The 144,179-nt window shown below is 42.6% G+C and overlaps 1 protein-coding gene across 2 annotated transcripts; it reads left to right on the forward strand.

The window, feature by feature from the left end:
- Nucleotides 1–8,341: 8,341 nt before the first annotated feature.
- Dpy19l1 (dpy-19 like C-mannosyltransferase 1) lies at nt 8,342–103,082 on the forward strand. 2 transcript variants are annotated; one of them, XM_085689802.2, is made up of 23 exons: nt 8,342–8,688; nt 26,105–26,129; nt 26,731–26,818; nt 29,718–29,855; nt 32,999–33,119; nt 33,890–33,983; nt 49,622–49,679; nt 57,037–57,128; nt 61,301–61,400; nt 64,987–65,064; nt 75,133–75,219; nt 76,898–76,957; nt 77,384–77,464; nt 83,243–83,344; nt 85,185–85,256; nt 87,056–87,105; nt 90,793–90,817; nt 92,097–92,216; nt 93,597–93,771; nt 94,404–94,503; nt 95,483–95,608; nt 100,351–100,540; nt 101,826–103,082. In XM_085689802.2, the coding sequence occupies exons 1-22, from the start codon at nt 8,397–8,399 to the stop codon at nt 100,505–100,507; spliced, it is 2,241 nt and encodes a 746-aa protein (XP_085545928.1). In that variant the 5' UTR covers nt 8,342–8,396; the 3' UTR covers nt 100,508–100,540; nt 101,826–103,082. The 2 variants fall into 2 exon arrangements, with proteins under 2 accessions (XP_085545928.1, XP_085545927.1); XM_085689801.2 differs by having other exon boundaries at nt 100,351–103,082.
- Nucleotides 103,083–144,179: the final 41,097 nt, after the last annotated feature.

The raw sequence follows: 144,179 nt of genomic DNA on the forward strand, positions 1-144,179 counted from the left end.
TGGACGGACAAGAGCTTAGTGTGTTGGGTCAGACTGGATCTTGCGAGAATGATGCAAGCCTGAGGAAAGGACACACAGGGGCACAGCGGTGTGGAGCTTCCGGGCCCTTCTCCTGCTACAGTTTTCTACTGGTGTGACAAAAGCAGCTGAGATGATTGAAAAGAAGAGGACTGGCCAGGGTGTGGTGGCACTCGCCTTTAATCCCAACTCTTTGTAGTCAGAGGCAGGCGGATCTGTGTGAGTTCAAGACCCGCCTGGTCTACAAAGAGAGTTCCCTGACAGCCAGGGCTACACAGAGAAACCTTGTCTAGAAAAAAAAAAGACAAGAGAACTTTCTTTGAGCTCATAGTCTTAACCTGTGGGCATTTGGCTCAGTTTCTTAAAGGTGAGGTGAATCAGAAGATCATGGAAGAAGAACACGGGAAAAGGACCAGCCCACCTTGCAGCTGTCAGGAAGCAGAGGAAGGATCAGGGGTCACTGTCCCCTTCCATAGTCATTTGGAGAAACTTTTGGCTTACTCATGAAGAAGGACGCTTAAAAGAAATCCCACACTAGCTCAGAGTTGAGAAATAGAAGGTTATTTATTTAGGGGTAGACTCACAAATCAGAATCCTCTGCTGGAATGGAGATCAGGAACCGAATTCCACAGCAGGAAAAGAAACCGGGCACATGCTCTACATTGGCATAAATAGTGTAAGAGGCCACGCCCCAGTGGGCGGGTAACTACTGGCTCTAGGACTTCCTACAGCATACTCCCCCTCAATTATCTATTTTCTATAGCCAGCCCCAACCTCCTAAAGAGTTTCCTTCCTCCCAATAGTGTCCCTAGCAGGAACTGTACCTTTAATACCTAAGCTTTATGGGGCATTTCAGATCCAAATTATAACACTGCACGCCTGGCCCTGAAAGCGTCACGTCCATCTCGCAATGCACAATGCATCCAGCCCTTCTCCAAGAGTCACCCAAGATGACTCAAAATCCAACCCAAAGTCTCCTGGGATGTAAGGCCAACTCTCAGCTGTCAACAACTGTAACCCTTTAAAAATAAGTTACATCCTCCCAACATACAACATAGACTCCTGTCACAGAGAGGAGGAGCCGAATACCAACAACACAGGACCGAACCCCAATAGGGAAACATCAAATTCTGTAGTTCCCTGTCTCGCATCCAGACCAAAGACAAGGCATATGTTGGGTGCCCTCACGTATACAAAGAGACCAGAGGAGGATGCCAGGTTTACCTTTTATGCATCTTTCCTTTAATCCTTCTGATGTAAACTAGCAAAGAAAAACCCCCCTTTAATAATAGCGCACAAAAGGAAAGCCGACCGGAACAGAAGCCCTCCATCCGCTTATATAGTTTCATAGCCCCAAGTTACAATTTTGAGTAATTAAACTTGTATCAAAGAGACAGATCCCAAGGTTTTGATATCTGAATTAATGGGGAAATCAGCCATGTAAAATTGTCATGGTTATCTACAGTTAGATGAGGGCTGCTTTTGCCAGGTAGACGATACCCAGGGTTGTCCTGTCTGCCTGGCAGAATTACGCTCTTCCAGGCAAGAGAACCCGGGAGTGCTTCTTTAACTAAATTTGACCTTGTGGGACTTTATTTCCTATGTAAGTTTAGTAGGTCCTTAATGACATCAATTTATTCATAGTTTCTTCTCTCTCTCTCATTGAATCGGAAGTTGACTTCTTTTTTGGAATATTTTGGGTTTTGTTTTTGTTATTTTACATGAGTGCTGGGGAATCAAGTCCCAGGCCTCACGCTTGGGCAGCAGTCATGTCAGTCACTGAGCAGTCTCCCCAGTGCCACGGCTTATGTTCCCTCCCAAATGTCTGTCACACCTGTGGCTTCACTCATTTGCATGAATTACTATCTCCCAGGCTGCCTGCAGGAGCCCTGACCCTGCCACACACTTCCAGGCTTCCCTAGTTTTTAAGATCTCTGTATGGAAGCCTCGTATGGAAGCCTCGGATAGAAGCCTCCACAGTCCCACAACTCATATTTAGTATACTTGTAAAATCAGTACAACTGGATAATGCCCACATGGGCCACAGCCTCCGCATGACCGAATGGCTAAATGTGCAGAAGCCAATGCTTGGCGACAAGCGGTCTCCTCAAAGTGAAAGTTTATGCATGCAAAAATTTAAGCCTGGGTGGGTGGAAATTGCTGATCCCCGAGATGCTCTCAAACACTTTTACCTTCTCTCAGGGTAGAGTACTTGATTTCTTTTCAATGTGTTAATATCTTCAGTAAGTAGAAGATAAGTAAGTAACTTAATGCAGTCATTTTGTTCAAATTGTGGATTTTTCAAACATGTTTTGCTTATGATTTTTAGTGTAAATCTTGCTAGAGAAGGTCAGCAATATCCATACCAGAGTCTGTATGGTGTGGTGCCTTTAATTTTTCTTCACCATGTAAACTAGTCTATCACCTTTAAACTAGTCATTTTACAAAGTCCCAGGGCACAGGCAGAATGTAGACAAGCTCATTGCTAGAGTGTCAACAACTTTCAGTTAGTTCCATTCTCAACACGTGCTCTCCCTCTGAAGCTCTATCAGTGCAAGCTTCCCCATCGGGGTTCTGATCTTCTGGGCTCCCATCAGAATCATGTGCTAATACTTACAGTACTTCAGGCTTTATCCACCTTGTTTTATAAACCTTTCCCAAGTTTCTTCCACAAGCCTATTTCAAAGACTTATGAACTTTATACTCAGCCCAGACTATATTAATGCCCCATTTCTGAACTTCATTTGTTTGTGTTGGTCAGCTTTCTGTTGTGACATAACTATTTGAGACAAAAAAACAAGTAAGAAAGTTTTATTTTCATTTTCACTTTCAGAGGTGTCAGTGCATGAACATTTGGTTGGACTGTTCTGTGCCAGAGGAAAGGCTAAAAGTCAAAAATCACATGATGGATCTACATAGGAAGGAAAAAAAAGACAAGATCTCTTGAGTAAATTGAAAGTATGGGGATCACAAGAGAAGGTAGATGGGGAAGAAGGGAGGAGAGCTGAGAAAAGTGTATAGCTCAATAAAAACAATAAAAAAGATTAAAAATCACATTATGGGGCAGAGTAGTTCACTTCATGACAGTCAGGAAGCAGCGGTGGCAGGAAATATATGCTAACGTTCCCTTCATCATGCCCCTACCTCCTAATATTTCTAGCACATCCTGAGAGGACCATAAGTTGGGAAATCAAGCCCTTTGCCTGTGACTCTTGGGGAGACAAGGATGTAACCCAATACAGGCCTATGCATTAGTGATAAGAGACTGATCATGTATCTTGAGAGAATTAGTCCTAATCTTCCTGTGGGCAAGTGAAAGGAAGGCTTGGGATTCTGGTAAGGAGTTCACAAAAGTATGATAGATGTTAGCAAGTTCTGGTCCAAAGAGGTTAGAGGTGGACTCTTGTCTTCCATTATTCCCAAGATACCATTAGTGTAGACAGAAGTTTCTGTCGCACAGCCATTCAGTCTCAAATAAACACACAGAGGCTTTTATTAATTATAAACTATTTAGCCTATTGTTCAGGCTTCTTACTACTACTTACAACTTAAATTACACCATAATTCTTGTCTATGTGTAGTCGTGTGATTTGGTTCCTTTGTTCAGCAAGACATTCTCACCTTCTTCTGCTTCTGGAGGATGACTGTGCCTCCGCCTTTCCTCTTCCCAGAATTCTCCTAGACCAGTTGCCTCACCTCTACTTCCTACCTGGCTACTAACCAATCAGCGTCTTATTAAACCAGTACGAGTGACAAGTCTTTACAAGTGTACAAGAGCGCTCTCCTACAGCACATTAGCATGGATGAGTCTCTGTGCTCTGGCTGTTGTCTGATCTGGGCAGATCTGGGAGCACTGAAAGTCACACCGTGGGCTGTGCATTCTAAGCATTTCACAGTCCATTCATAACACAACTCACTCAGTCCCTGCCTTCATTCTAAATAGGATTTCAGATGGTCATATTAAAACATGCTATATGCCAAATACGGATGAAGGGCTTCAGAAATATGCCTATCCCTGCTTATTTTGAGTTTTCCACATTGCTTTCTACATACACTAAATATATGCCTAGGCTAAATTTCGCTTTCCTCTGGAAACTCCCCCATTATGTCAGTCATCATTTCTTCTTCTGAATTTAGTCCTTGTGTCCTAAAAAAAAATACACTTTGTTGTGTGAGCATATTTTGTTTCATCTTATTTTGACTCACCAATTAAACCTTAGGCTCTTCTGGGATAGAGACTTGGCATATGAATTTTTAATGTCTGTAATATGTGCTAAGACACTTGGGGCTTAGTAAGCCCTCAGTAATTGGAATTCCACTTTAGTTTAACAGACATGCTCCCCTGCAAAACAGTGATTGACTACACACTATAACCAAGTCTAATAATGAACTCTCTAGGGAACTCTCATGGGCACATGAATGGTTTAAATCACAAGGTCAGATACAAGAAAGACACAAGATAAAAATATGAAAAACAATAAACTAGCAATTTATGTATTTTTCCTCCCCACTTTAAGAGACTATACTAAAACAAATACAATGGCCGGTGAATGTTGGAGCTTCGCTGGAAGCCAGGTGCTATACAGAAGATAGACCTTCATGCACCCATTTAGGTTTCAGAATAACCCTGAAGAGCCAGGGGTATTCTGGTTCCTGTCTTGGTGGAAGCAGCTGTTAAGTCAGTAAACCACCAGAATATGGAACTAACTTTAGGGCACTTCTTTAAAATAGAGATCAAATGATGTGGCTCAAGAGGACAAAGGACAAACACCAGATATTCCACATTTGTCTGGTACCCATGAGTAGGAGAACAAAGGGGAGCATTTTGAAGATCCAAATAAGACCTCTTAACTAATACGGCAGAGGCCAGTTCCCAACTCAACCTTGCCGTGGTCCCACTTGTTTCCTCACTACCCAGTTGAGGTTTCCCTGATACCTACACTTAAATATCACTAAGATTTACTTCTCTGTGGTACTTGTCTTGCTTTAGGGTTTTATACTTTTAAAATTCATTCCATATTTACTTTGATTTTATATCCTCTACCACTACTCCTAAAGTTACACATAAAGTGTTTTCAATACCGAGCTTTTATTTCAATGGGAAAAGCATAGTTTCATAGCAAGAAAGGGATTGAGCTTTTGCTCAGGGATCAGACTTGGACCCTTTCTTGAGCAGTGGTTCTTTCCGGTTCCTGGCTGTTTGCTTCAGGCTAGTATTTCCATACTCTCACAGAAGGAACTATGTTTCTGATATACAGCACTAATGCTTAATTTACATTTATTATAGTCTTGTATCGATCCATGGGATCATGTGCATATCTTATTAATAAAATGCAGCTTTTAGCTTGTCATGTTTTGGGGGGGTAGTCTTTAAATATCCATCAGTTTGTGGCAGGTGTTAATTTAAGGATCCTGAGATGAATAAACTGGATTCTGGCTCTTCTGGATGTTGTAAAGGTTAAACCGAGTCTGGAGTATCTCCTAAGACTCTGTATCAGCTCTATCACTGTCCCTGTGTGAAATGTACTGACTCTGGGGTACCGGGCAACAGTAGTGGCTGGCTATTTTCTCTCGGTTTAATGATACATGAAATGGACATTATCTTGTAAAGCATCTGTGAGAAGCAGGGAACCATCAGTAAGGGATCCACAGCTCAGACCTGAGAAGCCTGACACTGAAAGAACTGAGATCTAGGGCAGCCCTTGAACTCTTGCCTCAGAGTATCTTGAAATGTCAGCTCATGTCTCTGGCAGGACCACAGGACCACACAGACTCCTTTTTCTTATCATTTCCCAGGGCTTTGAACATTTAGATCAATTGCTCTGCTCAAGTCCCTTTGAACATTGATAGAACAACAGTTTTGGTGGATATAATTGGGATATAATTGCTAGAAACTTTAGTTTTACTCCCACCCCCCACCCCTGTGTCTCTTTCTCAATTTGCCAGGTAGCTATTTTTATTTTCCTTATAGCAGGATGGGGAAACCGAGATTCAAAAAGGGAAGGGTGTGGATAGGAGAGTCATGCCAGGCATGGGAACAAGAACTTTGACCTGGTTCTAGAATGATCACTTTCCTTTCTTATTTGGACAGAGTATTGCTGTATAGTACAAGTTGGCTTCACACTTGAGATTCCACTGCTTCGCCTCACCCCAAAGTGTTAAGATTGCAAGTATGTATCACAATGCCTATTAAAATCATCAGTTTAAACCGAACCCAAACCAAACCAAGTAAAAACCCCCAATTGCTCAAGACCTACCCTTGTTCAGGGCTGCTCATCACGGAAGAGGAACTGAGACCTAACTGCCCCAGTCTTAAATGGTTCTCTCTCAAGTCAATGGAGCAAATGTTCAGCCAAGTTCTGAACGTGGGCTCTTGATGCACTTGAAGATGAGTAGGAAAAGATTTGGTTTCTTCCAGAAACTCAAACTATGTGGAGGTGTAAGCGCTAGGGCCATCTTGTTATGAATGATTGTTCGATTATACTATTTCTTACACTCATTCATTTATTCAACAAGAAAATCATCTGCTAGAATGATATCAGCTAAAGGGAAGTCAGTTTTTTTTTCCTCAAGTTCACTTACATGGCCCAGAATTCGTAGGAAGCAAACACACAGAAGATTTGTTTTGTACACGTTTTATTTAATTTTTTCCCTATGAGCTATTTTGATCTTTTTTTCTCCACCCAGAACCTACCTACCTACCCACCCAATTTTCTTCCCACAAAAGTACAAAAAATGGAAATTTGGACAAACAAAAGACCAGTATGACAAAAAATCCGAAACAATTAAAAAAAAAACTCCACAAAACATAACCATAGTGCTTGTTTTCTGTAGGCCAGTTACAGAAAAAAGTTTTCTGTTACTCCTGAGCATGGGGCCTGCCCCAGAGTGTGGCTGATATTCCCGGTGACACTCCACTGGACAAGCAGACTGAGAAGCAGTCCTTACCCCTCCACATCTGAGAGACAAGAAATCAAATACTGTAGCTCTGTATGTTTTCTAATTAATAAACACGCTAGCGACGACTTTACTGTTAGTCTTTGGCAGAGACTGGGTAAAGTTTCTTTTATTCTGGTGGGTGACAAATTCAGTTCCAACCCCAGAAATAACACTAGACTGACCAGATATCTTATTTCACAATACAAGCCTTCTGTGGGGCACTGACAATCACTTTCTTCCAGTAGTGTCTTAAACAGTTGCTCCATGTCTCAATACATAATTTAATATCCAAACTAAGGAAACTTACAAGGTGTACTATAGCGCTAAGTCCTTTCACAAAATCCATTCTTCTTGACTGAGTTAATGAATTCTGATATTAATAAAGTCGTGAGCAAGAGAAGCCACAGCTACCTGAAAACCCTGTAATCACAATGGAGAAAAGCAGAACCATGTGCCTTGATTTCCAAAATTCACACTTTTTGGAACGAGTTCACTCGTATAGGAGTCAAAAAATGAGTCTCTCTCTACTGCAATCCTCCAAGGCTTTGTGCAAATAGTGATGAATTTTTCTCTCCTCCCTCCCTCCTTCTTTTCTTTAAACTTTCTCTGGGCTTCTTCATTTACTCCTACATTCTGCTAGGAGAAAATTTGTTTTCAAGTCTCCCATCTCAGCAGTTTCCATACTTTCTGGTAAGAAAGATAGGATGCAGCAGGCAAAAGTAACATGTCGATAACCCTTGCTGACAGTCTCTTTTTTCTCTTATGCCTTTAGTTTGGTTTCCTATCAGTTTACATTCCCGCTCCTTCCCATGGGACAGGCACGATTTGAATTCTCTCAGTCCGGCCCCAGCTTCTCATCTGTGAGCCAGAAAGCTGATTCTTAGAAGGGCGAGGCCACACTTTACCCCGTTAGTTTCATGCACAAGCCTAACGCACAGAACTACGGAGCGCACGCACTGAGCCCTTCCGTGGCCACCCGGCTCCCTCCCGGCGCGACCCGGCGCCACACGGCTTCAGGGACCCACTGCCTGTGCCCGAGGGCGCAATGCTGCTTCCGGGAGGTCGTCCACGCAGCTCGCCTCCGGCCCCCCCTCACCCCAGTCGCCGGTCCCACCCCGCTCGCAGCTCGCGCGTGCGCGCTTGCTGGCCGGAACGCGCCGGGGCACGCGCGCTGGAGAGGCGGGGCCGCGCCACTCGCAAATTGTCCCCGCCCCCGCCCCGCGGCGTTCCGTTGTCGCCGTGGCAACCCGAGAGCGGCAACGGCGGAGGCGCGCGAGTCCGGCGCCGCCTCCTGGCCGCCCGGCAGTAGACAGCGGCCGCCCGGCCCGCGCTGTCCCCGCCTCCCGGCCCGCCCTCGCCGGCCGGAGTGAGCGACCGCCAGTCCGCGGATCCAGGCTGCCGTCCGGGTGCGCGCAGCTAGCGGGAGCGACTATGCTAAGATGGTCCTGCAGGCGCGGAGCAAGCACCGGGACGCGGCTCCCAGGCCGCCCCGGCCGGCCCGCGCATCACCGCCGCCACTGAGCGGGACATCCGAGGTGGGCGCCGGGGAGCCAGGGCTGGAGCGCGCGCCGCCGTCTCCGGGGCGCAGAGGCGCGGCGGGCAGGAAGGGGCCCCGCGCAGAGACCGCTGCGCCCGCCCCGGACGGCCTCGCGGGCCGCCTGGCGGTCGGGCTGCGCTGGGCGCTGGGCCTGCGGCGCGGGCGCGGCCGGACCTGGAGCACGCTGCTGCTAGGTGAGCCAGTTAGCAGCCCTCTTCGACTTTTCCCGGGACGCTCCTGCCTCTTCTGCTCCTCCCCGCTCCTTCCGGGGGCCCAGCTCCGCGCACCCTTCGCCCCGCCGTCCGCCCGGGCTTTTAAAAACGTGGCCCGGAGATCATCAGCAGCTCGGCTGGCGGCGGGCGGGCCGGTCCGCGCGGAGGAGACCGGGCTAATGCCTGCAGCGACAGTCCACTCTTAGCCGCTGGCTTGGCCGCTGTCTCGGAGGATGGCTTGCTTAGGGATGGGAGCGATTCCTGGAGCTCGAAATACTCAGGTTCCTGTCTTAGAAAGTTGCCAAACTTATAATTAAATTTTAGCGTGCTTTTTCCCTTCTTGGCCGCAAACACTGCGGGTGGCACTTCGTGGTTCTGTCACTTTCCAGGTTGTGCTGTGTTTTGGATGCCCAAGCTTTAACCTTCCCTGCTGGCATCTCTCATCCTTCTTCCATGCACCAAATGGATGGGTTGTAACTGTGTGCCGGAAAGAAAGTTGAAGCAAGCATTCACGTGTGGGTCGCCTTCTGGGTTTGCTTTCTGATTGACTTTGTCCGATAAAGCAAGTTTATAGAAGTTTGGATTAGCAGGCCTAATTTTTCCAAGTCCCTCATTAAGATCCTGTAAAAAATTTTTTGCTACAATGGCTTTTGGCTATTGAATTATTTAGTTACTAGTGATATTTTTGTTACTATTTTTCACTTTTTCTTAATGACCTTTACATGTGTGGGGTGCTTCAAGCCTGGAATTTGGGGTTAGACGGGCCATACAGCAACATCAGCCTTCCTGTGGGGATGGATAGCTTCTTACCACAGCCATTGAGTCACTAAGCCAGGCACCATTATGTGTTTGTGGGTTCAAGAAGGCTCGCATTGTTACAACGGTATTTTCTCTTTTTATAGTTGGGCCAAGATTAGACAAATTCATTATTTTCGTCATTTCTTCCTTTGGTAGCTAGCTTGAGAACCTGGCCAGTGTACAGGTTAAATTCACCTTGGGGAGGCAGCGTGGTACAGTGGATGAGGCCGAAGGCACCCAGAGCTGGTGCTCAGTGCTTGGGTTTGGTTTCAGGCTCACTTTGAGGGCCTTCTCTGTTATGTGGAGTTATCCCTTGCCCTACTCAGGGATGGCCCAAGGAGCCATACTAAAAATTCCGTGACTGATGCATGTTTGTGTCTAAAGCATTTAGCAGCATCAGTTCCTATTGTGGAAGCAAATGCGTAACCCTGATGTCGATCCCATGACAGAATAAATCTCCAGCTTTTGTGAATGGCTAGTATAAACAGCAATCGTAGTAAAGTAATGGATGAATTGTTTTTATTTCAGGGAGAGGCAATAATAGATTTTAAATGATACTTTTTTTTTTTCATATTTTACCGTGAATTTCCTTTGGGTTTTCTTACACTGGATGGCTTGTATTTGGGTTTAGTAATGCCCTTGCAGAAATACAGTTTTGTTCAATACAGTGTTTCTCTTGATTTGCTCTTTTGGCATTGTAAGTGGAAGTACAGTGAGTGAGTTAGGCTTAGGTTCTCCCTGGACGTAGGTCACCAGGTGTGTGGAATTGGGAGGAACACCATAGTCCCTGTTCCCTTGTGTGAGCATCTGCTGTCAGGCCACACAACATCTGGAGGAGGGTTCTGTGCATGATCAGGCCTAGTGTGCCTGGCTCAGCTCTGGCTCTGCACCCTCAAGACTGGCAGCAGCAGGGATTCTTTCCTGGCACCAGGCTCCCAGAGCATCAGAAAGGCACTCGTTCTGCAGAGGGGTCCAGCAGTTTCCATGTCTTTGAAAACTGCTTCATTTCCTCTTTTACCCTCCCAGAGAGGGTGAAAGTTGTATTTTAGTGTGGAACTTGAAGATGGCTCCTGGGTCTTCCATGTTGTGGCATTTCATAGTCACTTGTTGCTTGGTTTAGTTGTAGCTGCTTAACTCTATTAACTATGTATTGGCTACGACAAAATAACTTTATTCCTGTGTAAGAATAAATGCCCTATCTTGGAGCTCCATGATGACGGCACATATTAGAACTGTTCAAGAGTTTCTTCACATGTTCTGGGCACTGGTAAACCACTTACCAGGCAGGTGTCCGTTTTCACTGCTGAGGGTGCGGGGCAATGACGAACAGTTAGTGTGAACATATACTTTCTTATAGGTGAACATTATTACTTAATTCAGTGGTGACAAAGAGTTCTTGAAATGTTTATTTTTAGAAGTTCTGAGCTACACAGGCAGTGGTGGAGGGAGAACCTTGAAAATGTTTATCAAACTGTCCTGACCACAATAAATAATATAGGTCGCCTCTAACCAGCTTCCACCTCGGAGAGCGCGCATCCTGCTACATAGATGTGTCTGCATAGATTTCCGTGTTCAGGCAGGAAGCATTAATAATTGAGCTATTTTTAGAGTTACGAACAGGTTTGAGAAACCTACAAAAGCTGTCAGGCCATTGAGGTTCACTGAGCAGTGGGAATGGACTCAGGGGAGCCGGGAGACTTGCAGAACACGGCTTTGTCAGGAGGTGTGGGCAGCTGTGCTGAGGGAGCAAGGTCGCCCAGGAGGAGCTGCACAATCTTCTGCTTGTAGTGCTTTTCACTGTCAGGTCTACTGAAGTGACCTGTAGAGCCACCTCCTGGGTCTGGGGTCAAGGCAGAGAAAGGCAGGCAGTGAACAGTAACTGGTAAAGTCCAGTTAACACTACCCTTCGGTAAGGTTTGTTTTTTGTTTCTCCTTTCCTCTGTTCTGGTTAATTTTAACTGTCAGTTGGACACCACTTTAGAATTACCTGGGAAGAGAGTTTTGGGAACTATCTAGATCTGGTTGGTTGGCCAGGAGAGGATTATCTTGGCTGTTGACTGATGTAAGAAGACCCAGCCAGTTGTTGGCTGTACCATTCCATTCCCTAGGCGGGGGTCTCCAACAGTCCACGAGCAGAGACAGCTGGTGAGAACAGGCAAGCAAAGATGAATCCATGCATTTATTCTCTCTGCTCTCCACTGTGAGTGTGACACGTTATACATTCTTGAGTTGACTTCCCTGCAGTAATGCCGCGTGGACCTCCCCCACCCCTATGTTGCTCTTTGTCAGGATAATTGTAAGAATAAGATAAATGAAACGAGGACTACCTTACTCTCTCCTGCGACTCTTTCCAGGCCTACCGCAAACTTGGTGGGTTTCTGAGCCACGTATTTTGCTTTTTGACATTTGACTTGGTCTTGTGTAAGATGAGAGATCTGAATTAGAACAGCAGTTCTTAACCTAAGCTATACACTGGCGATATCTGAAAACTTGAAGCATCCCATATAGTTCACACATTAGACCCCTTCATTGTGTGTCTGGGACTGGGCATATGGCAGAAGGCAGCACACTGTAGGAGGTGGGTTTGAAATGCTTGTCTGTTTTTAGTGCTGGGACTGCCTCCTAAGTCCTGTACCAACCATTGAGCTTCCAGACACAGATTGGCACCACTGGGACATGGAATTCCTTTATGACTGCAGTCTGCTGGGACTGTAAATCTGTACCCCTCCTTTTACTTCATTTTTTTCATTTATTCACTCGTGTGTATGTGCTTGTTTGAGCACACACATGAGCACACACACCTGTGCGCACGTGTTTGTGCATGTACATGTGCTACGGTGCTTGTGTGTTAGAGGAAAACCTCAGGAAACAGTTCTTTCCTACTGTGTGGGTGCCTGGGCCGGACCTCAGGTTTCAGGCTTTGTAGTAGGAATCTTTATCCACTGAGCCTGCAGCCCTGCTCTATCCACTTCCTTGAAATGGGCACATGAAATATCCAATTGCTGCAGTTTCTCTTAATCTATTGTTTCCTCAAAACTGGAGCTGTTAGTTGCCACTTGCCTGATACAGCTACTTCTTTCTTACACCCACCTGTGTCCTAACCTTTATCAAAAGAAGGAAGAAAGTTCTGTAGTTGGAGAGGACTTTGTTTCAGGGATGACCGTGAGACCTATTCCTATTGAATGTGCGTGTGCAGAAAACATGCTAGTGGTGCAGGACTGCAGTGTAAGATGCCATCTGTAGGCTCATTAAAAAGGTAACTGGTGCTTTGAGTAAGAATACCCCCCCACCCCGTAGGCTCATATATTTAAGTACAAACGTGTGTGTGTATGTGTGTCACTGGGGAGTAGTACTACCTGGGAGAGATTAAGAGATATGGCGTCATTGGAGAAAGTGTGTCACTGTGGGGTGGGTTTCAAAAACTCTAGCCTGGCCCAGTGTCATCTTCTTGCTGCCTTCGAATCCAGGTGTGAACTCTTGGCTTCTCTCCAGCACCATGTCTGCCTGTGTCCCTGCATGCCTCCAGTCATGCTGACAAGGGACCAAACCTCTGAAACTGTAAGCAAGCCCCAGTTAAATGCTTTCCTTTGTAAGGATTGCTGTGGTCTTGGTGTTTCTTCATAGCAATGCAACAGCAACTAAGACAGGAAGTCATGTCTGACCTAGCTCCTGTGGTAGTTGCAACCCATTTGAGCTTCATGATGTTTTGGGTGAGACCATTCTGTGTTTCAAGGGACTGTTGTGCCTTGCAGGGGCATTAACAGAGTCCCAGGTTCTACCTACCAGAACCTAGTAGCTTTTCCCCAGTGGTAGCAATCAGATGCTTCCTAAATACTGGCAAGTGTAACTGGGAGGCAAGCACCACTCTCACCAAGAGCCATGACTTATGAGAGCCTGTGACTTGCTGGGGACAGGGAGGAGGCCTGTGAAGGCATAGTTTAGTCCTGGTACTGAGAACTGGGATGGGTCAGCAGGGTGTGATGTGGTGGAAACAGTCTGGCATTTTAGTGCTGACCTGCGTTGGAAGCTGTTTCTACACTCCTCCAGTGTTTCCCATTATTTCCTGGTCTTTAAGATGGGGATGGTGAGTGCTTTGGTTAGAGTAAAAGAATAGGTGAGATAATACATGTAAAGTAGTAAGTCTGGTTCAAATTGGAATAGAACTCCAATTGGAATGCCTATTGTGCCAGGTGCATCCTGGGAAAAAGACGAACAGGAAACCTGTTCTGCCAGCCCCTGTGGAATTTGCATTATGGACGTAAGAAGAATAAGTGACTAGTTAGAGTTTGTAGTAAGTGCCCTGGAGGAAAGGAAAGGCCTTCTGTGTGGGGACAAATGAAGCAAAATGAACAAAGGAAATCTCAAAGCCAGGGAATGTCCTCCTTAGTAATACTAAGCCAAGACAGACTTTGGGAAGGGGCCTTGTAGTTGACTTTAGCCAGAGGACAGAGAAGCGGTGGCGTCTGCCTGAGAACTAAGCCTGTGTGAGCCGAGGCTGTGTGAGCCGAGGCTGGGTGAGCCGAGGCTGGGTGAGCCGAGGCTGGGTGAGCCGAGGCTGGGTGAGCCGAGGCTGGGTGAGCCGAGCCTGTGTGAGCCGAGCCTGTGTGAGCTGAGCCTGGGTGAGCCCTGTGGAAGATGAGAGGGATGGCTTCTTGATGCAGCCAGGGGCACGTGGGAAGGAAGGAGCAGGTCTCACTTACCCTATAATGGAGGAGCGGTGCCTGTGGACCAGATCTGCAATGGGAGTGAGTTTATTCCTGTTGCCGTCGGAAGCCCCTGAGGAGTGTTGAGCAAGATGGGCATGTTTACATTTTAATTCTGAGAAATCTGTGCTTGGAAAATCAAAGGGACTCGATCCCCGAAGTGGGACCCTTCCAGGGCCCACGAGACTTGATGGAGACGAGGGTTGTGTCTGGACACGCTCCTGTGAGCTGTGTGTGGGATACCCAGTGTGAAATGTTAGGCTGGCTGCAGGACAGAAGAAAAGTGAGTAGAAGAGAAAACAGTAAGTGTTCAGCATCAGGGTAAGTGACTTCACACTCCACAGATAGTGTCTTACCCTGGCGCCGAGGGGCTGTCCCTGCCTGGCTCTGGGCCCGTGCTGCAGGTCAACTGATTTAACAGTGACTTAGGCCTGACTGAGACACCCTAGACGTGGGATCTGAGGCACAGGTGCTTAGTTAACTAAACTTAGGCCTTGTCACCCCAGGAATTCTTAAGGTCAGGATTTGAACCCAAGTCTCTCACTTCTGAGTTCATGTTCTTAATTGCCACGTAATGTTTCTTTTAGTGAGCATGTAGCAAGAGTACACGTGTGGCCTTTCATCGATTCTGAGAGTCTCAAGGGTCTGTGTTTAGCACGGGCTGCTTCTTTGTTTCTTTCTTCAGTAGTAAGGAGAAAGGGATCTTATATGGATACCAGAGTGAAGGATGGAAAGCAAGCAGGTTCGTGGGTGGCGACAGGAGAGACGCTGAAGTGTGAAGCTCCTCTTGTGCTGACTGATCTCAGGCAAGAGCCTGGGCTCAGCCGAGCAAGCAGCTATAAGGGAGTGCTCTGTTAATTATCGGAATCCCATCAGAGCCAGAGAAAAAGATGCAAGTTTGGGGGTTTGAAACCATTTTTTCCTCCTTTCTAAAATAGACTTCTGGTTGATCCTTAAGAATATTTATAATCACCTAAATATGCTTTCTTATTAAAAAGGTGCTCTAAATAGGAAAGTTTCCAAGAATAAAGCGCTCGTGAGCACCGAAACTGCATACAGTCAACTTAGTTCAGTTTTTGTAAGTTTATAAAGCTCTGTTCTTTATATGTGATTTTTTTTGCCAATAGTAGGACATTTATACTAAAAGTAGATGAAATTCTAATTACACACACACACACACACTTAGTTCTTGCTAAAAAGTCTGGTCACTTAAAGCCTTATCCTGATAGATTATATTAGTATCTCTTGGTGAGTGTAAAGGTTTATTAATGTCTCTTGTAAGTTTAATTAATGACATTTGTATTTCGTAGACTGCAAAGCTTATTATTTACATACTTGCTTCAAATTTATGCTGGTATCATCTTTTGTCAATAGCTATAATTTATCATTAGGATATTTCTAGGAATGAATTTGTTAGTTTTCTTCAGTCTTCCATTCCATCGCTTACTAGTAATCAAAACTGGTAAGAGTTCCATCCATTTCTAGATCCACACCTTTAATCCCATGAAGAGGTCATTCCTCTGTGGGTGATTTTTTTAATAATCCAATCAAGAGTTGTTTAATAAGAGTGTATTTTAAAATGCATCAGTCTACAACAGCTGTGGGTCATGCTTTAAATATACTTTTTTATTTTCTTGACATTATCATGATTGAATGAGGAAGAAATAAAAGGAGGCCATGACTGTTTCTAAGGGGTTGACGTTTTTGTTGTAGTTATAAGGGGGAATACAGGCAGAGACAGAGGCAGAGACATCTGGGAGAGTTCAGAGTGGACACGACTGTCTTAGCCATACTGCCTGGGCCTGTGAGAAGATGGAGACAGAGAGGGAGGGAGGGAGGGAGGGGGAGAGAGAGAGAGAGAGAGAGAGAGAGAGAGAGAGAGAGAGAGAGAGAGAGAGAGAAGAGGAGGAGGTGGAGGAGGAAGAGAAGGAGGAGGAGGAGGAGGAGCAGGAGCAGGAATAGGAGGAGGAGGAGAGAGGGAGGGAGGAAGGAACCAGGAACAGTGGCCAAGAAGGCAAGAGGCCAAAAGGTAGATAAAATAGGGGTTCATAACAAAATGTCTGGGTTATGTAAGAGAGAGCAACTGGAGGAAGTGCAGCCTGGTCCCTGGGCTGGAGAGTTCATGGTAGGAGGTAGGCTATACCAGCCAGGATTTTATAATAATTCGAATCTGCCTAATTATGTTGCTGTCCCACCCTCAATCTCACCCCACATAGTAGTTATGGCTCTTTTTTCCCCCCATTATGTGCAGGAGTATTTATTTAAGGACAGTAATGATAAAGCTGATGTACAAGAGTGTGTGCCCTGTGCGTAGACTGGCTTTAAGGCTGGTGTTCAAAGAATATTTAATAGAGGAAAGAAGATAAGTGGCCAAGGACATTAGTATTGGGAGAGTTTGTATTTTCCTTTAGGCACACAGGCCAATTTGAAGGACCTCCTCAGTTACAACCTCTTCTGTGTGGAGTTGCTCCCTTTTCTTAGTAGCTTTGTCATTTCCTTATGACTCAGGACAGTCGGTCTGGTGCTTCTCATAGAGAGTATTTATGCCCTCATCGCTGCTCCCATCAGCTGGAAGAAGCTTGACTGCACTGCCTATGGTATTATGTGTTAGGACCCGGTATTCACGGGGAAGCTCTGCTGGGAGAGAAAGATTTGTGGTGATGACCCTTATAAATTCACTCCTGAGGAAATGCTTCTTCCTTACAACTGTTACTGCAGTATCAAAATTCAGATATGTTTTTCACTTTTACTTTTGAAATGTATCATGGCTCGGCTTTGTTAGGATGCCTACCCAGCCGTCCTCATGCTTCTGCTGATTTACTAGTTAAATGCTGTTTTTAGAAGACCTTGGCTATTCCTCACCTATCTTTGATGCCTGCGGAAATGTCCTGAGTATGTAGAACTTAAATGTTATTGTTGAGAATTTTAACTATGGGGACAACATTCTTGAGTTCCGTGAATGAGGTTTGAACTTGAAGCTAATTACTTGTCAGTCATGTTGGTCAATTGTAGGGTTCAAATCTGAAGGCTTAGACAGCAGTCAGAGGCACATCAGTGGGAAGAGGACGTCTGTCCTCAGTCTGTTAATTCTCTAGAGAGGACAGACGTTTCTGTTTCTGCTCATTCTGATAATCATTATGGTTCTATATCCTCAGGTCTATGCATGTGTCCTCCATCTTCATTTTGACTTCATAGTTTTTGAAAACTGAATAAATTCTTAATTTAAAAATGATTCTTGGTTGTTTGGCAGTAAGATAGTTAATAAGTTTGCAATTGGAAGGTGTTTCTTTATCTTAACATTAGAATGGTTTATCAGGAAACAAGCTTGTTGAAAATTACTAAAGATTTATAATCTTTCTGCCCCCTCCTCCCTGTGAGCCCCGATTCTTCCATGAGGGAACTGTGCTGTAGATGTATGTGTTAGTTGGCACTGGGCCCCAGCCACGTGGTCACTTGGTATCTGCATTTGATGAGCTGTGACTTTCTGTGGTGGTTTTCATCTGTTGCAAGGAAGCATTTTTTTGATGAGGGGTGAGGACCGCATTTACCTCTGGGTGTAGGAATGACTATTTAGAATATAGTTAGGGATTATGTTGATATGGTAAATGATGGTTGTAGGTTCTCCTTCAGGATCCATGACTTTGCTAGTCCTGGGAAGTCGGCTAGGTTTCTAGTACTAGATGACTCCTCTTGTTGCATGGGGCTTAAGTCTAATTATTTCTTGTTTGCCACCAAGACATCTCTACCACTATTGCATTTATGGCTTCAATATTGTGCCACACATGTAATTGTTTAGTTCAGAGCATCATAGCTGAATCAGACTATTGGTCGCTTTCCTCTCTTGGAAGCTTGCACGGTACCTTTGATATCATGAAAGCTAGTTCTCAGAGGGGAGGCATCTCCAATCCTTCAGGTCTGCCAGTCCCTAATGTCATATACATACAGTAGCTTTATGTGGACCAAGGAGATTGCATTTATTTATTTAGGGGTGTTTGTGTGTGCGTTTGATTGTGCACATTCATGCCCTTGCTTGTCTTTGTATCTCTTCCTGTGCTGAAGAGACCTGTGTTCTGCACTTTCCTTACTGCATTTTCCAGATTTCATAATTGCCCTCTGTATGCTCAGGAGCACATTATTTGGTTATATATTTATTTGTTTTTAAAACAGTAAGATGCACTGTGTTTTGCCAGTGAAAAGGAAGTTACTTTATGGAAATTATCAATGCCGATACTGTTTGATTTAGAAGTATTTGTGTTCACATTGTGTAAGGCTAAGACTTTTAAAAGAAGATAGAATTCATTACTTTCAAAACATGTCTTGTGTAATCATGCATTGCTTACTCTAGTATTTGTACATAAATTCATATTTAAAATATATGCAATCTGACTTTGTGCATTTTTCTGCTTAGAATCCCAGTCATGTTGTCTGTGGGGTGGCAGTGTATACTTTCTGAATTCTGTTGTTTCCAAATATTCACTTTAGAACACATCATTTTGTCTTTTATACCTTTGAGATTTCTAAGGCATTTTGTGTGTGTTCAATGTTTTCATGGCTGAACTTGGAGTCAGGGAAGCCTCAACTCTCTTGCAGGGTTTGCTGTATGCCCCTTTGCTACATGAGACGTTGGGTCTCCTGGGGAAATAAAAGCCACTGGTTCTTTAGATTGACTCCTGGATCATTTCTGCTTAATCCTGATGAGCAGACGTTAGATCCTATCAATATAATTAAGAGTTTCTATGTTTTTACCTGGATTTGGTCGATTTTTTTTTCTCAATGCTAAATGTATTAGAAGACTAGAATTAACCAAAGTTGATCATCAGCCTGTAACCCCGTGAGCTCTAGATCTTACGAGGTGGGGTTTCTTTACATTGGACTGTGAGTTTCAAAAGCAGTTTTGCTTCTCATTTTGAGACTTAATGTCTCTATTAGTAAATTGAGCTTGTGCCGTCTTTTCCTATTAAGAGTAGAACATTCCCCTCAGTCCCAAAGAGGGAACAAATAAAATGAATTCAACCTATTAAGGCTTTGAAGTTGTGGAACAGGAAGATAAAAATGAAAATAGAAAATAGGCAGAAAATCGCGGTTGCAGTCCCTTCAGAGAGTGTGAAGTCCCGTGCTAGTGGTAACAGCTCTGGGTCATGCAGTAAGCGCTGGGCGCTGAGCTATCCAAACACCATCCCCCATTCTAGACTTTCTGCAAATGGGACTCAAGGCTAGATCAGTGATGTCTTAGGAAATTCAGAGTGTTTCTTCTTAGGGAAGGAAGAAGGGAGGACTTTTAACTCTTTTCCTTTCTTAATTCTTATGTGTGGCCACCAAGTTTTATCAGTTATACTCAGAGTTACCTTTTGAATTTGTATTTTCATGTTCCCAATCCCTCTGTGTCACCACCCCCCAGGCCTCTGCATCTTACCTGAATGAATTGTCACTTTGTTCTTGTCACTGGGTTTGTATCGTAGCTGTCCCACTTCTCAAAGTGTGGCCTGTGTGAGTCACCTGAGGGTTTGTTAGTAATGTACAGCTTTGAGTCCTGTACCTGTTGAATCAAGAGCTTTTAAGAGCTGGGCCCAAGATTGCTGTGATCTGGTGATGTGCTCCTCCAGTGCATGGCTGTGCTCCTCCAGTGCATTGCTGTGCTCCTCCAGTGCATGGCTGTGCTCCAAGGCCACTCGTAATGTGGAAGGCTGCCAGGGAGTCAGCGAGCTGTCTGTGTCTTCCTCTGACTTCATGAAATGTTGATTGTTGGCTGGGAGGTGTGGTTTTGGCCTGAGACTGATCCACCTAACTGCCAGGTAGTAAATCACTGCTGTCCTCCAAGACATGTGGGACAGAAGGGACCCGGAGCACTCACCGTAAACCTGCCATTCTGTGACGGTTAGCCTTGACCAGCCTGTCACAGTCACGTGTTACTGTTTGAATGTGAACTGTCTTCCATTAACTTATTGTTGAAATACTTCCTCCCCTATCAGTGGTGCTGAGGAGATTGCGTTTCTCTCAGGAGGTGGGTCTAGCTAGAGGAAAATGGGTCATTGAAGGATGGGCCTTGTGGTCATAGCCCCAGCAGCTGCCGGGTTCCAGTGGGCTGTTTCTACTTCTAGATAGAGAGGGTCTTATAATTAGCTGCTTGAGGAGCTTACTGTCACTGTCACACCTTCCCACTGTGAAGGGTATCACCCCAGACCATGAAGAAACATAAATGCTTCCTTCCTCAGGTTACTTCTCGATTCATTTAATCATAGTGATGAGAAAAGGACTTAAATATGTATAAATTAGAAACTCCTAGAATTTCATACGTATGACTCTTGGACTAATAATGTAAATATGACTAGTTAATAAAACTAACCAGTTTTATTTAGCTCCTTAGCTTATATATTTATTTATTTATTATTTAGTTTATTTAGTTATCTTATTTTAATAAAAATGTCTAGTTTTATCTAGTTCTCCTGCAGATTCAAATGCAATACGAGGATTTGGACCACTGTGAGTCTATGCTGCTGTATAGACTGCTTTTCTCAGACAGTTGCTTGTTTTCTATGTTAACTAGCTCAGCCCTTCCCACCCCTCTTATGCCATGATGCATCCAGAGGACCACACTGTGCAGTGGGTGAATGTACAGCTCCTTTAAAGCCAAGATGCTCATCAGAAGGTGGCTGTCCTGAACGCCTGCAGCTCTTCTACCTTTGGCCCACTGGTTGGGAAGCTCTGGTTGTTCGACACTCCTGATGTTGTGGGGCACAGGGCGTGTGACCACTGCATAGGTCACAAGTGAGTCCTCAGAGAGTGTCAGTGGATTGTCATTGTTTGCTCCATGCTCTCAGCGCTGGGATGAGAATTCTTTTGTCGTGTTGGATCCAAGTCACATCTGGCTTCATTGTATCTGTGTTCTGGCTGGCTGCTGTCAAGTCCACACTGTTAGGTCTCAAACCCAGGACAAATGGCTAACCCAGGACTGAGGTGCCTGTTGACACATCAAGTCAATGCTGGCCCTCAGCCCTCCGCATCACAGGTTCCTGTTACAGAGTCATCTTGGCTAGCATTCCCTGTCTCCCACCCCAAACCTCTCCAGCCCTTGAGTGTCACCCAGTTTCTTTGATTCCTATCTAACTTAGGCCATTTTGGCTACTTGTCCTCTTGGTGCCTGGTTCCTCACTTGGTCTCTTGGTTCTTGTCCTCTTCCTCCCCCGCCAGCCTTTTCTATTGGCCTGGTTCAGTGTGGATTCTTCCGGATGCCTGGCTGTTTTCTCATGTCTACAACAAAGCTTCTTCCTCAGCAGTACCTTGGAGCACACATGTCCTCATTTCTCATTCATGCAGCAAGCTATGTGCATGCCTTGACCCCGCTTTCTAGGGTCCTCCTTTCATAAGCTATGTTTTAAGAAGGTCACTGATACACCTTCTTAGATTTCTATCATTCGTAGTCTTCATTAGGTCTGCTTGAGTGCTTGGTTCACCTGATCTGGAGACTTAAATCTTAGCCCTTGGAAATTTTCCCCAGAAGACCAACTACTTGCTGATTGTTTCTGGAGTGCTGCGCTTGGTTTCTTGGATGTGCGTTGCCAATCTCCAGGGCAAAAGACAGCCGTTGGCTCTGAAGCATTCATAGCCTGAAAGTCCTGCTTTCCTTCAATTGGGTCCTAAGGAGTAGAAATGTTTTTGTTAGCTTAGGGCCCAGAAACTGGGTTTTGTTTTTGAGGTACTCTAGACACAATCTCTCTCTCTCTCTCTCTCTCTCTCTCTCTCTCTCTCTCTCTCTCTCTCACACACACACACACACACACACACACACACACACACACATACATACACAAAGAGGAAGAGGGAGAGGTTTGACTTTGAAGGATAGATCTTGGTATTTTAGGAGGTGGTTGCTTGGTACAATCAGAGTGAAGGGTGTGGTGGCAGTTGACTGGGAATGGTCAAGAGTATGTGTTAATAGAATATTACTTTAACTATGTAAAGATGTGTTACATTTGTTTATGTTGTGGAATATAGCTAGGCCAAGATGTGTTAATTTGTTTATGCTATATTTGTTTAACCATGTAAAGATGCAGTACATTTGTTTATGCTGCGTTTGTTTAATTATGCAAAGATGTGTTGCTGCTTCACCTTGCCTGCCTAAGGCACCTGGTTGGTCTAATAAAAAGCTGAATGGCAATAGCTAGGCAGTAGAGGGATAGGTAGGGCTGGCAGGCAAAGAGAATAAATAGGAGGAGAAGAGAAGGAGAGGGATGGGAGAGAAGAGGAGAGAACGAGGAAGAATGAGAGGAAGATGCCTGGGGCCAGCCAGTCAGGCAGCCACCAGCCAGGCAGACATGGAGTATGGCATACAGAATGAAAGAACAGTGAAAAGCCCCCAGGCAAAATATAGATGATGAGAAACAGGTTAGGATAAGTTACAACAGCTAGCAAGAAAAGAACCTAAGATAAGGCTGAGCATTCGTAACAAATAACAAGTCTCCGTGTCATGATTTGGGAGTTGTTGGTGGCCCAAAAGAAAGCCTGCTACAAGTATGGGCCCATCCTGGGAGCCATGTATGGAGGTCATGGATTTTGAAGGAGCAGGAGAGGTACTTAGATCTGCTCATTCAGAAACTGGCTTCATTACCCAGGATGCTTGATGGTGTAGCATACAGAGGCTCTTTACAAACGACTTAAGCCTCTAGAGAAGCGAAGGCTTGGGAGTGGACTCTTAAACAGTAAGAAGTAGCTGGTATTAGAAATGGTGAATAAGTAACTTGTCAAGGTTGACTCAGAAACCTTGTCTAGATGGATGTAGGAAGCACCTTTAACCTTGTAATGCCAGCTTGCCATTTGAGGGTTAATGAGACCAGAATGTGCGAGCGTGTTTTCATAAAACTGGACTATAGGCTGTGTTGAAGTTTGGATTTAGGATACATTTCTTCATGTGTATATTGTTGCAAGATACGCTCACTAAATGCTCACAAATGGGAAGGAGGGAACTCTTCTGTGTGAAAGGAGATCCAGGTGCCTCTGGGGAAGGACCTTCAGGGCCCAGCTTTTAATCTGTGGAGTGAGGATAAATGCAGGGTTGTTGTGGAGATCAAAAGTATGGAGAGGAAACCAGTAACTTTTGCTCCTGGCTTTTGAAACAGGCAGTCCTTATGTAGCCTGGAATATAGGAGCTCCGCAGAGGCTGAACATTTAAGAAGGAATACTTGACTGCTTCCTTTATCCTCCTGAGCACTGGACCTGACCTGGGCAGGGCCAGTTGATTCCCTTCCCTAACTGCCTTGACACCTTCCTTGTCTCTGGGGGACCATTAGGACCTAAAGGAACAGCCCTCCCTAGACTCTTTTTTTTTAAAATTATATGCCCTTTATTTCTTACATATTTTTGATTTAGGTAATTCACTATTGATGATACACAGTTTTTTGACTTTTTCTTGTTTGAAAATTTCATACATGCATATACTATGTTTTGATCAAATCCACCTCCCATTCTCCCTCTTTCCATTCTTCTCTTTCCCCCCTCCCATCCAACTTTTCCTGTCATCTTCATGTGCTTTGTTTAAAACCTGCTTTCTCCATTTTGCACTGCCTGTGTGGGTGTGTATTAGTGCAGGATAGTCCATGGAGTATGGGCAGCGTTCCAGGGGCCATAGCCCTGAAGAAGATAGTCTCTCTCCCACAGCAGGTGACATTTGCTAGTAGCTCCACAGTTAGGAATGGGACTTCATGAACTCCTCCCCCAGCCATACTGGAATTTTGACTGGGTGGATCTTGTTACTATCTTGTGTGTGCAGTTGTCGCCTCTGAATCCTGTGGGCAGCAGCCTTGGCATGCCTGGAAATACTGCATTGCTGCAGACATCTGCTGCCTCTGGCTGTCCAACATCTCTTTGGCAATGATTCCTAAGACTTGGAGGAAGGGGATGTATTAGAGACACCCTATTTAGAGCTGACTGTCCCAAACCTAGTCTTTTATTCTCTGCATGTTGACCATTGTGGGTATAGGCATTAATCATTTTCTGCTATAAAATGGAGCTTCCTTGATGAGGGTTGGGAGACGTACAATCTATGGGTATAGAGATAACTTAAGAGGCATTTTATTACTCTGTTCGGTTAGCAAAATAATAGTAATATGTTTTCCCCTAGGGCCTATGGCCTGGCTAACCACCGGTTGTTGGCCCAGTTGTTTGTCTTGTGGATCAGACTTTAAATCCAATCAGAAAGTGATTGATTACTCCCCTAACATTTGTGCCACTCTTTCATTAGTGTCTAGCCAGGGCAGTGATGATTGTAGCTTGCTTACAGGGGTCACAGCTGGGTCAGACTGCTGAGTATGTAGTATGCATAGCACCTTCCAACACCATAGAAGTTGCCAGTAGGAGGAAGCTTCCAGGGCAGTACCAGCTTGGTCTATCCATGCCCTGTGTATGACTCAGGATGTCTTTAGTGCATGGGTCTTTCCATCAGCAGTGTACCTGAGAGCAGTGCAATAACCTGTAGTGTTTGAGGGAGGATCTGTGGGCCAGCACTGTGCACCAGCTTGGAAAGAGGTCGCTCATACCTAGCACGTGCTGCCCGAACTCCATCCATCAGTCCTTGGACTCTTGAGCTGTGGTTGGAATGGATTCATCATCCTGCAAGTTGCTTGGGCAGGAGACACGTGGTTGCCAAGAGCTCCAGTAGGATACAGAGTCCTGTTGCTTGCTTCCCATACAGAGGCTGGCCCAGCAAACTGGCAAACTCAGGGCAGGAGGATCCTGGGTGCCTTGCTCACTGATGTGGCAGAAAATCCTGAAGCTTGGCCCTTAGCTGCCCCCACTGAACTGTCTAACTTCCAGGGAGTAAATGGAGAAAAGATTGCGTGTGGGCGTGTGTCTAACAAAAGGCTCAATTCAGCTTCTGTGCCACACGGACAGGACTTGGGTTTAGTTCATACCCTCCTGTCAACACTTAGTTCTACACGGTCATTTCGAACTCAGTTGAGCCCCAGCTGTACTGGTGCTAACAAGTACTGAAGTAAATTCAGGAACTTTGTTCTAACTCCCGTCTGCAGAGGAGTTGGGCTCTGTCTTGATTAGCTGGAGTCTAGCAGCAAGGAGAGACTTCGCTTTGTAATGTTTCACCTCCAGTCCCTGAGACTGAAGATACAGTGTAGCATAGAATCTGGGGAATCAGGAGTTAGTGTAATATCCCAGTGTCTGATTGAGCTTTGGTGTGGGCAGTGTGGACACTTCCTGCCAAACTGGGAGGGCTTTCTAAACCAGCATGGTAGGCAGTGGGGTCCTCCATAATCGCCTTTCCTTGACCTTCTTTGAATTTCTTTTTTATTTGCAGATTTTTTTCTTTTAAAGAAAAATTCAGTTACTAAGAGAACACAAAAAGGGTCTACTTGTTTAAGTGGAAAGAAATAAATTATCTAATAGATATCCCCCAATACACACACACACACACACACACACATACACACACAGACACACACACACACAGACACACACACACAAACCAGAGTGAGCCTTCCTGTGAAAATTCAGGCACTAGGGGAGTTAAAAGGTGGTGATACTTTGTGTATTTATTTCCCTTGTAACCCTGACCAGTCATGTGGTTCTTTGTTCTAAGGCACCCTTACCTACTGATTCTGTTCCCCTGGGGTCTTTTGGTAGTGGGTTCCATCTTTTGGTTTTGGTCCCATACAGTGTCTGGCAATAATAGGGCCTCACGTATCTTGTTGAGAGAGTGAGTGCCACAGCCTCAGCCGCTCCAGTGGTGTTGTGTAGGCTTTGCTGCAGGGCTTCTTGTGAAGCTCAGTATTCGCTCCTGACTCTCAGCCATCCCGCCCTGATTGTGCTGGATCTGATTTGAAGTGCTGATCTGTAAGGAGGAGGTATTTGTGCTAAAATAGTAATTAATGTACCTTTCTTTCTTCTTTCAGCTTCCTTTGCAGCCCTGTTGCACTGGTAAGATCATTTTTTCTTTATGATGTGTATTACGTAGATGTTTATAACTTACCAAAGCTACATCCCATGTATTTAAAAGAATAATTTCTGTATCATAAGGATGAATGTATCTTATATACCACAGTACTCAGAAAGACTAGTTTAATTGATAAATCAGGATCAGAATAATAAACTTTTTAAATAAAAATATCCATTATTAAAGAGGCTATATTTGATACTCCAGTTTGCTTAGCATTAATATTGGGTATATGTTGAGTGTTAGATTGATGTTTTTAATCTTCTGAATGGAACGATGTATGAATTTTGTGATCTAGGCAGTTTCTGAATGGTACCCGATGGCACATTCAGTGTGATCTATATTTTTATAGTATATCACTTAAAATATTGTTATGGTTTATTTTAATGTTAAAATCTAATTGGAATGTGTTTTCTTATGGAGAGAAAATTTAGTAGACTTGTTAAAACCTGGTAGAAGACAAATACAAATACAATCGTTTTTAAGTTTTCTTGCAAACTGTCTATAATCTGTAGGCCTTCCCTCTTTGCTTTGTAGTAATCTCACAGCTTCACACTGTTGGCTTTGTTGTTGTAATGTTTCCAGGAGCCACATAACGCACCTCTTTGAAAATGATCGCCATTTTTCTCACCTCTCAACACTGGAAAGGGAGATGGCTTTCCGCACTGAAATGGTTAGTTTTTTGTATGTATAATATTTCATTGTAATATTTTGGAACTCTAAATATTTTCACTTTTTAGCGTGAAACGTTTCAGAAAGTCATGCCCAAGTAAAAGAAGTAGATGGTTCTCCTTACTCATCATGTAGCATCAACGACAGATCACATACAGTCGTCCATCCCTCCTTACCCATCTCTGTGTGAAGGAAGCTACACATTGCTCTTGTGCGAGTACATTCAGGTTCCTCAAAGGACTCTTCGCTGTTAACGGTTTCTTAGCACCATCAAATGTAAACTGGTGTGTGAGTGAGCTGATTGGCACCTAGCAGCTGAGGGCCTTACTGTCTGCACTTGGTTTACCTGCTGTATTGCTGAGTCTGAGAATCTATAAATCCCTTTCTGTTTTGTTTTCTGCCATTTATCTATTGAAGAACCAGAATGCACACAGCCACGCACACACACACACACACTCACACATACACAGACACACACAAATACACATACAGAGCCATGCACACACACACACTCACACATACACAGACACACACAAATACACATACAGAGCCATGCACACACACACACACTCACACATACACAGACACACACTCACACACACACACACACACGTAGTAAACATGTATATGTTCAGTAGAATTGCCCACTGTGACTCATGTTCTCACCGTGTTCCTGTCTCCTGTGTTTTCTGAAGACTAACGGAAGACGTGGGTCCCTTTCTGTGAGGAACACATCCAGGTGGTGCCCAGCCATCTCCTTAGTTCGCTCATCTCATTAGAATAGACAAACTCATTATTTTCTTGCACAGTTGACTTGTAACTCTGTAAAGAATTTTCCTACAATGTGGCTTTAGTTTCTTAGTGAGGTTTACTTCATAGTGGAAAGATAGGAAAATGATCAGTTCTTTTATTTACCATGTTTTTTTTATATAAAAATAATTTGATTGTTACATCTTCGAGTTAGAATCAGTAAACTGATCAGAACGTATTTCGTAACCTTTGGTGTTAGACTGGCCATTCTCTTGCAGTTGGCGGTGCTGGCCCTCAGTGACCTCAGTGGTGTTTCCTTGGTGTCCAGAGATTCCTTATTTTGGGGTGCTGTACGATATAGTTCCTACGCAGGCCTGGTAACACCAGTTTTCCGGGTAGAATTCAGACAGTGTGTAGACACCAGGACCCCTGTGCTGCCAGTACTCATTCCTACTCCCTGGGCCACTGCTGGGCCTTTTTGGTGAGCAGAATTAGCAAACATCATTTATTTATTTGTTTGTTTATTTACAAACAGTGAGTCATGAGTTTATATTAAGATTTTCAAATTAAAGTTTAGGATTTGATCTGTTTTACTTGATATTAAATTTGTTTTACTATGAGAATGTTAATTTTAAATTACTTATTTAATAGGATAAAATGTCAAACTCATTACTAGAATACAATTATTAACAGAAACATAGCGTTTTCTAGCAGACAGAATGACCAGAAGAATTACTTGGTATTCTCTTTCAATTTGTTAAATAATACATTTTCTTTATTTTTGTTCTTTAAATATTGAAAGTTGTATGTTTGTAATTATATGAAATGTTATATGTTTCTAAAGTGAAGTTCCCAGGCCAGGGTAGATGCAGTGGTTCCAGCACTGCTGCAACAGTGTCCATCCAGAGTGGATGAGAGCAGCAGGCATCCGTTTTCTGAGGTTTCCGCATGAGGAAGGAGCTGCACAAGGCAGACTTCTCCCTCAGCTGCCTGGGGTTGCTTGGCTTGTTGTGGCATCCCTCTTCAGCCTCTTTTGTCCTTGTCTGTCTTCTGTGCCTTAAGGCTGAGTTCAGTTTGACTCACCTTGGTCTGCTTTGTCTTTGCTTCAACCAGATTATGTCATTGTAGATCCTATTTTCAGAGGAGATCATAGTCCCCGGTTTGGGTCTCCACAAGGGATCTTGTTAACATAATACAGTAGGAAATGGAAGGAAGAAATATGTGTGAACTAATGCAGGCGCTGTGGGTAGTGGGGGAATCACCTTCCTGCTCTGGTCAAGCTGCAGAGAAGGGGGGCATTTGCACTCTGCCTGTCTGTGTCCCCTGCGCTTGCCTCTCAGACTCTTGCTTAAACTTCATTGACTGTTATGGAGGTTTTTATTCTAATTTTATTTGTTTATATTGAGGGGGCGTCTCAATTCCTGTATTCTTGGCTGCCTCATACTTTGTAGCTGAGGATGTTCCTCCCGCCACCTTCACTTCTCAAGCGCTGGCCTCCCAGCGGTGCCTATATCCGGAGTGGTAGGCATTGAGCGCAGAACCTCCTGGATGCTGGGCAGGCACCCAGCCAGTGAGCTGTATATTCAGCTCTGCCTCTTATTTTTTGTCTCGTGTTATTTCACCCTTGTAGCAGCCCTTTTCAAAGTAGCATGCCCGACAAAATGTCCCTATTACCCTCAATATACACCCCACCCCACGCTGTCCCCAGGGTCCGCTCATCTGTTGAGTTGCTGTGGGGGACATGGTTTGTAAAGTTATTGTTTAATAGGAATGTGCAGAATGTGCAGTCTTTTTAGAGAACACATGGATTTTGAATGTAAATCTGGAGGAAGTAAGATTGGTGCCGTTTTATGTATTCAATAGACTTTTCATATGTGGCATATGCTAAATTACATGTATACATATTTAAATTCTGAAGCTATTTTTGAAGCAATTTTCCACATAATTATTTCAATTAAGATGAAATTCTTCTAAAATACACTTTTTTTGTAACCTAAGAATTTATAAGTAATCAGAAGCCTGTGAAATTATTATAGCTATTACCTGCTTGAGTGCTCAGTTTTTCAAAACCAGTGTATTCTGAATATTTGTAATCTAAGAAGATGAATAACTGTACCTTTGACTGTAACTGGAGCACATCCTTCTTTCAGGGGCTGTATTATTCTTATTTCAAGACTATAGTGGAAGCACCCTCATTTTTCAGTGGAGTGTGGATGATTATGAACGACAAGCTTACTGAATACCCCCTTGTTATTAATACGTTAAAAAGGTTCAATCTTTATCCTGAGGTAAGTTGTTTCTTTTCTCAGTTGTGATTTTTCATTTAGTAAATTGCTTCTTAGAAATTGAATATGCTTCTAACTCTTCAGTTCTGACTCACCATACTAAGTTTTACTTCACTTTTTAGTAGAAAATATGCACCATGGGGAAGGAGTTTATTGGGGGAGTTTTGGGTTTTGGGAGCTATGATAGTGATTGCTTTATTAGAAGGTGAGGGAACTGTCTGTGTTTGGTGAGTGTTTGTTCTGTCACTTGCCAGATAACATCCCTTCCCTCTGCTTTCATTTGACTCATTTCTTAAGCTTTTTCTGGACCCTGGGCTAAGAAACAACTTCGTTTGTGACTTGAAATCAAGATGTCTTGTGAAGCCCACATCTTCCTTTTACCTTCTTACCCTGTGGTCCCAGAAGGGCACCCGATGGCTGGGCTGTGTCTGTCTAGCTCTCTGCTCAGCAGCTGTCCTAAGTGGGTCTGCAGCCCCCCCTTTTTTTTCCTACTGAGAGAATATCTGTCACTTCTGGGTCAGTGACTTGATTGATTTTTGAGTAATCAGTAACTGTGCCCTCCAGAGTTCAGTGTTTTCCCACAAAGTACTGCTCTTGAGTATTTTCTGTGGCTGCATGCAGGTAGACTTTACAAAAATGGGATTGCAGGGTGTGGGCAATTTTTTAAGTGTTCCTTTTGTGTTTTGGGGATATTCAAAGCCAGCCTCTCTACCACGTCTCTTCCATTGCGTCAGTTTTAGTGACTGTATGCATGATCTACTATTGTCTCCTTTAGCCCAGTTTTTAACAGATATTTTAACTTTTCAAACTTTTGAATATTCTAAGCAAAACTGCAGCGAATGTCCATGAATCTAAATCTTAGTTATACACATCTTCCTTTGTTAGGTTCTACTGCTGTGATAAATGAACTTGGGGAGGAAAGGGTTTATGTGGTTTATCTAATGGTCATAGTCCATTGAGAAAGCCAAAGTAGGAATTCAAGGCAAGAACTGAAGAGGAGACCATGGAAGAATGCTGCTTACTGGCTTGCTCCCATGACCTGCTCAGGTGTGGCACCACCCACACGGCTGGGCCCTCCCATATCAGTCCTTAAATCAGAAAAATGCCCCATAGACTTGCTGACAGGCCAGTCTTTTGGAGGTATTTTCTCAACTAGGAATCTTTTTTTCAAAATATGTCTAGGTTCGTGTCAAATTGCCAGAAACCACCAGCAAAACATTTATTTATATTTTTTAAAACTAAATTTGTGGCTAGCTCTTCAGCAGAATATGTATTGTAATGATTTGGGGGACATATCGCCCAAAGGCCTTCCACATAGGCTAAACAGATTGAATTCCTGCCAACAGCAGTTTTGGAATTGTTGATTTGCATCCTTGCTGATTTTGATAGACAAGGAAATTATAACTCCTTGATGTATTTTATCCGTTCATGCATATGTATGCATTTGAGTGCTATATAGCTACTTATCGTTATTTTACAAAAGAATTCCTATTCATGCCTCTTTGTCTCTGTTTCTATTGGGTTTCTTAAAGACCCATTTTTTTATGTATAAGATGTTATTATGACAGACTAATAAATATTTTCTTTTTAGCTATAGATACTTTTCTATGTCGCATTTTATGCCCATGAATCTTTTAACTTACGAATTTTAAACATGCATGTAAAATATTTATTCTTTGTAGTTATTTTTATATTTTTAACTTATTTGTAATTTGTACTGATGGGTCTGTAGAATAAGAATTTTTGTTTCCACACTGGTCTTCTGTGTAACTTAAAACTGGTGAGAGACCCATCCTGATTTCAAGTAGCTTTTTATATGCAAACTTAGTGTACATATAAGGTGACTACCATGTTGACTGAATTTCTGTCCTGCCTGGTTCCCACAGGCGTTAAGTCTCAAAGAACACAGAGGTATAGATTAATTATAAACTGATTGGCCTAGTATCTCAGGCTTCTTATTAATTCTTATAACTTATATTAGTTCATAATTCTTGTCTGTGTTAGCCATGTGACTTGGTACCTTTTTTGGAGAGGCAGTCACATCTTTTGTCCTTTGCATCTGGGTCATGACTGCAGACTGAAAGTTTCCTCTTCTTATAATTCTCGTTGCCAAGCCTCTACTTCCTGCCTGGCTACTAACCCATCAGCATTTTATTAACAACAATACAAGTGACAGGGTACAAGACCATTGTCCCACAGCACTGTCATTTTTGTCTGGATTTGATGGTCAGTTTGCCTTATCTAAGGTCCTGAAAGTGGACTTTGAACTGGAGATTTCCTTACAGCCAAGGTATCAGGGAGTGCCCTTGGGTTTCCACCTCAGCCAGGTTTGAACAGAAGGAGATATAAAAAGGGGTTGAGCTGCAATTGAGTCCCATCAAAAGCTCCAGTGAACTCCTGGTATCTCTGGGCGGGGATAGCTTTATATGGTTAGGCTTCCATTGGCAAAGGCCCCTGGACCAGGTATCACTTCTGTTGATGAGCCTTTTAAGGGATTCAGTTTTTCCTTGTGTGACCTTGAGTCCATTACTTTCTTCAGCCCAGAGCAGTCCTTAGAGTTGACAGCTGTCAGTTGCACACCATCTGGGCAGCTGCTGGGGCTGGGAGTGCCTCTGCCTGGAAGGCAGATGAGCTGGTGTCCTCCGCCTCCGCTCTTACGTTGCTCCATCTGGCTGTGCTTCCGCCAGGGTCAACCTATTCCAGTCATTTCCATGATGGACCTTTAGAGTCAGTAGGACATGCTCCTCTTATTCTTTCTTTCACTTTTCTAGGACAATTTTAGCTATTGAGAGTTTTGGAAGGGTTGTTTCATCTTTATGAACTAATTTGAGATGTGAATTTACATCTTGAAAAATCAGACACACACACACACACACACACACGTCTTTTATGTTCCTTGGGTAGAATTTTATACTTTTCTAAAAATATAAATCTTGCAAATTTCTTATTTTAGTTTTTTTCCCTGTGCGTCACCAGTTGAAGACTTGTGTAGTGAAATCTGTGTGGGAGAGGTCGAGCCTCCTCTGTCTAGATATAGAGGAGTCAAACAGCTGAGGCATGAAAAGAAAGTTTGACAATTATGAAAATTCTAAAACACATTCTAGTAATAAAAATTATTTCTTATGACCTTTATTTTCTTTAAAAAGGTGATCTTAGCCAGCTGGTACCGGATTTATACCAAAATAATGGATTTGATTGGTATTCAAACCAAGATATGCTGGACAGTTACCCGAGGAGAAGGACTCAGTCCAATTGAAAGCTGCGAGGGTGAGCTCCTTTGTCATGCTGTCTGTTGTCTGTTGGGACATAGTAGACTTTCATCTTACTGCTGCAAATAGCAGCCATGTTTTGGTCACTCCTGGCTTCTTGAGATCACAGATTTGGGCAGGCTGCTGTGCTTCCATGGTGACAGGGTAATCGCATGGCTGAAGGAAGTGGACTGGACCCCAAGCTTCTTTAGTCACATTTGGCCCTTGAGCAGGGTGGTTCAGGTGTCACCTCGGATGTTACATACCACATTTCCATAGACTTTGAGCTTTTTTTTTTCAAATGGAACTAGCTCTTGTAGAGCAGGCTGGCCTCAAATCACAGAGATTCGCCTACCTCTGTCTCCTGAGTGCTGGGATTAAAGGTGTGCGCCACCACTGCCAGGCTGGACTTTGAGCTTTTTTATAGCATGGTGCTTGCCACAAAATTGCTGTGCTCTTCCCAAGGTCGTGTCCTTCCAGCTGAACTGCTGTGGCTGTTGATGTGGCTTTCCAGAGGCAGTGGTGTTGCTTTTGCCTTTCTCTATTGCAGTCCATCCCAAGTCCCTGTGCCTCCTTAAAAGGTGTTCCAACAGGTTTACAGCCTGCTTTCCGAGCAGCGTGTCTGTAATACTCTTCTCATCACTATTCTGCATCCATGTCCTGTTTTCATATGGCAACCAAGGAAACCATTTATCTGGCAACCATTTCACAGTAAGCACAGTTTAATGTAAATTGCTAGACTCATAACATAATTTGTGGCTAGAGCATATGTTTTGTTTATTTTTAAAGGATTGGGAGATCCTGCTTGCTTTTATGTTGCTGTAATTTTTATGTTAAATGGACTAATGATGGCATTATTCTTCATCTATGGCACATATTTAAGGTAAGAGTATTTTAATATGTATTTACAAAGTATATCATAATAAAAAGTTTTTAGCTAATAATTATTGCTCAATTTTAATAGTGTTTCTAAAATGTCTATCTGTGGTTGTAATAGGATTTCTTATTTAACTGATTTTACTGTTGATATAGCAGTCACATTTCAGATAGTTTTAGAGACATAAATAGAGTGGGCATATGTGGTAAGTGCTAGGATTCATAAACATGAGATAATATGTAATATGCATAATTTTCATAAAATATTAGAAAGCATCACTATCAAATGACAAGAATGGCCTTTGCTTTGCTATTGTTAAAGCAGAAGTGTACTCCACACAACTATTTACTGTCTGCCTGTCTTCACAGTCAGTGTTCCTGCACCTTAAATCATGGCAGTGTTTGAAGATTTGTGTTGCATTTTCCTTTTTATTTTCATAACATATTGCAGTGTGTGTCTATGTTTGTCTGAACTGTTATATTTCATTAGTATGTGTGCATGTACATACATGTGAGTGTACGTGTGTGGAGGTTAGAGGAAAATGTTGGGTGTCATTTCTTAGGCACTGCCAAAATTTTGAAACTAAGTCTCTTGCTGGCCTGGGACTCCCCAAGTTGGCTAGGCTAGCTGACTTTCAAGCCCTGGGAATCCACCTCTCCTCCTCTATAGCACTAAGATTACATGATAGGATTATCCGTCTTTTTTTTCATGGGTTCTGATGTATTAAACTCAGGACCTCATGTTTACAAGGCAAGCACTCTATGACCAAGCCCCTCAGCCACTTTAATCTGACCTTGAAAGTGTCTTAGATGTTTCTTCCTGCTGCTTGCTGACTGAAATGCAGAACTGTGTGCATACAAATATGATTTTGCACTTGTTTAGTGGAAGAGACTTGGGGCCCCTTACTGTCCTATTATCTTCTTTGCATTTTCAGTTATAACTGCTTAAAGACATATGTTTTTAGTTCAGTATTTGAGTATATAGAAGTTACTTGATAAATGCTTATCAAATAAAGAAGCAACAAGATGAATTTAAAATGTATTTGCGTATAGATTTAGGATACTGTTACCTTATTTAGGAGACTAGATTTGAGTAAGCTAAACGCAAACTTGGTGTTACTGCTAGACTGCACAGATATTTCTACTGCTTTTATTGTTGGAAGACTTTCTCACCATCATAAGAGTAAACATTCACACTGATTTCTCACCATGCTTGCTGTAACTTGTATCTAGAGGCTAACGGCACAATATCTGTGAAGAGGATAGAAGGTTCTGGTCTTAGTGGCACTTAGCCTGAACAACTTCCTTACTCTTTAATTCTAACGTTTCTTAAACACTTTTCTCCATATATGGGCACCACATGCTCATTTGTTCAGTCCACACCTGAGATACATGCTCGGTGGCTTCTTTCTTAAGACTGTGGCCTGTGGCAAATGGGAGCAGGCAGGGTGGGAGATGAGGATGGTGACATTACACTTATCAGTGGAAGACAGAAGGAGTAAGAAAGGAAGAAAATATAGAATTCTGAGGTAGAAGTTTGTTCTGATTGAAGGGACACCAGCCCCACCCTGAAGAGTGCTAGGATTTGAATAGTTGCACCGGGCAGGAAAACACATCCAGGGTTAGGCAGAAATGAGGGCATGTAAGATGTGGAAGCAGACGTCAAGGAGACAGTTTGACCTGAGGGTTCATGTTCTCCAGGGACCATGGGGCAGCTAAAGTTACAGCTGTGGATGGGCTGGGTGATGAAGGCCTTAGTGTGAGGTTGACTTCAAACTTGTTCCAGAGTGAATGGAGTAAACTTGAAGTTTATACCAAGCGGTGATCCATGAGTCAAGCTGAGCTTTGATCTCAGAGGATCCCATACTGCTGCCTTCCCCAGAGACACACAGTGAACCCTCAGCACAGTGTCATACTACAGAGCGTCAGGTATAAGGAGCTTTGTAGGTTGGCACTCCAGGAATTTTTTTTTTTTCATGGAAAAGAGTATTTTAGGGACTGGGAAAATGACTCAGTTGGTAAAATGCTTTCATTTCAAGCATGGAGACCTGGGTCCTACACCAGAACCCAGAGATATTAGTTACTTTCATGTTGCTGGTGCAAATCACCATGACCAAAGTGGAAGAAAGAGTTTATTTTTGTTTATGGTTCTAGAGGGATAAGAGTCTATCCTGGCATGGAGGCGTGGTAGCAAGTGGTAGGCACAGCAGAAGGAGCAGAAAGTTGAGAGAGCAAACTGGAAGTAGGGCGTGAAGTGAAGGTATCCATTCTCAAAGCCCACCTCTGCTTCCTCTGCAAGGCTGTATGAGTCCCCAAGCATCACCACCATCTGGGGACCGAGTTCTCAAATGACTGTGCTATGAGGGACATTTTTATCCAGACCACTACACCTTGTTAAAAAAAGAAACTTGATATGGTGGTAGGTACATCCTAACACTGGGGAGGCTGAGACAGGTAGATTCTGATGTATGCATGCGCACAGACATACACGCATACACACACACACACACACACACACACACACACACACACACACACATATGTACACATGTAGATGCCGGACTATCCCATCTTTAACAGTGTCACTACAACCTACTACCTAACCTAATGTAACCTAAGCTTGTTACATTTGTGTCTGTGTGTACTGGGTAATGCCCTAATGCTTCCCTATCTATAGTTGTTACCTTTGTGTCTGTGTGTACTGGGTAATGCCCTAATGCTTCCCTATCTATGGTTGTTACATTTGTGTCTGTGTGTACTGGGTAATGCCCTAATGCTTCCCTATCTATAATTGCAGTTCCACAAATGTCTATGGTTTAAGGTGGTGGTGAGGGAATGATTTAGACTCAGAGCATCCGAGTCTGTCCGAATAGTGATCTTTGTTCTTCTCCCAGGCTTAAGGCCTACAGCTTGCCTCAGTTCTGCCTGCCTTACTGCCTTTGACCTCTTCTGTACTGCGCAAGCTTGATGCTCCACCACAGCCTGCATTACTAGGACGTGCTCATTTTCCAGCTGTCTTTGCGGTTTGTATAACCACCAAGTAGAGCTTCTGCTGCCTCTCATCACAGATGCCAATAAGCCAAGCTGGGAAATTAACCTTTAAGTTGCCCAGGTCTGAGAAGGCAGAAGAGAAACATCCTAGAAACTACATTCCACCCCATCTCCTGAGAGCAGGCTTTAGAGCATGACCACAGGACCCTCCTTTATTTCAAAGTTATCCTTGCCTTTTAGTCAGGTGATTTGCCGAGTCTCCGAGGTTCCTGATCCTTCTGCTCTTTACCTGTCCTTACTTTCTCCTCCTATGTCTCTCTCTGTGCACTGGGGTTTCCATGACCCCAAGGCTACTGAGCCTTGAGCCACCACCTGGTTAGAGGCAATTTGGAACAAACAAGCCCTGTGAGTGTGTGTGTGTGTGTGTGTGTGTGTGTGTGTGTGTGTGTGTGTGTGAATTCCTTTCTGCAATTTGGAGTTGTGTGCCTAGAAAGTGCCTCTGTGTGTCCCTCCTGTCCCATATCATTTTATTAGTCCCAGATAATTTCTTTAGTCCTGTCCACGGGTATCTCTGAAGGCAGATGGGAAAGCCGACCCAGCTGCTCTGCTCACAGTCTCCACTTAGCACCAACAGCACAAAGGCTTCTTTGACATGTCCCCTGTTCACGTGTGCTTCGGCTGGATGGCTGTGGGTGCAGGTTTCCTGTCCCCGCTCTTGACTCAGTCAATTTGTTGGAGCTTCTGCTTAAACTTGGGCAGCATGTCCCTGTTCTGCGGGGCTGCTACACAGACGTTCGCAGAGGGTTGGGTGGAGAGACGTGCAGGGTGATGCACGTGGAAAGCACGGGGCCTCCTAGCTCTCCCTTTACATGAACCTTCTTCCTCTTCTTGGCCATTTGGAAGCTTTCCAAATTTAGTCTTTGTGTCATTGCATGGGAGCACTGTTGTGTGGGGAAGATGAGTCATTCCTGTCAACCTGACCTTTAACCACTTTCCCATTCCTGGATTTTGGGGGTTGCTAACAAAAACTCCTTAACCCTCAACTCTGCCTTCACTTCCTGTGACCAGGCCCCATCCCCCAAGCTGCCCAGGAGCTACCAAGCTGTCTGTGAAGAAGAAACCTGTCACTTTGGGGACTGCAAGGATTTCAGTGCCACAGCACCCTCTGCAGCGTCATCCCTACAGAACTGGTAGCTCTTTGCATAGTGGGCCAGAGGGTGACCTTGGGACTGAGACAGGGTCTTACTGGCCTAGAGTTTGCAGTGAGGGGAGGCTGGCCTAGGGATCAGTCTGTCCTGCCTGCCCAGCACTGGCTTTGCAAGAACAGGCCTGCACGTGCTTTTGTTTGTTTGTTTGTTTGTTTGTTTGTTTAAGTGTGAGGTCTGAGGACAGGACTTTGTTCTCCTACTCCAAGTGCTTTTCCAAATAAACCAACTACGCTGTCTCTCTGGCTGCTGGCTGTACTTCTAAGTGTTAGTGTTAACTGCTATGAAGTACTATCAGAGTTACCAACGGTTTTTTATTTGAAGGTTAATTTAATTACTTTTCTGATATTTTGACTGGGATAAAAGTGCAGAGTTTTTAAAATATGAGTTAAGAATAAAGAGGGTAATATAAGAAGTTGTCAGGGAATTTGTCAGTATGAATTATGTTAGGTAGAGAGATAAAATTTAGAGTTTTGTCTGACAGACTAGAAATGTAAAGGGCAGACTAAGTAAGTGTATGCCATTTTTTCAAATGTATGTTTATTAAAATAACATGGCAATGCAGACATATATTTTCAGAAGCCAGATATACATTGCTTTTCACCAGAAGAAGAAATAGAAGGGAAATAGCGAACAGTGTTTGGGACTGACTCCCAGGATTTGACTTAAGGAGACAATGAGAGATATTTTCCAAACGTGGCTTATTCACAATGTAATTCTTTTCTTGCAATTCTCAGTATTTTAGTATTTCTCCTAAATTCCCCTTCAAATTACTCTTTAGGCTGTATTGTTTGTGGCTATGGTAGTTATGTTGTTCAGTGGGCATCTTGGTATTAGCATGCTGTGGATTGACAGTACTAAGGATAGGGTTTCTTCCATAGCTTCTTTTTGGGGGAAATTCATACATGCTCAAGGCATGAACTTTGATTTGTAAAATTCATAAATGTCCAAGGTATAAACTTCTTTAATTGGTAAAGTTGATAAATGCCCAGGGCATGAACTTGTTTGCTAGGTAAATACCACAAGTATTTGTTGTTGGATCTCAGAGCAGACACCAAGCAGGCAGACAGCTCTTGGCAGTGTAGCAAGGCTTTGCGGTCCTTTGCAGAGTTTGAAGTTAACTCTGGACATTGTGCACCGAGAGTCAATTGGTTGGTTAGTTTTGGAGTTAATATCTCCTCTGCAGTGGTTCACTGATGGATGTTTTGCAATGGGCAGTCTGCACACACATATAAAATTCATTAAAAGTCACTGATGGAAGATGAGTACAAATTACATTATTTCGGCAAAGATTTGTTTTCCTTTTGGAACTAACACAACAAGAGATGGAGTGCAGTGCTGGGTTAGAAGTTTAGGATGTGAAAGGCAGGACACAAAAGTGAGCCTGCAAGCTGAAGCCGAGACTTTGAATGCTCTGTAATCAACAGGACATTTGCGTCAGCTTTCCGTTGCTGCCACACGCCAAAGTTCAGCTCACAAAGAAAGGTGTTTTTGTTCACAGCTCTAGAGGTTCCAACTGTGGCAGAGTGGCTAGTTCATGCTTGCCACATATAAAAGGCATGGTGGAAATGGATTGTTCTTTATCATGTATTAGAACTTACCACTGTAGGAAGGATTTTCCCAGTGACATCTGTTCTGCATTGGCCCATTCTATCCACATAGACTGATCTTTACTGAAGACTATTTTCATATTGAAAAAACCCATCTAATACACTGTGTATAGGCTGTTTGTGGTGGGAAACTCACTTAGGCCTGCGGTGCCGCTAGGAGGCAGATGAGCAGGGTTTCCCATGAAGCTGAGGTTTAGATAACAGTAGGCAATTTTTCTAAGATTCCTGAGTGCTCTTTGCTTGCCATGTTGGGATTTGAATGCAGACAGGACCTCAGAGTGTGTGTGTGTTCTTCCTGCAGAAATTAAATCATCTATAGCTTAATTTATTATTTATTCATTCTCAGTAATGAAGGAAAAATAACTTTTATTTCATTTTCAAGGAGAGTGGTACTTAATTTTTAAAAAGTTTCACCTAAAGTACTTCAAAGATGAATGGTACTTAGAAGGATCCCTACTTTCTTTTCTCTCTCTCTCTCTCTCTCTCTCTCTCTCTCTCTCTCTCTCGTTCATTTCCTAAAGTGTCCACAGCCCCAGGACTTTGACAGTCTTATGTTAAGACTTATACACACTCTTCTGTTTCCTCTTGACTGTCTTCAGTTCTGCCGTCTGTCAGCATCTCATTGTGCGGTTTCCACACTACCATACAGGGGATTTTTATAATCATTTGAGCAGGTTTTTTTTTCTCATTGATTTCTTCTTCTTGGAGTCACTATATTGACTTTTAAACTACAACAAAACTTGGAAGAAAAGGTGACATGCTGTCTGCCAGCAGTTCTCAACACGTGGGTCATGATATCGGGAAACACACACTTCCCATGGTCTTAAGGACTGAGATCCTGCTCAGTGCAAAACTGCAGTTTTGAAGTAGCAATGGCAGTAAAATAAGATTAAGGGTTCCTAAGACTATCGGAAATACGTATTTTCCAGTGGTCATGGCCTGCAGGTTGAGGACACTATCTATCATGTGTAGGGTTTCTGTGGCCTTGCAGGTCCCTTGTGACTGTACCTGCCCTGGGTTTGTTCTCTCTTTATCACCCAACCCATGACTCCTTAATTTTTGATGATATGGCAGTTTGTGTTTTGCCTCAATCTGTTTTAGGGATAGTTTCTCTCCTATTGTTTGAAGCCAAAATTAACCTAACATTACTATTTTTGGGGTACTGGTGATAAATAGGAATATCTGTTTTAATACCATCTGGGGCATTTTTATGGTTTTGTTTCTCATAGTCATTTGCGTGACAAATATCAACTAACACACAAACAATGTAACTGTTAAGAACCTGATGCTGATGGATGCTTAGCTGGCACTAGAGTCTTACACATTGAGACTCACTGACCTGACTAGAAAGAGTTCAGATTTGGCATTTCTTAATTTGGAACATTTGCATAAATGTATAATATAGTACCTTGGAATGACATAAAAATTGGAATTCATTTTATAAATAATAGTTTATTAATTTGGTTTCCCTAGTTTTCCATCTTCTGATTAGACCTTCAGTTTTACAACTGAACTATAAGTTCATATTTTGTACTTTTATTTCAGCCCTCTTGCCCCCGTCACCTCTTGTGCTTCTCTTCTGGAGCCTTTCTCCTTCTGCTTCCGTCTAGACGGACCTTCTCTAGGCTGCCCGCATGGCTGCTTGCTGGGCGTCTGTCTCCACCATCCTCAACATTCTTTCCTCTGTCTGTCTTCTCCTGGAATTCTGTAGTGACCTCTTTCTTATGTTTTCCTTTATTTTGGAGAATCACATTCTCAGGTAGTTCCAAAACATCAAGAAAACCTAGAGATCATTTTAAAATACATATATCTTGCAGATTTGAACACTTATTTTACTCTATTGCTGTTTGCCTTGTTATAGAATTCTGTTCTTCCTTAGACATAGAAGGCTTGTTTTGCTGTCTTCTTGGCCTCACTGTTGCTGAGACTGTTTCTGAGTAGGTGTAAACAATCATCTGTCTACTCACCCTGGATAAGGAACCGACAGACTAACATAAAGATACCAACAAAGTGCAATGCGGTAAACCGGGGAGTGTGATTGTCGTTACTTACAGGAATATGGGTGAGGGGTACTTACAGGAGCAGAATGATTCAGAGACAGCTGTATCACCAAGTACACGTGACAGCTCACAAAGCTTGGAACTTGGAGCACATTGCACAGCCTGCAGGCAGCTCATCATGTTGGAGAGTAACCTTTCCAGGTGGCTCAGCTGGTCTGTGTTTCTTTCAGGCAGCTTATCTGAACTGCCTTTTTGGGGGAGCTCAGCTTGTTTCTCAGCAGTCCTTACATTTATATATGTTTGGGGTAGGGAAGAAACCTCATAACTCTGATCAGTTTCAGGGACTTCCTGAAGTCCATCAGTTGTTTACTTTCTAGGTTTAAAGGATTCCCCACAGGAGGAAGCTTCCTTCCAAGATGGAGGTTTTATCTTGGGGGGGGGAATTGCCTCACAGCAGGGATGCCTGCCATCAGTTCCTTCTGACTGTTGCCTCCCCACTTATGTTCCCCTTACATCCTTCTTTTTTGTCTTTATTGTTCAGAAAGTCTTAATGTAGCAAATGACAATTCATTCTGTCTGTGGGAACTCTGGGCTCTGTGTCTCAGACAAATGCTTTTTTCAGTTTGGATGAATACTTTATCTAGTGGTATTATTTCAAAGATGACTTTCTTACTCATTGTTTTTCTATTTTTCTCAAAGTCCAATCATTTGAATGTTAGAATTTTTTAAATTGAATTTTAAGGGTTGTTTTTCTCCCTGATTTTATCTATCATGCTTTCTCTTCTTAGTAAAATTTCAACTTTTTAAAGATTCTGGGTTCGAAACTTTCTTCTCTCTCTCTGTCTCTCTCGCGCTCTCTCTTTCTCTCTCTGTGTGCATTGTTTCTCATGTCTATTTACCCCCTTGAGTTATAGTTATATTACTATTTTTACACTGGGAGTGACCCCAGAGTGTGGTGATCCATAGTTTAGCAGTTATATTTTAGAATTAGAGAGTTTTTAGAACCTGGGAAGATGACATTTTATAAGGGAGTTTGACTTTGAGATTAGTTTCATGAGGCTCCAAAGCTCTCTGTAGAGGAGATTCAGACTTCTTTTGTCTGTCTGTAGCTCTTCCCTTATTGGCCCAGTATCCTCTACATTAGAGAGCTAGGGGAAAGGAGGAACTTGTGCATTTTTGACCATTTCCTCCTGAATGTTCTGTTAACTTGGCCTGTGAGAGTGATACCTACATGCTGCAGCCCACTACAGGGAACAGTGACACATGAGGGCTGTGTGGCAGTGCACTGGCCCCAGAACTCTGCTTTCCTCTTTTGCCTTCATGTCTTGTGTTGAGCTAGCTTAGTGAGAACCGACAGTCTTTTTTTTCATGCATTTCTGTCTATTTCATGTCTGCTGACCAGGGTCCCTTTGGCCACTCTGATCTGTCCTTGATTCTTCCCCGTCCTAGGGAATAGTCATCTTCTGTCTGCTCCACTCTCCATTGCTTCTTCACTTTCGTAGACAGAATTAGTCATCAGAAAGATGCCTTTTCTTTGGGATTTGAGTTCTGCCAGTCATGGCACAGTATGTGCATCTTCTGCCATTCTGTCATCTTTCTTTGTCACTGAAGGTCAGAGCAACTCTCTTGGTAGCAGAGAAACTTTTAAAATGTGATTTTATTTCTAGATGTGTTATGGAAGGCCCAAGGGCCCAAATACATCATCCATATGTTGTCGTCCTCCCATTTGATTTGCCTATGTCCCTCTTTGTCTCTGAAATGAATTATAATCTTTCCACAATCCCAGGTATGGATCAAAAACTATTCTTCTGTGGCTCTGTGATAGAAGAAAATACTTCTTTTATGTGTTTCTTATCTTTCCACTAGTTCTTACCTATTTTAAGGAAAAATTAAATTTCTCATGAGAATATGTTTATACTCATCTTGCTTCCACAGTTTTATGTGACAATGTCTAATTCTTACCTTACCTTCAAACAGACATTTATACTTTTCCAGGGAGGACTTGGTAAAATGTGTCTTAAATAGGTTGTGTATCATACCATCTGAAACTTGGCCAGTTACATACTTTTCTGAATGTTCTAGTAACTTGGCCTGCTGTCACATCTTTAAACCAATCCATTTGGTTTAGCAGTTGTTTATGAATATTTAAAGATGCTTCTTGCTCTTTGGTATGCATAAGATGGTGAGTGTTGTTGGTAGAAAACACTAGCTTTTTTTTTTTTCCAAATCCTTTTCTTTGTATGTCTTCACTGCCTTAGCAAATGATACTTTTTCTCACTGAAGACCACACCTGACTCCTGGGAGCTACCTATGGCCTTCCGCTGCCCTTGGCTCTGTAATCCACGTGGACCTGGTGTAATATTATGTGGTGCAATGTGGGACTGCGAATCCCGTGGCTGGGGACAAACACACCAGCAGTCAGAACTTACATGGGAAGGAAGTTTATTCTGAAGGGAGGGGAGTTAGGGGAGAGGGGAGAGAGAAGAGAGTAAGAAAGAAAGTGAGAGAGAGAGAGACAGAGACACAGAGAGACCTGCTACCTCAGAGAAACTCCTCCACAGAAAGAAGAGAGTGGAAATAGGCGGGGTACTGCCTGCCATGTGTGCCTCTGCCAGGTCCCCAAGGGGCGGGGCTGGGTTGCATTTGCCTAGGTGATCACACCCGGAATCCTGTCCCATTGTCAGCATTCCAAGTTCTTCCACTTGCCCCTGTGCATCACGTCACTCTAGACACCAGCCTCAGTTCACCGGTTACCCAGCTACTCCATCAACCTTGCCCCTCACCACACTCTTCTGTACACTGCAGTTTGTGTGGTCATTTCCCTTGAGAATCTGACAAAGACACGGTAGCTGGACCACAGATATCAGGTCGGGAAAAAGAGGGAAGGGGTCTAGAGGTGGAGCAGGGGCCAAATCTTGCAGGCCGTTTGAACATGCTCTCATGTTTGGATTTGAAGTTCAGAGAGAAGTAGAATGGCAGTGAAGTGTTGTGTGGACAGTGGCAGCTGCAGTTGACTATATTGCGCTGTGTGTATGGTGACGGCTGAAGTTGACTATGCTGCGCTGTGTGGATGGTTGCGGCTGAAGTTGACTATGCTGCGCTGTGTGGACGGTGGTGGCTGCAGTTGACTATGCTGTGCTGTGTGGACAGTGGCGACTGCAGTTGACTATGCTGCATGTATGGATGGTGGCGGCTGCAGTTCACTATGTTGCATATGTGCATGGTGGCGGCTGCAGTTCACTATGCTGCATATGTGCATGGTGGCGGCTGCAGTTTACTATGCTGCATATGTGCATGGTGGCGGCTGGAGTTGACTATGCTGTGCTGTGTGGATGCTGGTGGCTGCAGTTGACTATGCTGCATATGTGCATGGTGGCGGCCACAGCTGACTATGCTGCATGTGTGCATGGTGGCAGCTTTCTGCAGTTCATGATGTTTAGAGAAAGAAGACAGGCATGGGAGAAGGGGGTCTTGAGGTAGAAGAGGATGGCAGTCTGGTCTAGTGTGTGCGCTTGCTATGAGGGAAGTGTATGGACCGCGGAGCTGGGGAGAGTCTTCAGGGAAGCACACACAAAGACATGGCCATTCTAGCGGCATCAGGAGAAAGCCCCTGGGAAGAGACTGTGAGGCAGAGAGGTGGAGTACTCTGGTTGGCGGCTGCAGAAGGCACAGTGGCCTGTCTGAGTTCAGAGACTCCTGACTACAAGCTGTGACAATGAATTGCCCTCTATGTCTGGGCAAAATTAAGGACAACAGTGACATGTTCCACAGCAAGTTTCCAAAACCAGTGACTACCAGCAGCCTTTTGATTATGTGCCATTTGTGTTTGTTTACCCTCAGGTGCCATCTGTGAGTCTGCCATGGGCAAGGCTGGTCTAGTACTAAGTGCATTTACCAGGGTGAGAGGGAGGTTTGTTTAGGTGCCAACAGACAGTTAAATTAGAGGCGTTAGCTAGTTGTTATGTAAGCACAGGGCCAAGCCGGGACATTGTTTTAACATACTTAGTTGTCGTTTCCTTCTTTTGTTTTTTCTTCTAGTCATTATTATTGCGCACATGTGTGTGCATGACATAGATGTCTGGGCCTGGGCCTTGCTGCCTGGATGGAAGAAACCATGAGTTGTGTCTGGGCTTCCACCTCTGTGTACGTTCAGGGGCCTGTGCTCGGACTGCCAGGCTTGAGTGGCTAGAGCCTTTACCCATGGATCCCTCTCACCTTCTCTTTCTTTATTGCACCGTCAGTCCCATAACTGTAGGGAGCAGGTTCTTAACTCTGAGCCAGGCCTGTCCTGTGGATTCTTCACTGGGCCAGCAAAGCGTCAGAGCCTTAGTCTCCAAACTTGAGACTGAAAATTCTCCATTCAGCTTCCACATTTTTCTCTTTCTCATTTATTAAGTATTTACATAGGAAAACTCATTTCAAGTGTTATTTACTGTAGTCTAAAAAAACCCTGAATGTGCTTTTTCCTCTTCAAATGTTATATTTTATGTTCCATCATCTTTCTATGTACTACTGCAGTCTCTGATTAACAAAACCCATTAAATTTTGATAATTGATTCCAATTGTTACAGTTAAAGAGTAAGAACTATTATAGAATTATTAAATTTCAGAGCTAGGAAGATTTTTAAATTTTAAGCTTTAATGCCCCTCCTTAATTTTCTAAGATCATCGATGCTCATTAGATAAATGTCAGCTGGTAAGATGCTAGCTTACCCAGAATGCTGACCTTATTCAGATCGCTGGTGGCCATGTAAAGGCCAGGCAATCAGGTAATGCAGAGGCATCCTTGTGATCCCCAGTGCTGGGGAGGCAGGTAGAGGATGTCTGGAGCTCGCTGACCAGCTCCAGGGTCACTGAGAGACCCTGTCTCAAAAAAAAAAAAAATAAAAAGGTGGAAAGTCAGAAAAAAATACCCACTGTTGACCCCTGATCGCCATATACATACGTATACATGGTAATACACACTGTAAGTATATATAAACATATACATGTGCATAGACACCATTCATAAAAAGACGAATGAAGTCTCTGAGTGTCTGTGGCAAATGTTAAGGAGCTTAGCATGGTTTATAAATTCACACAGTAGTGGCTTTCCTGCTTCCTAACAGTTGGTGATATTATACTGTAAAAGGGTTTTTTTTTATTACTAAGGAAAACTGAAATATCAACTATAATGAAGAAAAATTTAAACAGTTTTAAATATTCTGATTGCAATGCCATTTCTATTTATCAAAATAAAACTTTTGTGGCAGTCTCTAGGTTCAGAATAGTAGCTTAGTGTTAGGGATACTAATTTTGAGTTTTTGCAAGTCACATCATTAAATAGTATTTTCGACTCAGACTATCACTTATAGACAAGCTAGCTGTACTCTGCCTTCCAGCTTTGGAAGTTACAAAGTGGGTCAGAAAGCCTGTCTCCCTGGATAGCTAGGCACAGAAGACAGGTGGTGCCAGACTGGACCCTGTGCCCTGTCGTTTGGTGAGAGGCCTGTGTCCTTTGGAGACTGTCCAGTGGCGGAGCCTCAGGCCTGTGGCGGCTAAGTGAGGAGGGGCAGCTAAGGCAGCTCCAGTCTGGGATCTGCTTGGCTCTGCACGCCTTCCTTGTAGACCTCCAGCTTTCCAGAGGCCTCTACTCTGTCTATAAGGAAAACTAAAGTCAGAAAAGTTTAGTTTGGGTTCTGTTTTGCTCAAGGGAAGTCTTAAAAAGGGAATTTTATATTAAGGTCTTAATTTTTTTTTTGTATTATGTTTTTGACTATAATCAGAGAATGAGTTGTCTCCAGGGCTAGGGACGTAAGAAATAACACATTCTTTGTTTAGTCAAAATGATGTATATTTTTATAAAATTGAGCATTTTGGCTATCTACTTCAAATCTCTGGCATATGTTCCATGGTTTATGTGACCTGTCACAATTCTGAAAGTGTGAAAACAACCACCATGGTTTGATTTCAACACATTCTCTGTATTTATAGAAGGATTAACATTAGTACCTGACTACTATATTGTTGGCTTATAAACTTTTCTTTGAAGTAATATAATTAGAATTGAATAAATGGGGAGTGACATATTTACTGGTTGATTAGGCAGAATAACTACTGCACACACACATATATATACACACATGTTGTATATTTACATATGTATGTGTATTTATATGCACTTGGCTTACTGAATTTACATACTGAATTGTGATGGTGCTGAATTTGCTGATTTACTGGAAATGAATTTGTGTGTAACTTGTTTTGGACTGTTTTATAATAAATGTATATATGTATATGTGTATATACTATAGATTGCTTTATATGTGTGTATGTGTGTATATGTATCACAAGTTGTAAATAAATTCAGTGCCATTTTGATGACAAACAACATTTCTTTGAAAAAGGGCCTGTTAGATTGTTTTATGTATAGAGAATCACCTAAATCAGTTTCTGTGTGGCTGTAGATGTATTAAAATAACCCGAATCTTACAGGGTGAAAATGGTGCCGTGTGACAGAAAAGGACTGCAGAATTAAATCAGTTAACTAGACTGGAAAAGATTCGAGCATTGTATGAAATTACTGTATGAGAAAGGCTGGGTTGCATTTCTCTGAGACAGGGAGTTTTACTTACTTGGTGTTTTAGCATGAGTGGTGATTTCAAAGAAGAGAGATTAGAGCTCTCCAGATGAAAGACCTAAATGGAAGTGCATGGTACTAGAAGAAATTTCAGGTGGCTATTTATGAAATTTTGAAATTGGAAAAACCCTTCCCAGACTAGGCATGCAATAGAGAAGAAATAGGATTATCAGCATACATGGTATTTTTAAAGTTCTAGATGAATACCCTGTAAATTATCAAAATAATTTGTGACACATGACAACCAAACACTTGGTCACCACAGTCTTTAAGTGGAGAAGCATGTAGCCATAGTCATAGATGAACACACAGGACATTTATAGACAGTTTCTGGAAGGGAAGTGTGCATTTCACACTGAAGCAGTACAGTGGTCTTCCATGCAAATGGGGGCAATAACAATCAGAGTAACAGCGTGGGAGAGTTTAACCTGTCTGCAGGGTGGGCTTTGAGAAGGGTCTGAGTGCTGACTGGGGAGAAGTGGCACAGTGCTCAGCAGCGTGACTCATACCTCAGTCTGTCCAAGCATAAGAGAAGTGCCGGTGTGTGCATTCCCAGTTTATAAACATGGTGCCTAACAAGAGACTGAAAAGAACCTACACTCCATTGACAAATAGATGAAGAAATTGTAGTACTCTGGGACTATGCGGTGTCTCACATTGATGTAGAATGTGCCTTTGGTCACAAGTGCTGATTATGAATAATCTCCATGGTAAGGTAGAAAAAGAACAAATGTCAGATGTGAATGCTTATAAAGAATGATTGGTTTGGAAGAAGAGACATGTGCAAAGCAGTCCTTTATCTTTCTTAAATGATTTCTTCCAGTGTTTTCTTTCTCTCTTCCCCCTCCACCCCCGAGTGTGCACATTTTGTAGGTAACAAATGAGTTGTTGTTTTTGTTTTCCCAAGCCAGGATCTCATACTCTGACCTTAAACTAAGTAACTAAGTCTGGCTTTAAGCTGCCTGTACCTTAAGCGTTGGTATCACAGGTGTGTGTCTCTTCACTCAACTGACAAGTTGTTTAAAAAAATGTATTCTCTATTTTGAACTAGTGATCGTTTGGAATAAATGAGCTATTTTATGAATCAGCACAGGCGAGGTCTTTTGTGGCCAAAGCTGTCCAGCGGTGGAAGGTCATCATGGTACTGTATTGTGAGGTTTTATTTCAGGATTGACCTACATTTCTGACATCGAGTTATATTTTCTTATCCTTTTTTGCAGTGGCAGCCGATTGGGAGGCCTGGTCACAGTGCTGTGCTTCTTCTTCAATCATGGAGAGGTAGGTCGTCAGAAGGTACTTTCAGAATCATGACTGAAATGCAACTTCTTCAAACTAATGTCCTTCTGTAATAGTGTTCCTGAAGAACTTGATCCTGTTATTTTGACCCAAAATTTAAATGCTGGTGTTCTCTTAAGTGACAGGAGTCTCACTAATTTGAGCAAATAGTGAGTCTGGTTTTAAAGCTGGTGGCTCTTATGTTCAAAAAGTAATTCACTTTTAAGTGTCCTGTTCAGACTCTTTGCTGTGCCTGTATGTTTACAAGTCTTCAAGGCAGGTCCAAAGGTGACAACATAAAGGGCGTAGTTCTAGATTCTCGCTGCCTGGGTCTAAGTCCTGGCTCTTTCCTTTAGCACCTGTGCCACCTGAGAAGGCAGTTAATCTGTCTGTGCGTTCTTTGCTTTGTAAATAGGCTCATAGCCTTACTCATCTCTTACAATTATTACATAAATCAGATGAACTCATATATGTAAAGTGCCTAGTACAGGGTTTAAAAAATAAAGTGTCATATGCTTTATAGCCAAGATTAGTAGTTTTATTTATTACTTTAGTTTTCAGATAAAATTTTAATAAATTCAAATTTTTAATGAATTTCTTCCTCTGAGTTAACCATACCTGTAAATGAATTATCTAGTAATATATCTATCCAGGCCTCTCGTGATTATTATAAAGGGGAGGAAAAAGATGTGTGAGATGGTGCATCTTTTGTCCTCATGCCGCAAGTGTCTGCACTTTGGACATCTACTGATTAAAGAGTAATGCTATACAAACTGCCGTCAATGTGAACCGCTAGCCAGTCGCTCACGGAGTCTCACTGATGGGTACTCACTGTTAGAATCACAGAAATACGGAGTAGTACGGCCTGTGGGTGGAGCATTTGACCTGTGGGTGCCCTGCAGCAGCAACAGTGCATTTGCAGTATTGTGAGACTGAGCCAAGAGGAGGATTTGGCTCTTTCCTGGCTGTGGACACTGCTCATTGTAATAGGCTGGATTGTGGGCAGCTTCTCTGAGAATGGTGTCTGAAATGGGAAGTAACTGCTTAATAATGCAAGAAAGGAGCAGTGTATGTTAAGAGTAGGATGCTGGGGCACGGAGATATTGAATATGTAGATCCAGATGCAGCAAGAAAGGCACTGTTGTTGAGCACAGAGGACCGTTGTGCCCCTCACGATCCCTGAGCTATTAGTTCCCCTTCTTATGTTTTTCTTACAATCTTGATGCTCAAGTAACAAGAGCATTATTTCTTAGAATTTTCAATTTTAAAAGTAGATTTCAGAGTAGTCGATTTTTTTTTTTAGGTTGATGGATTTTTTTCCTCTTGACATTTTTCAGCTGTTTAGTTTATTTGAAACATGCTCATTTGGGTATCACTTTCCTAGGAAAAGGTACATGAGATAATTAAAATTAGAATATTAGAATTTTAACTTTATGGAAATGACCAATTAGTTGTTATGTTATATTTAGCTACTGTGGGGCAGAAAAGTAACATTTTTATATGACATTAAAATCTAGACCATACACAATAGTTTTGTTATTATTGGTAAGAATTTAAGTAATTAAAAAACATACTATAAATTTACCATTTGACTTCAGATTATGACAGCTGTAGTCCCTGCTTTCTTCTAATCTTTTAAAACTGTCTCTAGTTGGGTGCATACCTTTTGTCTTGGCACTCACGAGGCAGGAAAGTGGATCCCTGGAGCTTGAGGCCAGCCTGGTCTACATAGAGAATTTTAGGTCAGTCAGGGCTACACAGTGAGATCTTGTCAAATAAATGAATGGCGAGTGAATGTCTGCTTCTAAAGTATCCAAACTGTGTTCATACCTCTTAATGCATCCAGCCACTTTTGTAGAGCCTTGCTCAATGAAATTGTTATTGGTTATTAATCAATACCTTTCTTTTTAGAATTGTACTTGTTTATTCGGTGAGTGTGTTGGGGGTGCATCTGGAATGGCATTCATGAAGATCATTGGGCAGCTTTCGTACCCGTTCCCTCTTACCCTGTGTACTCTGGGGATCAAATGTAGGTTGTCGGGTTGGCAGTGGGAGCTGCTACCTTCTGAGCCATCTTGCTGCCCTTGCACTTGACTTTCTTAGAAGGGATCCTTAGTCACAGGAGGGAATTATTCAAATATCAGAGCATAGTTGTGGCTTGTTAGTTACTTTTAGTTTCTTTTTTCATTAATTAGTTGTCTCAGTGGTAGATCGTATTTGGCATAATCTAAATTTTTTTTTCCCACAGATGCTATTACAAAGAAATTTTTGCCTTAACAGAAGAGCTGTACAATGCATAGGGCAGGGATATTGCTTGAGTCAGAGCATGTTTACCTTCACTTTCATTTGCTAGTTTTTTTTAAATTTCTTTTAAAGTTTTCATTTGTGTGTCTGTGTCTCTGTTTGTGTGTGTTCATGTTCATATGGCATACACCACGTATGAAAGTCTGAACAAGTTACAGAAGTTGACTTTCTCCTTCTCCATGTGGGTTCTGGGCATTGAACTCAGGACTGAGGCACATGCATTCACCTGATGAACCATGTCACTAGCACTTCATTTACGAGTTTTCACTCTTGCTTTCTCTCTTTTTTTAAAATTGATTCTTATTGAGCTCTACATTTTTCTCTGCCCCTCCCTGCCTTTCCCCTCCCTCCTTCAATCCTCCCCCAAGGTCCCCATGCTCCCAATTTACTCAGGAGATCTTGTCTTTTTCTACTTCCCATGTAGATTAGATCTATGTATGCCTCTTTTAGTGTCCTCATTGTTGTCTAAGTTCTCGGGGATTGTGGTTTGTGGGCTGGTTTTCTTTGCTTTATGTTTAAAAACCACCTATGAGTGAGTACATGTGATAATTGTCTTTCTGGGTCTGGGTTACCTCACTCAAAATAATGTTTTCTAGCTTCATCCATTTTCCTGCAAAATTCAAGCACTCTTGTTCTGTACACACCTTACCCGGTCAGGCATTTCCCTGCTCCCTTTGGCTATGAGGTGCAGACCCGTTGGCATCTTGCCTTACACATCTTGGAACATGCTGCCTGAAAGCTTCTCCACTGTCATGACGCATACTTGAGATTTGGTGATCATATATTATAATCAGCAGTCAACTTTCCACAGTTATCCCTGTCAGTTCCTTTGTGCTTTTGGATTGGATGCAGGGTTTAAGACCACACATGGTTCCTAGTTGCCTAGTTGCTCCTGGAAGCATTATCTTGAATGCTTCTTTTAGCACAGGTCTTCTGTCCAGCCGAGTGGGCACTCCTTTAAGAACTCATGCCTGCTGCTTTGTAAAGGCTCCACGATTCTGACTTGTCTGTTTCCTCATCAGCGGGTCCCGATTAGACAGTTTTCAAAGACTGTAGCAGATATGTCATCTTTATTGCAATACATTGAGTCTTATGAGACCAGTTGGCTACATTATTGGATTTCTTCAAGCAGTCCCATGGTTCAGGTGGTAGAAGTCAGTTTATCTGTTGGGAAGATGCTCCTTTCTTTTTTAGAACAGTAAATAGTGTATGTCTTGATGCTTTGTAATATAGAATGTCTCGTTTCCTTAAAGCGTCTTACCAAATGCCCACATCACTGGTGGTCACTGCCCGAGTCATTTTCTCTGTTGGCATTGAAAATGGCAGTTTCCTAATTCTCTTACTTCATCTATGATTAGTAATTGATGCTTTATAAAGACAAATCTTTTACTTTTTTTACCATTACTATATATTTGAACTCTTTTTATATGTTCTATAACCTGTCATCATAATTCTTGATATTCAGATCATTACAGATTCAATAGTAACCTTGACTTTAAATGTTAAATAATTTACATATATTAATATCCCATGTGGGAACTGTCAAGCTGAACAGATTTTACACATGTACCCAATTATGTAGCCTCTCTCTAGACCACCAGTGGTTCTCAACCTTCTTAACTCTGTGACACTCATGCTGTGTTGACCCTCAGTCATAAAATTATTTTGTTGTTACTTCATCATAATGTAGATGATGTAGATGCAACCCAAGGGGTTGCAACACACAAGTTGAGAATCACTACTCTAGTAAGATACAGATGGTTTTAGCCCTCAGCAGGCATTTCCATGACCTTTTCTAATCTACACTCCTAACTTCCTCCAAGGGAAATAACTCCTGTCTCTGTCATTATTGATGGGTTTGGTACTTTTGAGACTTTACAGATATGGATTCCTACTTTCTTTTTTGAAATAGTATTTTGCCTTTGAAAGTTTCTTATATGTATATAGTATATCTTAGTCATGTCTACCTGACCTCCAGCTCCCCCCAGAAGCTTCCAGCACATCTCCCTTCCCACTTCATTGCTCATTATTATTATTATTATTATTATTAGTCCACTGAGTCCAGTCAGAGCTGCCTACAAGTGCATGGGTGTGAGGCATTCGCAACTTAGCAACTTAGCACCCTCCAGAAAAGTGACTCTCCTTCACCCAGCAACCATCACCCAGCAGTAGCTCCTCAGCTAGGTATGGGGCCGTGGGAGCCCCTCCCACATTCATGCTGGACTCTAACTGGATTGTACAGGTAGCCATAGCTGCTATGACTTTGTGTGTGTAGTAGCTAAGTCATGTCTAGAAGACTGCTTGATAGCATTTTTTCCAGATCTTCCAGCTCATATCCTCTTACATAGTGACCGCTGGGCCTTGGGGGTAGGGACAAGTTGATTGAGATGCCCCATAAAACAACTTGGTACTTATAGTCTCTTACTCTTAGCACTTTGAACAATTATGGATCCTACCTAACCATTACTCACACACAATAAGAATCTTCTTCTGCCATACTTGAGACTAGCACAGATCTGTGGGTGTGAACATAAATATTTATAAGGCAGTTTGCTAGTTTAGCACAACATCATCACTGGTTTCTGTTGTAGACCTGTGACTTCTATGGTCTTCAGGTTTGATTTGGTTTACAGAACCTAATGGTTAATCCCAGGACAATTATGCCACTATTGCAACAGTAAACACACTGGCCTGCCAGGTTGGTATTGGTATTGTAGCATCCAGGATTTAGCACTGGATAAAGCTGCTGGTGCATTTTCTTCCCTATTACCCTGTATAGTACCTTTGAGCACTACCTGAATGGCTAGCCATCCAGGAGAGAGTTTCATGGTCAGTTCAAGCTTGATTTCTCTCTGTCCTTTAAGGAGGAAGGGACATACTAGAAGCAGAAGAGTTGACACAGGTCTAGAGTGATAGGAATGGGGAATTAAGAGGGAGGAGAAAAGTCAACCAGTATGAAGTGTGTATGAAAAAGCTGTATGGAAATCTATGTTCGCATATCTCAAGTAAAAAGGGTAAAATGTAGAACACATGGAACATCAAGGAATGGGAGGGTATTTGGGGCAGGGGCCAGGGGAAAGGAGGGCTATGGGATGGGTTATCTGAAACTAAGGCTGTGTGAAGGAAACCTCGTACTCTGTAAGCTATTAACATTATAGTTACTGTTTTTAGAGGAACTTGAGCAGAGGTGCCCCATGTATAACCAGTGCTGCTCCCAGAAGACAGATGCGTGCTCGTAGATGCAAATCTTAGAGTTCGGCCCAGGTCACCTTCCCACTAGTTTGACCAGGGAGGCCCCAAAGACACCCAAAACGATCTAGACTTTTGCCATAGTTCTTGCTCACTTGCCAGCTAGATGGTAAGATCCTGGTGCTAGAGTCATACTTTCCTGTGCTTGGCTTCTTCCTCTCAACCTGTGTCTATGGCATTATTTGCCCATATTGTCTGTGAAAGTCCCAGCTCTCGCTTCCGCCAGCATAGTACAGAAGTCCGGTTTCCTTTCCATCCGGGCCAGTGTTTAGGGTTTAGTCCTCTTCCTGTCATTCCTTCCGAGTGAGTACAGGGATAGCTTGTGCACTTTCCCAGTTGGTTCTGATCCAGAGTACGTCCACGTCGTGTTTCCCTCTCGTGGAGTGTCTGTTAAGTCGTTGCTCATACAGATCTGAGTTCTTTCTGTTGCTATGTGGAAGCTGCAAGAATGCTGCAGTTCTTGTGAGCATGTTCCGCAGGACCACCTCATAGCTGCAACATTTTGCTTTCTTCATCCAGTGTCTGCCTGTTTTGTTCTGTGAGCCCCTCCATGAATTTAGCCAGGAACTCCAGTGTCACTGTGTATCTGAAACTTTCCGCTTGAACCTGGTGGCTTCATCAGGGGTACACAGCTAAAGAATTGACTGATCTGTCCCCAGGACATTCAGTAGCCATTAGTGCAGCCGAGAGAAGGGCCCCATGAGTCCTCCAAGATTTGTGATCGGCTGCTGACTGGCCCAGCTTTGTTTAGGCAGGGCAGGCAGCCATAGTTGCAGTGGCTACCCATGCACAGAGGACAACTTTTAATAGCCTTTCTCCCTGTCTTGTGGCTCTTAAGTTCTTCCCATACTGTCTTCCAGGATGTTCTCTGCACAGAGGTGATAAATGTCCTTTTTAGGGCAGAGCAGTCAGTTTTCACTTTATGGCAGTCCTGTGTCTACATTCAATGCTGGTAATGGCATCAAGAGCTTCTCTGGGAAAGGCTCGGGCATTTCACTTCTTTCAATACATTCTTTCAGTCTTTGAACACTTTCTGGTTTAAAGGATGCCTCATGATAACCTTCTCTCAAGATACAAGACCAACTTTTTCCACAGAGTCTTGATCCTATTGGGGAAAATGGTATTTAGAGGTCACGGTTTGAACTATAAGCACTTGCATCTCCCCCAGCACTGAGCGTCTCTCTGCTAAGAACAGTCTTCCCTCTAGCTGTTTGGAAATACAGCTTGTTGTAATGAGTACTAACTAATTAACTTGTAGCCATTTTATTCTCAGGTGTTATCTCCAAAGGACATAAAACTTTAATCAAAAGTTACCTACAGGGGCTGGAGAGATGGCTCAGCGGTTAAGAGCATTGCCTGCTCTTCCAAAGGTCCTGAGTTCAATTCCCAGCAACCACATGGTGGCTCACAACCATCTGTAATAGGGTCTGGTGCCCTCTTCTGGCCTGTGGGCATACACACAGACAGAATATTGTACACATAATAAATAAATAAATACTTTAAAAAAAAAAGTTACCCACACAGCATTAGTCACAGTGCCCAGGATAGAGAATCAGCAACAGTTGCTTACTGGTGGACAAATGGGCGAGGACAGTACGATGTCCATATGCTCCATATGCGGCTTGAGTCTCATGCGTCTTTGTCCAGCAATACCTCTCCCTTTGCAGTGTTTCTGTCTAGAGAAGACGCAGCAGCATGCTTGCAGTGCTCCATTTGAGGTTCACATGGGAATAGTTTGTGTTTGTTTGATAGCACCCCACACCTTGTACCTGGAGTGGCTGCATTCTCTGGCCTGTTTGTTTTTCAGTGTACCCGAGTGATGTGGACGCCTCCTCTCCGGGAAAGCTTCTCATATCCATTCCTTGTACTTCAGATGTTGCTTGTGACTCACATCCTGAGGTAACTTTCACTGACTCTGCTCTTGGGGTTTATTTTCCCCTAACTTAAACTATAAGCTACAAGTTTTATTTTAAAAGAATGTCTTAAATTTCCTTAGTAAGATTGATGCAGTAAAGCTAAGGTGATCTTGTTATTGAAATGATTAAAGATAATTTTAAAGCCTTTTGTAAAAAATGTAACTTTGATAACTACTTAGTACCACAGACCTGCCCTCTGGTTCTCTTTTCCTCTGGGGTTCATGGCAACTGCTTAGAGGAGTAAACCCACTTTCGCTTATACTGCTCCATACCTCCCTGTCTTTCTCTTGTACCATGTCAGTTGCTAGGAGAAGGAAGAGGCTGGGCATGCTGAGCCTCATCCTGTAGGACTCAGTCCTTTGGGACAAGAAGAATTGATAGACTCATCATTGGGAGCACTAACACATGGAGTTCGTCCTGGGAGTCTGGATATCTAGTAGTGGTAGAAAGAAACAGCCTATATATGCTAAAGGTATGCTAGGTTAATTCCCGTTAGAAATCCAGAATTGAATTAGACTTAGTTAAGAGCCCAGACAGGTTTAAGTACCACTGAAAAAGAGTGAGAGCAGCTTTTCTTTCAGTGGATACATGCTGAGTTTAGACATGCATTGCCTTGATCCAGGGCACAAACATAGAATAGAGTCTGTGAAAAACAGGTCAAAGCTTATAAAATTTGAAGCTATCTTAATCTGAGAACTCCACTCGGTGGTCTGTTGAATTTGGAAGATGAAGGTTGCTGTGCTAAACCCTTTGGGCATTTGCCTCTGTAATGTACTTAAAAGTCAGGGCCTGTGCACAGCTTCATGTGTCTCTTGTAGTCTCATCAGATAGCCCTTTCACAGGTCAAATGAGTGGTGACTTTTATATTGTGAGCTTTTAAAAGTCCACATACCTCCAGCAAAATAATCCACTGGGCAAGAGAATGCCCTTGCCTCATCTGCTGACAGTGTGCTGTCCTAATTGGACAAAGAGGACACAGAAGAGAGTGGCCCAAACCTTGCCCAGACAAAGAGAGACAGTCCTTCAAAAATCCTGCTTCATAGAAAAGTCTGTCAGATATTCTAGGCCTGTAGGCTGAAGACGGATACCCCAATGTTGCAGAGGAACTTTGACTGTCCCGGCAGCTGCCTATTTTTGTCATTTCTCACATTTTTTTGAAATTTCTTGTTTGCATTTCCTGCTTGCTCAGTTAATATTATTTCCTGCTTGGGTCTCTGAGGGAGCTGAGGACTAGATAGCTATAGTTTCCTTGTTACTAGACGCAGAAAAGAAACTCACTAAAGAGGTGAAAAGTGTATAAGGTTGAGAGACACCAAAAGATAGTTTTGGATGGCAATGCAAGTTATGATAGAAAATAAATTAGGTACACAACTTTGGACCCACCAAGGTAGGATAGACAATGGAGTATTTTCTCGGAATTTTTCAAATGTAAATGAACTAGGCATCATTGATGTACTTATTGTATATAGTCATTGTACTTATTGTATATAGTTTTCTTATATTAGTTATAACATCTTTTTATTTTAGACAAAAAAGGGAACGTGTAGTGATATTTTGTTTGTTTGTGTTTTAACAAATAAAGCTCGTCTGAAGATCAGAGTACAGCGCTAAGTCACTAGAGGCCAGGTGATGGTGGTTTACACTGTTAATCCTAGTACTTGGGATCTCTGGCCTTTAATCCCAGCACTAGGTAGGTGGAGACAGGAAGGGATATGGCTGGGCAGGGAGAGGAATATAAGGTCAGAGGAGATAGGAGCTCAGTGTAGTCTGGAGATGTATTCTGAGAATGCAATCTGAAATGCAGTCTCAAGTAGTCAGTCAGAGGAAGCAGACTGAGGACAGGATAGCCTCTTTGGTCTGAGCACCCGTAGAGTTAAAGGTCTCTCTATTGCTGGTCTCCCTGATTCTCTAATCCTTCAACTTTCACCCCCTAATATCTGACTCTGGGTTTTATTATTAAGACCAATTAGAATTTGTGTTACACCCCTAGGTCTATTATAGGTTTGGGCGTTTCTTTGCACCTCCAGATGAGGTCCAGCCCTGCCTGCTTGCTCCTGGGGCTGAGCGACAGGACCTCTGTGCACTCTGGAGGGAGTAAGTGCTGCACTGCAAGCCCGCCTCGGCTCACCTGCAGGAGCCATTTTCACACCCACAAGGCCATTCTTGCCTTTCCCCCATGTGTACAGGCACTAGACTGTTCAGGAGTGTCTGGTCACTTCTGTTTCTGCTTCTGTTGAGTCCAATGAGGATGAACCAGCCTCTCATTCTTTGTCCTTCCTTCCTCTCTCCTTCCTTGCTCCCCACCTCCCTCCCTCTCATGAGCTTTGGGTGAGTGGCAGCTAAGAGGCTGAATCAGTGTAGATTGGTACTTACAACCTTGTATCTGTCTGGGCAGGGGACCCAACCCTCAGGCTCTGGCAGGGCTATATCCTTCCTAGGGCCTTTCAGAAAGAATCAGTTTCCCTGATTCCACAGCTCTCCTTTGTATATTGGCTCCCTTTAAATCAATGGAGAACTGGGCCCTTCCTTCCCCACATTTATTCTGCCCTTCTCTGTTTCCTTCTACATCCAAGAACCTTGTAATTGCTCTCGGCCCAGCAGAATAACCAGCATCCTCTCCCTGTCTTTGGGCTAGGTGACTAGAAATCCTAACTCTGCCTGAATGCCCTCTTCCCCTCTGCCATGTCCTGTATCATCCTCATGGGCTCCAGGATTCAGACATCTGCCCAGGGCTGCTCCTGTTGCCATGACCTGCTCTTTCTGGGGTTACTCTTGAGTTTTTCGTCAGGGTTCTTCTGTGTTCTGTGCTCCCCACCACCTCTTTGAGGGCAGGAATACTTTAGAAATGAGGTTAGCAAGAGTTTTTAATTTAGCAAATTGATTTGCAGTCTAGAATTGTGTTTTTGAAATCTAGGTTTACAGACACCCCCCCAAGCATCATAGCATCTGATTTTCCTCGATTGTTCTTAGTAATGTTTATGTTTTCATTTCTCCTGTCCAAAGTTAGTGGTGTATTGATCACTACCAGCTGGAATTCCTTTGGTTTCTTTTGGTTCTTATCTTCTCTTGAGTGCATTCTGTACCCAACTGCCAGGTTAGTGTTACATTCTATCCCTAAATCCATAGTTTCCCTTGTTACCTATAAAATGAAAATCAAGCCTTATATTCAAAAGCAATAGAAAACTGCTTTATTTCACAAAGTGGTATTCCCACCTCTTGAGTGTGGTCTATCCTATTAGAAGTAAGTGTTCTCTGTGGTCCAGCCCATAAGTGATGGGAAGCACATGGGTGAAGCTGAAGCTTCACAGACTAGAGCCCTGTTCTACTGTGCAGCCAGCATGTTCTGTCTTTTCTGCTTCATCAAAAGTACTGGTTTTCATCTAGTTACTTCATTCTGTAGGGTTGTCTGGAGTTTAAGAATACTTGGATTAGTTCCTCAGGGAAGAAGTAGTCAAGGAAGGCACTAATGGTGGTGTCCCTGTATTGCCTACTTCTCCCCTCGGTGCTAGTCTGCACTCTCTCTTTCTGTGAAGACGATGGCAGACGTAGGACTTGACATTAGCTCACATGTGGGAGTAAAGGCTATTTCCAAAAGTCTCCTAAAGTACTCGCTGGTCCTAACATGACACCCCTAGCGGTGGTTCCAGCACAGCCCCTTCCTTTGCCTCTCCTTCTTTTTTCCAAGGTGCATCCACAGAAGACTGGCTTTTATGCTAATTTACCTCACTCTCTCTTACCCAGCATCCTATCCGCACAGTGTTTGACTGCACACTGCTTAACTTATAGAATGTGCCACTTTGTCATTTTTCCTAGACACTCCCTTACTTTTCCAACTAATGAATCTATTGACTTAACTTTTAAGAAGTCTTATTATAAATTCACTAAAATATAATGTGAAGAAAAGTAATGACTGTATTCACCTGGCCTGCCTCCCTTTATTTGGCAGGGCTTGTGGTTTTGCAGTAATAATAGGTATTTACATTTTATAGAAAATTATTATAATTGAAAATCAGAAGGTATAATTTCTAACTCATTGGTTCATCTTGCATGCAGTTTATGTGAACCCCAGGTCCTGTTTGTGATTCTGATTGACAGCAGTTTGGAGCTATGCTGGACTGTTTTGTAGTTAAACCTCCTGATATTTATCTTTTCAAGGGCTACAAAACTTTACAGAGGGAGCTTGATTGCACTCTGCATTTCCAATGTATTCTTCATGCTTCCTTGGCAGTTTGCCCAGTTCGTGCTTCTTACTCAGGTAAGGTGGGCACATTCTAAAACTGGTGTATTTGGGCTTAGTGCTTCTGTTTATGCAAGCTCATCTGTATAAAATTGTAACCAAGATTTCCTTGTTATTTTTTTTTGAGACTTTCTATGTGAGTACTGCATTAACACCATTCTCCTACTCTCCACCCGACTCCTCCCATGTCCACTTTCAGATTCATGCTCTTTTATCACTTTTGTATTGACGTTACACACTCTCTCTCTCTCACACACACACACACAAACACACACACTCTCTCTCTCTCACACACACACACAAACACACACACACTCTCTCTCACACACACACGCACACACAAACACTCACACACACACTCTCACACACACGCACACACACACTCACATACACACACACTCTCACACACACACTCTCTCTCACACACACACGCGCACACACACACTCTCTCACACACGCACACACACACACACTCTCTCACTCACACACACACACACTCTCTCTCTCGTCTCTCTCACACACACACACACTCACACACACACTCACACACACACACTCTCTCACACACACACACTCTCTCACACACACTCTCTCACACACACACACTCACACACACTCTATCACACACACTCTCTCTCTCACACACACACACACCCACTCTCTCACACACACACGCACACACGCACACACTTAGAAATACACTCTGCAGTGTTTATCAGGAGCACCTGATGTATGTGTGTACTTGAGCTGACTGCCCATCTGTCTTCATTCCTGGAGCAGACTGGTTCCTCCTGTCTCAGGACTCTGAAGATATTTCTTCTTCATTATTTTAAAGAAAATTCAGAGCACGAATCTTTGTGAGATTAATTTATTAATAAATATTATTACTTACTAGTAAAACCAAGTTTATAAGAATGCTTATCTTTGTTTTTTCATAATTATTAGAGGGCTGAAAAGAAAACTAGTAGACAGCCTGAAGTACTTCTCTTGAGGAAAATACGTTTCTTCTATGAATAGTTCCTTAAATATTTTACTAACATTCAAGCATAAATATTATTTATTTGGATCAAATTCATTCCTCTTATTCCCTTCCCTTCAATTCCTCTCCTTTTCTCCCTACTACCACTCTTCCCTCCCAACTTGTGTGCTTGTATACTCACATGCCCCCATTTCATATGCTCAGCCCTCACCCCCACACCAGCTGAATGCCTTCAGTTCTGTTTGTATGTGTGTAAGTGTGCGATCCTCAACCCAGGAAAAGCATCTCAGGGCCCTGAATCTCTGAAGGAAACTGACTATCTCTAGTCATCAATTGCCAATAGATCTTCCAATAAGGGTGAGACTTCAAGAACTCCTTCCCAGTCCATTGTGGGATTTTTGCTGGGGCTGCCTTAAATCATTACATGAAGAATCAGTATGTGTGGAATACTGTAAGTGGAGGTTTTTCTGTCCGACCCGATCCCTTTAAAACAATCACTCAGAGGCTTAATAATTACAAACGTTTTGACCTGTTAGCTCAGACTTTTTACTAACTAGCTCCTACAACTTAAATTAACCCATTCCTATTAGTCTATATTTTACCATGAGGCTTATAGCTTGTTAACTCACATCTTGCATCCCCTGTGGTTGCTGGCGTCTCCCTGACTCTGCCCTTTCTCTCCCTGTATCTCTGCTTGGATTTCCTGCCTGGATCTGTTCTGCCTGGATGCTAGCCAAATTAGCTTTTTTAGTAACCGATGATAATAAAACATACAGTATATACAGGGATTATCCCACAGCAAGAGAAAAAGCAGGCAATAAGTTCATGTTTTAAGTGGCTCCCCTAACAGCCTGCAGTTTATCATCTTTCCGTGTATCCCCGCGTCTCTCTTCTGGGTTTGTAAAGCAAGGGGCCCTCTGAGAGAGGAGGGTTTTGTAGGCTCAGGTTTTTTTGTACTTGCTTTATGAAATTATGCTTACCATACTTATATAACACTATTGGAGAGATGCTTTAAATACTCAGATGCCTTGCCTCAGAGATAAAGGCATATCTGGATTTGAGTTTTAACTCTTTGCTACCTTCTTAGGCAAAACAAAAGAAATTAGCAAATACCCTAGAAAAACAAAAAAAAGAAAACAAAACTTTTAGCTTTTCTTCGTTCCAGGTTTATCATTTCTGAAACACAGGAATGAAAGTGCTCACTTTCTGAGGTTGGCTTAGCATCAGATATTAGTGTGTATACATACTCAGCCAGATGTCAGTGAGGTCAACTGTTCTGATTTGTTTTATGTTTTGAGGCAGAATCTTGGTGGCCTCAAAAGTGATGGCCCTCTACCTGTGACCTCCTGGTTGCTGGGTTCACAGCCACTCCTTCCACGGAGCCTCGCTAATTGCTCTTTTCTTTATTTAAAAACCAAAAGTCAGTTGGGTTTATATACGTCTTCTTTGAACTGATCTTCGGGATTTGTTTTTCTTCTTTGGTTTGATTCTATTTAAATTTATTGTATGGACTGAGTTATCCTTAAAATCCTGAGATTGTGCCCTGTAGTGATCTGTGTGTGGCTCGGCTCCAGGGGGTGAGAAGGAGCTTTTCAATGGCTTCCAGGCAGGGGGATAGCCTGCACTAAGTGGGGAGTGGAGGGATATGTGGAGAGGAGCAGGTGTATCCTGCCTCCCATGGGGCTAATGCAGAACAGCACACACCTGACCACAGTGGTCAGTCATATCAGGCTGGTCACGCTGGAGCGGTCCGCGTGGGTAGCTGGGAAAAGAAACCGTGGTTTTCTTATCAGTAGGAACATTTGCTGTAAAGGACTTGTAAATTAAAAGATCAATCAAAAAAAGCTTACTAGTTGGAACATAGGTATATGCAGATATTTACCTGTTAGGCAGTGTTTCCATATGTATATGAAGAGGTGCAGGATTTAATTTGAATGACTTCCCTTTGAAAAGGGTAGAGGGACACTGTCTGACATGGTATCTCCCTACATGTGCTGGAGTATCATTTAATCAGTGAATCCTTCTAAATCTAGTAATTTTAGAATTTGTGATAAATCTGGAATTCTTCAGAAAAGATTTTCTTCAAGTGGAAAAGAAAGTTATATGTATTATTCTTTTAAATATGAAACTTGACAAATTTGATTACAACTAGCCTGTGACCATTTATTTGAATTATTCATAATGCTAATGGAGGTGACAAACAGGAAGACTTAATGTGTTTTTGTATAAATACACATCACCTAACTGCTTTTTAGTTTACTATGATTTCTGCAATTATGTCTTAGTGGTCATGTTATAATTATATTTTCAAGTGTTTGATTGGCTAGAGGACATTTTAATTATATGTATTGACAGTAGAGACAGCCTGATATTAAAATGAGTGTTGTTTTGGACTCTCCACAGAGTAGATACTTCACATAGTTGCATATTAGGAGAGCAGTATAAGTGAAAGATCAATTAATAATCATATTCAATAATAAATTGGCAGTTGGAAGGAAAACTAAGACACTCTGTATAAAGATAATTTGATATAATAAAATAATCTTGTCTTTATTCTTGTTACTACTTGTTTTATCTATGTATATATATGATTTTTATTTTTAACATAATTTCTTTTGATTTCAGATTTCATCATTATTTGCAGTATATGTTGTGGGATACATTGATATATGTAAATTACGGAAGATCATTTATATACACATGGTAATGCTTTTTGTTTATTTTCTACTTAGTGTGGCCTTAATAAACTCCTGATTGATACCTGATTTGTTCATTTATGAAGCAGGTTATAACATGATTCTTTCATGACATAAGTGTTGTCCAAACACTGATAACAGTTGACCTTGTTAAATAGACTGCCAAGGAAGTTTTAATTTGGATTTCACTGTCTTGTTGACCCTGTGCCCAGCCTCCGTACCTGTGTGCCTGCAGAGCCTTCTAGAGTGACGTGAAATGTCCGCTTACTGGGCACGTGAGACACACACAGGTCCAGAGCTGCAGAGCTCTCAGCATGTGTGCTGCTGACCTAGTCAAGAGGGAAAATTGGAAATATGATGCTTCCTAGAAAGCGATTAGAAACTAAAGAATGAAAAACCTAAGAGAGTAGGGCGTATCTGGAATAAAAAACTGGGGAAGGAGATGGAGGCTGTAAAGGTGGAACAGGGCAGGGAGAGGAGGGCAGACAGGCAAATGACCTTACAGCAAACAGTGATCTTGGCAAACAACTAGAGGAAGCCTCAAGACAGGATGGTTGGTGCTGGTTGTGCTTGGAAAGCATTTGTCTTCTCTTTGCCACTCCTTTTCCACTTAAAGTTACTGTTTTCTTCCTCCAGGGATCTTAATGTTGTTTCACTGGACCATTATTGCCTTTCCTTTTTTTCTTTTTTAACTTATTAGATTTTAAGAAAATACCAATCCAAGTTCCCACTCCCTCCCCTCCTCCCATTCCCTCCACACACCCTCCCCTCCCACTCCCATCTAATCTTCAGAGAGGGTAAGGCACATTGCTTTGTGGAAGGTTCAAGGCCCTTCCTCCTATATCTAGGCTGAGCAAGGTATCCATCCAAAGAGAATAGGTTTTCCAAAAGCCAATACATGCAGTAGGGATAAATCCCAGTGCCGCTGCCAGTGGCCCCTCAGTCTGCCCCAGTCATGCAACTGTCAACTACATTCAGAGGGACTAGTTTGGTCCTATGCTTGTTCCTTCCCAGTCTGGCTGGAGTTGGTGAGCTCCTATTAGCTCAGGTAAACTGTTTCAGTGGATGAACCCCTCATGGTCTTGACCTCTTTCCTCATATTCTCATTCCTTCCACTCTTCAACTGAACTTTGGGCGCTCAGTCCCTCCAGTGCTCTGATGTGGGTCTCTGCCTCTGTTTCCATCAGTTGCTGGATGAAGGGTCTATGGTGATATTTAAGATATTCATCAGTCTGATTACAGGACAAGGCAAGATCAGGCACCCTCTACTCTATTGCTTAGGGTCTTAGCTGGGGTCATCCTTGTGGATTCCTGGGAATTTCTCTAGAGCCAGGTTTCTTGCTAGCCCCATAATGGCTCCCTCAATCAAGATATCTCTTTCCTTGCTCTCATCTCTGTTCTTCCTCCATCTCAACTATCCCATTCCCTCAAGTACTCCTCAACCCTCCCCTTCGCCCCTCCTCTTGCTCTTCTTCCCTTCCTACTCCTCCCACCCCCACGCTCCCAATTTTTTCAGGTAATCTTGTCCATTTACAAATTCCAAGTGGGTCTGTATATGTTTTTCTTTGGGTTCACCTTATTACTTAGCTTCTTTAGGATCATGAACTCTAGCAAAGGACACAGTCAATAAGACAAAAAGGCAACCTACTGAATGGGAAAAGGTCTTAACCAAGCCCACATCAGACAAAGGACTGATCTCCAAAATATATAAAGAACTCAAGAAATTCTAAATCACCCAGTTAAAAAATGGGGTACTGAACTAAACAGAATCAAGAATCTCAAATGGCGAAAAGATACTTAAGAAAATGTTCAACAACAGCAGCTTGAGCCGTGGCTCGGCAGCTAGGAGCGCCTAACGCTCTGCTCTAGTGCCAGAGGACCCAGGTTAGAGTCCCGCCTGGTGCCGATAGCGATCAATAATCGATCATTAAAATAATCGGGAAAAAAAAGAAAATGTTCAACATCCTTAGCTGTCACACGGAAATGCAAATCAAAACAACTCTGAGATACCATCTTACACCTGTCAGAATGGCTAAGATCAAAAACACTAATGATAGCTTGTGCTGGAGAGGATGTAGAGTAAGGGGAACACTCATCCATTGCTGGTGGGAATGCAAACTTGTACAACCACTTTGGAAATCAGTATGGCGGTTTCTCAGAAAATTGGGAATCAACCTTCCTCAGGATTCAGCAATACCAATCTTGGGCATATACCCAAAAGATGCTCAATCATACTGCAAAGCCTTTGTTCAACCATGTCCATAGCAGCATTATTTGTAATAGCCAGAACCTGGAAACAACCTAGATGTCCCTCAATGGAAGAATGAATAAAGAAAATGTGGCACATTTAATATTAGAGTACTACTCAGTGGGGAAAAAAATCTTGAATTTTGCATGCAAATGGATGGAATTAGAAAGCAAGTGAGGTAACCCAGACCCAAAAAGATGAATATGATATGTACACACTCCTAAGTGGATACTAGCTGTAGTCAAAGGACGTTACCTTTCCTTTTCTCATAGTTGACACTTAGGGATGTTGATATGTTTGGTTGTAGGAAGCTTATGAATAAAGGTACAATGTTAATGAGCATGCAACTACCATCCTAGCAAAGCATAGAGTACTCTCACCTCTTTAGGCAGTGACCACTGTCCTCTCTGAGCCATAACTGAGTGGCTTTCCTTCTGGTTTGTTGTGTGGATATTTCAGGATAGTCAATGTGTTTATGAACTAAGAACAGTTTTTCAGGCTGATGTAAATGACTTTTTTCTGAGACAGAAGTTTTCTCTCAGGTTTCTGGGATTTGCATGTTACTAAGTTTAGAAAGGTACACTACTGTGTATTTTCCATTGTATAAATGCAACAGTTTATTTCTGTGTTTCCTTGTTAAAAGACAGTGAAGTTCTTGCTGCCGGGTCTTTACATTAGGAAGTAATGGTGTGTAGTCCTACTTCTCTCTCCTGGGGGAAGTGTATGGCATCTCTTGGCAGTCTACCTGGTACTGTATTTGCCCCATGCTAAATTATGCACATGTTTATCTTTGTAACTGCTAAATCATTTTTCAGTTGATGATTTAAAATAGCAATGTATAATGACACTAATGACACTCCATTTTATTTTATTCAAGTATAATGTCTGATTATGTAAAATAGTACAATGCAATTATAGTGTACATTTTCTTTTTTTCCATGAATCTGAGCATCTTTGATGTGTTTAGTCACCCCCTGTTTTCATTTCTGAGCCTTTCCTGCTCAGATTTTTTTTTTTGTAGATTTTCTCTTATGTTAGAGAGATGGGATCTCTTTGATTCTGATAGATAGAATCCATTGTTTATATTCTGTTTGTTATGTGAATTACTCTAGGTTCATTCCACTGTTCTTTGTGACTTCTCTTTTGGCATGCTTTCATCATGCTTTGACTTCTTTTCAAAAGAAATGAATACCAATATGTTTTATGAAAAGCTTTCTTTCCTCTGCCAGTTGATCCTGTGTGATTCCTTCTTCAGTCCATGTCATAGTGAAGTCACATTAAAACAAGCAAACACCCTTCATTAGGCGGTGGTGGGAGGGAATGCTAGACATAATTTCTAACTATTGTTATAATTTTACTTGTCTATAAATTCTAAAGTTTATCTTAATATTCTTTTACTTTTCTTTTCTTAAATATACTTATTTTTCTTCCCAAACTGAAGTCTTTTACTTTGAAGTACAATTCAGAATAAAGGCCAGCGTTCCATCCCATTGGCCTGTAGCCCAGTTACACAGGCAGCTATGGCTGAGAACTTTGAAGAAAGTCAATAAATATTGAAAAGACAAGATTTTGTTTATTCTCTTTCTTGGAAGTATGATATATGCTTTCAGTAATTTTTTAATTATCTCCTGGCTTCCTCTGTTATCACTTTGCCTATTTATAGATTCTTAAGGGTATATCAAGAAAAATATATATGGAATTATTTCCCTAAAAAACTTTCCCCACATCTTCATGGTAGAGGTCATGTAACAGAATGTGTCCTCGGAACAGCTGGGCATGGAGCTGGGTGGTAGTGATGCTCACAGTGGCTGCGAGCCTCACAGTCCAGTTCAGGAGCTGAAGCTCTGCATCTGCTGCACATGGCTCCGTAGCCTCCCATCACAGTATGGAAACCAGCGCTGTGTGTTCTCGCTCTGCTAATGACTGTCTTCTATGTCATATAAGTGAAAAATGGTGCAGCAGATGTCTTCCTGGCCTGCTTCTTTAGTTTAGCATTGTGGTCTCCAGTTTATTCTGTGTTGTATCATGTGTTGTGGTTTGTTCCTTTCTGTGGATGACCAGCATCCCATTGTTGATAATGTGTGTGGGGTGGAAAGAGGTATCACATTGTATTGTCTGCTGTGGACACTTGTGTTGCTTCTGGACTTAAACTATAGCAAAAACACTTATAGGAACTTGAGAATCTTTTCTGGTTTTCAGAGTAGAACTGATCAACTGACAATCCAGTGATACTAATTCCTACAGCAATGGTACCATTTTATAGGCTCTTCAATAAATAATAAAAAAAAGACATTTCTGTCTCTGAAAAGTTATTGTAACCTATCTAATAGAATAGGATGTCTCATTTTAACTTTTCCTTGACTTGTGTAGCATGATTAATAAAAACCCAGAGACAGAATTTGGGGTTCAACCTGAAAGTCAGAAAAGCAAAACATCCAGCCACTGGCTCTTACCTCTACTTCAGTCTGAAATGGCAGTCCTGCCTCTAAGAATCTCAGAATAAGACTGTGTGAGAATTTTCTCCTCCCATCTTAGATTCCTATCTAGGGTTGAGATTCAAGATGTGCACCACTACCGCCTGGTTTCTATGCAAACTAGTGTGGCCACTGGGATTAAAGGTGTGTGTCAGCACTGCCTGGTTTGGAAGGCTGACCAGTGGGGCTCCTGTGCTCTCTCACTTCAGGCAAGCTTTATTTATTAAAATACAAATGAAATATCCCTGCACTTTTGTTTTAGTTAAAAGATTGCATGTTGTAGAGCCAAGTTAGGTTTACAGCACAATGGGGCAGAAAGTGTCCTCTGCATGATACCCTGGCGGCAGGTTCCTGCAGCAGCATGGTGCTGCTGTCCCAGCTGCTAAGCCTGCATTGACATGTCCTAAGCACCCAGTCTGGCCTCCGTCAGGACTGATTCTGGTCACTGTGTATTGTATAGGATCTGATGGATGTTATGTCTGCACAGAACGGTGTCACAGTTCCTCCTGCCCGTGTGCCTCATAGCTGCTGTCTGTGTTGTTCTGCCTTGTGCAGAATGTGGTGCATTTGCTGCTAGATAGCACACAGCCATTCGCAGAACCCCTCCTCTCACTTGCTTAAGGCAGTAAATTACTCTTTCTGCGCCTACATAGTTGATTTTTTTCATAACTGAGTAACATTTTGACTTTCTTGGGCTGTGTCATGGTTTACCCTTTAGTTACGGAGGGACATAGGAATAAGCTGCTGAAGCATTTTCCTGCAGGCTTTAGTGTAGATTTACAATTTAAATTCATTTGGAAAAATATCAAAGAAAGTGATTGTTGAATCATAGGAATTAGTTTATCTAGTTCTCAGGAAATTGCCAAACTGTTTCCCATAGTGGTTGGATCATTTTGCATTCCTACCACAAGAGAGGGGAAGAGAAGAAGAGAAGAAAGACGGGTGTGAGAGAACGAAAGGGGGTCCTGCTTCTCCACACCTTCTCTGAGCCACACGTCAGCCACTCTGATCAATGCATCATGCTTGTCTCATGCAGTGCGCTTGAACGCGCTTCCACGTTATCTGTGTTTCTGGTTTGCTGTCCTGTTTGTTCAGGTCTTTTGCCATTTCTTATTTTTTTTTAAATTTGATTGTTCATTTTATTACTGAGTTTAAATAATTCTTTATTAATTTTTTGTATTATTTTGGATAACAATCCTTTAACAGATGGTGCTTTTCTCTTCCTTCTAAAGCTGGGTACTGGGAATTGAACCAAGAGCCTCATCCTTGCTAGTCCAGTGTTCGGTTGCCAAGCTGCAGCCCCAGCTCAGTTGTACCTTTTGCCAATACTTTTCTCTTTGTTGACAATTTGTCATGATCTTGGCATTGACTTTCTTGGAGTTGGAATTTTTAATTTTAAAGATTTATTTATTTACCTATTTGAGTACTCTAACCGGTGCTGCATAGTTTTTTTCTATATAGGTCTGTATATGTTTTGCCTGTATGTATCACATTTGTGCTTGGTGCCTGCAGAAGTCAGAAGACGGCATTGGATCAATTAGAACTAGAGGCTGTGAGCTGCCTTGTGGATACTGGGAACTGAGCCTGAACCTTTAGCAAGAGCAGCTAGTGCTCTTAACCACGGAGCTGTCTCTCCAGCCCATATATGTAATAAGAAGGCTGTTTGTTGATTCCTGGCTGCTCAGCCCCAAAGTAATCACACAGAAACTGTATTAATTAAATTACTGCTTGGCCCATTAGCTCTAATGTCATATTATCTAACTCTTACATATTAATTTTACCAGTTTTTAATAATTTGTGTATTGCCACCTAGCTGTGACTTACCGGGTAATGTTCTGTCTGGCTCCAGTGGGGCTAGATGGCATCTCTCCAACTCTGCCTTCCTTCTCCCAGCATTCTGTTTAGTTTTCCCAGCCTAGCCGTTTTCTTTTGTCCTATCAACAATCCAAGGCAGTTTCTTTATCTTAATTATACATTACATTTTTAAATGAACTGCACAAACACAATACCTTAATCAAGAGCAGAAATATACATATAATAAAATTGTCCTTAAATTTGTATCAATAAACCAAGATCCATACCAATGCAAATCTTTATAGCATATATATATATATGTGTGTTATATATATATATATATACACACACACACAAATACATACATATACACAAATACTTAAATGAATATATATTCATTTATTTCTTTACATTTATTTTAAGTGTTTACTTGTATATGTATGGAAACCTGTGCCCAGAGATCTTGGTTTATATATAGTTCATCTTTTCAGATGCTAGCTTAACTGGCAATGCATTATTAATCTCAAACTCTTGCTGCTGCAATGGATATAACTTTTGCCTTTGGACAGTAACCCACATTTCACCTTGCTGCAGTTTCTTATTAACTCTGGTTTTGTTGGTTGGCTGAGATATTCTCTGTAAATTGCCATGTCACCTGCAAAGATAATCTGATTTCTTCCTTCTAGCCTTAGCATCCTTCCTCATTGTAGGATGTAGACTTTTTGAGAAGCAACAGTAGGAGGAAAGCTTGGCAGAAAAGCTTTGTTACCCTACATTGACACTGATGTACGCACATGGACTTTTGTAAATCTTTGTCAAGTTTATGGATTGTCTTTGTTATCCTCAGTTTGTTGCAGATTTTTTTCGTTTAAACCATGAATGCATGTTGAACTTGGTCAGGTAAATTTTCTTTCCCTGCTTTATTCTTCAGGCTGTGGATGTTGTATACTAATTGGTTTTCAAATGCTGAATGCTACAGCTTGGGTACATTCATCGGGTTGTAGTGTATACAATGGATATTGTCCAACTTAGTTTTTCTCATATTTTGTTGAATTAGGGTTTTTTGTTTGTTTTTGTATTTGTTTATGGGAAAAGTATTTGATTGCAATGTCATTGTCCAAGTAAGAATGTGAGTAATCTTGTGCCCTAGAAGGGATTTAAAAGTTTCCTCAGCTCCCATCTTCCAGAAAAGAATATAGAAAGCTAGCATGATTTCTTCCTAAAAACAGGATATTCTGGCATATTTCAGAGCAGTATTGTTTTCTCCTCCTGTTGAAGCATCGAAAGGTTTTCCTTTGTGGTTTTGCCCTGAGAGGAAACAAAGAAATGCCTGACTTGTAAGCTCCCTTCCCATTGGCCACTGCAGCTGCCATCCCTCCATCACAGTGCAGGTCTCCCTTCTGGGGCCGCTTCCGCAGGGGTTTGTGTTTGCTGCGTTGAGTGGCACCTGTCTTTCTCCTCCACCTGAGGCAGTTTCCCTGTGATCTCACTTCTCTGCATGATACAGTTGTTGGGTGATTACTGTTCTCCTTGTTGCTAAGACCCAGTGACAACTTCTAAGCTCTCTCTGTGGGACGGCACTAGATAATGGTCCGTGTTCATGGAGTGTCTAGCTTCTTAAGCACTGTTCCTTGAATAGGTTGCCTCATCTCCGTTGTCTGATGTTGGAATTCTTGTCAAAAAGCATTGGTCTATTCATTGGAAGGGTTGTGTCTGAGTGGAGTTCAATGTCATTGGTCTGTTCTTTGACTTTATGCCTGCCCTACAGCATTCTTAGGACTTTGGCTTTATATCAAGTTTTGAAATCCAAGTCTGAGTCTGTATTCTGTTCTTTTTCACTGTTGTCTTATTTACCTTGTGCCCCTTTAGATCATTTATGACTTTTTATTTCTGCAGAAGATGCTGGGTTTTCATAGTTACTACACTGACTGTGTAGATGTCTGGGTGCTCATAGCATGTGAACAGCATTCAGACAATAAACATGAGCTGCCTTTCCACTGTTTATGTCTTTATTTCTTTCAATATCATTTTATGGATTTCTTTGTGTAAGTGTTGTGCCTCTGCGATTAAGCTAACCCCTAAGTATTTTTGTTCTTTTTTGATGCTATTCACAAGGGACTTATTTTCTAGATTTCTCTCTGAGATTGTTTCTTGTTAGCATGTGGATACTAAGTTGTGTGTGCATGTGTTTGTATGTGAACTTTACGTGCAGTTACTTTCTTGAACTTTTAACAATTGTTCTCCCACCTTTAGGCTTTTCTTCCTACAGAGTTGTGTCTGTGAGCAGACAGTTTACTCTTTCATCTCCAGTTTGCCTTTGATGTCTTCTTTCCCATCTGAATGACACAAGTTTACAATGTCCCATGCGGCTGTTCTTGAGGAAGAGATTCTGGTCTCTCACTGTTCATAATAGAGCCTGCTGTGGCTTCATATATGGCCTCTATTATGAAAAGGTAGATTCAGCCTGTCACCAGTTTGTTCAGTGTATTGTAATTGGATGATGCTGAAATTTGTCAAATACTTTTCTGTATTGATTGAAACGATTGTACCTTTTATTCTCAAATTGTAGTATATTTTGAAATGAAATCCACATGCAAATGGAAATATATCAAAGAAATGAGAGCTTTTTGTTTTTAAAAGCTTTCTAAATTATAAAGGTAAGTCTTGAGGACCTAAAGAAGATGAATGATAGATATGAGTAACATAAAAATTTAAGTAGTAATCATAATACAAAAATAGGACAAAGAAAAAATGTACTGGGGAAGTCCTCGTAGCGTGTTTGTTTCCTGTGACATCTAACAAGAGCCTGAAGGAAAAACACTAATCCAACAGCAAAAGCACATAGTAAATATAAGCAGTTCCTACTCATAATGCACACATAACTGATGGGAGGCAGTGTCTCATGTGCCATTCAGTAGTGAAGGGGAAGCAATGATGGAGCATTGGCCCAGGTAAGCTGGGCAGCCTTTAAGAAGCAGTGTGCAGGGTGAGTCAGTGTGTGTCAACAGAAATGTTCATCCAGTTTGTGGGCAGTAAACAGGTGCATCTGTTTGTCAGTATTTTGTCTTTTGTTTTTGAAATGGCTGTATCTTGATCCATCAGTTTTCATTGAGGTGATTAATCTATAGCAATGTATTGACCAGTGCGTAAGAGGTATCCAGAAGGCATCTATAGCAATGTATTGACCAGTGTGTAAGAGGTATCCAGAAGGCATCTAGATAGATTTGGGTTGATATGGGAAGCTTCTCAAAGCATGTTTAAGAGTTAAAGCAAGAAAGGATAGCTTGTGGGTGGGTGATCACTTGTGACTTATGAATGAAATGTAAACTAGAATTTCAAATGCTGGTGTCTGGGAGGGTGGGCAGGAAATGGCTGATGATGGCACACCCCTTGTCTTGGAGTGTGGGGCTTGGGATGTAGAGTGAACTGGGCTTGCCTGGCCACCCTTTTTGAGTGCTTTAAATTCCTTCAATCACGGGAGTGTACAATTGGAAAATGAACGCCCACATTCTTCCTTTTGGTCCGTGTGCACTAACTGTATTTCTTTTGATTTTTATAGATTTCTCTTGTGCTCTGTTTTGTGTTGATGTTTGGGAACTCGATGTTACTCACATCTTACTATGCATCCTCTTTAGTAATTATTTGGGTAAGTAGTCCTTTAACTGTTTTTAAAAAAACTTTATTTTTGAGAAGTTTGTGAATGTATACAGTGAAGTCTGACCACAGATATTCCCCATGTCTCAGCACATCCCCCCAGCTGCAGGTTTTGGTTTTTTATTCATAGCTCACTATGTTCAGTTAATCTGTCTGGCTCTGCCCGTTTTTGAAACAGTTTCAACTTCTCTATCACTCACTTGGAATGCGTGAGTAGCTTCTGCGGGGTCATATAGAGTGTTTATCAACTTTATCTTTACCCAATGGAGCAGTGAAGTTCTCACTACAAAAGCAGAGAAATTAAGACTCAGTGACATCACCATTGGAAAGCTCAGAGCCTCAGGTCCCTCTGTCCCTAGGTTGCTTTTCCTCCCCTCAGCTCCCCTTGCTTTGTTCTTGAGTTCATTGCAGGAGATTTCTGTGCTTTCCTAAGTTTTCTTTTCGTCTTTCCAGTTTCAGTCTAAATCTAAAAGTTGTCTTAAATCCAGACTTTGGTGCACTTTTAGGAAATGACTTTGATTCACAGGCTTTAATATTACAGGGCTGTGCAAACCCCAGTTCCCCCTTCTACCTGTGACACACGCACTCCAGCTGGGTCTGTGTCTTGATAACACACACATTGCACTTCCTCGTCGGAGTGCTTTCTGCCTTTTGAATAGTCGTCACGTGATTCACTTGATTTCCAGAGCCCATTAGTGTGTTTGGAGAGAGTCTTACTTTCCTGTCTCACAGGTAACTACTTTAATATACCCATTTCCAAGACACACACATGCTTTCTCCAGCCTACCTGTAGCTGATGTGTTATTTATTACTCTGTAGCTAAAGTATTTTCAGCCTCAGCCATGGGCTTGCGGTGATACTGTTTGCAGCCCTAAACTCTGAGTTGCCGTCGCTGTGCCATGGGATTAAGATGGACAAATTCTCTAAGATGTTTTTGCCAAGTTTGAAGTCTGCCTCTCCTCCACTGCCCAGGGTCCTGCTGGGGACATCCCCGTGGATACCTGGGGATACCCCTCTAGAGCCAAGTCTTTTGCCAACCCCAAAATGGCTCCCTTAATTAAGATTTCTTCTTCCCTGTTTTTCTTACTGGAGCTTATATAGTTTAGGATTCATGTACCTGGACAGACTTGATTTAACACAGAACTATTCTGTTAGGACAGTAAAATCTCATCACAGAAGTCAAGGAATTTTAAGCTTAAAGGGAATCTTATGCTTTTATGAGCTATTTAAACTTCTGAATTTGTTGTTTACCTCTCGGTTCATCATAGGTAACCTGATATGGAAAATAGAGAAGTAGATCTTGTATATACTGATTTTCTTTTCAATTTTACATTCTCAATGACAATAGATTGTTTTTTAGTGTGTTTTTTTTGAGGTATGCTTTGAAATCAATAACTGCATATGTGGACATGGGGTGGCAATTGCGAAAAATCCACAAAACAAAGCAAAGGACATGAATGTGGGAAAGAAACGTGTAGGGAGAAGAGTGGGGACAGAGAGAGACAGGATTGTAGATTAATTAGGATGGACTTCATACATGCGTGAAAATGTCAAAGAACAGATTTAATTAATAAATCAATCATGTGCTGAATTTCATATTTTTCACAGTCTCAGTTATTTAGAACAATTGTTACTTGAGTTTCTGAGTATTCATTTGTGTTCCTATTCAGGGGTTGCTGGCAGTGAAACCACAGTTGCTAAAAATGAATGTATCTGAACCTAGTTTATGGGTAAGAATAAACCTACGTATTTGCTTCTCTAAAATACAGCATTGGTTTTGTGCTTTACTTTTTAAGGAATTTTATGCACAAGGCAGGGGCCTGTTTACTTTGTAATAAGCATATAAGGGCTCAGTTGAAGTTTTATTTATTACCCCATGTTTCTTCTGAGGGCAGCCATGTGTAACAGCCCCACTGTAGGTGTCGAGCTGGAGTTCTTGTTTCCATCTCTGATAAGACAGAAATACATTTTGCTAGGAAGGTCCTGTTTTCAGTTTTATTTTTAGTTATAATAACCCTTGGTTTTTGAACAATGTGCTTTTAAAAGACATTCCCTTGGGGACTAGATATTGATAACGTGGGAATAAAGCATATGCTTTGTATATTGCTCCAGGCTACAAAAGGTGAAAGTTGTTTATTGATTTATTTATTTTGTAGGTTATCCAAGGGTGTTGTTGGTTATGTGGAACTGTTACACTCAAGTATTTGACTTCCAGAATCTTTGGCATTGCAGATGATGTAAGTGTATTGTTGTTTAAAATGGAAAGGCTTGGAAAGTATCCAATAGGCAGGGAGTAAATTAGTGGAATTATTAGAGTATAATTTCTTAAGCTGTATTTTAAGGTGAAGTAAGTATTATTTTCTCTCTTTAATACAAGAAAGAAAATCACAAAAATGGGATTATGTATATAGTTTTAATCTCCAGAATTAACACAGCCCCCTTTTAGTATATTTCTGTGTCACAAAGATGTAGAAGATGTAAAACAAGCACTCTGGACACTAAGTCCTTACATTTAAGGCATGTACAGCCATTTTCTGACTTCTTTGTGGTCTCCTTTTAAAACCAACGAGACAGTGTCTTCACCATTAGGGACAGAGATCTACCCCTCCCCATCTTCGCTGTGGTCAGTTCTTGTGGGATGTTTGTCCAGATGCCATTATTCACAGTTAGAGCCAGGTTAGACTTAAGAGATTTTTCTTTGGCTAGGACGGAGACTAAAATGATAACGTTTGTGCTTTATTATCTTAAGACTTCTTCTTATGAATAGTTGCTTTATTTATTTGTTTCTGTGTATGTATGTGTGCATGTGTCTTCATGGTACCTGTGTGGGTGCCTGTAAATGAACAGAACTGGACATGAGCTATCATCTCTCTCTACTTTATTATCTTGAGGCAAGGTCTCTCATGAACCTGAAGCTAGACGGTGGCCAGCAAGCCCTAGTAATTCTCCTGTCTCCCCCTTGGCAATGCTGGGCTGGCTTATAGGCGGGCTAATCTTATGTTTTGGCCTCCCTCAAGCCAGTCCCTGGCCTCACTTTGCTTACTTTATTTTGATGTTGTGATCAGCACATTCTAAGTTAGGTACTTCCAGCAATTATAGTAATGTAAAAGATAATGAAGGCTTTGGTAAGTGATAGTAGAAGTTCAGGATTCTACAGGAGCACACAGGAGGGAACCAGGAAACGACTAGAAGTCATCTGTGCATGTGAGAGGGGAAGAGGGATGGAGCTGGATGCAGAATGTCGGAAGAAAGGGAAGACAATAGCTCTGGTCCAGGTGTGTGGACTCTGCTTCCTTTCTGTTGGGAGACAAACTAATAAGACAGTGATTCAGACTGAAGGCACTATTGACATTTTTGTGCAGCCTAATATTCTAGTGAAATGAAATGACTGTCATGCAGATGTCCACACAAGAGCTGACATCAGCATGCGAACGCCTCTAGGACTGAAGCAGCGAGCAGCACCAGCGGCTCCTGCATTCTGAGTGTGCTGCTGCTAAAGAAGCAGGGGCCAGGCCCCAGCCCTGGAAACAGCTGTGTCTTTCCTTCTCCACTCACTATCTTTTGGGAGGAGCCTGTGTCTGTCCCTTCACCTGCCAGTTCTCTCTAGTCTGAGGAGCTAGCAGCTGTTAGGGTACAAGTATTTGCACTTTGCAAGTTTTATGTAGGTCTCATTTTGTCATGAATGAGATGAATCCTGGAGCTTTCAAAACAAAACAAAGACAAGCAAACAACAAAAACCACTTACCCTTCAAAGGAAAGTCTTCTTAGCAGAGTTTAACAATTTGTCAGGTTGGAATAGCCATGCCTCGCCTGTGATCTTACAGTTTTCCTAAATTAAAGGGACTTACTGAGTGTAGCATGGGGTCAGTGCTTAAGAAGCATTGGTTAGTGTTGCCATGGTTATTGTTGTTGTAACTGATTGTGCACACACACACCACACCATTTTCTTCCTCTGTGGACTCACTGATGGGTACTTAGGTTGCTAGGTTGGTGGATTGTGCTGCAGTGTACTGAGTTGTGAATAAATAACTCTTCATTAGTTAATTTTTAATGGTGGGTCTAGAGATTGCAATACATATCTTTATTTAAAACAATCTTGAGGTTAAATCGGTAGGGTTCAGAGTCTGATTCCTCTTCCTTTGTGCCATTATTGTCATACATTGGCTATCTGTGTTAGTGCCAAGAGCATGAGTTCTGATCATTAATTTATGCGCTCTTATATCTTAAATGAAGACAAAAAGAACAAAGGGGGTTTATATTGCCTTTGTATTTCGCAGCATTTTCCATCCTTTTTACTGCCCTTTCTGTGCTTGAGGAGACTTGTGTACTCTTAACTTATAGGACTCCATTTTCTAATTTTTCATAAGCCAGGTCTCTTAACAGTGGGTTCTGTCCACTGTCATTTCTATTCCAGTGTTTAGGCTATTTGTTGTGGTTTCTCATTTTGCTGGTTGCAGAATTGTTTGTGGACTGTAGTTTCTTTAAAACTTCTGGCCTCTATTATTTCTAAAAAAAAATAAATCAATATTCTTTTATATATATTGATAAAATCACGTCTTTCCTGCCTTCCATGCCCCTTTGCTTGCTCCCTGAAAGTCTACACTGCCTTCTGTTGTGTCAGCTGTGGGTTTGTAGAATACTTGGGCTCTCTTGTGTGCTTTCCAGTCCTCCAGGAGTGTGAAAATGTCCCCATCCCTTAGATGGTTGTCTCCTCTCTAGGTTCTCACTGTAGCATTTACAGCTAGTCTGCCCGTCCTCTGTTCCTGTCACTGGGATTGGAGCCATACTTTGTCACAGGAAGGCTTTCATCTCTCATTTTCCTGCTGGTACTGATGATAGCACAGGTGTTTGTAATCGGCTCAACATCAAGTTTTTGACATTGGGCCCACCACCCCCATGGAGACCCTGCCATTGACCCAGCAAGCTGGAGAATCCGTGATGGTAGACTGGACAGCCTAGGCAGGAGTGCCACACACTCCCATTTCTTCACAGTTCATTTTTATCAGAAAATACAGCGTGGTAGTTGTTAGGCTAGAAGACTGTGATGTGGTTGTTTGTGACACTTTTGTTGTGTTGTAGTTGTCCTGGGGAATTTCTGACCCTCTCTTCCATGTCTCCAAGTTCCCACATTCCCTGACATTTAACCCTGACCCAGTGTTGGACTTCTGAAGCCAATCTCATTTCCTCAATGTATTATTCTGTAGGTGGATTTTCTCGGTGTCCTCGTACCTGCTCCCAAATAATCACTCAGAGACTTGTTATTAGTTATAAATTCTCGACCATTAGCTTAGGCTTGTTTTTAGCTAGCTCTTATAACATCTCATTTCTATTCTTCTGTGTGCTGCCCCGAGGCTCATTACCTCATGTCCACATTTCCCATCCTGATTGTTCTGTGTCTCCTTCTGTCTCCCGAGACTCTGCCCTTCTTCCTCCCAGCATCCTCTGTCTGGCTGCCCCACCTATATCTCCTGGCCAGCTACCAGCCAGTCAGCCCTTTTATTAAACCAATCAGAAGGTGCCTTGGCAAAGGCACATCTTCACAGTGTCCCAAAATATTATTCCATAATCTTGTTCTTTCTTAATAGTGCTGAGTTTGGTTGGCTAGTATTTTAAGGATATTTACCTCTAATCATGAAAAGTGATAATCATAGTTTTCCTTACTTATCATGATTTTGTCTTCAGGACAGTGGTAACTTCCTGTATTTGTGAAGATGAGTTCAGTCTCCTACTTTGAGAGAGCATTTGAATAGAACTGACATTTCCCCATAAATGTAGGCAGAGAGCGGCACTGACGCCTACAGCACTCGGGAGTTCAGTGTGAGGAGGGTTTCAGTCCTAACCCGACTTCCTTAGAACTTAGCCATCTGGCTAGAGCTTTGAAGGGTGTGCTCAGGGCTGCTTTGCACATTCTTTGTTTGCAACCGAGTGGCACATGCTTTTAGAATTGCACATGTAAGTTTTATATATGTACATATATTGGGAATGGCCTTTTATTGTTAAACAATTAAGTTTTCAACTTTTCTAACTTGACAGGTAACATTGTATGTGTATAGCATGTACAGCGTCATGTGGGGAAGCTTTCATGCATGGTGGAATGCTAGAAAGCAGCCTTTCCTCAGATAACTTCGTAGTTATTGTTTTGCTATTGTTTTGTGGTTGGAGCTCTTCACATCCATTCTCTTCATTTGGCGGTGGAATGCAGAGGGGTCAGCGGTGGCAGTCACCTGACGTGCAGTAGGTCTGCTGGTTATGCTTGCCTAACCGTAGCCAGGTGTCCTCCCACCACCTCCCTCACTTCGTCCTCCCCCACCCCCTTTTTAGCCACTCTTCCTTTGAGAGGAATTTTATAGAGTCCATTTGTAAGATCGAGCACGTAGGAAAACGTGTGACCCTTTTGCTTTTACCGCTCTTATCTTCTGGTAAATTTGTCTTAATTATTCCTGAAAGTAGTGCTTTTTGTATACCTTATAAATTTGCTTTTTGTGACTTTCTGCGTGATCTAAAGGTTATTGAATTTTGGCCTATTTAGTTTCCAGTCAGAAGAATGCCAAAGTCATTCCCAGATATTTTCTAGTTTTACTGCTTTTATGATTAAAAAATATTTATATGAAATTTCAACATGCTGTTATGACATGCTATATATAAATGCTTAATTTTTTACTGTGATTAAAGAAAATGTGTATGTTCTTCCTGTAAAGTTTATTGTTTTTCTTTATGGACTAATTAATTATATTATGCTAATTTATGTTGAATCTTATCTTCTCTTGCTCCTCTGCTGCTGTCAGATTCATGGACACACACGTGAATCTGTGGTAGTCCACATGCAGGGTGTTTTGCTTTGCTCTTCACTCAGCAGCACATAGTATTGTCTTCTCACAGGTTTTCCTGAACCTCTGTGTGGTTTTTGTCTTAAATTTTATATTTTGTTTGTGTGTTTTGGGGAAGTGGCAGGGGTGGGGGGGGATTCTTTCTTTCCACTGTGGTCTAGGACCACACTCTTTCATCAGTTTGCATGGCAAATTCCTTCTCCTGTATCTCCCCAGCCCTTGAACTTAGTTCTGTCATATGCCATGGCTGCTACCCTAGGTTTTTGTTTCAAACTTATGTTGTTTATTTTCTTTTATGCTTTGGTGTGGTTTATCTTTTGTAGACAACATAATATTGTATTTGTTCCCTTAAGTCAGTTTGAGCATCTGCCATTTAATTAGATAATTTAAGCTCTTTGTGTAAATGGCAGTTGCCTTTTGGTAGGAAATTTTTCTTCGTTTTATTTGGGATTTGTTTCCTTGGGCTGTTTCAGGGACCACATAACCACCCCTCTGGCTTCCTAAGTGTATCTGCCTGCCTCTTCTCTCCGCCAGCTTGTGCTTCATCACAGCCCCCCATCCCTTCTGCTCCACTCTCACAAGCTCCTGTGGGCTGAGACCATAGGCAAAATCGCCTCTTCTCCTAGGCTTTGCTGTTTTCGATAATGGTTAACTTGAACGTTTGGTGAACACCTTATGTCCTCAAGGCTTCGTTTCTCGTTTGTAAAGTGGGACTACACACAAGCCCTTGCCGACTGTCTGTCAGAAGGTGCCTTTTATGCCAGCTCCTCCCATGCCTGCTTTACTTCAAACCTGGCTTCCTATGTGGTTGTCAGAAATCTTAAAAGTTCCTAGGCTCATTCCTCCTGGAGGAGAGCAAGGTGGGGCTGGGGAAATTGTTTTTTTTTTTTTTTCCAGGTTTAGCAGCACGAGTAGAAAAACTCAGGGGTAAATGCCTTGGGCATCAAGTGGGCGGTAGTAGACATTGGTAGGACGCTTTGGGAGCTGTCACTTGCTGGCAGAACAGGGGATGCAGCTGTGAGGTTGGAGGAACAGAACAGAACTTTCTTTAACATAAAAGCCCAGATTTGGAACAATGGACTTTTTCATACAGTGAAAACTATTTTTAGATACTGTTAAGATTAAAATGCAATGCATAATTGTGATGTTTGGTTTAATATAATGATTCCTGACTTGATTTCTTTCTAGGCTCATATTGGGAACTTACTAACATCAAAATTCTTTAGTTACAAGGATTTTGATACCTTACTGTATACTTGTGCGGCAGAGTTTGACTTCATGGAAAGGGAGGTAAGCTCTGATTTCCAGTGCTGTTCCCTGGGCTTCACCCCTTTTCTTTTTCATACAGCATGCCTTGCTGTTTCAGGTCCACACTCAGCTTAGAGGAAGAAGTCTAGCAGCTTAATGCAAGCCTTCCCATTTTGTATTTATTTATGACCCTTTTGGAAATATGCATTCAGAATACCCACAGTGCTTGGCTGAGTGAACACAAGCATTTCCAAGCCTCTTTTCAGAGATGGCATCACAAGGTTCGGTCAGGCTCTCAGCTCGCACGCTTCCCCTTACTGTGTGGATATTTGAACAATCTCAATGCATTTAAATATCATTAAGCACAAGTTTTTCATAGCTGACATTTCTCTTTTGAAAATTTGATTCAGATATTTGATGTTTATGGGAAAGCCTAAGAGTGGGTAGTGGTTTGTGGAACAACATCTTGCAGTGGGAATGAATGGTCTTGAACGAACACATCTTATTCGTGTGAAGATAAAATGAGATTTCACATACTAAAGTACTTTGATCTCTTAAGTGAAATATTATTTCAATACTTTTTGAGGTAGTTTGTTTCAACAAGCATGTTTATATTAGCCTCAGAAGTACCATCCATGTTGAATTCCTTTATTGCTGTTTACACGTGATACATTTTCCTCTAAGGCTATATCTGTAGGAATGCACTAAACTGACCATTACTTTATTGACGTATTCATCGCTCCAGTACTCCCACTCTGGTTATTCTATGTCCCGAGTGCCAGGCCAGCAGCCTTCAGTGTAGACTTATCTGTTCTTAGTCAAGTGTATCTTGATGACTCCAACTGCATCTTGGCCTTCATTTATCCTATTTATGCTATTGATTCATAATAGCTGATAAAAACTATACAAATGATAGTGAGAAAAATTAAAGGAAAAATGTCTTCAGATACTGGTTTAGAGGAAATCTAGACTCGTTCATGAAACTGGTAACAAAAATAGAGGTGAAGATGAGCAGAGAACTGATGTGTTGTAGGCGGCCTGAAGACTACAGAGATCATCATGCATACATCTGTAACCCACGAGTGGTCGTTGCCCGTCTAGTGAGATATATTGTGTACTGAGGCATGGCGCCACTCCATTCAGCTTAAACAGAGAGTCAGGCTCTTGTATATATTCCTGTCTCCGTGTGTGTCTGCATTTAGGGACAGTGCTGCCAGGCAGCTGAGTGTCTGTCACTTGAGGGAGTATAACACAGTTCTAAACCGACCTGGAAAGATGCTTAGCATGTGTACTGGAGTAAAGAAGAAGACCTTACCTGTGATTGACTCTCAAAAGTGAAAGAGCAACATCCTGACCGGGCCTCGAGTAGGACACAATTGAGAAGTTCACGGACTGTGTTACTGAATACATTTCTATAAATTTATCTGCTGATGCAATGTACAAATTAGCTTTGTTACCTTTATAGACAGTGGTCATTATTCAGTGTATATTTGTGTGTTAGAAAAAGAAATGCAGTGGCTAAGAATATACATAAAATGTATAAGGTAGCTTCTTCCCTGTAAATAATCACTGTGTGCTTGGGATGAATAGTGAGGTCTTCAGTTAGACAAATAGTATGTGAAGAGAAGTATCTATAGTTGTCTTTCACGCGAGTTTTGCAAACTGTATTTTTAGTGTTTTCAACTCAGCATTGGTGAAATGTGTTTCTATGGAAACGTGCTTTAGTTTCAGTGATGGGAGTCAGTGGATAGGTTGGCCTCTTTCGTTGATGAATGTTTGTATTTCTCTACTTATGCTTCTAGAAATCCACCCATTTCATCATTTGAAAAGAAGTTTTGTTTGACTAAAACATTTCCTTCTAACACATACCCTTCCATTTTAGACTCCGCTGAGATACACGAAGACACTGCTGCTTCCTGTTGTTCTCATCGTGTTTGCTGCGATCGTCAGGAAGGTGCGCGTGCCACAGGGTGCTCTCCTAGTTAAACCTGCTCTTGTTTTTGTGTAGTAGTTACAAACATTTGACTACACAATAATAGGATAGTTTTGTACTGAGGTTTTGAAACATTCTGTATTTTCTTACTGATGGGTGCTTACAGATCTTAAAGATGTTCTGCTAGCCTGAAAGAGACCCAGGAAAGAACAGTTTAGGCTCTGATCATGCATTTTAGAAGTCATGTCTATTATTGACTGGATTTTAATGTTGAGTACTATTTCTAAATATTTAATATTTAACTTTTATATGATATATGAGCAGTTTTCTGTTATTTTTGAATGAGATTTATTATTAATAAAAAAGAGGAATTGGGAAAGTGCAGGGTATTGATGAAGTGGATAACATGTTTAGGCTCCAAGTTTCCTTTAATAATGAAATTCTAAACCCTTGTGTAAACTAGGCCTGAGAAATACCAGTCTTCTATGAAGAAAAGCTGGCGTGAAACTGTTTCTTAAGCAGCTTGTGAAGGCTTTAACTACATGAGACCTAAGAGATGAGATTAGCGTGCAATCAAAGAAGAGATGCCAAAGCCTCTCAATGTATTGATCTCTAGTGATTTGTGCTGACACAGTGTATTTATCTGTGGGATATTCTGTTCTGTGATTACTGTTCACACTGTATTTGTACTGCTCTTCGTACTCCCCCATAGCATATCTGCATGTGTCACTCAGGCAGTTACCCGTGGAGTACCAGACACTGCCTTGGAAGCTGAAGGAAGTTAGTAGCCCCCTTTGTGCCCATTGTCACACTAGACTCTGGCTAGCCCCTCCTGCAGACACCTGCTGGCACTCAGCTTTGGACTCTGCATGTTTCGGCTTCTGTCACTATACTCAGTTTTGTTGTGTGCCAGGTTCTGCACCCCATCTACACTTGGGATGCCCTGTGATTCATATATAATTATCTTCAAAAATGACCAGATACTGACCATCAAGAACCTGTTCAAAGACTGCAGTGACCAGGCATGATAGCTTCCACCTTTAATCTTTGCACCTAGGAGGCAGAGGCAGGTGGATATCTGTGGTTTCTAGATTGTTCTGGTCTGTGTACTGAGTTCTAGGCCAGCTAGATGAGACTAGTAAGATGAGAGTCTGCTCAATAAAACAAAACAAACAAAAAACCCTGCAGCTTTGCTGGCACGATATGATGAAATTATAGTAGGTCAGAGAAATGAAGCCACAGTGTTTAGTTTGACGAGCAAATGATTCGAATAGAAGCTGGGTAATTATTTTCAGATATTTAAAAGCCCACCATTTGGAACTATGACTATGTTCCTTTTGGTACCTTGGAAATATGATCGTTGATAAGATTTTTGACCTGAAATGCTAAGACCAATCAGGAGAGTATTAGAGCCTGGGCAGCAGCCCAGTGGTTCCCTCAAGGGTTTAACTAGGGCGTGTGCTAGCTGCTGTGTCTGAGTTACTTCTACAGTTCTGTGTCTGATTCAGGGAGGCAGTTCCACCACCTCCATGTTGGGGACGGAGCAGGCGCGTCAGGGCCAGCAATGCTTCCCAATGTTTGTCCCCTCAAGGTCATTTCATCCTTCGGAACCTATTGCCCTCATCCTCAATGGGGTATTGTAATTTTCCTAACAAGATGCTTAAAGTGTCACCATCAAAAACTGTGGTAGTACAGATAATGTTGAAATTATTATTTTCTGAGTTGTCTCTTATCTCCATACTTCTTACATTTATATTAAGAGTCTTGATGTCTGTTTTCTTTGTAACAGCTTTTCTAAAGTCTTTAAAATCCATTTTCAGATTATTAGTGATATTTGGGGTGTCATAGCTAAACAACAGACACATCTAAGGTAAATATGCACTTAATTTTCTTACTTCCATTTATTGACTGTTTATTGTAGTATTTACTTGTGTGCTTACATGTTTTACCCTTCATACGTGGGTGTTTTCCATTGGCACCATTCCCCTTCCTCTCTATGTGCACTCGTCAGAGCTCACCCAGAGAAGTCTGACCGTGACACCCACATCCTCTTTCCTAGGGGGACATGACTTTGCCAGTTCAGCAGAGAAAATTGATTATTCTGTATGGAGGCCAATAGAGTCCCATATTTGAGAAATAAACAGGGAAATATAAAACTAGATCCATTCCTCATTTTTTTAAAATCAACTTTCCTACGAAGCAATTTTGAAACATAAGTAACCAAATGTACCTAGAAATTGACAAAGAGAGTGTACTTGTAATTAAAAAGGTGACAGGTCTTTTCAGCAGGATCCAGCACTTATATACTGACAAGGTTGACGTCATCAACCAGAAGTACTTGTTTGATAGACGTTGCTAGAAACATTATGAAAGAGAAAAGACAGTTACAGCAAATATGCATGATATGTTACTCAGGATTCATGACTGCCAAGGACATATAAAGACCTCGAAAAATTAATAGGAAAGTGTTCAGACACACTAAAAAATGAATAGAAGACACAGAAAAGGGAACCAAAAGAAGTGTAAATTTACCTTTTCCCTCTCCACCACATTTATGCCCCTAGGAGCTTCTTGTGCACTTTAACCATGGTAAGTTGTCCCTGACTCTGGGGTTTGCAGGAGTTGAACCCTTTGCCCATAATTGGTTTCCTGCAGTCCCTGCAGCCTGGCTCTTTTCATAGCCAATGGGACAGAATAGTAGTTGAAAGGGTGAGTATTTACATCTGACACCTAGAGGCTCAGAAAGACCTGCAGTCTTGGTGATGGAGACATTTTGAGCAAAATGAAAGTCTTTCTACTTACCAGGTTAGTAATGATTGCTAATGTCCAGTGCTTGCATAGCTGGGAGAAATGAGCTATAGTTGGCTGTGGCAGGAAGCTATACAGTGCACCTGCTCTCCAAGTCAGCAGTTCCCCGAGTACAGCTAGATGCTGTGGAAGTGTTCACATGAGTGGAGACAGTGGTCAAAGGATGCTTAGCGTGGTGTTACATGTTATGGGGAAAGTTAGCACGGTCAAAATATGTATTAGTACAGAATGACAGAATGAAATTATGGTCCAGGTATAAAGTGAAGTGTTTTACCATCTTTATGAGGGTATTCCATCATATATCTTGTTCTTTTTTCAAAAGCCAAACAATATACATATATGACAGCTATGCTGTTAAGCTGTGTGTATGTGTGTGTGTGTGTGTGCGCGCGCGCACGTGCATTTTCTTTTATAACTTGAGTACCCTCCCCTTTCCACCATTCCCTTAGCTCCAGAGCTCTGCTAACACACGGGAGAGTCTTTTGTGTCATTTAGAAATAGTTGGCTATAACTGTGCCTTGCTTGTCCCTGCGTGGATAGGCGGGAAAGGGGAAATGTTTCTAGTATAGAATGTCAAAATGTCTATTCATCTGAGGTAATTTTTTAGAAGCGTTTATAGAAGCCTCAAAGTTAGAACCATAATGTACATCTCTGGAAAAGGAAAGTAAAACTGTTCATAGAAAACTAGAACTGCTTCACGAAGAATAGCTTTACTACAGAGGGAATTGCAGAAAACCTAAGCTTCGTGGGTTTTCAGTTCAGTAGGGTTGAAGCTCTCTTGTAGAAAAGGGAATGGCATGTTGACATTTCATTTTGCATGAGAACAAAAGTCATGCCATTATAAAATAGAGCAGGGCAGAGAAAGAGGTACGTTTTAATTTGAATGTGATCACCATTAAGTGTTCTGTTCAAGTCCCTGAAGATAGAGGAGAGTAGCCGTGGCCCATGGAAAAACTGCCTCAGCCTGGAGGTCATCCTGGGTGCAGGCTTGGCTTCCTTGCCATCTGTGGGGCGACTGTAGCCTGTTAATACTGTGGGGGTGCTCAGGAAATGGAGAGTGAGTTTTTGCTTGGAATGAATGAAGAAGGGACATTCCACCTCTTCACACTTGACCAGTGCATTTGTTGAAATCTTTGCATCCACATCTTTTGAGACTAGATTCCCAAGTGAGGCTGTATTCTGCCTAGGCTGAGGAGGATGATCACTGGTACAGATGTCCATCTGTGTTCAAGCTTTGGGAGCAGCTCTGAGTTCTCTCTGTCAGAAAGTTTCCAGTCCTGTCTTTCCTATCAGCCCCTCCATCCCTCAGCGTCTTGTCTTAGAAACCGTAAGCTTTGGTTCTGCTCGTAGGTCCATATCCTAACAGTATGCAGATCTTGTCATTATATTTAGAATTCTATCCAGACTTTGGTTGTCTCTTCCCACACTTCCCTCCCTATCACGATTGCCTCCCTAGATGACTGCCTACTGAATGCCTCCCTGACTCTGCCTCTAACCCCTCACCTCACATCTCTTAATCTTTGTCTTCTCTCCTCGCCAAGCACCCTGTCTTCACGGCTGGCCCAGCAGAACCTCCCTACGCTGGACTTTTTGATCTGTCTGCTTTTTGCCCACTGGGCCCCTCGGTCTCTCCCACATCAGAGCCCACTCAGATATCACTCAGGGGTGATGAGCCTACGGAGCAGGTGCCTCTCTGGGTGCTCATGTCTGCGTGTTCTCTACAGTTCTGCTCACTGTGAGACAGAGTCTTATCCCCACCCCTTGTTTTCCCTTTGACTTATACGTAAACTGAGAGTATAAGGATTGTTTTGTTTTGTTTTGTCGCCCCTCTATCTCCTGAGTGTTCGGTACTCAAGGAACTTGAATAGGTGGATGGATAGATCCATACCCTGGTCTCTTGTGGGTCTCATTTTAATGGGGAAGGTCAAGTGTGGTGATCTGCAAAATACAAGTGTAAATTCTGTCTCCTCTGAGAAGGGCAATGGGATAGGTATGACCATGGGGTGGGTACTGGTGTAGGATACAAGCTCTCCTGGTGGCTTGAAGGGTCAGTTAGCCTGTGACCAGGTCACTGTGATCAGGAGAGAACAAGGAAGAGGTAGCTGTGTGGGGAGAGAAGTAGGGCCCTGGAGGAGCGCTGCAGATGATGAATTGAGAGCTAGCATTGGGGAGGGACCTCATCCGTTTTAGACTTTGAAGCAAAGGAGTAGGTGGCTGACTGGCCCTTTCTGTAGCTGCTTTTCTTGCTACCGTGGGAATTGATGATGGGCAGGGAAAGATGAGGGTGGGACTTGTCAGTCTCTAAGCACATATCCAGGAAAAAAAAAAAGGAGAACGTTCAAGCAAAGCCAAGATTTGTTGTCTGCCTGAGAAGACTGGACATGCGACTATCATGGCCCTGCCATCTCTGGTGCAGCACTAGCACAAAGAGCTCAGGATTCACCAAAGGATAAAGCAGGTGCATGGGCTGAGTCTGAGGAGAATCCTTCACTTAACGCCTCAAGTGAGCTGCTGTGTACACCATATGATTATTGCCATAGTAAATGTGTACCCAGTTAGACATACATTGTCATTTTCAAATAAACTGTCTTACTTGGCTGTATACTAGTATTGGGATAAAACTTTTAGTTATTTTGATTTACTTATATATGTGTGGGAGGAATATCATAGAAGTTGTTAAAATTTGTAGATAAATACAAATAAAGGGAGTGAGTGCCTCAGTAATGAGTCGGTTTTTTTCCCATTTCAGAAAACACCAATTTGATCACGGAGAGGTAAATATTTAACATTACTAAGACTTATTTTTATATATATTTGGACTTTGTTTTGCAGAGCTAGTATCTAGGTTTATTGGCATTTATCATTAATTTATCTTACTTTTTTTGTGGGAATGTTATAGGCTGATTGGGTACCTCTTTTGCTGAAATGATAGAGACTTTGGTCTGTGAGTAAGCCTTACAGTAATAGCAGTTTCTGGAGCCCAGTGAGGCACAAGCACGAGGTGTCCTTGCTTGGTGGAGTGACACATTTTTTCCACCCAGCTTGTCCTGAAGCTTCAGAGGTGTGGCTGTCTCCTGTTCTCACCTTCCTGAGTTGAGCAGCTTCCACACAGTCCAGGACAGAGTACTGTGGCTGAGTGGCAGTGACCTTCATTCCCCTGACCACTTCCGTGCCTTGGTCTGATGGCAGAAACAAGGTGGATCCAGAAATCCGGCTGTATTAACTGCAGGCTGGACTATGAGCACAGATGCACAAATGCCAGACTCAGTGGCTCGCAATCCAGGTTGTTAAAATGGTGCCACCTGCAAGCACATTTTAACAGTGTCCTATGCCCATAGATTGAGGCAGGTCTCAATTCTCACCAAAGTGCAGAGACTAAATATCAGGAGAGTGCTCAGCCCTTCATGTGGTGTCTGTATGGCCCTTCCCCCTACCAAGCCCAGCTCCCAAGATGGGGGATAGGGATGTAAGATTCAGGGGTCAAGGAGGACTGGACCTGCTTCTGGAGATGATAGGACTGTCACACTCATGACCTCACAGCAGCATGGTCACCTGCACAAAACAGTCTTCAGTCTGCATTCTTGCACGGACTGGTGGGACTTATGAGCCTTCACCCCTAACTGAGGAGCTATTGACAGTTGGTGGCTTTTAAGGGAGAGAGGATCAGTTTTCTTTGAAGATTTAATAGGTCCACAGTGCTCCAGTGGATGGTCTCCAACCCATGAGGGGGTGGAGGAGGGAGGGGGAGGGGAGGATGTGTGTATGTATGGGAAGCATAAATGGACTATGGGTTTTTTGTTGTTGTTGTTGTTTGTTTATTTAAAGGAGAACACAAAGTTAAGGTATGGAGAGTTTGGTTATGTAGATGAAAGGACCTAGGGGAAATATCGAGAATGATTGTGTTCAAAATACTTTCTTTGAAATTCTCAAAGAATTAATAAAGATATCACATAGGAAGAATCATTTAAGAAACCATTTCTGCGTGTCCAGATTAACCGTATGTTCCTAATTTGGCAAGTGGTAGAAATGAGCCCTTGTCTTCCCTCTCTTCAGTTGGTTTACCACGCTCTGCAACTGTTGGCATACACAGCCCTCGGGGTTCTGATCATGAGACTGAAGCTCTTCCTGACTCCACACATGTGTGTCATGGCATCCTTGATCTGCTCCAGACAGGTAACGTGTGGTGATGGTGAGTTCTAGCCCAGCCTTAGCTACTCAGGTCCCCAGAGAGTGCTGGCTGAAGGGCTTCTGTAGCTCCCAACCCCCTTGAGCTCTCTGGTTCTGTCGCAGCTTCCTGACCTAATGGCCAAGCTGCTCATGTCAGCTCTTCTCCCTGTGACACGGTCTTTGGCCAACAAGTGCACATCAGTGTGGCCTGGCTTCATCCGTTCTCACTGCAGCTCAACTCTAGGGAGTTTTTAAATCTTTATATCACAGAATTTCTAAAACTGGATTTCAAGTTATGTTTCAAATTATATTGTTTTATTCAGAATCAAGTTTTAGAATGTTTTTTGTTGTGTATACATTTGTATGGACGTACCTGATTTTGCTCTGAAGTTTAATCATCCTTGACTATTCCGTGTGTAATTCACTATTTGTCATATAATTGTGGGTAGAGATGTTTGTTCCTTGGTGGTGCTGCTGTCCCATCAGTCAGTCAGCAAAGGGGCGGTGCAGAAGCATCAGCTATGTTACCTGCAATGAGCGTTTACTCAGCACCAGCTCAGAAAAATCAAACTGTGTGCCTGCTCCCCAGAAGCTTGAGATGCCCGAGGAAAGGCCAGTGGGCAGCGCAGTTGCTTGAGATGCCCGAGGAAAGGGCAGTGGGCAGCGCAGTTGCTTGAGATGCCCGAGGAAAGGAGCCGTGGGCTGCGCAGTTGCTTATTGTGCATTGCTTTGTGGGCTCCAGGCTCCCATCACCAAGTGTGAACTGTTAGAGAGGGCCCAGCTCCCTCATTGTCCTCCCTTAAGGGTGGGTTGGGACAGGAAAGGAAGTTGGTGGCAGGTCCTCCATCTTGACTCCCATCACACTAATGGGACAGGTAGCAATCTCTGCACCATGTTCCAAACTTAGGACTCTGCACTGGCTTAAGCTTCCTCCTGCTGTGGTGCTGGAGACCAAATGCAGGCTCCTGAGCTGTGTCTCTGGCCTGTCCTAGAACGCACTTATAAACGGGCGCTCATTTTTCTTTGACTGGACCTTGTAAATGAAGCAGGTGACCTGGCTCTTCTGCAGCGTTTCTGAAGCTGTGTCCCTCTTGGGTGGACTTGTTCAGATGCTGAAGCAAGACGATGCAGGGGGTAAAGGTGTTGACGCCAGCACAGTGGCCTGAGCTCAGTCCCAGGAATTCACCTAAGGTGGAAGGAGAGAATTGACTCCATAGAGGTTGTTTTCTAACCTCGGGCCCCTCCCACAGCCATGATCATAGCATTATATTTTAAACAGTCCGTCCGTGGGACCACAGCAGAGGTTGACTTCTTCCTCAGGATGGATTTCTTACTGGAACACACTGCTTTGCACTGCCAGTGACCAGTGTTTCTCTTTAATTTCAGCTCTTTGGGTGGCTCTTTGGCAAAGTTCACCCTGGTACTGTTGTGTTCGCTGTGTTAGCAGCAATGTCGATTCAAGGTTCAGCAAACCTACAAACCCAGTGGAACATTGTAGGGGAGTTCAGCAATTTACCTCAAGAAGAGCTCATAGAATGGATCAGATACAGCACAAAGCCAGGTAAAAAGAACAAGAGCACCCTGTTGCTTTTGATCTCGCTAGGATTCTTTTTCCTCCATAATTTTAGTCACCACAAAATCCTCCCCGGGATTTAAAGGAGCTGTCACTACTGGCTACATGACTTGCAGGGATGCTGTATAACCTTAGTAATTTATTTTGCCGTTTCCAGAAATTTAAATCTATAAAAGTTTTCCAAAGTTATTTAGCATAATTTTGTTATGTTTCCTTCCTTAATATAATTTCAATATTAGCCTTCCCATTCCCTCTTGCTGTTTAATCCATGTGTCCCTATGGAAACTTATTGTCCCATTATGAAGTGATTGACTCTTAAAGTGTCTTTCAAACTTTTCAGTCAGTTGGATACTGTTATCCAATGTACTAGAAAAGGAAAGGGAAAGAAAGGGAAGGTGCTGAGCGCACCTCAGTGCTGATAACGTGTTCCCCAAGCCTGGCTGCAGATCTGTACTCTGTCAGCCTCCTGGTTTCATTCTGCTGCTGGTGTTGAATCTTTAACATATGAACCTCCCTGGGCCCCAGCCAGCTGTATTATGTGCAAAATATTTTTGCTACCCTGATGGAAACCCCTGCTGGTGCTGCCCAGTGTGATGCTGAGACCATGCCATTGCTTCCAGATGCAGTGTTTGCAGGCGCCATGCCCACCATGGCAAGTGTGAAACTCTCTGCTCTCCGGCCTGTGGTGAACCACCCACATTATGAAGATGCAGGTCTGAGGTTAGTGCACAGGTGCATGGGGAAAGGGCTTCATCCAGATAGTGAGTGAGGAACCCACCAAAGCGGAGTGCTTCACAGCAGACGGGGTCAACAGGGTCATTTCAGAGTTGTTCATGGGGAGGGAAGAAGATGCTGAAATCAGACAGCTGGGCTAAAGCCCTTGAGGCCCCAGTAAAGCTGTTGTCTTTGTGCTGTTTCCTATTCAGCAGAAAGAAAAGCAATCTGAGCAGTTGTCCAAGAAAGCCAGGCCCCCTCATGCCATCCTCCGCTTTGTCTGACACTCCGGTGTGAGGCTTTTAGTGACGCTGACTCCGTACAGGCTTTTCTCTTGAAATCTGAGGAGTCCGCTGGAGGAGTCATTCGGTGGGGTTTCTGCTCTGCTGTCATGAAGCTGTTTGCTGTGATGAGTTTAGATATTTTTTGATGGCATAAGGCTTGTTTTTCCCATAAATGATGCCTTGTATCCTCCTAGAAGAGGTGAAGATTTAATGTCAATATACTTTATAGAGGAGATAAAGTATTCATTTTCCAAATAATCAGATGGATGCTATTAGTGCAGTGTTTTGTGTAATGATGGGATATACATTTTATAAATAAAACGCTTTTCATTCAAAAATCAATTTCAGTGAACTAATTTCCAAAGCAACTTCACAGAGTGAGAGTTTCTTAAATGTAGAAGTCAAGTGGGATTTGTGGGCTGAGCTCTTGCCCCTCTCCAGCAGTACTGGCGTGTTGGCTCTCAGCCCTGTCTGCTGACAATTGGAAACAGGTGAATCACAAGGAGACTGAGTTGGAAATGTGACTTGCATTAGAGACTATGTCTGCCTTCCAGTTGTAATCTCACCCTGGCTTCTCCAAGGTGCTGGCTCCCTCCTGCTCTGGAGTGCGCTTGTTCCCACCCCTTTCTTGCTTCCCGATAATGTTGATTGTATCCTTTTAATCTTGAAAAAAATTTTGCCTACTTATTTTTTTCTTGAAGAGCCAGAACAAAAATTGTGTATTCGATGTATAGCCGAAAAGCAGCTGAGGATGTGAAGAAGGAGTTGATGAAATTAAAAGTGAATTACTACATTCTAGAAGAGTCATGGTGTACAAGAAGATCCAAGTGAGTATTTCATACAATTAATAGCTTATAATCAAAAGAGTGAAAAGTTAGTGTAGGCTCATAGTAAGAGTTCTGTTAGTAGTGCGTGGTATAATACATGTCAAATAAAACATTTCAAAAAGTATGAGTCAAAATCCTATACATAATTATTTTAATTAGACCTTTTTACTCATTTTACAAATATACTTTTAAAAAGTGATATGCATGTGTATGTTGCCTTAAACTAAAAATACCCATTTTTAAATAGGTAATTGTAGATGAGTTTTTATAAACTTACATTTTCAAAGAACACTACCCTTGATTCTAACTAGAATAAAGTTAAAGTACTTCTATTGAAGAGGACGTATGCCGGCTCTCACTGGTGTTTTTTCTTTTGATAACAGACGTTACTCTGTTGTTCATCGTGGCCCAGAACTGTCCTTAACTGATGTTTCTAATTTTGCCTTCTGGGGATGCAGGGTTAATGGACACACCCCTGTGTCCTGCATTACAAATGCCCTTGGAAGATGGTACTGGTCACTGGGGGACTTGCAAATAAAAGCATAGGTGCTACAGAGGCGGATGGGGCTCATAAGCCAGCTCTGCCCCTTCACTTTTCTCTAGGATGCTGATCTCTGGAAAACCAGAGTAGGATTTGAACTCTTCGTTGTCATGTTCTCCTCTGCCCCGAGGGTGGTAACAGTTCAGCTTTGATGTGTGCGTGAGCTTAAGGGGGAAACCAAAATCCCAGCCTTATTGTTCTAGGTCCGTGGTTCTCAACTTAGCTAATGCTGCTACCTTTTAGTAGAGTTCCTCTTGTTGTGATGACCCATCCGTAAAATTATTTCGTTGTTACTTCGTGGGTATAATTTTACTACTATTAAGAAATATAATATAAATATCTGTGTTTTCTGATGGTCTTAGGTGACCCTGTGAAGTAGTCATTCAATAGCCCCCATAGGGTTATGACACTCATAGGTTGAGAAGCGCTGTTCTAGGTGTTCAGCTCTGTAGCATCCGTTTTTTTTTTGTTTTGTTTTGTTTTTATATTTTATTTATTTTTTTAAAAGAGAACAAACTATCTCTTTTCATTTTACATACCAATCCCAGTTCCCATTCCCTCCCCTCCTCCCATTTCCTCTACCCCACCCCCGCCCACTCCTCAGAGAGGGTAAGGCAGATTGCTTTGGGGAAGGTCCAAGGCCCTCCCTACTGTATTTAGGCTGTGCAAGGTATTCATCCAAAGAGAATAAGTTCCCAAAAATCCAGTACAAGCAGTGCGCATAAATTCTGGTGCCACTGCCAGTGGCCCTGTACTCTGCCCCAGCCGTTACAGATGTCAGCCACATTCAGGGAAACTAGTTTGGACCTATACTGTTTCTTTCTTAGTCTGGCTGAAGTTGGTGAGCTCCTATTAGCTCAGGTAGACTGTCTCAGTGGGTGTGCCCATCATGGTCTTGACCTCTTTGCTCATATTCTGTCCTCCTGCTCTTCATCTGGACTTTGGGGGCTCAGTCCCCAGTGCTCCGATGCAGGTCTCTGCCTCTGTTTACACCAGTTGCTGGATGAAGGTTCTATGGTGATTTTTAAGATATTCATCAGTCTGACTGAAGGGCAAGGCCAGTTCAGGAACCCTCTCCTCTATTTCTTAGGCTCTTAGCTGGGGTCATCTTTGTGGATTCCTGGGAATTTCTTTAGTGCCAGATTTCTTGCCAGCCCCATAATGGCTCCCTCAATCAAAATATCTCTTTCCTTGCTCTCATCTCTGTCCTTCCTCCATCTCAAATATCCTGTTCCCTCGGGTTTTTCTCTCCCTCCCCTTCTCCCCTTATTTTCCCTTTCTGCCCTCCTTCTCCTCCCCCACCCCCCACCCCATGATCCCAATTTTCTCAGGCGATCTTGTCTATTTCCCCTTTTCAGATATGTTTTTCTTAGGGTTCACTTTGTTACTTAGCTTCTCTAGGATCATGAACTATAGGCTCAATAGCCTTTACTTTACAGCTAGTATCCACTTATGAATGAGTACATTCTATGTTCATCTTTCTGGTTCTGAGTTACCTCACTCATGATTTTTTTTTCTAGTTCCATCCATCTGCATGCAGATTTCAAGATGTCATTTTTTTTTCACCTCTAAGTAGTACTCTAATGTGTAAATGTGCTATTTTCTTTATCCATTCTTCGGTTGAGGGGCATCTAGGTTGTTTCTATATTCTGGCTATTACAAATAATGCTTGTAGCATTCATTATTAATGAAGCTATTACAGAAAGATGCACAGGGACCTCTATGTGAGGGCTGTCACTGGTAGGTTCTTTGACAGTTAGTCTGATGGTAGCAAAGTAAAAAATTATTATGTATTGTACATAGTGAATATTTCAATTACAAAAGGGAGCTAGGCAAGTATGGTGCTGGGCAGCAAAGTGTGCACCCATGAGACAGTCCTTCCCTAATGCATAGGCACAACAAGCAGCTGTGAAGAGGTGCAAGTGGCTCTCTGTCTATTGAGATCTAGTAACTAGCCAGATTGTACTGTTGTGGGTCCCGTAATGTTCCGAATTTCCCCGAAAGCAACCCAGAACTGCCCTGTCTATATCGTATGTGAGTGGGAACATGGATCAAAGCTCCAGCAGCATAGTTAGATGGTGATGTTGTAAACAGTGCTCTGAGAAGTGATATTCGAGGCTGTGTATGCACCTGCCAGGTGGTGAATGTTTGACTGGAAAGTCACAGAGGATAAGAATGAAGAGAGCTTAGATTTCCTAGAAGTGTTCTCTTCCTGTTAGAGAAAAGAAGGGAAGGAAGGAGGGAGGGAAGAAAGAGTGGGAGGGATAGAGGGGAGGGGTAGAGGGAGGGAGGGAGGAAATGAAGGGTGGGAGAGGTAGAGGGAGGGAGGGAGGAAGGAAGAAAAAGACTTTGACAAACAAAATACCCATGGTCAACTTTCTATAATTTTGTTTTTTCTCTTTTTCTTTTTTATTGTTTATACTGGGAAGTGAATGCAGGGCCTCACACAAGCTATTTAGGCAGCACTTTTTCCATTTTCTTGTTTTGAGATATCATCTCAGTAAGTTGCTCAGGCTAGCCTTGAACTTGAGATGTTCCTGCTTCATCCCAGAGGTAGACTGGATTATAGGCTTGTGCCACCAGCACTAGCTTTTTTTTTTTTTCTTAAGACCTTTGAAAGCAAGTAAAAATAGAAGAACTTCATGAGAATATAGCAATTGTGTCCATAATCTGATTTTGATTTAAAATGTTGAAATTATTTGGATGACTTAATGTAGGAAAATATAACTTGATAATCTTATTTATCCCAGGTTTTGTTTTTGTTTTTGTGACAGGATCTGTCTGTGTAGCCCTGGCTGTACTGGAGCTCAGTATTAGACCTATGCTGACCTAGAACTCATAGAGATCTGCTTGTCTCTGCCTCCCAAGTACTAGGACTAAAGGTGTGCACCACCAAGCCCAGCTCCTTGTGTTGTTCTGTGTACACTGTGTTACTGGCTGGGCGTGGTAGCACACAGGTAGTCCCAGTGTTCCTGTACCCAAAGCCTTGGACTCTGAGGTCAGAGGGTTGCATGTGTAAGGCCACACGATAATACCCTGATTTTGAGGGGGTTAAGAAGTACATTGTATTTGAGATTTAATTATTCATTTATCTAAGATGTAAGCTTACCACTGTAGGTCTCAGGAAGTCCATGCATCCAGAATGAGTTCAAACTGGACTATAGGAGAATTTTAGTAGTCTAAAAAGCCGGCGTTCCTCAGGAACTTGTGACACTGGTTCCCATCTGCCAAGAGGAGTCATTTCCCTCAGGTCTGTCAGAAGGGACCCATGGCTGTGTTGTCATGCACACACGGTTGGATGTCAAGGCCCATGCTGGGCGTGCAGGCTCCCGCACTGTCTGCTCCCCTGCTGTACGTGTCAGAGACCACACTAGCACCCTGGCCCTCCTCCCTTAGCTTCTCTTCTTTACGCTCTGTCGGGCTCTGCCGCTGTTCTAGACTTTCTCATGCTGTTCTTGTCCCTCTCACAGATATCCCTGGCCAAGCCCAGTGCTTTTCTCTCTCCAGATATTTTTTCTCTTTCACCTACAGTTAAAGCCATGGAGTGGGTGATTGGGAGTTTCTTTGATCGCCCCTCTCATACAATCACAGTAAGCCTTTCTTTTAAACTGATTTATTTTAGAGTATACTGACTACACCTTCCCTGTGAACTCAGCAAATTTTATCATCTTTAAAACTATTATTTTTGTGCACTGTACCTGGTATTGTAGATACTTAACTACCCTCAATCTGCACATTCTGCATGGCAAACCAGAACCATGGACATCTTCCTCCTTACACACATGGGAACCAACTGCAAACGAATGTATGACATCTTCCCCTTACACATGTGGGAACCAACTGCAAACCAGTACCATGGGCATCTTCCTCTTTACACATGTGGGAACCAACTGAGGGAAAGTAACCATGACAACACACTCTTGACAAGTAGCAGAGGTAGAGCTTCCAGGGCTCTGAGCTGTCTTAGCTAGTTCTTGAGCGCATGTATTCTGGAGTTCTACCCTTATGCACCTGTTGCTGTGTTTTCCTTGTCCTAAAGGGTGGCTATGGCAGCTTACAAAAATAGATAACTATTACAAGATTTTAAAAAATATAATGTAAGTATGAGAGCTGGACTGAGACGAGGCACATAGGCAGTGTTCTGTGCTGTCTGTGGTTGGATAACGTGTGTTGCTTGTAACATGTGCATTTATTCTTCTAGGCCTGGGTGCAGCATGCCTGAAATCTGGGATGTGGAGGATCCAGCCAATGCTGGGAAGACACCCCTGTGTAACATCCTGGGGAAGGATTCCAAGCCTCACTTCACCACAGTGTTCCAGAACAGCGTTTACAAAGTCCTAGAAGTTATCAAAGAATGACTGCGACATGCGCCGGCTACAGAGATCGCATCAGTAATGGCTTTACTGCTTTGCCACTAAGTCGTGTATCATTTTAACTCAGATTACAAAACCTTTACAAGTCTTTTAAAGTAACTGTTTTCAAATGGAAAACATTTTATTTGGTCAATTTGTCATTCTGATTGTAAAATGACTTACACCAGATCAATTAGTTACTGTTTCAGTGCACCTGTTAAAATTTGCTATGCAAATGAGTATATGCTTGTACTTCATTTAAATATTTGTGTTACAGTGAACAAAGCCATCTGTGTAGAAATGTGTCATGGGTCATGACAAAGATGATCTGAAAATGTAGTTCCTTCTGAACTGGGAGGGCCTGCTTTTCCGTGCAGGGCTGTCACAGCCTCGCTTCTTACCTCCTTGTCTTACCTTTGGACACTTGGGTGATTCTGTACCCCAGTCTTGTCAACCCATCTCAGCTCTTAGTCCGGGTGTCAGTGGCCTGTGGATCACCTGTTCCTCTCACTTCTGGGTGCTCTTTTTGTTCCATATGGCACTTGTGAATCAAGTGTTTCCTGCCCATTGTTGCCCAGACTCCTGGGTATGATGGGAGGAATAGCTCCTTTAGTTCCCAGACACGTGGCATCTGCCTCTTCCCACATCGGCTTTTGCTTTCAAATAAATGCTATCTTGTCTTTAGGTTGATTAGCAAGTGCTTATTCTTGGTTAAAAAATTAGTAAATGTGTATTTTTCTCATTTTTAGTATTAATCAGATATTATATTTTAATATCTTTAATTCACTTAAAATTTTTTCATGATTAATTGCAGTTGTAAGAAAGGCTATTTTGGACAACTCCAAATATGATGCTTCTAGAGCCTAATATATATAGAGACATAGCTATGGTAGACTATAGTATATGGTAGTTTTTCTTTTGCTATTAAGATAAAACAAAACATAACTAACTTTTCTGTCAAAATGTAAATGAATAATGATAAATGAAGAGTTTTTCTATTTTGCTTTCAAAATTGCCTGCCTTTGATAAGACAAAGCCTTAAGCCTTATAATTTGCCTAAAATAAAAGATTCAGTTTGAGAAATGAGTATGTTCAGTCTTCCCCATTTTTCTTCCTTTCTTTTTTTTTTTTGAAAAATTTCCAAACATGCTTTGAATTTTTACACAGATTTTGTTTCTTAGAAGTTAATTTGTGTGAAATGAGATTCTTCAAAACCATGGATCTTCACTGTTGTAAGAAATGGTTTTCAGGTTTTAAATTCTAAGCAAATTGTGACCATGGCTGACTACACATTTAATTACAGTCTTCTCTTTATTAACCACAGGCTGATTAACCTCAGTGTGGATTGTCCTTGAGACCTGAGTCCTCAGGGATGGTTTCCGGTGTCCACTCCTGGCAGCCGCAGAAGAGCTGTTCTCTTCCTGCCTTCTTACCAGAGGCCAAGGACAAGATTGTCTGGGGGAAGCACTAGCTTGCTCCTGTTGGTCACCTGCAAAGACAGCACGTGAGACTGAGGAGTGTGGCCTCAGTGTCCCCAGAGCCACCTCGCCTCCCAGGTTGTCCCGCCCTGGAGCTGCCCAGGGACTGTCATTCCTAGTGTTGCACACTGTGACTCTGCTTCCTCATGTGGCGCTCAGTTTTTTATTTCATAAGCTTTTACCAACTCAGAAAATAGGGAGGCAGCTGGAGATAGGTGGGTTAGGAGTGTTTCCTTGATGGTGCAGGATTGCGAGGAAGTGGAAAGAGGGCTCCTGAGGTTGGGGAGAAAGAGTAGGCGTGGGTGTGAGGGCGGCATGCACAACCTGCTTGTCTGTACTCCTTCTGCACCCTGATGTGACTGGTGTGTATATACAGCAGTTAGGATTTTTTTAAAATCACCTTTTTGAAGTTCTTTTTTATCCTTACCCTCTAACAAGTCCCTTCATAATAAGTTCATGTGTAATGATTGGAAATTCTGTACAGAGAAACAAAACATTAAAATACTATTAGAACCAGCTCACATGCTGGGAAACATTAAAAGCAGTCTAAATTAGTTTTCTGCAGAAGCCTTTTGTAACAGTATTTCTTAATGTAACTCCACCAGCAAGCTCTGCTTGTATTTTAGGCAAGTCAGCTTGGAACAGAGGCCTTGGGGGTCCACTGCATATTTAGCCTCCAGCACTTCCAGTAGCAGCCGGTGCTCTGCGACTTAAGCACTTTTATGGCGACATGGAACAGTAATAGATTCTGTGTAGCTGACAATGCAGCATTAAAGCTCAGTATTTTGCATATTTTTAGCATTTACAAATATTTTTGCTTTAGTGTGAGGAAAGTAAGGAAAGACAGGAGGCAATTGAAATAGTTATTATTGTGACATTTTTTAAAAAGCTGGGTAATACTTCCATAAAAAGATAAGCCTCTAAAATGCCTGACAGAAAATGTGTGCTGTTAAAGTAGGCCAATAGCATTAAGGAGAAAATCAAAGGATGTGTCCGAAATGAAGTGATGACTGCATAGGAGTATTGTATTTTTATGAATTTTATGCCCCTTGTTTACATGTATTATATATGTTAAATAAAAAATACATGAAAAATGTGCAAAATGCTTTCTTTGCCTGCTGCTTTCCTTTGCACCCCGACTGTGACCATGCACATTTTCATTTCAGATGGCCCTGGACTGCTCTCCATCATCTCGTAGACCTCGCTGAAAGGGGAAGGAAAGTCACCAAGGGGCCCATTGCTGATGCTGGGTGCTAGAATCATCCATAATTTTATCATGAATGTGGTCAAAGCAACATATGTTCCATTGTCTTTTTCAGCAAGGGACATACGTGTTGGTATAATTACAGAGTTGTTGATAGCTTTTCCCACACATTACACCACAGATAGTTTGGTATAAAAGTTCCTCAAATTATAGTCCATATATTTGTGCATTGTTGTTTATCCTACTTGGAGGGAAGGCAGTTTAGTTGTGTTCACTCATATAGAGCTGACTTCCTAACACAGTTGTTCTTTGATTCTGACATCTTGTGGAGAGTGATGTTCTCGTATGATAATTTTCAAGCTAGAAGTGACTCTTCCACAGAAGTTTTTCACTTGGTTGGTCTAAGATGGGGACCCCAGGATTTGCATTTTATTAGCATATAGTAGTTATATATGATGGCTTTCATTGTGACATTTTCGTACATGAATATGTTAGGGTCACTTTCACCCCTCCGTTGCCTTCCGTTGCCCCCTCCCGTGCTCACTTCTTATTCCCAAAGTATCCTTTTCTACTTTTGTGTCTTTTATGTGTGTGTGACCCAGTGTATTTATATAGGGTTGTTTATAGGTTCAGAAGAGCAGGGGCAGTTTACCAGAGGCTAAAGACGGAAAAAACAGTTCTTGTCAGACTATTAACTGCCTGAAGATCTTCAGGGATGAGTGTGACCTCATGAGCCCCTTCCCCTGGCAAATGTCCATTACCTAGAAGCAATCGGAGAGGTGGGCCCTCTCGACTCTCTGACAAATGATGGCCCCAGTCTTACCTGGGTTTTAACAGTGATCACATGCCAAGAGTTGAAGAGAGCAATGCTCTTGCTAAGCCCAGAAGACTCTTCCACATTGTACCCGCCCTCTGTCACTTACATTCTTTGTTCCCCTTCCTGTTTCACATGTTACTGAACCTGGAAGTGGGGGGACATAGATGTCATGTTCATGGCTTAGCATTCATTGGTCATTTATTCTTAGCACCTACCAGTTCTGAATGTCTGTAGGAACTGCAAACCAGTGCAAAAGGAAACTTTGCTGACCACTGCATTACGCTCTGGGCATAATCATATTCAGAAGAATGACAGCTACCTGATCTTTTAGCAAGAGCTTCCCCACAAAAGCCTACGTCCTTCCCAGCCATGGCTTTTGACTAGGTTTGCAGTTGCAGGCATGTGAAATAGGCCTCAAGTCTCCTCAGAAAGCAGTTATCCTCAACAGCCATGGCACTATTGCACCACTGCATATCTTGGCCGGAAGGTCAGCACTGTACGGGATCTGTGGATGTGCACAGGAGCATGGACCATTCCCTGCCAACAGCTTGCTCGGTGCCTTCCAGCATCATGAAATCTTGCCTGCAGGAGAAGGCTTCTAGCTCAATTGCAACTTGATTTCTACATGCCTTTCAACCAAAGTATGTATTGTGTGCAGTAACGGGGTCTTAACATCTAGCTACGGTCTACAGCCAGCATTGGGGCAGTTGACTTATTTTGGGTACATCAGAAGTCTTGCTGGCCAACAACCTGTTGGGAGGAAGCTCACCCTTGCTCCTGGGATTTTCATATCTGACATTTTCACACATGTATACTATGTGTTTTGTCATATTTACCCTGCATTTTGTCATCTTTACCCGATCCCACGCTTCCTCTCCCATTCAGTTGTCCGGTTCTTTATCAAGTGTTTGTCATTGGGACTCAGAGTTCCATTGCATTGCATTCAGGAGCATGTATAACTTAATCCATGGCTAGATCATCGAAGAAAATTGTCTACTTCCTGCCAGCAACCAGTAACTATAATCTCAAGGGAAGATGGCTTTATGATTCCCTCTCATGGCAGTGTTGATGGGTAATATTTCTTTCACACTGCTGATTGGAGTTTAGGAATGCAATGTTCCAAAACTGCATCCCTTCCTCCAGCTCTTGGGTTCTTCCTGGGCCCTCTGTGATAGTCTACGGGACAACTTGTGCCATTTAACACATTGACCAGTCTTGAGTCTCCAGAGCAACCATCACCTATTACAGATCTACGCTTTCCTGACCAACACTTACAAACACTGATCATTTTAGCTGCTATGATCGCAATACCTGACAAAGGCAATTTAAAGGAGAAATGTGTTCTGGTTTATAAGTCTATGTTATAGTCCACCATGGCAGGAAAGTCACAGCAGCTGGTCACATTGCATCCACTGTTGAGAAGCAGAGAGGAACCAGTGCATGCTTAGCTTCCTGTCTCCACTTCGTATGGCCCATGATGACTCCCTGCCGAAAGAATCGGTCCAGCTCACAATTAAAATGGGTTTTCTCACATCAGTTAACACAAAATCAAGGTAATCCCACAGGCATGCCCAGATGCTTATCTCCCCAGTAATTCTAGGTTGCATCAAATTAACAGTTAGGACTAATCATCACAATGGGCATAATCCAAAATATTTAGGCAATCTAATAACCTTATGGCTTCTAGGAGCAGCTTAATTCACTCGCACAAGGTATCACTGCTTAAACACTTCATTTTTTATTAGCTTATAAAGTTGCGGGTTTCTTACAGATTTTTCTCCATAGTTTGTTTGACCCCTTCTTTACATTTTCCACCAGTTAGGTCAGGCTGATTTTGTCCAGGGCCCCATGCTTGAGAATGTCTTTGCTCGTGGATGGGAATAGACTAGCTGGATGGCTGACGCTGGATGGCACTCCTATTCCTGTTCGCTTACACCAAGACCAGTCCCTTATATCCAGAGCTAACTTTCTTTGTTCCTCTGACACTTAGGGACTTTGATTTAATGGGCGCAAATAAGGTAAATTTGTAACAGCACTGATAGGAGGTATGCATCATGTAAGGATTTTGAAGCTGTAAACCGAGACTTCCCTTTTACTTTGGAAATGGAAGATGAATGAAAATCTCTTGAAATGGAACTGGCCTTTGTAACATTCCTTTGTCTAAGAGAACAACAGATAAATTCAGTGATGTATGGGGATTTGAAAGTTTTGGTTTTTTCACTTTATTACTTTTTTTTTGCCTTGGAAAGCTTCAGTCTTCTCCCCTATATGAAGGCCATTGTGAATCAGTACTAGGTCATCAACCCCCTTCTATATTCTTGGGCCCAACTAGATGTTCCTCATGTAAACTAATTCTCAGTGCAAAAAGCATGGAGCTGCCTTTGAGCTCCATTGTGTTTGCAAATTAATCCACAGTGCTGTGTCAGGACAAGTGTGTTTTCACTGGCCAGGGTAGAGGAGGTACTGGAAGGTCCTAGAAACTTAACTTTTATATTTCCTCCCATGAATTCCAGATAGGGCAGCTGAGAAGTCCCTCCCCTTCCCTCCCCCTCCCTTTCTTCCTATCTCCCTCCCTCCGTCCCTTCCTCTCGCCTTTCCTCCCTCCCTTCTTTTCTCTTTTCTTTCCTTCTTTCCCTCTGTCTATTTTAAAGAACTTTAGAAAGCGATCCTGACACTGGCTTGATTTCAAAGCATTTTTTTTTATGCTCAATTATCCCTAACTACAAACTAATTACACACAATGTTGTTAAATGACTTTCAAATAAATGGCAATGGAGCCTGGTGTTCTGTTAGGGAAGGCATGCTGTTTAAAATACAATATATCAATGTTTTATCAATGTTTTAGGCACCTAGGTATGTTTTTCTTTTGTGGTATGCAAATTTAATTCTTGGGGGAAAATGTTTAATTTAACAAATTAACCACATTTATTTGTTATGCTGACTTTTCACCAACTTTAATCCTTGTGAAGTTATTTTTAAGAAGAAATGAACCTTCTGAGAAGATGCCTGGGAACACCCTTTGGTGATGCTTTACTGATGTCCTGTGTGACCTGGCCCCTGCTGTTCTTCAGTTTTCCACTCCTGGTGTCTGCTTATTGATAGCCTCCCTCTGGTCCAGGAAAACCATCTTCCTGGGTTCAGTTTGAATGCAGTTCACATTGCTGATGATTTGGGCTTTTCCTAGTATATACTCCTGTAACAAATTCTCAAATTTTGAAATGCTGCAGTATCCCAGAAAGTTACAGACTGAGATTTGGAATTGTTTTAAAGCCCTCAGAAGACCTAATGTCTGTGTTCACATTTTTTTTTTGAGACAGCCTTATTATGTAGCTATGGCTGCCTTTGAACTTGCTATGTAGACCAAGCTGTCTGCCTCTGCCTTCTGGGTACTGGAATTAGAAACATGGGATATGTGTTAGTTCATATTTGCTAGAGTAACAAAAATTTAAAAATTAATCTTTTTTATTTTTTTAAATTTACTTATTTATTTATTTATATAAATTTCCACTTCCTCCCCTCCTCCCAATACCCTCCCACTCCCCCTACTCCCTCTCCTCCTCCCTCTCCATCCCTAAGAGCAGTCAGGGTTTCCTGCCCTGTGGGAAGTTTAAGTTCCTTCCCCCTCCCTCCAGGTCTAGGACGGTGAGCTCCAAACAGACTAGGATCCCAAAAAGCCAGTACATGCAGACGAAACAAGACCCAGTGCCATTATCAATGGCTTCTCAGTCAGCCCCCATGTCAGCCACATTCAGAGAATCCGGTTTGATCACATGCTCGCTCAGTCCCAGTCCAGCTGGCCTTGGTGAGCTCTCATTAGATCAGTTCCCTTGTATCAGTGGGTGAATGCACCCCTCGAAGTCCTGACTTCCTTTTTCATGTTCTCCCTTCTTCTGCTCCTCATTTGGACCTTGGGGGCTCAGTCCAATGCTCTAATGTGGGTCTCTGTCTCTATCTCCATCCATCGTCGGATGAAGGTTCCCTCTGATCCTGCCTTCCTTGCTCATGTTCTCCCTCCTTCTGCTTCTCATTTGGACCTAGGGAGTTAAGTCCAATGTTCCAATGTGTGTCTCTGTCTCTATCTCCATCCATCGCCAAATGAAGGCTCTATGGTGATATGCAAAATATTCATCAGTATGGTTATGGGCCAAGGCCAGTTCAGGCACCCTCTCCTCTGCTGCCCAGGGAACAATCTGGGGATCTCTCCTTGGGCCTGGGAACCCCTCTAGAATCAAGACTCTTGCAAACCCTAAAATGGCTCCCTTAGTTGAGATATATACTTCCCTGCTCCCATATCCATCCTTCCTCCCTCCCCCCATCCCATTCCCCGAAGCTATCCCCAATCCTCCCCTTCTCCCTTCTCTCTAACCATCTCCCCTTACTTCCACCCCACCCCACCCCCGAGCACCCAAGTTTGCCTGGCAATCTTGTCTACTTCCAATATCCAGGAGGATAATCTCTTTATATAGAAATGGTATTTATTCAGTAGCCCTCCTCTATACAGAGGAAAAAAATGGGCTGAGATAGAAATCAGAGAAACACCACCCTTCACAATAGCCACAATAACATAAAATATCTTGGAGAAACTCAAGCAAACCTGTATAACAAGAACTATAAGTCTTTGAAGAAAGAAATTGAAGAAGACACCAGAAAATGGAAAGATCTCCCATGCTCTTGGGTAGGTAGAATTAACATAGTACAAATGGCAATCTTACCAAAAATAATCTACAGGTTCAGAGCAATGCCCACCAAAACCCCAGCAAAATTCTTTACAGACCTTGAAAGAACAATATTCAACTTCATATGGAAAAGCAAAAAATCTAGGAGAGCCAAAAAGTCCTGTAAAATAAAGGAACTTCTGGAGGCATCACAATTCCTGTTTTCAAACTCTGCTACAGAACTACAGTACTGAAAACAGCCTGGTATTGTCACAAAAATAGACATGAGGACCAATGGAACAAAATCGAAGACCCAGATATCAATCCACATACCTACAAACACCTGATTTTTGATAAAGAAGCAAAAAATGTAAACTGGAAGGAAGAGCATATTCAACTAATGTTGCTGGCATAACTGGATATCAACATGTAGAAGAATGAAAATAGATCCATATTTATTGCCATGCACAAAACTCAAGTCCAAATGCATCAAAGACCTCAACATAAAACCAACCACACTGAACTTCATAGAAGAGAAAGTGGAAAGTACACTGGAATGCACTGGCACAGGAGACCACTTCCTAAATATAACCCCAGTAATACAGACACTGAGAGAAACAGTAAATGGGAACTCATGAAACTGAGAAGGTTTTGTAAAGCAAAGGATCCACAACCTCCAGGAGAAAACACTGACACTGTGGGAATGATGAGACAGGAGGAACCCTGGAGCTGATAAGTCAGTCTAGATAAACCAGAAGTTCTCAATTAAATATCATGTCTCCAGAAGTGAGGTGAAGAACAAACTTAGGAAGACATCTGACATTGCCCCCTGACCTCTGCGGTTATCTACAAACACGTTTATACATACATCAACAGGTGCATGCGTGCACAAAATGATTATTATTTTTTCCAGTATTTCCATTCATCATGGAACACAATTGTACTGGCTTATTAAAGAAAGAATCCATGTACAATTACAACTTATTTTACATGACAAGACCTGATGAAGGAGCGATGGTTTAAATTTCAGTCATTTGTAAGCCCTGACTAGTGTGTCAGGTAGAAGTCCAAAGGAGAAAATACTTTAAAAGTTACTTTGACCATTCAATATGTAGGAAAAAAAATCAACTTTCTTCTCTTTGCATATTTTTTTTAGAATGTGCTTTTCTTTATTAGTGTTTACTTCAAAATTCATCTCTGTCATTTCCTGTGAAGCCTTTCCTGACTTTATTTTACCAAGTGAACTGACCACTCGCCAAGGTCTCATCACCCATGAGCTATGAACATTTACCAACATGGCTTTCCCTAAACTACACTGAATCCTCACAGAAAGAACATGTGCTTATTCCCTTGTGAGTTCATATGCCTCCTAACAATAATCCTGGCCAGTCACGAAGCTTGATGATATTGTAAATGAAGTAGAAGTAAACGGAGATCTACGTAGACTAGCTATAGAGTATAATGAGATCTACAACATCTATAGATGAGTTATATCACAGGGTAAAATGATTTTCATCAATTACTAGAGAGTAATAATTCTGCAGTATAACTTGAATTGGCACCCTAGAAAGCAAGATGGCCAGGACAAGTGTGTCTGCCACAGGTCCATGAACCTGGATGCTTGTATGCCTCAGGAACTGCAGTATCTAGCCGAGGGTACAATGCGCTTCTGACTCAAGTGCAGCAAACCTGCTAATGTGGCTAGAGTCAGGAAAGGGGCATTTCTCAAAGGATGAGAAGAGATTACTGTGCTAGTTATCACTTGAGACTGTTAGGTAAAAAGACAGTGACCATATGACAGTTCACACTTGTATAACAGCAACTAAATTTGGATCCCAGATCCATCCCATACAGGCTGCGAGATAAAGCATATGTCTCAATTTGAGCACAGTTTCTTGTCTTCCAGATGCTTTGCCTTCTAGGTGGTAATTAGAAACAGAAGAGGCAGACAAATCTGCAGCCACAGCAGGGACTTTTAACATAACTCTTTAGAAGTTGATATGATATGATCAAATGATGGGTAAAGAAATATATGATATGAATAATAAGCAATCTTTATTTAGTAGCTAGCTGTAGATAGAACAGGAGAACTGAAGAGATAAAGAATGTTCTTTCTATTACTTGATTTTTCAAGAATTGACAATGGAACATGCACCCGGGAAAACATGAATTTGGGGCCTATTTTGTTCACAAGTTCAACTCAAACACCTAGAATAATCCCTGGCCACACAGGTGCTCAATACTTGTTGACTTATGGAACTGGTCATACAAAGGGCCATACAGCAATTCTCAAGAGCAAAATTGAAGATTGGAAGTAAATCCAAAATAAAGAAACACATTTTAAGAAAAGCAAACAAGAATCTAGGATTAAAAAATTCAGAGAACAAAAAGAACTAGGACACCATGAAAAGCCTGGGAGATATAAAGTAGTTATAAAAATAATTATTTTTCTTTTATTTTAAAATGTATGCACAAAGCCAAAAATTGATTGATTCAAATGTCTGTGTCAGGAATATAGATAAATAATTGCAAAATAGTCTCTCATAATCAAATTTGAAGAAAATGTGCACAGATTGGTGAAACAGAAAATGAAATAGAGGAGATCAGCAAACTAAAAGTTGTTTTTTGAAACTATGATCATGAAAAAGCAGGAAGTTAAAAAGCCAGGAGTGGAAATTATGAAATTTGCGGAGAGCTGATATACGGCAGGAAATCAGAAGCAACTTGCACAATAAACTTGGATACAGGTGAAATGGCTACATTCTTTGAAAAATACACATTTTCAGAACTGACCCAAAAGGAAATAGAAATTGCAAGTAACTCAGCTGCAGCAAAGAAACTGAGTAAGTTTTTCTTTAAGGAAAAAAAAAAACTGCCCCCAAAGAAAACATCCAGTCTTATTATGTCTCTTCTGCTAAGCCTTCAGAAAACTAGCATACTGGCTAATTTTATGTCAACTTGGCACAAACTAAAGAAAGTTCTTTAGGATTAGGGACTCAATTGAGAAATTATGCACTCAGCAGATCCTCCTGTAGGCAAGTCTGTGGTTCTTGATTGAAGATTGATGATGTGCAGGGGCCCAGCTCACTGTGGTAGTGCCATGCCTGGGCAGGTGTTCCTGGGTGCTTTAAGAATGCAGGCTGAGCAAGCCAAGAGAAGCAAGTCAGTAAGCAGCAGTAATCCATGGCCTCTGCATCAACTCTCACCTCTAGGCTCCTGCTTGTTTGAATTACTGCCCTGACTTTCCTGACTGTGATTGCAATGCTAAGTTGAAAGAAGCCATTTCCTTTCCCAAAGTATCTTGGCCTCGCTGTTTCATCACAGCAACAAAAACCCTAACATTCTATTGTAGAGACCAGGAAATAACAAAACTTAATTTTCAAAACTTTTTATTTAGTGTGCATGTGTGCATGGTAGTGTATGTGCATATGTAATATTGTATATGTGGAGGTTAAAAGACAATTTGTTTTCCTCTGACAAAATGGGTCCCAGCGATCAAACTCAGGCTATTAGGTTTGTTGACAAACAGCTTTACCAACAGAGTCATCTCATCAGCCCCAGAACTTAATCTTTCTGATAACTACAGCATTTATAGTAGGTACAGGTCTGGAGAGATGGCTCAGAGGTTAGGAGAACTGATTACTCTCCCAGAGAACCAAGATTTGATTTCCAGTACCCACATGTTGGCTCACAACCGTCTGCAACTTCAGCTCTAGGTGAGCCAAAGCCCTTTCATTCTTTGTGGGCCCTGCACACATACACATGCATGCAGGCAGAACACCCATGCACATAAGATTAAAATAAATACATTTAAAAAAAGCAGAGTAGGGTTGAAAACTATGGGTGGGTCTATGATATTTAAGACTAAAGATGCAAATGAGAAGTCAGGGATACATACACACACACACATATACATATTTCAAGCATTCTCAAATTTATCTATATATTTAATAAAATCCAAATAAGAGTCTTTTATGGGACTTTACAAATAACAAAATATTTATAGGTGAAATACTTTTTTTTTCCCCAGACAGCAAGGTTTACTGTGTCAGCTATGGAAGTGGCATGCCTGCACAGAAGTAGAAGCATATGACTAACAACAGGAAACAGCTTGGGAACAAATGGTGCACTTAACAAAGGAAGCTGTGCAAATCTATAGAATTTTTCATACACCATAATACAATTCTGGGTGGATTAAATTCCTAAACACGTGGGCAACCATGTAAGAGTTAGAAGACCAAATAGAATACTATCTACCTCCTCAAAAACATCTCTCGAACTAAGAGTTCCCAAGACCTTTCCCCAACACTACATAAAGCAGGGGACAGTTACAGACACAAAAAGGAGCACAGCCATCCATGATGCACAGGAGAAATGTGAGACTATAGACCTGAGGAAGGACTAGAATAGAGAACAAGGAAGAGCTAAGGAAGCATACAAGATCTGCTAGGAAATCAATGGCTGTGGGCATTTCAGAGAAAGCAAATTCAAGAGATTCATAAATATTACAGCATCAAAAATTTCTTAATTCAAAATCAAAGTGCATTGTTGCCATTTTTGTTGTTCATTTCATTTTTTCATACAATGCATTTTAACCATATTCTCTCCCTTCCTCCAACTCATCCCAGTTCCTCATTACTTCCCTACCTACCTAACTGTAGTTTTTTCCCCACCTCTCTCAAAACTGAAAGAAAGAAAGAACAGGAAAAACAAAAACAAAACAAACAACCAAAAATCAAAGCAAAAATCAATAACACAATACCAAAAGAAACAAAGAATTCACACACAAATAAAAACAAGGAGTATGTTTTGTGTTGGCCAGCTACTAGTGATCATGGGGGCTGCCCTGCAGTGTGTTTGATATTCCCAGTTGAAAAACTGCCTGGAAAGTACCATTGTAGAAGTTTCCTAAAATATATGCACATATGAAAACTATTTAAGTAGAGTCATCATACAATGGGGAGACAATGCCCTAACTAGCCATCTTCTGACACCAAGTAAAACTTTCAGTGCCAGGAACAGTTGACATCTTGTTGAGTCATTGACCAATAGGATTCCGTAGACAACTCCCACTCAGAACATCACAGGTTATTGTGAAAGCTATTAGTTGCTCTCCATCATCTGATGGTAGGGCCTCATTGCTAACGACAGAGCTGACTTATGTCATCAAACATGGAGAAATCTAGCTGCTACCCAACTAGAAGGTTCATCCCTACTGACTGGCTTTGTGATGGTGGAATGTACTTTCACGACACTAGAAGAGAAAAGTAGCCATCAGTCACCCAGCTACAAACAGTAGTGACCTGGTTGCAATAGTGATACAAATATTACAGGAGTAGCTGTTGTGGTTTGAGTAAGAATGACCTCTATGAGTCTATACTCATGTATTTGAATACTTAGTCACCCGTGAGTGGGACTGTTTGGGAGGGATTAGAAGGCGTGGCCTTGCTGGAGTAGGTGTGACTTTATTGGAGGAGGAGGAGGGGATAGGCGTTGAAATACCAAAAACTGAAGTCAGATCCAGTGTCTCTCTCTTTGCTGCCTGTTACATCTGGTCAGGATGTACACTCTCAGCTACTGCTCCAGCCCCATGCCTGTCTGGTGCGATGTTCCCCATCATCATGGTCATGGACTTACCCTCTGAAACTGTAAGCAAGCCCCTGATTAAATAGTTTTCTCTTATAAGCTGCCTTGGTATGGTGTTCTACTTATTGTAATAGAACAGAAACTAATGCAGTAACCAACCACTTTTTGATTGGATTTAAGGCACACTCCATGAGATGGAACCCTTGCTTGGCACCACTAATGTCAGGAACGGAAGACTAGATAGGTCATGGGCATAGTGAAACACTTGCTGCTATTATTCTGCTAAACTTAAAGTTTTCCTTTAAAAGGAAAACAGCAATAAAATGACTCCAAATGACATATTGCTGTACCCACAGTGCAGAACGTCATTCAACTCTTATCAGAGAAGTTACTTCTTGCAGTAGATTGTAATTAAGAAAGAAACTCACAGCTGGAAATGTCTTAATCAGATCCCTCCCCTCAGTGCTCAGGGATCTAAGAGGAAGAGGATGGAGACATATGTAAGAGCCAGAGATGAGGAGGGATTCCAAGAAAATAGTGTCTTTCATACGCAACAGGATTGCTCCACACATGAACCCACAGCCTGTGGCAGCATGTACAAGGCCCAAACCAAACCAACTCCCAGCCTAAGAAGCAGAAGTGGGCAAGGGTCCACCTCTAATCAAGAAGCTACTTGTCATTGATTCCTTCTGGGAAAGGAAAAGTGAGTTTTCTTTAATGTCATCATTTTGACTTGTAAAACTGGCTAAATGTTCAGTGCTGAGAAGCCGGTGGGATGATGCACCTGAGTTTTAACTTCTGCTGGAAAAGGAACCACCTGGAAAGATTTGACTAACCAATAACTTGGAGAATTTCCATTCTGTGGTCCAGTATTATCTTCTCCCTCTCTTAACAAATTCCAGAAAAATTTCTAGGCCAGGCGATACTAGTAGGATATTTTCTGCATTGTGGTTCTCAGAAACAGAAGGCCAGAAATGACCTTTCGTGCCCTGGAAGAATCAAGATTGGGATGGAAGAGGACGCCAGGAACAAGCACACAGCAGGGCCATACACGACTGTTTGCAGCTTCAGAAATTCTAAAGAAATTTAGTGTAAAAGCAAAAGTGTAATTTTCAGAAGATGTATGCCACGAATTCACTGACAGAAATTTCAATAACATGCAAAGTTAATTTGTATGTGTGGTACTGAGGATTACACCCAGGTATATTAAGCTCTACTGAGCTACACCCCCAACTTTAGTGTTTTAGGGGGTAAAGCATGTTGAACAGTGAAGAAAACTAATTGAATGATAGATATGAAGTTAGACCAGCAGCCATCTCTCAGAAGATGGGCTGGAAAAGGGACACAGAGGGTTTTCAAGATTAAAGATTATAGTCTTTAAATTGAACAAGTGAGTATGTGGAATAATTTTGTCTGGAAGATGCTCCCTGACTTATAATGGGGTTGTGTATTGGTAAATCTATCATTGCTTTGAAAATAACTTGAAAAATGCATTAAACTCACCTAATCTGCTGAAAATCACAGCAACACAGTAGAGTGGCAGGTGTCATTTGTGCCCATTGTGATATATGACTGAGTGGGAGCCGTGGTTTGCGTGACTGTCCAGTAACATGAGGTGGGGGGTTATCCTATTTATCACTTGCTTAGGAGAAGATTAAGATTCAAAATTCCTGTTTGATAGTGCTCTTGCTAACATACATGAGGCTCTAGCTCAGTCTTCAGCTTCAGAAAAATAAAAAATCAAAGTTTACAGTACAATTTCTACCAAAAGCAAGTCATTTTGCACTTTTGCAAAGTTGAAAAGTCCCAAATTAAATCATTGTAAGTCAAAGGTGCATGTAATTATGCCTCACCCATAGTTTACAATTACCCATTCAATACTGAGGGAAGCAAGAGAATCTCAGACGTTAATCCAGATGAAAAGAACTATACAAAATAGGTGTGTCAGGAGTTGAGAGTTTCTCCAGCAAACTCAGAATGTAATTAATATTTCCCTTGGTGTCGTGGTGGTCCCTCAGTTGAGTGGAAAGTGAAAAGCTAAATGAAGAGTACAGATGTGTTATTTATAAAAGCATCAATGGCCATGTAGGATAATTAATCCATACATTATGGCAAGACCATATTATCAGATAAAATAGAAATCAACTCCCCTTTCTCTAGAAGAAGAAACTAGGCTCTGAGTGAAGTTATTCACCTCAATTTCCACAAGAAATTAGTAACAAAGCTGAAATGAGGAAGTCGGGCCCTACGTCCTAGCCCTGGACATTCTGTTCACCTTGGAGTCGGTAAAGAAACACTGACTTGAGAATTGACTACTGGGAGTCCAGGCTTTATTACTTGGTGGGCAGGTGAGTACAAGGCAGTTCTAGTCCCCAAAGTTCATTCTCCTCTGGAGAAACTGTAAAATAAATAAATAAATAAATAGATAGATAAATAAATAAATAAATGAAATGAAAAATAAAAAAATGATGCAGCTTGGAGCACTGGTCTGAGCGCCCAAAATCCAGTTGAAGAGTGGGAGGAGTGAGAATACGAGCAAAGAGGCCAAGGCCATGATGGGGACACCCACTGAAACAGTTTACCTGAGCTAATGGGAGCTCACTGACTCCAACTGGACAGGGAAGGAAACAGCAAAGGTTCAAACTAGTCCCTCTGAATATGGTAGACAGTTGCATGGCTGGGGCAGACTGCAGGGCCACTGGCAGTTGCACCAGGATTTATCGGTACTGCTTGTACTGGCATTTGGGAAACCTATGCCCTTTGGATGAATACCTTGCTCAACCTAGATATAGTAAGGAGGGCATTGGACCTCCCCCAAAGTAATGTGCCTTATTCTCTCTGAGGAGTGGGTGGGAGCTGGGGTGAGGGGGCAAGTGGAGGGGATGGGAGGAGGGGAGGGAGTGGGAATTGGGGCTGGTATGTGAAATGGAAAAAAGATAGTTTGTGTTCTTTTTGAAAACAATTTTTAAAAAACTGAAAAAATTCAGCAGCAAATGGTTATTAGGAAGGTTAAATTATTATGTACAAGTTTTTTGTTTGAGTATCATTGAAACTAGCTCCTTCCCTTACATCTGGTACACAAGGACTGTAGACAAGGAGCCTGAAAGGACACAACATTGTCAGCCCAACACATACCAGGTAGGGAGACCCCACACTGGTGCAAGGGACAGGAGCCCTGTTTTTTGGGGGGGTTACTTGCACATGGTAGGGTACACCATTGTTCAGTATCTTCTTGATGCCCCTGCATTTAGTTTAACGTTCATACTGAACTTTTTTCTGGTTACATGAGTAGACATTTACTTCGCAGGTGTGAAAACAACAATGATATTTTTTTAATTTTTTTCATTTACTCCACAAAGCTTTCCTTATCATTAAAACATCCCTGTGGGGACCAAAGGAATCAAGCTGAATGGGGGATTTCCCAAGCCGAAGGCTTTAGCTTTCATCCTCTGTGGGCATTTCCGTTTTCTTGCTTCCCCACACTCTTCTCAGGAATGGCTGACTCTGCTGTTAAATATCCCCAATCTCCATTGCCAGTTATCTCCCCTCGCTTGGGAATTGTCCTAGTTTGTTTCTCTATTGCTGTGATAAAACACTGACCAAAACTAATTAGGGAAGAAAAAGATTTATTTCATCTTCTAATCCATCATGAAGTCAGCAAGTCAGAAACCTTGAATCGGGAAATGAAGCAGAAGCCAGAGAGAAATGCTGCTTACTGGCTTGTTCTCCATGGCTTGCTCAGCGGGCTCTGATTCAACAAAGGACAACCTACCAAGGGGTGGCACCACCCACAGTGAGATGCATCCTCCCACATCAATAATTAATAAGAAATTGTCCCACAGATGGGCTCACAGTCCAGTCTGATGTGGGTTGTTCCTCAGTTGATGACCCTCTTTGCAGATGACTCTAGCTTGTACCAAGTTAACAAAACAAAACCAAACAAAACAACCCCCCCCCCAAAAAAACCCCAAACTAACCAGCACAAGAATCTTAAACTAAGCAAGAAAGAACTGGTAAGGCATTCACTACTGAGGATGCTATGCAATGCCTCCTGCCTGCTTCTACTTAGATATCTGTTGTCAGACTAAAGCAGATCATGAAACTAGAATTTTGTGCTGTAAACACAGGAAGACTGCAAAGAAGCCTGCAAAGTAATACAACTTCCCTGTCAAGGTGTCTTTAACGCAACCATTAGAAAGAGAATCTTTGCCTTTAGCTCATTTCCAGAGTTCTGAAAAAGAAAGTCAATCCCCTGAAGGTGCAAGACACTTAAGCCCCGCTGAGTAATTAACAGTAGAGGCTGGGCAAGGAGGACGTCAGTGTGGATCCGGGTGTGTTCTTGCTCTAGCTTGAGCGTTTGCTCTCTGAAGTCTTCAATTGGTTGGGGGTTTAATTTTTCTCCACAGAAAGCATGGGATCAATGATCTTTGCCCTGCAGAACTGTCATAGGGAAGAATGTGAAGGCCCCTCCCACAGAGCTCAACACTCACAGCATAGGCATTCCAAATCCCATTATGACTGGGATCTGTGTGGAAAGTGTCCTTAAAGAGGTTGGGTGTAGAAGGCCAGCAAAAGACTCTTCCAGGGAGCAGTGCCAGGGACTTGGAGAAGCTGTGTTCTAAGGCACCGGAAAGGCTTCATGAAGCTCATGAAGACAGACAGCTGCACCCTGGGGACAACAACAGCCTCCATTCTGGTGTCTGAGCTTTCCATACATTGTATCATGGTTTCCTCAGCAGTAACTTCCAGGTAAAGACAGGCCTGGTGAATCTGGCGTTCTCCAGAGTACCAAACCATAGATGGTATAACTTAGATCCAGAATGTGCCCCTGAAAGCCCATGTATATTAGACTTAGAACAGCTTAGAAGGTAGAGAAATATTAAGGAAGTGGGACCAATGGGGAGTCTTTGTTACAGGGACGGAAAGCAAATGCAGAGCTTATAAGGCTAGTGTCAGCCAGGAGAGCATCCCGAGGGTGAGGAGTAAGGAAGATGGGAGGATTGGTGGGCAAAGCCTGCAGGAAGACATTGTTTGCCTTCACCGAGATTGGCATTGATGCCCTTGGGAATCAAGCTACCTGGAGAAGCCAGGAGTATTTCTAAGATCATCGCATAGAAAAAGAACACAGGCCAATGACCACCAGGGGGCAACTTGGGGTGTAAAAAATGTGTCACTTCCTCCCGGTATGCCTTTGTCATTCCTGAGAACTTAATAACTGGCCCAAAGTCCCCACAATCACCTCACAAGGGTCAGAGCCTGCTGTGAGTTCTCTGGAGGATTAGCTGTCTGATGCTGGGAGAAAAGCATGCCTTTCAGTTGTAGAACCCACTGACAGGAGAACAAACCGAGCCGCTGCATGGACCAGGAGGAAGGCTGACAGCAATGCACAGACCCCAGAGGTGATCAGGAAAGCAGATCTGAAACACTCACAGTGGTATGATCCACAGCGGAATGCCAAGATGGGAAACCTTCAGGGACTGAAAACCAGGGCAGAATGGGAAACCGGTTAGAGAAGAAATGCCAGGTGCTTCCAGTCCAGAGTTCAGGCATCAACAGAAAGACAAAGGTGTCCTACAGCAAAATAGTGCCTCGACTTTCCATACCAGTGGAAGCATTCCATATCTGTGCTGCCCAGTAAGGCAGCTCCTGGCCACACTTGATTATAGAGCGTTTGAAATGTGTCTGATACGAAATTACATTTCAAATTTAATTTACTTTCTAGAAGTTTAAACAGCTGCTGTTACACAGATGGTGCTAGCTGTCATCTTGGACAGTATGGCCCCCAAGAGCTGCTCACAGCTGTGAGAGCTGGGTCTCTTGGATTGATTATGTTCCACAGAGCAAGGGTGAGCAGTTCCTGAGACCCAAACTCCAAGACAAGGCCTGGGCTTTTCTTTTCTGAAGTAGTCAAGATGACCCATCTTACCCTCAAAAAGAAGCAATCTCTTCCTACCATGTCTCCCTACTTTAGTCTTGGCCATTGCTGGATGTGTCTTGGCCATCTCTCACTCATTGATCAGGTGTGAAAAGGTAGCATTTACTCCTTCCTTCTTCCAGTTAGGTGGTTGTCCTTCCCAGGGCTCCATTCGCACTTGGATGTATCCATTGTCAAATGCTAACTGGGTTTTTCTTTTCTTTTCTTTTCTTCTTCTCACTACCTCTATCAGGCTCAAATAAAGTTTGTGTTTCCTTAGGGCTGAGGGAGCCACGTGACCGTGCATCTCACCCTGGCTGCATGACTGCAAACCAAGTAATTTACCTCTGAGCTGGCTATGGAATATTCTCCATATTATAACCTATATGATTTCATTTCTGTGATCCTATTTAGCATGACCATACCAAGTACTTGCAGCATGTCAGGGAATGGGCAATTATTATAGAATGTCACATTCCATACCGCTAAAGATGGCCACAGTTACGTTGGGGACATAGGAGCTTCATCAAAACCAAGCTAGTTAAGGTTATGACACTAGAATGGAGTGGCCCAGAACAGAGATCTGCATCATACCTTGGCTGTTTTCTAGGAAAGTCTGAGTAGACCTCAGCAATGTGATAACAGTTTTGAAGTTTTCTGTGTCTACCACATAAAAATAATAATTCTTCAGCACATGCGTATGAGGTATGTCTTATTGGGACATTATTTTGGTGTTACTCACTGTTGATGCTTAGTCTTTTACCCAATATTAAAAGGGTCTCAGGAGACGGAGACCCATGTGCCAACATCTCTTCTGTGACTTTTCCCTCTTCTTCTCCAGGAGCTGAGCAGGCAGCTTGTTTGCTGTAAGCCAACTGGAGGGGCATCAAGGTGCAGACTTCTGCTGGGGTTCAGACAAGAGAAGGACTGTGCCAAGTGACTTGTGTCACATGACTTCCGTTGTCGCCCCTTCCAACATAGACATTTCTCACTGACTAAGGCTCCTTCTCAGCCCTTGCTGTCTGACCCATTATTCTTAGGTCTCTATCTCATTCCTCCTCTTGTCAACAGTCACCACAGGGGGCCTTTGGGCAAAGCCTGAATTCCCATTCATTACATGGAAAATTGTATTTCCTCTTCATCTGATCTTTTCTTATATATTGGTGTTTTTTCTGTAAGTATGTCTGTATGCAGGAGTCAGAACCCCTGGAACTGAAGTTAAAGACAGTTGTGAGGTGTGTTGTAGGTGCTGGGAATTGAACCCTGGTCACCTGGAATAGTCAGTGCTCTCTTAACTGAGCCATCTTTCTAGCCCCTTTGTCTGATCTTCTGATTGGGGTCCCGTCTTCCAAGAGGGTTTCATGTTTACAGCCAAACACATCCTCTAGGTTGTTTTGTTCAACGGGTGACTCAGGCTCTAAAAGATGAATTCTCTGACCATAAAGCATAAATAGGGAGCTTCTAAGATAAATAATATCTTGCTACTTTGTCTTTCCTTAATCACACTGCCCAAAACAAATGAGCAAATTGGGGCTGAGCAGACCTCATTCCTAATCATTTTAATACCAAAATTCCCTGCTGTGGGACACTGGTCTGTACCCTGTCACTTGTATTTTAAATAAACTTTTATTGGCCAGTAGCTAAGCAGGAAGTAGAGGTGGGCAACGAGAATTCTGGGAAGAGACAAGTTTTCAGTCTGCAGTTGTCACCCAGTCAGAGAGGAAGCCAGACACAGAGCAAGCAAGATGTGACTGCCTCGCTGAAAAAGGTACCAAACCACATTGTTAACATAGACAAGAATTAAGGGCTAATATAAGTTATAAGAGTTAATAAAAAGCCTGAGCTAATAGGACAATCAGTTTATAGTTAATGTAGGTTTCTGTGTGCTTATTTGGGACTTAACGACTACGGTAACCGGGCAGTACAGAAACCTCAGTCAGCAATTCCCCAGAGTTTTTCCTTATATCATTTCCTTCTAAGTGTGTTGCTAACCCACCCAGAATAATTTCTTGCCATTTCCCTTTGCTTTTCATCTAGAATAGAAATAACTCATTCAAGCATATGGAAATTTAGGGTGGGGCAAGCGAGAGTAAGTAGATGACTCTTCTGTCAAAATAGACAGAGCTCACACCTGCCCCTTTCTCTCAGCCTCTCCTCCAAGTGGGTCTGGCAGGTGGAGTGGGCAGGCGGCTCCACACAGCACAGCGTATGTCACTCCCATCTGAGCTAGACTGTCGTTTGAGCTGTGCAGGGAAATGACTGAGCGATGACAGAAAAGTGGCTGCTAGCTCCCAGCAGACTTGCCACCTCGGAGAAGCCAAGGCATCATTTATTCAGACGGCGTGTCCAGCACGAGCCGGCTCTCCCTGCAGGGCCGAGACCCCTGATGCTTCAATTCCTGTCCACATGCACAGGATTGCATTGATCCACAGAGCTGTGGAGTGTGGTGCTGGAGGACCCCACCATGCAGACCTGACGATATCATAGCAAAGAACAAAGTCGGAGGCTGTCAGATTGATGTGAAGGGTGCTGCTGTGTGGATGTGGAGTGTTCCCCCAAGGTCAAACATGAAGAGCTTTGACTCACAGCTGCTGTTTACTGGAAGACAGTAGAACCCTGAAGGGGTGGGGCCAAGAGTCCTTGAAAGGGATAATGGGAGCTTATATGCTACCCCAGCAATTCCCCTCCCTCCACGAGTGACCAGTTGTGCTGTTATCTACTCTTTCTCTGAAGTACCAAAGGGCCTAATCAACAGGGCCAATGAGAACCCGAGGCTCTGAAACTGTGCCAATGTAGACATTCTTTCTTTTTAAATCAATTTATCTCAAATATCTGTTGGGGTAGCAAAAAGCTGAATATCACAAAGAGATGGGGAATTCACAAGAAAAAATCCAGAATTCCAAGATATCTGGGAGGGATGTGAGTCAAGAACACTGGATTTTCTATTCCAGAAGCTTAAATAGTGGTGTCTTCTCAGTCACGTGACCACCCACATGCTCTTGGGCAAATTCCATTTTTAGACTAAGTTTCTCACAAAGCAAGGACACTAAATGAGGTGAATAATTTTCAAATTGTGTTCCAAAGAGTCGATGAAGAGCTGGACACATAACTTAGAAGTAATCACTTTTTCAGAAAATTTAATACGTTAGTACACAGCATGAACTTCTAGAACAATGATATGAAAATTATCCTCAGTGCCAAAGACCTTCTAACGGAACAGGTTTGTCATATGGGCTTATTACCATCTAGTACTCCTTCTAAGCATGTGAACGCACACTTCAAGAATGCACGGGAGGTATGAAGAGCAACATGGGTTCTAAATATGTGAGTACACGTGGAGATGCTAAGTTAGGAGGAGAGAGGGGCAACAGGCAATATGGTTGCTCTCTACTGCCATAAAGCAGTTTACTGAGAAATTGAAGATCAGGGCCAACGGATGAGAAAAGAAATTTGAAATTTAAAGGAAAGAAAGCAAGTATTTCCCATGCTGTTCCTTTCTGGGGTCCACGCTTCCCATTCTGTCAGAAGATCCTCCTGTAGCAACTTGCTTGCCTGCTCATGTTCGCAGACGATAATCTACTAGCTATTGTCTGTATGAAAATGTCTAATTTTGTCAGTTTTTGGATATGGCTTTATGGGCATAGAATGAAGGCTCATGTTGTTTTTCTCTTACCACGTCCATGGCTTTGGCAACAGTCTTCCTATTTTTGTTCTTTCTAAAGAGAAAACTGTATCTCTCATTTTGGTTCCTCTATCTGTAAAACCCCACTGTTCTCTAAATATTTCCAGATTTGCCTTTTACTGTTGGTTTTGAGTAACTCGATCATAATGTGTCATGGTATAGCTTGCTTCGTTTTTCTTGTGCTTGAGTTGTTCTGTTTTCAGACTTCTTTGATCTGGCATTAATTCTTCAAACATGTTTTCCTCCCTTGTTTCTGGGAGACGCCAGCTACAGACATTAGTGTCCTGTGGCTTGGGAGGGGAGCTGGGAAATGGAGTCCCTCTAGTCTCTGCTTTTAATTTTGAAGAGTTGTATTACTATGGTTTTTACTAATATTTTTCATTGAAATGTCTTTGTGCATGCCAGAATATATTATATATCAAAAGCTACAGTATTCATTCCCTAAAGCTATATTTGACTGGCATATTGTGTGTGTGTGTGAGTACACGTGCGTGTGTGTACCCAGGCATGTGTGTGTAGTATGTACACACAGTGTGTGGGTGCAGATGCCCATGTGAGCACAAGTGGAGGCCAGGACATCAGTTGTCTTCTGTCATACTTCACCTTGTATATTTAATATAGTGTCGCACTAAACCTGGAGATCCCTGGTTCTGTTAGACTGAGCCAACAAGCTCTCAAGATCCACCTGTCTTGGCACCCCCAGTCCTGGCTTCTTATATGGATACTGGGGATTTGAACTCAGCTTTTCAGGCTTGAAGAACAGTCATTAGTACCCAGTGACCCATTTCTTCAGGCTTGCATCTGAGTCTTTAAAAAGTATCTGCCATGTCTATACTGACCTTGTGAACGTATTGGCATGTAGTTGTAATCAAAACTTTCCCGTCTCCTGTTTGTTATACCATCTGTGCCCATCTCGGTTGATTGATTATTATTTTAATTATAAATTATGTTTTCCTGCTTTTTTGCTCATCTAATAATCTCCAACTGGGTGCCAGATATTGTGAATTTTATCTTATTGGATACTGTTTATGTTTTTATTCCCATAAGTAGCTTTAAACTCGGTTCTGGGATGCAGCTAAGCAACTTTGGAACATTTGGTCCTTTGGGTCTTGCTTCTCTGATTTTTTTTAAAAGTAGGTCTAGGATGGTACTCCTGAGTACTCTTCATTTGCAGTCTGGTTAGCAGAGATAGGCGCCAGCCACAGGTCTCCGGACACTGCTCTCCAAGTCCATAAGATGCCCTCTTAATTTTTCTGAATGTATGTCTAATTCTGTTCTGTTGGATATCTTAGACAAAGTCTCCAGATCACTGCCTGTGCAACTCTCTCCCTTAAGGCAATCTGTCTTGCAAGCTCGATTTCTCTTTATTTCCCAGACTCTCAGCTGCATTTCCGCACTTCAGAGAGTTTATCAGGCTCTGCGTAGGATCTCTCTTCATCACTCTCAGAAGGGAATAATCTGGGGTAAGTAAAGGGCTCACCTCATTAATTGGATATCTCAGGGATGCTGGCCTTTGTTGCTAGTGATTGCTAATAGCTAGAGAGTTGGAAATTTTCCTTTCACATATTTTGACTGCTCTTCTCACCTATTTCTTCGGGAATGCACATCCAATTTCTGTTCCTATTTCTCAGGGGGAAACAGACGTCCTGAACCTAAGGCTGTTGGAGAAGATGTATGTCAAACATAAGGAACTGGTCTTTTTGTGTCCTCATTTTGAAAAAGTCACAGAAATGGTAGACTCGGGGATACTAGAAAGGCCTCCTGCTTTAAGTGGACAGGTGGCATTAGTTATGGGTGGCTATTTATTTTAAAAAAATCTTTCTGAAGTATGGTACAGAAAATAAATTACAACCTTCAGCAAAAAGGATAATTTATTGGCTTAATGCTCTTTTGAGAAGTCCAAGGAATTGGGCCAGGTAAATTTGTCACTCAGGTTTGACTGATACATTGTCCTGTGGCTTAAGTCTAAGATAAAGAGACCGACCCCTGTCCGACAGCAGGAGCCTGATGGATGCTGCGTGAGCAGTGCGAACACTTCTGGCTTAATTACTCTTTCCAGAAAAATAAAATAAAATATGCAAGTTTCTCTGGGTGTTTAGCTGTTTGGGATTTAAATCTTTCTCATCTCCTCTGTGTCTTCCTCAGGCCCTGCTCATCCCTGGGACTGACAGTGATATTAGAATCCCGTGCCATGGGGGCAGGGCAGACACAAAGTCATGAAAAGCACACCTGTGTAACAAAAGATGTTCTTTTTTTTTTTAAAAAAAAAGATTTATTTATTAATTATGTATACAGCATCTGCCTGCATGTATGCCTGCAGGCCAGAAGAGGGCCCCAGATCTTATTACAGATGGTTGTGAGCCACCATGTGGTTGCTGGGAATTGAAGTCAGGATCTCTGGAAGAACAGTTAGTGCTCTTAACCTCTGAACCATCTCTCAGCCCACAAAAGATGTTCTTGCAAAATGTCTACTTCCTTTAGACATTCAGGATCCTCAGGATCAAAATGATATTGATGTGGTTTAAGTACATGAACTGTGGGATTTAAATCATCACATACTAAATTGGTTTAATTTTGGAAATCATACTTGATATTTCACTGATTTTTCTGGTCTTACAAACAAAAATCCTGGTAATTGGAAACATTCCAGTACTCTTGGTAGGTACTAATACTTTGTTGCTTTCCAAAACTGTTAAAGAACCTGATGAATTTTAATTGAAGGGAAGTATACCTGAATAGACACGATTTATTCTCTTTGTCTTTCATGTTTATAGACAGCATTGAGGCCAAACCTTGGCATTTGAGCTCTCAGCAATATTGCGAATGTTTTTTTCAATTAGCTGTGGCATCGGTGCACGTTGGAAGGTCTTATTCCTCTAATTACTTGCTTAGTGCTGCCCTGTATCACGCTTTATTAAATACTGTGCACAAAAGGTCTAGTTGCTGCTGCTGTCTGCCTGTGCTTCAGTACTTCACTGCAGTGCACTTGATTTCCTTTTATTTCAGAAGCATCTGACACACAGACAAAGAGGATGAGGTATACATCATGTGGCACTGGTGGTCAATCAGGTGTTGGTTACACTTGTCCATGCTCATCATCATTCACTAACTCATTTATTCAACAGTCTTTTATTAAATATATTATGCTCCAAAGACTCACAGGAGAGTAGAGATATAGCTGTGAATAAAACAGAAACGGTTCTTTTCTTCTTGCAGGTTAATATCTGGTATAAGACACGGGGTACAATGCAGTAACTATAAGCTGTGAAAGATGTTATGAAGGAAACAAAGTGTTGAAATTCACAAAATGCAGACCAAATAAATTCTTTTCTGCTTTAAATATTCCATAGCTCTCCATTGCCTGGGCAGTGTGGCTCTAATCATCAGTATGACATTCAAATCCTCTCTACAGCATGGCTTCTGATTGATGTACTCGGCACTGAAGACCCTCAGTACCAAGCACAGCTCACTGCTCACTGCTCTCTGGGCACCTATGGTGTCCCATAGGGAGCCTTTGAGTGGCTCTACACACTATATGACAGTTTCACTGGCTGTAGGATTTGGAAGGTGAATTAGGATTCTCTAGATCAGTGGTTCCCAACCTTCTAATGTTGTGACCCTTTAATACAGTTCCTCATGTTATAAATTATTTCCATTGCTACTTCATAACTGTAATTTTACTATTACTATGAATCGCATTATAAATATCTGATATACAGATGGTGTTAGGTGACCCTAGAGAAAGGTTCATTTGATCCCAAAGAGGTTTATGACCCACATGTTGAGAAACACTGCTCTAGAAGAGACCTGAATGAATGAATGAATGAATGAATATTGCAAAGGAGGTTTATTAGACTGGCTTACACTGTGCAGACTGGATAGTCCAACAGTTCTGCCTGTACACTGGAGACACATTGAGAGCCTGGTGACTGCCCAGTCCGTAAGAGTGGATGCATCAGCAGTCCTGATCTGGTGCTAAAGCCTGGAATGTCGCTCCTGGGAACCTGCTGGTCTTTCGTGGTTGCTACAATGCTGAAGAAGTTAGATTTTTAAGGTCAGTGAAATGTTATGGAATATTTGTTTACACTTTGTGACGATGTGTCATTGTAACTGGTTTAAAAAAAAGGTGAATGACCAATAGCTCGGCAGGAGAGGCTAGGCAGTACTTCCGTGCAGAGAGAGGAACTCAGAGGTTTAGAATCCAAGTGGGTGGGAGACACCAGAGTGATATGCAATAAGTTGGGCATACAGAATGTAAGAGAGGTAAAAAAAAAAGCCACTTGGCAAAATGTAGATTAATAAAAACAGGTTAATTTAAGGTGTAAGAGCTAGTGGGGCATGTCTAAGCTAAAAACCAAGTTTTCATAATTAATAATAAGTCTCTGTGTCATTATTTTCAGGCTGGCAGTCCAAGGACAGTCCTACTGCAATGAAGGAAGGTAGCAGCAGAGCAGACGCCCTCACCAGCAGGGAGCAAAGGTGGCAGGCAAGAGTAACACTGCTCCCTCTAGGTCAGTGCTTCTCAAATTTCTTAATGCTTGGACCCTTAAATGCAGTTCTTCATGTTGTGATGACCCTCAACCATAAAATTATTTTCATTGCTGCTTTACAACTACAATTTTGTTGCTGTTATAAATCATAATATAAATGTCTTATATGCAGGATATCTGATATGTGACCTCCATGAAAGGGTCATTTGACCCCAAAGGGGTTATGACCCGCAGATTAAGAACTGCTGTCCTAGGTCCTCCTTTTATCTGAGCTGCTGTCAGAAGGTGCTGCTCTCTCTGGGGAAGACTCTTAAGTCTTCTAAGCTAGTCCTTCCTGGAAATTCTCTTACAGGTCCAACTAGAGGAATTTCCTTTAGTTGATTCTAGATCCAAAAAAGTTGGCACCCACAGAGTGGACTGTTCATGAGGGCATGAGCAGGGAGTGACTTGACCACCAGTGAGGAGGCATGGACAAGAGGAGAGGATGTCTCAGCCCGAGTGCCAGGGGAGCAATAGATCTGAGACTGAAGGACACATTATAGGGCTTGGTCACAGATGGCTGCAATGGGCAAGCGAAGGAGATAGCAACAGACTGACTCCCCCGGTATCATGACCTTGAAGAAATTGCTGAGCAGCCGACTGAGCCAGTCAAAGTGGAAGAGGAGTGATGTTAAAGCAGTAACACCTCTTTAATCGATATATAGATTTTCTTTTCAGAGAAGTCAGGAGGAATTTCTTCCTCTGGGACTCATTAGAGTCTTACAAGGAAAGTATTCAGACTTCCTGCCTGTGGGCTCTCACTTCAAAGGGGTTCGTGAGACGATTATTTTATAAGTCTCTAACCCGGGGTCACACAACTGTGACCTGCAAGCTGCAGCTGGCTCATTTACCCTGAGAAGTTCCCAATAATTTCCTGCCTTCCTTCCCCCCTTTCTCGAGAATGAGAAGCTCTGTTAATATTCTGATATAACGATCAAAGACATTTGCATTTCTGGTTCATCGCAAGCCTGACCGCTCCCGTGTGGCCACCCCGACTGGAGCTTGAGAAGTCTTGATGAGTGTTCTTTAGACGACTCCTTGTATCATTAGTACAGGGACAATGCAGGCTGAGACCCCATGTACACAGGTGGGTTGTAAGAATAGACATCCCTCTTGGATTGCCAAGGTCTCTTGAACTTCCTCTCTGGTACTCCACCAGGTTTATAAACCACACAGGGGTTCTCTTGGACATGGCTGCCTTGCTTCCCCCTGTATCCCCTCCCCTAGCTCTGCAATGGTGACTTTGCAATACTGGACCCTATACTCCACATTGTATGAAGGAATTCTGTAGATGAGCAGATTCTATAGGAATCTGTCCATTATCTAGACACTGTTCTAGTATTTTAGGCACTAAGAGTTAAAAAGCATTCATGTGTCCTATACACATCGCCAAGAGCTTCCTATAACTCCTTTAGTGGAGTTGGGTCTTGACATTATTGCTCCCATTTTAGAGATACAGAAACACAAGGAGAAGAAGTACTTTACATAAGATTTCATGGAGCGTGACTGGGGAGAGAGGATTCTATGCTAAATTCTTGGAAGCATTTGAATGACCTGTTAACCAACACTGTTTATTTGTTGTTGTTTTTTTTTTGTTTGTTTGTTTTCTATTAGGAATTAGACATACCTTCAGATGGCCACAATTATCTGGAACTGCTGGTTGATTCTTCAGAGTGTGCCACGTAGGGCTTCCTTTCTTGTGCACATGACCCCCCTGCAGTTGGTATGTTATGGTCCCTCCTCCCCCTTTTTATTTCTGCATATTCTGGGTCTCAATTCCCTCGTGTGACAATCTGAAGATACCCTTTTCAAAATACATGGTTGCGTTTCTTAGGCAACCTTGATTTCAAACATTTGGCCCCAATGTTTTCTTTTCTTATAGCTTGAGGGCAGATTGAGGGTTCTTGAATCAGAATATATCACTGTGGTATGTTTTTAAGATTTTTCAATCTCTACTGAGGATTTTCCCAAATTATGCACGAATCTCTCCTATGAGACAGTGATGTCCCTTAGCCCAGAAGTCATGATTCACTCTGTTGTATGGTGCAGTGCAGGGCAGAGCTTGGGACTGTGCCCAAGGCAAATGGCATAAAGAGCAATGTGTGAAGCAGGTAAAGTCCACCCTGTGTCATCTAGGTCCCAGAACTGTGCCCTGCTTTTGACTAGTACATTTGGACTGCTTTTTCTTTCTCCTAACCAACCTGCTTGCTTGAAATTATGGATACTCTCGCTGAGCAGCAAAGATTGATGAGAGCTTTGCACACTATATCTCTGGAATTTAACTTTATCCAGGATCAAAAGTTTCAGTGTCATTAATAAGAGTTTCATGGGAGGGAGGTCACCTGTATAAGGGCTGGCTCATACTAAGATGAGGGACCCTGGTAGTTATTCCATTCTGTTCCCCATAGTGTCTGCGAATATCTTTTGTTGATACTACTTCAAGAGAAGTCTTCCCCAGCATCTAGTGGGTAGGAGTCCATTAGGTATGGTACAGTTCATGGCAGTGTCCACAACATGGCCACTCTAGACCAAAAACACAAGCATTGCTGACACCGAGAAAGCGAAATTAAAAGAAGAGATATTCCTTTGCCGTTCCTGCCATAACACATGTCCATAGACACAGGGGTTAAAACAGCACACCTTTATTATCACACAGTTCTCAAGGTCAGAAGTCTCAAGCTGGCCTCATTGGGTAAAACTGAGGCGTCATCATCATGTGCCTTCCTACTGGAGCTCCCAGGGGAACCAACACTCTAAGCTCTCTCAGCGTCTAGAGGATACTCCCTCTCTTTGTGTGAGGCCCCTCTTTTTCTCTTCAAAGACAGCAGTAAGTCAGGGCATTCCCAGGATGCATCAGTTCCAGTGCCCCCTCTTCCATTTGTAAGGCCCCATGTGCTGGTTTGGACTCTCCCCAGATTACAGGACGATCTCTCGAGGTCAGGTTATCTGGGTAGCAGATTCCATTCCTTCTGCACCCTAAGTTCCCTTTTCCACATCACTCTACACATGCAGGGGGTGGGAAGTTAGACTGGGAACATCTTGGCAGATCATCTGTTGCCTGCTCCAAAGGTCCTGTCCTTGTCTTAAAGTATTTCTTATACTATAATCCTAAATCAAATTAATTTACTGCCTTTATCAAGCCTGATTGTCAGAAAATTTTTATTATTTTGGGATACTGTGATATAATCTTACTGTATACAGCTCAAATTATAGAACACATTTTATTCCTTGTCGAAGATAGTTACTGACCAAGGCCAAAGCATGCTACGTGACCCTTGATGGTTTATTTTCTGAAAGATATGGGCCACTAAAATTTCTGGGATCAATCACGTTGCTTCTCCATGTGGGCACCCAGTGAGGGGACTACAAAGAAGCTAAATGGAAATCAACGTGTCTCTGCCATGAGTGTCTGATGGAGCAAGACCTTATGCAGAGAAACAGCCAACGTGGAAACAGGGAATCCATGAGAGCCTTTGCCTCTTTGAAGGCAGCTGGTCCCACAAGGGATGCACACCTGCCTCAGTGCCCAGGTCTTACTTTGGAGGCTCAGTAATCCTGTCCTCTAGTGAAACAGGCCAAGAGAATGCCCTGGGTTTTGACCAACCCATCACCAGTAACTTTTCACTGAGTCCAGCATAGTTAGGCAGGAGAAGGCTGTAGCCAACATGAATTTACGTGGCCCACATGAATGTACGGTGTAAAGTGGTACTCTGAGGTACTGGAATTTGGGGGCCTTAGGAAAAATGATTGTCCATGTGATCTATGCCGAGAACAACTAGCTTCTTTAGCCCTCCAGGCCCTGGCAGGGCTCTGTCCTTGCTGTCTTGCTGGTTCGGCCTCCTTTAAGCTGTGCAAATGCATGTAAACTGACCTTCTCTGGAACAGGCACCTGCAAATCAGGATTTCTTTCTTGAAGAGCAGAGTGGGATCTCAGACTTTGATAGCGAAACTCTAGGGACTGGCAATCAATGGAGAATGGGGTACTGTTGCCATTTCTTGGGTTGTTATTTGATACCAGAGTAACACTCTCCTTTGGAGACCACAACATGATTTATGCGAGAGAAAGTCTCTAATGAGCATGTGTTTCAGATGGAAATCACGGTGGTACCGCCAGTCCACAGTCTGTTACACTGATACCCTGCAGGAGGGAGGAAGGAGATTACTTACGATGGGAGTGGGCCACAGGGAGGGGGAAACGAAGGCTGTTGGCAGCCAGCATTCTCCGGTCTCCTCACCTCCAACTGGCAGCGCCTGGGATGCCCGTTGCCTTTGGCAGAGCTGCCGCGGGGTGTTATTGTTGGATGCTGGCATTGAGGGCTGTCTGGGAGGGTGAGTTGCCCTACTTTCGTCTGCAGCCTGCCTGCACTGGCTGTCCTGATGCTCTGCGTCTTCTGCTGTGAGTCAGGAAGGAAGAGCAGATATCCCAGTGCCTCATAATTGGCCTGGGAGGCAGGCCATGGTTCCGTAAAGAGATGTGGTGATTGATTATGCAGTTGACTGTCCAAGCTTTCTGGTCCTGGGATGACAGAGACAAAGGGATAGTGATGATTTCTGGGCTGAATGGGACAGAGAGAGGAGTTGTGGCCCTTGGCTGGGTGTCCTGCATGGCAAAATCAGGCTCCTTTCCAGGCTCTCTGCCGTCTCTCAAGCAGTTGGCTGCCCTACGATGGACATCTATCCTTAGCGGAAAGCATTGTGTTTGTATTTTATTCCTAATCTCCATCTCTTTCTCCCCCACAGCCCTGTTAGAACACAATATACAGAAAAAAAAATAAGTGTAATTGAAGAGCATGCTATGATGCAATGAACACACCAGAGAAGGAGCAGAGGACAGCAGGAGGTGTGAAGTTGGGACAAATTGGACCCCCTAGTAGGGCTTTGCATCCCCGGGGGTTTTGTCAGAATCCAAAGGCCCCTCCACCCACTGCCTCTTAATAGGTTTTCTTTGGAGTTTGGGTACCACCTGGTTAATTGAGCAGGTTCCAAGATTAGGACATGGACAATTTTGAGGGGATGATATTGAATCTGTCCCGAGCGAGGGCCACTGCTGATGATTTGGGATTAAGAGGCCACTAACAAGCACACCCTATACTGTCATGGAATATGTTCTTAGTCAGCCCACAGTGTATACTGTGTCCAAATAAAGTGCCTTGCCCCTCTTGCTAGGCTAAGCCTCCGATAGGCATTCTGAGCTTCTCCTGAATCACAGACTGCCCATATTTACTTGCTATGATCTTCTGACTATTTCTTCTTCCTTTTTAAATTGCTAGACTGATTTCCCTGGTTCTAACATTGGTTTCTCTTATTTGAGATCTGCCTCTTTAACCTATGATCCCATCTCAATGGACCATTTTACTTTTGATAGCACACAGCAGCCTTAAAAGTGTGGAGAAGTTTGGCCCCATGTTGTAAGAGCTAGGAAGACATAGGTTGCTCCAGAAGGCAAAGGTAAAATTGGGGGTGGTAGTATAATGGAGACGAGGCCACAGTGCTGCTGCCACCTTAGAAACTAAGCATCAAGACTCATAAACAAAGGCAGAAGGAAGTTGATTACTTGGTCAGCATGAGGACCATAGGCAGAGATATTTCTAATTGGTTCAGCTGTCTCAGAGGAAGACCTGCTTAGGAAAGATTGGAAAATGAATGAGGCACTCCCAGATGTGATGAGGGTGTGCTGATAAGAGATTCATCTCAGAGTGGCAGTTTCTGGGACAGAATTTTTTTCAGGCATTTAGCGGCTAGTCCTTGAAGGGACACAGCCCTCTCGAGCTCTGGCTCTGGCAGCCCTTGCTCTTCTCCCCCATCCCTTCTGCCTTGCTAAAAACCTTTAGATTACTTTCCTAAAGCTAGCCACCAAGGTCTATTCCCTTATTTGGCCACTTCTTCCTCCTGAGGCTCACTCCCAAGATCCAGCAGTCAGAAGCCCCGTTTGATTCACCTAATTAACATGCCCAATTAAAATTAAACATCTCGGCCCAACATGAGGTTTCCTCCTTTACCTTTATAAACCTCCATTTTCCTATGTGCCAGGGCTGTCTCCTCTCTATCCAGAGGCAGTCCTTTGTCCTCCCCCTTCCCCCCACCCCGAGACAAATACACCTTCCTCTTTCCTCTAGTCCCATTCTCCTTCTCCCTCATCCCCTGTCTCCTTTACCACCACATCCTAGCCCTCGAACACAGACCTCCCTCTTTCTCTTCATTAAGAATGACACCGGCAAGGTCCTTTGCTGATGTTTTCTGCCTGAGTCAGAAAGCAGCCGCTTTAACTTTTCTTCCTTGCTTAATAAACGATCACTCTGTGAAAACAGGTGTTTTCATTTTCCATGTGGTTTGTGCCTAATCCAGGGCTTAAAAGGGCGCCCCTGTTGGGTGGGAGTCCCTTTCAGTCCTAAGAGGGCCAGCTGTGAATCTAAGGTCAGAGGACAAACCACAGAAGAAAGACCAGGAAGTTGAAAGAGTGACCTTAAAGATCTTCCTTAACCTCTACTATCCTTCCCTGTTTTCCAGCATGAGCTGTGCTTCAGGTAAAAACACCCTTCACAATCTATCTAAAAATAAAAGCTTCCCATACGGATGTCTGCCCCTAGCCAACCAGGTCTCTCCTGCAGCGCTGACATCGATGGGGCCAGTCCCAGTTTCTCCCCCAAAGCCTTAGTCCTCTCTTCTTCCTTTCTCTCGTTTCCTCCATCTCTTAAGGATCTCTCTTGCCTGAGTGCAGAACCTGCTTACACCTCCTTTGCTCATGACCTTGGCCTTACGGTTCCCTTTGCAGATGGCAACTCCTTTTGTTTTTCATTCCCCCTCTGCTACCTGTCTTCTAGGAACTGATAACTATTTCCTGCCCCCATTCAGTCCCCAGCTAGACAGCCTGCCTGTGTTCTCTAGCTTTGCCGTTTCCCAGCCCAGGACTGTTCCTGCTGGAACTTGCGAGTCTCTGGCCGGTTAGAGCCCACTCACCACGCTTGTCTCTGTGACTGTATTCCACAGCATCCGTCACTCCACTGTCTCAATGCCCTCCTTTCAGCCTCGCCGTTCACGTCCCACCTTTTATTGGGCGCCTCTGTCCATCACTTACATGTTACTATGGTTCAGGACGCTCTTTGGATCTGGGTCTACTCTCCATGATATCAATGGACTTTTATCCTGTGGCCTCTCAGACATTTACCCCTATATGTTGCATCTCCCCTGCCTTTACAGTCTTTAAATTCAACACATTTGTACATCTAAAAGCATCTCAAACATCAGTGCGCTGAAAACTGATTCCATCATCTCCCCTTTCATTCCTTACTTTTGCTGTGACATGGTCACCAACCTACAGCTTCTGTCACTTCTTTGTCTTTGATCTCCCACAGCAAGTCACCTGGTCTTACCACTTCTGTTACCTCTAAAGTACCCGATTCCTCCCACTCATCCAATCCCTGGGGTCCTAATCAGGTTCCATCACGTCTCAGTCCAGCCACTTCCATAGCCTCTCACTTGGGATACAGCTTGAGTGGCTCCTTCAGGCTTCTCAGTTCTCATCCACTGTAGCTCCTCCTGTGCCTTCTACGCACAGGAATATTCGGGGAACCACTACCACACATGCCTGCTCACGGGCCAATTCTTACTGGTCTATGTATTTACCAAGGCTGCTGTAAACAAAATACCACCAGCTGAGTGACTACAGCAGCAGAAATTTACCCTTGGATGGGCTCCTAGTTTTGTGGAGGCAATCCATCTTTGCTGTACTAGTGACTCTTATGTCCCAGTGACCTAAATGCCCAGCACAGATAACTTACCATAGGTGAAGAGGAAATTAATTTTGTCTTATGGGTTCAGAGGTTTTTAGTCCATCATTGCCTGAAAAGGCTTGGAGGAAGAGCTCAGCTCACGGCGGCAGGACTGTGGGCTGGAAGTTATTCACATTATGGGAAACCAGGAAAGAGAGAGCTTGGAGGGATCCAGGGACTGGGTACAACCTTCAGAGCCCTGTCCTTACTGGCCATGACCTGTTTCCAAGTCAGGCCTCACCACCTCAAGGTTCCACAGAGTCCCAAAATGGCACTTGCAGGCTGGGAGGATGGCTCAGTGGGAAAAGAATATCTACTGTGCAAAGTTGGAGTCTCCAGACTGCGTAAAACAAGCAGGTATGGCTGTGTGCACCTGTGGTCCAAGAACTGGGGCCGGTGGCTGGGAGGATGGAAGATCACTGGGGCTCTCTGGTCAGCTAACGATGCTGAAAAATAGTGAGCTCCATATTCATGTAAGTACGTGAGTATAACACACACACACACTCACACACTCCGACACACAGACACACACACAGAGAATGAATGAATGAATGAATATTCTTTTAGAAAGGCTTTGTGTTGAAAGGTTTTCCCCAACAGTAGGTGAATACAATGTATTCTGAAAATGTTTTAATGAGGGCAGGGTAAGCTGTGGTGTTCAGTTGAGGAGGCTTGTTGAATGTACTTTTTGATATTTTCCTTTTCTTATTTTTTGCTTTTTTTGAGACATGGTTTCTCTGTATCTTTGGAAACTGTCCTGGAACTAGCTTTTGTAGACTAGGCTGGCCTTGAACTCACAGAGATCTGCCCACCTACCTCTGCCTCCAGAGTACAGGGATTAAAGGCATGTATCTCCATTGCCCAGCTTATATATCACATTTTCAACTTAGAATGACTTCATCAAAATGCAATCCCATCAAAAAAAATCAAAAAAATGTTTGTTTGTAGTATGTGTACCAAATTTAGATAAGTTCTTTAATTAGCACATGTGGTGATTTGAATGAAAATGGCTCGCATAGACTCAGAGGGAGTGGCATTATTGGAGGTGTGGCCTTGTTGGAGGAAGTGAGCCACAGGGTGTGAGCTTTGAGGCTTTAGAAGCTCAAAGAAGGTCCAGTATCACTTTCTCCTCCTGCTGCCTGCTGATTCAGATGTAGAACTCCCAGATACTGCTCTAGCACCATATCTGCTTGTGTGTCATCATGCTTCCCATCATAATAACAGACTAAACCAGCCCATAACTTCTTCATAAGAGTTGCCGTAGTCAGCCAGGCAGTGGTGGCACACGCCTTTAATCCCAGCACTCGGGAGGCAGAGGTGGGCAGATCTCTGTGAGTTCGAGGCCAGTCTGGTCTACAAGAGCTAGTTCCAGGACAGGCACCAAAACTACAGAGAAACCTTGTCTCGAAAAACCAATAAATAAATAAATAAAGAGTTGCCATAGTCAAGGTGTCTCTTCACAACAATAGAACACTAAGACAGCATGCATTACTAAATTGCACAAATATTGATAAATGCTAAAATATACTTATATGTATATTTTTAATTTTTAAAAACTATTTTTGAGATATAGCTTTATTTTGTTTTCCAGCCTGACCTCAAAATCATTGGCTCAAAGTGAGTTTCCTCCCACTGTTACCCAAGTAGCTGATCACTGAATTAAAGTGCCTGTACCTGTTGTGTATGTGGCTCTGTGTGTGTGTGTGTGTGTGTGTGTGTGTGTGTGTGTGTGTGTGCCAGGGTTACAATTTTGAATACATGCAGCAGATAATGTGATTCATTCTTCAAATTATACCAAATAACCCATACTCTTCCCTAGTCCTTGAGAACCTCAACACCTGTCCTATTAAACAATTTTGTTTAAATTCTATCATGTAAGCATAGATGAGACTTAATTTTCCTAGACACACATATGAGACTTTTCTTGTGAAACTGCCAAACATTTACAAACGCAGGTGCCTCACCCATCAGCTGGAGTAGGTGAGAAGCAGGTGAGGCATAGGTCTTCTCATGTCAGAATCCTGAGCAACCGTGGCCTTGGGTGTAAGGACGCAGGGCTTGTTAAAAATACAGCTTTCATGCCTTGAATATCTTGGCTCTCAGGGATTGGCTATTCCCTGGTACTTCTCCAGCCACCAGACCTGGAGTTCTTGTCTTTAGATCTTTATAGAATTCCACCTTTTCTATTCTTGTTCTTTCTGTCATGACCTCCGCCTCCTCTGCTCCCTAACATGGCTACCAGTGGCTGCTCTCTGGAATCTTCAGCTGCCTTCCTGTTGCTAGCACTATCGTCAGTCCTTCTGTTACCAGCATGCCCTCTGCCATCGCTGCTGCTGCCCTGTGCCTTCCCTTCTTTGCGTGTCACCAGGATAGCTTGTGGCAACTCAAGACAAAAATCACAAGGTACAAAACAAAAAGCCAGTCAGAAGAACCCCAGGCTAACATTGTAGGTTCACAGGAAGCATGGGAGGCTGGTTGATTTCAAAAGTAAGCCAAAGGAAAAGCCCATTTCTATTGCTAGGAAGAAGGTGGGACTTGCAAATGAAGAACTGCTATCAGCACCAATCCCAGCACAGCTTCCAGTTTTACCAATCACGGGTCGTATGACAGGATGAACCACAGTCCTTTTGCACTGCACCTGCCACAGCCTTCCACTGGGCCACCGGGGTCTGAGTGAGAAAAAGTAGAGGGAGCAGGGTTGCCTGCAGTTCATAGAGGTTTGTCTTACCGGTATGCCGTCCCAGTCTGGGATGGGCTTCCTGACTGAAGCCAGAGAGAGCTGTGTGATGCTGAAAATAATCCCCTACAACTGCTGTCGTGTTCTCAAAGCGATCAGAAGGGTCCAAAAGAGCTCATGCCATCAGGGTAGTCTGGACTTTGTTTGGCTGGCAGCTTCTACTTTATATGCTCAGGCTTTAGTCACCTGGTGCTCAGGCAGTTGAGTGGTTTGTTCCCAACAGTTAAACTGTCCAAAGGAAACAATCAACAGGCATTTATGCATCAAGGAAATACCGCGGGATGACATTTTGGTAGCCTCTTAAAGAGGCTAACTGTGTTTAACTTCCTGTCAAATGCCCCGAGAAAGAGTTGGGACTCTCTAATCTGAGGCAGGAGAGTAGTTAAAAGAACCCCTTTATGCCTACACTCAGGCTCAGCAGAGTCTGTGGGGTATTAGCTAATCCCCATCCACGCTAACTGCTTGTGTCCATTACTCATCTTTCTCTACTATGCTTTCTAGAAATTCTCTGAAGTATGACGTATGTGTACATTGTGTATAGATATATTCATAGGAGAGAACATGGATTGTAAAGATGATGTGATGTAATTTTCATCAACTGAAACAGAGCACCTGCGTTGCCCACCAATATCCCCATGACCTGGTCTTGAGCGGGTTAAGAGCAGCATTTTCTGCTTTATATAAGCGGAATCCTATGCATTCTGTATTACTTGAGACCAGTTATTCTATCCATAAATAGTTTTGCTTGTGTCCCTGATAAGCAAGAACTTTAATATACGGCCACAGTTCTGCTTTCTAGCCTAGTGTCTAAGGGAGAGGCTGTTAGGCCCACACAGCACCTCATTAGCTTTAGATGTGAGGAGAATCTGGTTGGACTGTGCTGTCGCCAGCTGTGCCCGTGGTCTTTGACTCCTGCCTGCCACCTTTGTGAGGATTCCACACATCCGTTCCAACAGTGATACGACTCAGGAACAATGGTCTGCTCACAACTGTACTGGCGACTGCCGCTTCTAACATACTGAGTGGACCCCTAGGGTAGTTATAGAATGTTCTCTCTGGGAAATCGGATGGGCTGGCATCAGAAAAAGGTTGACTACCACAGCTACCTCCCGTGAGGATGAACGTAGCTACCCGTTCTACTGTCTCCAGCGACTGCATCATAGATGGAAGAGCATACCCTTTGTAAAAGTTAATGATCACAAGATGACACCTTTATTGTTGAACCCAGATGAAATCACAGCTGGAAGGTCGCGAGGGGTGAGAGCTCAGACCTGCCTTTCTGAGATAAGTGCTGTCTCAGGACTTTCGGGAAGCCCTAGATCCCTTCTTGGGCTACGTGTTACTCGTGGTTTGCCGGCCTGCCGTGAATGTACAGACTCCTTTAAAAGAGCTTATGTTAAGTATTTTTTCTTACTAAATAAATCATCCATCACACTCTGTATGGGACACCTGCCTAACAAGGGCAGGGCTACCTGATGTCAACTACCTGCCTGATATCCAACTCCTAGACCAGGGAACTTTGTGAACAGGGACATAGCTCCCTTTTCCCTTAAAAAAGTCCCCCCTAACTCCTAGAGTATGCTCTTATTTAGTCACATGTGTATCGACATTACAGTACATTGCAATATTTTTAAAGCACTCATCTCTTAGGGGCACATGTTGAAATATTTATGTATAAAGTGATGCATCAAAGGTTAGCTACAAATAATATAGAGTGTTCAGAATTCTGTTTATTTATTATTGAATAAGTATAATTTGGGGAGCATTCCTCAGCAGCTTTAAGTGCTCACCTCACAGATGTTTGACTAGAGAGACCCCCTCCCCCACAGCAGCTTGCAGAACATCCTGGTGAAATGTGTGTGTCAGGGGGTGTGCCGACATTTACAGAACTCAGCCACCTCTTCGAGACTTTAAGTCTGTGGTACTCAAACCCTCTGTCCCCAGCCTGGAATTATCCAAAGTTCTCATCTATCAGCACGATTCTGAACCTGGAAACAGAGTCTTTTTTGTGTCAGTCAATGCATGGAACTCTGACCTGCTGGTTTTCACTGTGAGTGCAATGCACTGGTGTTGTGCAAGCCCCTGGCTGAAAGCTCAAGAGAAAAGTCAAAAGTCCCTGGGCCGTGGTACAACATCCTCCTGGAACCCAGTGCCTTTTATATCAGGAAATGATGTTGGAAATTTGCTTCCTCAAAGGATGCATCAGTGTGTTATGTTAAATTATTACAAACTGTTAAGAGGGGTATCCCTAGCAGCTTGAGCCGTGGCTCAGCAGCTAGGAACGCCTAACGCTCCGCTCTAGTGCCAGGGGTCGCGGGTTCGAATCCCACCTGGTGATTTCGATAACGATAATCGATCAATCAATAGGATGTTATCGATCGATAAATCGGGAAAAAAAGGGGGTATCCCTACCGAAGCCACATCCTTCTTCTGTACCTAACTATAGCAACAGTTGCTTGAGAGATGAAGTCCAGCTGACTTTCACAAGGCAAGTGGGGCTAGTGAATGCACCAGGACGATCCCACCTACTCTAAAGTGCAGCGGGGGCTGTGAATGAATGCTGAAGTTTCCCTTGGTGAGACAGCCTTGACTTCAGCACTACCATTTTCCCAGAAATCCCAGGGGCCATTAGTGAAGCAGCCACTTCTCTCGAATTTCTCCAGCTTTCATCATCACAGCCATGGCTGCTCTTGAGAAGACTTTGGTACACCTGCAGATGGCCATAGGTGACAACGAACCTGCCCTTGAATCCTGGAAGTAATTGTGTTCCAGTTTGTGGAACTGCCATAGCTGCGATGGCTCCCCAAACCACCGCTTTGGTTCAAGAGACTGTGTTTCAGTCACAGCTACTCCGCTCCAGATGTCTCTTTGACTCTGGATGACCTAACTCACCCCAACTCCAGATCTCCTAGAATGAGCTCTCAATCTGGTCAGAAAATAGTAGCTCCCTGTCTTGCCTCTGATACCTAGTGGGCTATGTAACCGACTGTATGAACAGCGGTTCTCTTATGTTTTGGGACCAGTCTGGGGAGATCGCTTTCCTCTGGGCATTGCTCCTTCAAGCTGCAGCAAACTGGGCCATATTCTAATGTTTTATTGCTTGTAGTCTTTACCGTGGTATGAGATGAGGTGAACTGTTAATGCGAGGAGTGGACAGACACTGGGGCTACTAGCTTAGGCAAGCGTGTGTCAGCTGGCAGCTAGAAGATAGTGGAGGAATTTTAGAGAAGTGGAAGCACAGATGGTAGAGGGCTGAGACTGAAGAACTATGGGAGCGTTGAAGCTAGAGACAATGAAGCACTGTCAGAGTTATAGGAGGTAAAGAGCCGTGAAGGGCTACAATTACAGAGCTATAGATCCTGCTTGCTATAAGACTTCTGACAAGCTATTGAGAGATCCCAAACCACAATATCCAGGAACTATAGCACTGAGGGTTTCCAAACCCTGGGCTTGAAGCTGATGAACTCCGAGAGTTGCACTTTGCCTATTCTCAATGTCCGTCTAAACAAGTTATTCTCAACCTTCCTAAATGCTACCACCCTTTAAGGCAGCACCTTCTGCTGTAGTGAGCCTCAAACATAAAATTATTTTCATTACTACTTCATAAATGTAATTTTGCTACTGTTATGAATCATAGTGTAGTCATATAGCATATCATATCTGATATGTGGGATATCTGATTTGTGACCCCTGTGATAAGGTCATTCACAACCCCCAGGTTGAGAACTGCTGATCTACCCTGGCCTCTGTTTTGATTATGGTCTTCACTCCTTACGTCTTAAGCCAGCCCGTTTGGGAACTCTGTTCCATGTGCTGCAGTGTTGACCTAGGGAAGCCTTTTTCAGATGATTTATGATTTCTGTTTGGACCTGAGAAGGGCCTGCTGTTGAGCGGGTAACACTAAGAGCCAGCAGCACTAAGAACAGTGAGCACCATGAGCTGCGGACACCAAGGAAGCCACACTTGGTCTTTTCCTAATTTCTAGTCAAACTCAGCAAAACCTGACAGGTATTACTGCCCCCAAAGATTCTTTATTTCTTAATACTGCCAAAGAGTAAGTTAAGTTTCATACATGAATTTTAGGGGGTACAATTATTTAGACCACAGCAAGGAAAGAAATGACTTGCACAAGTTCACTCAGTAAATGATAAAGGGAGATGAGAACCTGAATCTCTGCCTTCAAGTGTAAGCCCAGGATTCGTGAAACATCTCTTCAGCATCCTCTGATGACTGAATCTGTGATGAGTGAGGGTTCACTCATTTGGAAAGTTCCGTTACACTTGAAAGAGGGCTGTAGTTGTAGCTAGGTGGCTTATACTGAAATGAACTGTATGCCTTTGAAACACCAATCATGTATTCCTCATCTACTTTCAAGGAACGACGCAGGGAAAAGAGAGTCTCTTTTTCAATGTGGAAAAGAAACCTTGTGATCTTGAATCTAAGATTACCAGTATTTAGATTACAATCACACTCCAAAGATTCATATAAGTCTATATCACAAGTGCTAGCTCTGAAGGTCTGTTAATTAACTAAACAATGATTACAAAAGGAAAGTTCTTCATTAGAAGATACAGCAGACAAATGGGATTTGATAATTATAAATTCTTTACTATAAAACAAATATATGCCAATTTAGAAGAAAATGAAAGTCTTTGCTCATTCCCACATCATGTGGGGTTAATGAAGCTGTCAATCATGTCAATGTGACTCAGACTGGCCATTAGGAATACTTCCAGCGCAATCTCCATGCTAGGAGATAAATTTTGGAGTACCTCATGCTCAGAGTCATTTCATTTTCTTTCCCCACATACAATTTCTAGATGATGCCATAGGCCTATGTCTGCGCTGCTCACCTAGAGAACAATTCTTACAATGGTATGATCCACCCTTGGCCACTCCCTGACTTGTATGTATAATCATTGTTAACTGCTTTCTCTTGTTTCTCTCTCATGTGTCAGAACTTAAGTTTCAAATACACTACATTCGGCATGTTCTTTCATCAGCTCTTGATTTATTTTTCTACTTACGGTTTTCCTTAATTTTGCTGCCATCACAAAAATTTGAAAATACGTACGCTTGAAAGAGAGCAATGCAATAGGCCATGGAGACAAGAGATAAAGTAGCAATGGCAATGTCACAGACTTGTTCTGAAGAAGCAGCATCCCTCACGCTTTGGGTCTCAGGATGTACCTCTCACAGCAGACTGAGCCTCCTAATTCTTCAGCATTGATTAGTCTGATAAAGGAAGACAGAAAGCCACCAAGGAGGTTGTAAGCCAGCTGGCGAAGTCAAGTCTTCCACGTTCAC

This window comes from Myodes glareolus, chromosome 4 (genome assembly GCF_982192425.1).
Source record: "Myodes glareolus chromosome 4, mMyoGla1.1, whole genome shotgun sequence".
Lineage (NCBI taxonomy): Eukaryota > Metazoa > Chordata > Mammalia > Rodentia > Cricetidae > Myodes > Myodes glareolus.

Coding starts and splice junctions, on each gene's coding strand:
- Dpy19l1 (XM_085689801.2), top strand. CDS start 8,397: ATGGTCCTGCAGGCGCGGAGCAAGCACCGGGACGCGGCTCCCAGGCCG. Junction 29,856..32,998: donor GGTTCAATCTTTATCCTGAG/GTAAGTTGTTTC, acceptor TTCTTTAAAAAG/GTGATCTTAGCCAGCTGGTA. Junction 93,772..94,403: donor CAGATACAGCACAAAGCCAG/GTAAAAAGAACA, acceptor CATTGCTTCCAG/ATGCAGTGTTTGCAGGCGCC.